The 138,292-nt window shown below is 35.7% G+C and overlaps 6 protein-coding genes across 8 annotated transcripts; 4 read left to right on the top strand and 2 right to left on the bottom strand.

Moving 5' to 3' along the window:
* Positions 1-4,300: 4,300 nt before the first annotated feature.
* LOC123566446 (uncharacterized) lies at positions 4,301-27,107 on the bottom strand. Of its 2 annotated transcripts, none has more exons than XM_045360554.2 (7): positions 27,021-27,107; positions 17,923-17,993; positions 16,671-16,752; positions 14,938-15,077; positions 7,549-7,619; positions 6,164-6,713; positions 4,301-4,608 (listed from the first exon to the last, which is right to left on the bottom strand). In XM_045360554.2, the coding sequence occupies exons 2-7, from the start codon at positions 17,984-17,986 to the stop codon at positions 4,514-4,516; spliced, it is 1,002 nt and encodes a 333-aa protein (XP_045216489.2). In that variant the 5' UTR covers positions 17,987-17,993; positions 27,021-27,107; the 3' UTR covers positions 4,301-4,513. The 2 variants fall into 2 exon arrangements, with proteins under 2 accessions (XP_045216489.2, XP_045216490.2); XM_045360555.2 differs by lacking the exon at positions 27,021-27,107 and adding an exon at positions 23,755-24,011.
* LOC128546129 (uncharacterized) lies at positions 24,618-26,507 on the top strand. Its single transcript, XM_053549132.1, has 3 exons — positions 24,618-25,683; positions 26,038-26,154; positions 26,416-26,507. Exons 1-3 carry the CDS (start codon positions 24,618-24,620, stop codon positions 26,505-26,507), a joined length of 1,275 nt encoding a protein of 424 aa, XP_053405107.1.
* Positions 27,108-33,729: 6,622 nt separating the features above from the next.
* LOC123566448 (uncharacterized) lies at positions 33,730-77,195 on the top strand. Its single transcript, XM_045360556.2, has 24 exons — positions 33,730-33,896; positions 36,667-36,833; positions 37,303-37,401; positions 39,004-39,080; positions 39,667-39,719; positions 40,743-40,888; positions 41,354-41,449; positions 42,151-42,275; positions 42,678-42,738; positions 43,739-43,820; positions 54,431-54,484; positions 54,924-55,013; positions 55,716-55,811; positions 60,240-60,347; positions 62,290-62,390; positions 62,939-63,121; positions 65,253-65,510; positions 67,945-68,133; positions 71,912-72,079; positions 73,265-73,518; positions 73,810-73,910; positions 74,700-74,774; positions 75,219-75,491; positions 76,305-77,195. Exons 2-24 carry the CDS (start codon positions 36,702-36,704, stop codon positions 76,595-76,597), a joined length of 3,114 nt encoding a protein of 1,037 aa, XP_045216491.2. The 5' UTR covers positions 33,730-33,896; positions 36,667-36,701; the 3' UTR covers positions 76,598-77,195.
* Positions 77,196-81,676: 4,481 nt separating this feature from the next.
* On the top strand, positions 81,677-87,244 carry LOC123566449 (uncharacterized). Its single transcript, XM_053549840.1, has 2 exons — positions 81,677-81,827; positions 84,882-87,244. Exon 2 carries the CDS (start codon positions 84,889-84,891, stop codon positions 86,635-86,637), a length of 1,749 nt encoding a protein of 582 aa, XP_053405815.1. The 5' UTR covers positions 81,677-81,827; positions 84,882-84,888; the 3' UTR covers positions 86,638-87,244.
* Positions 87,245-87,814: 570 nt separating this feature from the next.
* On the bottom strand, positions 87,815-101,229 carry LOC123565381 (uncharacterized). The gene is made up of 11 exons (XM_053549839.1): positions 100,416-101,229; positions 96,902-97,020; positions 95,658-95,879; positions 94,908-95,122; positions 94,224-94,667; positions 91,726-91,923; positions 90,912-91,013; positions 90,113-90,256; positions 89,703-89,864; positions 89,079-89,216; positions 87,815-88,370 (listed from the first exon to the last, which is right to left on the bottom strand). The coding sequence occupies exons 1-11, from the start codon at positions 100,730-100,732 to the stop codon at positions 88,290-88,292; spliced, it is 2,142 nt and encodes a 713-aa protein (XP_053405814.1). The 5' UTR covers positions 100,733-101,229; the 3' UTR covers positions 87,815-88,289.
* Positions 101,230-103,160: 1,931 nt separating this feature from the next.
* LOC123566450 (solute carrier family 12 member 3-like) lies at positions 103,161-124,765 on the top strand. Of its 2 annotated transcripts, XM_045360561.2 has the most exons (22): positions 103,162-104,095; positions 105,746-105,889; positions 106,312-106,483; positions 106,671-106,810; positions 107,318-107,431; positions 108,446-108,557; positions 108,874-109,001; positions 109,209-109,451; positions 110,346-110,453; positions 112,220-112,343; positions 112,575-112,832; positions 113,127-113,338; positions 115,391-115,525; positions 117,263-117,369; positions 117,992-118,131; positions 119,008-119,166; positions 119,410-119,529; positions 120,403-120,517; positions 122,310-122,396; positions 122,610-122,721; positions 122,875-122,942; positions 123,325-124,765. In XM_045360561.2, the coding sequence occupies exons 1-22, from the start codon at positions 103,388-103,390 to the stop codon at positions 123,458-123,460; spliced, it is 3,642 nt and encodes a 1,213-aa protein (XP_045216496.2). In that variant the 5' UTR covers positions 103,162-103,387; the 3' UTR covers positions 123,461-124,765. The 2 variants fall into 2 exon arrangements, with proteins under 2 accessions (XP_053405813.1, XP_045216496.2); XM_053549838.1 differs by lacking the exon at positions 112,575-112,832 and having other exon boundaries at positions 103,161-104,095.
* Positions 124,766-138,292: the final 13,527 nt, after the last annotated feature.

The raw sequence follows: 138,292 nt of genomic DNA, 5'->3' as shown, positions 1-138,292 counted from the left end.
ACCTACAAATTCTGAGTCACGAAAACTAATGACAAAGTGAAACACATGTCATTTATTCACTAATACACATTACAGACTAAAACTTCGTTTGCTCAGACTCTGATAATTCGAACACCATTCTTCAATTAATCTATCGTCAGGTCCCAAACAAATTCCTTTATAATATATTTTTCGATCACTCATACTACCGATAATTCGAATAAATTTAGTCAGTCCTGATGGTTTCCAGTTACCGAAGTTCGAATGTATTTATAATTAATTAATTTACAATTGTTGTAAAGTTCTGCACAGGACTGTTGCCATTTTAAACATTCTTGATATGCCAATTACCATTATATACTTAATTTTGATTCATATAAATGCATCATGACTTTTCTTCTGCTTAATAGCACATTTTATCCAAGGGAGACAACTTTTTTCATTTTTGTTGGAAGAGCGGTATTTTTGTTAATATAATATGTTTGGATTTATTCAGGCAGGTGGTTTTAGCTTATGATACTGATGACTGTAAGTGTCAATAGAAATTTTATATATAATATTATGTATTTTTGAAAATATATACATATATGGCAGCCATCTTGGATTTTTCGGCCATATTGGATTTTTCGGAGTGGGTCTCATGCTCATTTTTAGTATTTTGCCCTAAAGTAGTTATGTACCAAGTTTCATGCTTTTCCCATTTTCTGAAGTATTTTTACACCATTTTACTGTACTATCAACAGGACAGGCATTACAACTGTTATGGCAAAGTAGGGACTCAACTTCAAATTGCAGAACAGAATAATGGAACCTGTGTAGTGCATATCAAATTATAACAATGAAAAAGTGTGTAAAGTTTCAATCCATTCCCACAGGTTCAAGTCATAGAGAATGAAAGGTTGCAAGTGAAAAAATGCGAAAACTAAAAAGCTGTATATTTTGTTTTGCAAATTTCTAATTCCTACTCCTTTCAGTCTCAAGGTCATTGACACTAAATCTACTGACCCAAAAATATTAGGGGTTATCTGTTGACCACAGGCAAAAAATTTGATAAAACAGCTGAAGGCATAAGAATTCCCAATTATCAATAGGAAACTGTTTTTAGTCCAGGGGTCAATGTGGCCTTGACCTTCGACTTACAAACCTATAAAATTTAAGGGTTATCTACTGACAAAAGGCAATCAATCAAGTGTGAAAGCAGTTGCCGAAGAGTTCTTAGTAAATAAGCAGAAATTTGCAGTCTCTTCAATGGGGCCTTGACCTTTGACATACTGACCAAGCAACAAGAGCTGTCACTAATGGCGACAAAGGCACCCGCAGCACCTTGACCTTTGACCTGGTGACCCCAAAGTCAGTAGGGGTGGTGTACTCAGTAAGTACTATCAGCATGTGAAGTTTGAAGGTCCTGGGTGAAGTGGTTCGCGAGTAAAGTGCCTTCATGCAAAAAGTTAACGTTGGCCCCTGTGACCTTGACCTTTGACCTGGTGACCCCAAAGTCAGTAGGGGTGGTGTACTCAGTAAGTACTATCAGCATGTGAAGTTTGAAGGTCCTGGGTGCAGTGGTTCGCGAGTAAAGTGCCTTCATGCAAAAAGTTAACGTTGGCCCCTGTGACCTTCACCTTTGACCTGGTGACCCCAAAGTCAGTAGGGGTGGTGTACTCAATAAGTACTATCAGCATGTGAAGTTTGAAGGTCCTGGGTGCAGTGGTTTGCAAGTAAAGTGCCTTCATGCAAAAAGTTAACGTTGGCCCCTGTGACCTTGACCTTTGACCTGGTGACCCAAAAGTCAGTAGAGGTGGTGTACTCAATAAGTACTATCAGCACGTGAAGTTTGAAGGTCCTGGGTGCAGTGGTTCGCGAGTAAAGTGCCTTCAAGCAGAAAGCTAACGTTGGCCCCTGTGACCTTGACCTTTGACCTGGTGACCCCAGTCAGTAGAGGTGGTGTACTCAATGAGTACTATCAGCATGTGAAGTTTGAAGGTCCTGGGTGCAGTGGTTCGCGAGTAAAGTGCCTTCATGCAGAAAGTTAACGTTGGCCCCTGTGACCTTGACCTTTGACCTGGTGACCCCAAAGTCAGTAGGGGTGGTGAACTCAATAAGTACTATCAGCACGTGAAGTTTGAAGGTCCTGGGTGCAGTGGTTCGCGAGTAAAGTGCCTTCAAGCAGAAAGCTAACGTTGGCCCCTGTGACCTTGACCTTTGACCTGGTAACCCCAGTCAGTAGGGGTGGTGTACTCAATAAGTACTATCAGCATGTGAAGATTGAAGGTCCTGGGTGCAGTGGTTTGCGAGTAAAGAGCCTTCATGCAGAAAGTTAACGTTGGCCCCTGTGACCTTGACCTTTGACCTGGTGACCCCAAAGTCAGTAGGGGTGGTGAACTCAATAAGTACTATCAGCATGTGAAGATTGAAGGTCCTGGGTGCAGTGGTTTGCGAGTAAAGAGCCTTCATGCAGAAAGTTAACGTTGGCCCCTGTGACCTTGACCTTTGACCTGGTGACCCCAAAGTCAGTAGGGGTGGTGAACTCAATAAGTACTATCAGCATGTGAAGTTTGAAGGTCATGGGTGCAGTGGTTCGCGAGTAAAGTGCCTTCATGCAAAAAGTTAACGTGACTAACGAACGAACGGACGGACAGTTGAAAACTAATATGCCTCCCTTCGGGGGCATAAAAATTAAAACTTTCAATTATGAATTATATTGCAATAAGGGACGTCTACTGACCACAGGCAGACAAGATTTTTAGTTTGATGACTGCAGGCCAAAGCATTCTTCAGCTATTGAGAAGAAACCATTTTCAGTCTCATGTCAGTATGACTTGAACTTTTGACCTACTGATCATAGGCAATCATCCTATGAAGTTTAAACATTGTAAGATCAAGCATTCTCTAGTTACTGATGATAAACCAAATCATCTGTCAACACATGGACAGACTGGTACACTCACCAAAACAATAAACCCCCTTTTTTTTGAAGAGGGCATGAAAATTACTCAATGCATATCAAAATTATTACACATAAGATCCCACATGACTTTCAGCATCCCAAGTGTGACAACCTTTGAAGTAGGGTCCCGAAGTTTATATGCAACATCTGTTTCTCTGAGGTAAACATTTATGCAAAACATGTAAGACTGTATAAATATACTTTTGACCTTCAAAAATGACCTTTTGGGCGAGTTCATATACTAAGGTGGATCTGGTATTTGATGATTTGCATAAAAAATGGGTATATAATGCAAGAAATTAGCAGAGTTGAAACAAAGACTGCACAGTGTATTAGTTTGCCGCGCATATATGGCAAGCACATAATGTGTAGGTTGAACCCCAAATGATTTTTTATTGTAATATTAATTATAATTCACTTAGTACGTATCATATTTTATTGTCTTGAATTAAATATTGTCTGAGTATTGTGAATTATTTTTTCTTCATTTTTTCCCCTTCATTTTCTTTTCATTTTATATTTTTCTCTCAAAATTCATTTCATTTCATAAAAATTATCAATATAAAATAAACAAGGTTGATCCTCGATTTTGCTGGCAGTGTCGGTTTCTGAGTCGTCTGTTGAATCATCAACGTTAATAACCACTGCTTCCGGAACTAATCACACCCACTGTCAGTCAACCAGTATCTATCTTCATGAAAAAAGTTGGACATTATGCAATGTTGTTACAAAAAAAATCTCACCTTTCCACGATTCCAACCCATACCTACACCAAATACATGGTGTTCAGCGTTCACTCTAACCTACTACGCCAATGAGACAAGTTTAGTAGGTTCAATATTAAAAGTACATTTACGCCCGAATGCACAACGTATTATACAATGTATTATACCATACAAAACAAGATCTGTCAGACATGCACAACCCTGCCAAACTACCATCGACTGAAAGTAAGCTTTATGACAAATGGGATAAATCATGCCAAACAAATCACTTTAGATTAGTTACTGGGAATCTGTCTGTTTTAGATGAGAATATTCAACTACATTTGATTTGACGATACCACGCAGTCTTCTTCGGCAAAGTGCTTGGTCAGGTAGTTTCATAGCAATTTCTTTGGTTCACACTTCATTTTGCTTAAAAGATGCAAATACTGATATGTCATAGTAAATTTAGTTAATGCTGATATGCTGAAGACAGGTAGATGAGCAGACAAAGACAATATCTCACTTTTTTACTACCAAATGAATGCTAAAGAAATTATCAAACCCCAGCCCCCTCCCATCGAGGTATTCCCATCTTACGTAGCTGCTCACATATGTACAACCCTGACAGTGTTTTCTTCCAAATCTTAAAGTCACCAAAACCAACTACAACAAATTTCAGCAGATCTTTACATGTTCACATTCTTTCAAATAACAAATTACAATGTTTATAAGTAGATGACTAGCTTAAAGCTGCTAGTTCCAGTTACAAACAACCAGATTTTTACAAGTTCAAAGTCGTTCTTTAAATAACAAGCCACAATGTTTATCAGTAGAATATGATCAGTTTAAAGCTGTTTGCTACAATTACAAACTCCAATGTATTTCAGCAGATCTTTACAAGTTCACAGCCACTCTTTCCAACAACAAAGTCTTGTAGGTCACCTGTAACTTTAGCCATTTCTTCAAGTCTCACTATTTCTGCAAACAAACAGGAAAAATGCATTGTTTTATAAATTTATACAAAGATTGCCTGTACAACTTTATTTCTGTAATGTGCAACTCAGTAAAACTGGTTCTGTTATAACATGCCCACAGGTGTACTTATTAACAAAAGCTGTCATGGCAGCAGGCTTTACTATTTGACAGATTTTTATTTGTAATGTGTTTAAAACTGTATTAAATGATATAATACAATATTTAACTCACTACATGTAGTATTTACTTCTTTATATACCGTAATATATGTCACATTTGTTTGAAGGTATTCACATTTTGAGACCGTATAAGAAGACTCCCTGTCTTTTTTTTAAAGTTCCCGCTGAAGGTCATACATGACCATCTTGAATGTAATAATTTCATCTGATTTGTCTTTTCCCCTGATAAAATGTTACGAAAACTTTGTTCATATATGACCATCTTGAATGTAATAATTTCATCTGACCTGTCTGTTCCCCTGATAAAATGTTAGGAAAACTTTGTTTGCTCTATCTTAATTCTGTGAAAGATTCCAAAAAACAGTCCAGAACAGGACTATCAGAAAAAAAAGAAAAAAAAAAGGAATTGCCAGTTTCATCCTCCTGCAGTGTTATAAGGATCTTACATTCCTCCATGTATAAGACAGAATTTTCCCAATAAAGGGACAGCGATGAATGAGAAACCTAACATTAGTAAAGCTGCTTATCCAGTATCCACGCTGTCTCAAGCATTTGGAAAAGTGCTGTGTATTACATGCTCATTTTTCTTGCTCATCACATTTAAAGATGTTGCAATGACAAAAATATTTGGGAATTTTCCAGCATTAAGGAAACAGTTCATGATGTAACAATGTAACTTGTACAAATATTCCACTATAGTACATGTTACCTTTGACAAGGTATTTACCTCAGATTCATTTAAAGCAAGGGATGACAACATATTTGTGCATGACGCCATGACTAGAACAAACAATTTTACTTTTGAAAGAAGTGCAAGCTAGATAGGGATATCTATCACCTATTATTCAAATGAGGAAATTGTCAGTTACATGAGAAGAAGTCAGTATTGAAATTGAAACCCTGGCCTAAGGTTAAATGACCCAAAGTCTCAAATTGTAAACAGTAGAGGTGTCTGTAGAAGCTTATTGTTGACTATTTTTGGTTATTCCGGAGCATAATATTGTGATTCTAAATTGCAGTATTTGGTCCAAACTTAATATTTTTGTGTTCTGGTTCAATTTATGTCAAAGGACAACATTTCTTGACGTCAACTAATACAACGAAATATCAGTAGTTGAGATAACTTTCAGCAGTTACTGTAGTTAGTTACTGAATCTACAACCACCATGGAGGCATACTTCAATGACACTAACATTAAACAATCACAATCCAATGACATTTATAATGTTTAATATAATATCATTAAATTCCCAGTATAAACAGTGCTGAAAATTGTTTAAATCCCTTATTAAACGAACCAAGGTGCTAAATCCAGCTTAACCCTATATTTTAGTATGATTATTCTTTATGCAAACTGGTATATATATCTGAGAAATTACCTGAGCCATTAATATCCTCAATCTTTGAAAGGCAATTTTCACTTCCTATCTTTTTACTTGCTCTAGTTCCAATTCTACTTCCTGCTGTCTCTTTGTGTTCATCACAATTATTGTTGAGTGCAGCTCTTGCATTTGTCTGACCTGTTACACTTTTATTCATATAACTGCTTTTAATCTTTTGTTCATTTGAAACATGTTTATGACCTGAATCTGTTTGAAACTTGCTGTTGTCATGTCTGTCTGACTTTGATTCAGTAATGTTCTCCTTCTGTCTTGAACTTCTCCGTGGCGACTTTCTTTCATGTTCTTTATGATTGTCAGACTGAACAAAACCAGATGACTCTCCCCGACAACTCTGACTGCCTTGTGTATGAACAACATTACTTCCCTTGTCTCTCACATGTGCTTCACTAGACCTATTTGACTGATTCTGTATCGTGTCTTTGCTACAACCTGGTGGTTGCGCAGAATGTTCTATGGCCATGTTATTGCTTCCTTGATTTTTGGATTTGTTTAACCCTCTGGTAGGTGGAGTTGGTTCTTCATCAGACTGCAAATATAAAAGAGATATAGTTTTCAGATTGAGATATCAAACGAGAGAGCCATGATGGCACTAGATCGCTCATCTAAGTTACGTTGCTTGCATGAACAGTTTTGGTAGATGGCTATGCAAGGAAAATGTTTGTGAAATTATACTGAAATAGAGCCAGTGTTCTTTGACAAGAATATTCTAAAAGTTTCTACTAAATGAATAAGAGCGGGTAATGTGTATTGCGTGTTGTGGGGTGTAAGAAGTGGCAAAATTGTGTGATATGACTTGATTTTTCCACTACATATGAAACAAGATTTTTCCACTAAATACAAATAAAGAAAAGTGACCACACACCTCAGCAGCCATTTTTTTAGGAAACAGAGTAATTTGTACAACCTTCATAAAAGGTCACCCATGAAACATTTGTGTAAAATTGTTTTAAAATTGGACCTGCTGTTTCTGACAAGAACAGTTTTAAAGTTTCCAACATGTACATATAGGGAAAAAGTGACAACTACCCCTGGCGGATGTGTTTTATGACAAATCAAAATAATCTGAACATTCTTGATAGAAGGTCACACAAGGACCATTTGTGTGAAATTATTTTAAAATCTAGCCAGCAGTTTCATATAAGATTTTTAAAGTTTCTACTATAAACATATAGAGAAAAGTGACCACACCTTCTGGCAGCCAATCAGACAGTATTACAAAACATGTTTCCCTCGCCATCAAACAAGTGGCACCTGACAGTCCAAAATTCAATAAATTATACTGATATGCTTGTCATGAAAATGCCAAATCTGGTGCATTTCAACATAGAGAGGGTATTAGTTTAAGAGGAATTTCTGCTTACAGAATTGGTAACATCTTCATCTAATGTATTCCCATCCAGGTCCCATTGGTACTGTAGCTGTTCTCTGGCAACTGTAAATATAATAATTGTATTTTATCGCAAGTGTACAGTTCACAAAGTTTTAAAACAGATTTTTAAACAAGAGGGCCATAATGACCCTATATCGCTCACCTGACATCATTGCACTTAAGGACAAAAAGGTCAAAAAATCATAATCAAGATCAATCGAAAGAATCATGAGAAAATATAGTTGAAATTTTCTTAAAGGTACAAATATGTCAAAATACACCTATAAATTGGAGGTACCATCCATGTTGTACCACAGGAAAGTGGTCTCAGTTTTTCCCTACGGCCAATAATAAAAATGTTACTAAATAAGTTATTTATAGTAACATAAAAGGGAAGTAATTAAAACAAAAATAAAGAAGAATCTGCCAAATAAAAACAAGAGCACTGCAATGCAAGGCAAATGCAGAGCAAAACAAAGTCATATGACCTTTGACCCCTAAGTTTGAGCCATCCGAAACATGCGCTCTGCACATCGTTTTGATGAGGTAAACATTTGCGTCAGGTTTCTTTGAAATCCTTCAAGGGGTTCAAGAGTCACAGAGTGGAAGGGAAATTGCTAACCAACAGACAGACAGACAGACAGACAGACAGACAGACGGACACGAAGGCGATAACATAATACGTCTCTTAGGGCATATAAAAAGGAATCGAGATCTTATGGTGATACAAGTTGTGTGCAAGTTTGGTTAAAATCAAATCATAAATAAAGCTGCTATTGTGCAGACAAAGTCAAAATAGCTAATTTTGGCCCTTTCAGGGGCCATATCTCTGGAACCCATTATGGGATCTGGCCAGTTCAAGAAAGGAACCAAGATCTTATGGTGACACAAGTTTTTGTGCAAGTTTGATTAAATTCAAATCATAAATAAAGCTGCTATTGTGCAGACAAGGTCAAAATAGCTAATTCTGGCCCTATCAGGTGCCATAACTCTGGAACCCATAAAGGAATCTGGCCAGTTCAAAAAATGAATCAAGATCTTGTGGTGATACAATTTGTGTGCAAATTTGGTTAAAATCAAATCATAAATGAAGCTGCTATTGCGCAGACAAGGTCAAAATAGCTAATTTTGGCCCTTTCAGGGGCCATAACTCTGAAACCCATTATGGGATCTGGCCAGTTCAAGAAAGGCACCGAGATCTTATGGTGACACAAGTTTTTTGCAAGTTTGATTAAATTCAAATCATAAATGAAGTTGCTATTGTGCAGACAAGGTCAAAATAGCTAATTTTGGCCCTTTCAGGGGCCATAACTCTGGAACCCATAATGGGACCTGGCCAGTTCAAGAAAGGAACCAAGATCTTATGGTGATACAAGTTGTGTGCAAGTTTGGTAAAAATCAAATCATAAATAAAGCTGCTAATGTGCAGACAAGGTCAAAATAGCTAATTTTGGCCTTTTCAGGGGCCATAACTCTGGAACCCATAAGGGGATATGTCCAGTTCAAGAAAGGAATCAAGATCTTATGGTGATACAAGTTATGTGCAAGTTTGGTTAAAATAAAGTCATAAATGAAACCACTATTGTGCAGACAAGAAATTGTGGACGGACGACTGACGAAGGGCGATCACAAAAGCTCACCCTGTCACTACGTGACAGGTAAGCTAAAAACAAAGCTGTCCGCGAAAAGTAATACTAGCCTATTCAAGAGTACTATCATATAAGAACATACAACATGTAAGATCAAATACATAAGGGGTAACAATTTATAGTCACAGAAATTTCCAAACTTGCTGATTGAGACACATTGTAACAGATAAAACTCAAAAACTGCTGTCTCGAAAAGGGGAAATAACTTTAAAGAAACGTGAAAAAAGTGAACAAGTGTGTATGAAGCTTCAGTCCATTCCTTCCAGCAATTGCTGAGGTACAAAACCTTAAGAACAAGAGGACCATGATGGTCCTGAATCGCTCACCTCTTCTCACATGACCCAGTTTTGAGTATGACGTCGTTTTTTCTATTATTTGACTTCGTGACCTAGTTTTTTATTATTTGATCTAGTGACCTAGATTTTAATAATTTTAGACCTACTGACCTAGTTTTTGACCCAGTTTCAAACTTGACCTAGATATCATCAAGATGAACATTCAGACCAACTTTCATACAGATCCCATGAAAAGTATGGCTTCTAGAGAGGTCACAAGGTTTTTTCATTACTTGACCTACTGACCTAGTTTTTTAAGGCACGTGACCCAGTTTCAAACTTGACCTAGATATCATCAAGGTTAACATTCTGACCAATTTTTATGGAGATCCATTCACAAGTATGGCCTCTAGAGAGGTCACAAGGTTTTTCTATTTTTTGACCGCACATGATCCTGTTTCGAACTTGACCTAGATATCATCAAGATGAACATTTAGACCAATTTTCATACAGATCCCATGAAAAATATGGCCTTTAGAGAGGTCACAAGGTTCTTCTATTATTTGACCTACTGACCCTTAGTTTTTGATGGCACGTGACCCAGTTTCGAACTTGACCTAGAAATCATCAAGATGAACATTCAGACTAACTTTCATACAGATCCCATGAAAAATATGGCCTCTAGAGAGGTCACAAGGTTTTCCTATTATTTGATCTACTGACCTAGTTTTTGATGGCACGTGACCCACTTTCAAACTTGACCTAGATATCATCAAGATGAACATTCAGACCAATTTTCATACAGATCCCATAAAAAATATGGCCTTTAGAGAGGTCACAAGGTTTTTCTATTATTTGACCTACTGACCTAGTTTTTGACAGCACGTGACCCACTTTCGAACTTGACCTAGATATCATCAAGATGAACATTCAGACTAACTTTCATACAGATCCCATGAAAAATATGGCCTCTAGAGAGGTCAAAAGGTTTTTCTATTATTTGACCTACTGACCTAGTTTTTGACGCCACGTGACCCGGTTTCGAACTTGACCTAGATATCATCAAGGTGAACATTCTGACCAATTTTCATGAAGATCTCATGAAATATATGGCCTCTAGAGAGGTCACAAGGTTTTTCTATTTTAAGACCTTCTGACCTAGTTTTTGAAGGCACGTGACCCACTTTCAAACTTGACCTAGATATCATCAAGATGAACATTCAGACTAACTTTCATACAGATCCCATGAAAAATATGGCCTCTAGAGAGGTCATAAGGTTTTTCTATTATTTGACCTACTGACCTAGTTTTTGAAGCCACGTGACCCGGTTTCGAACTTGACCTAGATATCTTCAAGGTGAACATTCTGACCAATTTTCATGAAGATCTTGTGTGAAATATATGGCCTCTAGAGAGGTCACAAGGTTTTTCTATTTTTAGACCTTCTGACCTAGTTTTTGACTGCACGTGACCCAGTTTCAAACTTGACCTAGATATCATCAAGATGAACATTCAGACCAACTTTCATACAGATACCATGAAAAATATGGCCTTTAGAGAGGTCACAAGGTTCTTCTATTATTTAACCTGCTGACCTAGTTTTTGAAGGCACGTGACCCAGTTTCGAACTTGACCTAGATATCATCAATATGAACGTTCTGACCAATTTTCATGAAGATCTTATGAAATATATGGCCTCTAGAGAGGTCACAAGGTTTTTCTATTTTTAGACCTACTGACCTAGTTTTTGAAGGCATGTGACCCAGTTTCGAACTTGACCTAGATATCATCAAGATGAACATTCAGACCAACTTTCATACAGATCCCATGAAAAATATGGCCTCTAGAGAGGTCACAAGGTTTTTCTATTATTTAACCTACTGACCTAGTTTTTGAAGGCACGTGACCCAGTTTCGAACTTGACCTAGATATCATCAAGGTGAACATTCTGACCAATTTTCATGAAGATCTTATGAAATATATGGCCTCTAGAGAGGTCACAAGGTTTTTCTATTTTTAGACCTACTGACCTAGTTTTTGATGGCACGTGACCCAGTTTCGAACTTGACCTAGATATCATCAAGATGAACATTCTGACCAACTTTCATAAAGATTCCAAGAAAAATGTGACCTCTAGAGTGGTCACAAGCATGTTTACGGACGCACGGACGGACGACGGACACCGCACGATCACAAAAGCTCACCTTGTCACTTTGTGACAGGTGAGCTAAAAATGTGATACAAATGCTGGCAACTGGTTAAGTGCAATGAAACACACTTCTTCAAACCGAGAACAAATGAGATATTTAATTCTATTTGGGGTTTATTGTACACCATTACCAGGCTGTCTAGCATACCCTGACAAAAAATTAGGGCTAATTTTAGGGCAATTTGTACAAAAAAAATAGGGCTAAAATTAGGAATTTGGTACAATTTTAAGGAAATTTTAGGACTAAATTTAGGAATTTTCAAATTAAAATATGGACTTTGAAGACCATGTAATGTGCTTACCTTTATGTGATTGACATAAAAGTAACTCACAAATAGTGCTTTATTTACAGAAAAGACGTCTACCACTGGTAAACTGCTTTGAACTGTGCTAAACTGTTTTTTTCTGAATTAGAAGAACTTTTAAACAACATTTAAAACATTTTCTCTTTTTGATCATTGCAAAAAAGTTAAAAAATTAGGAATTTTTGTGAAAAAATAGGGCCTTTTTAGGAATTTCCTTTGATCCTTTTTAAAAAATAGGAATTTTAGCCAAATTGAAAAAAAAATAGGAAAAAGTAGGAATTTTAGGGACGCAAGACAGCCTGCATTACAGTACAATTATATATTGCTGAACAGGCCCAAAACAATTTATACCTGCTGGTATGACAGAGATACAGAAAAACAAGGAGTTCAAATAACTATTTGTCGCCTTTTACTATTATGAAAGGGTAAGACAGTAGTCCAAATTCTTTTCATATACAATGTACAAGCTGTCACAGAACCACACTGGCCACAAATGAGACAAATATGTATATAAAAAATAGGGATATAAATGTATAGTGACTTGGCTTTTTAGTTCATTGTATACCAAAACTAGACAAAGAGCTTCTTTAGGCCTAAAAAAATATTGTTTGTTTCCAGTAAAATGCCCCCTAAAAGTACGGTAGGTAAGTAAATATTTTTTTACAATGAAGAAAGAGCAACTTCGCTTTAAAAGTATAACAAACTAGATGTGTGTCCATAGGACACAGGTGCCCCCACTCCTGCCACTGTAACATGGTTTTATGACTCAGGTTAAGTAATTTTTAAGATGTTTGCAACACAAACTTTTAAGAACCTTATGTGTATTTTTCACTTAGTTAGCCATAACTCTGGCCTAGCTGAGTAAAATCCTAAAGAAAACACTTCACAGGCTATAAGACAATCCTCTAATGTAGTGTTATTTCTAGAGCTCAAAAAGGGCAGGGTGCTGCCAAAAAGGGGCAGGGTGCTGTCCGAAAGGGGCAGGGTGCCCTTTTAGATGTGAAAGTTACCATAGCAGTAGTTGCATTTCTAGATGTCTATAGTTAATATGTATTCCATTTATCTTTATTCCACACTTAAAAGAAATGTCACACAAAGAGCTATAAAAATAAATTTTATTATACTTCTTTGTGTCACAGAATAAAGTGCTAAATCTTCCCAAAACCAGTAACAAAGTTTACAAAGGCTTTTTACTTACTTTATAGTTTAGGTTAAACCATTCAAGCCTTTCCCTTAAAAATGTCACCAAGAATGTCAACTTATTCATATGAATGTGAAATAGTGGAGGGCCTTAATATAAGCTTAATCTTGAAATCAAGATCATGTTGTAAACAACATAGTTAAAGGCCTGTTTCAGGTCACATTGTAAACTGATAATTATCAAAAATCCTGTTGTATTTATCAGGTCTTTCATCAATATTTCATTAACAGAAAAGTGCTATTACAGTAAGGTTAAAGTTTACTAAATCGCATATCCAAAATATACTATCCGGATACTGGTACACTTTCGGAATGTTGTCTGAAAGTAGTTTTTACTCAGTTTATATGACCTACTAGGGTAAACCAGAGATAGTTCCACATACTTTGATGTTTCTCATCATAAAAAAATACACCGACTGTCAGCTTTTTTGAAGGAAATATGGAAAAATTGCATACGACATCGGGAGTAATAAGACTCGTGAACGGACATTCTAAACTTTCTTTTACTTTCGATAATCATTAAAATGTGTGCATTTTCTAGTTTAAATTACAGTAGAATCAAACTGCATTGATATATACTTGTTATACTAAACGACGGTCTAATTTAAATTTTGCTCAAAGAAATCTAGGGCACTTTTCACGTGCTCGGTCATCAGCTGGCCGCTTACGCACGCTTTTTTGACGTTTCACAGGATCCATACCCTTTATCAATTTGTTTTAACACTTCACTGATTCTCATTACCTGTGTGCACTCGCCGTGACGTAATTTGCTGATCCAAAAATCGTCGAGGCATGTCAACAGGGAAATTGGCGGGATTTAGCATAAGATCAAAGGCAAGAGGGCACATTTTACGGGCAGCGTGGTGGCAGTAAAAAAGGGCAGGGCGGGGCGCCCCGCTGCGTCGCTCTAGAAATAACACTATAATGTTTTATGATTCTAGGTCAAGTACATTTTAACATACATGTTCCACAAACTTTTTTTTGAGTAAGTCTGGACAAGAAGTCTGGTCTTGTGTAATGAAAAAACTTAAAAACAAAATAAGTCAGGGGCCATAACTCCTACACGACTGAATGAATCCAGATGCGAAACCCCAGGTGCACAACTGCACATGCTGACCAACATTCCTGTAAACTTTGGTGACTCTAGGTCAAATACTTTTGGAGCTACGCGTGACACAACATTAAAATGACCAATTTTTTACTAAGTCAGGGGCCATAACTCCTACACGACTGAATGAATCCGGACGCGAAACCCCAGGTGCACAACTACACATGCTGAGCAACATTCCTGTAAAGTTTTGTGACTCTACGTCAAACACTTCTGGAGCTAGGCTCGACACAACACTAAAATGACCAATTTTTACAAAGTCAGGGGCCATAACTCCTATACGACTGAATAAATTTGGACGTGAAACCCAGGTGCACAACTTCACATGCTGACCAACATTCCTGTAAAGTTTTGTGACTCTATGTCAAATACTTTAGGAGCTAGGCGCGACACAACTTTCTCTGAAGGATGGATGGAAGGCCTGACGGACAAGAGCAAATCTATTGCCCCCACCACTCATGTGGTGGTGGGGGGCACACAAAAATAGTGGAAACATGGATTTTTTTCCAAAGCCTTAATTACATAAATTTGAATTGGGCAAATGTTTAGGATAGGTCAGGATATCGAAACAAACAATTTTTTAGGCCTTACGCTATATGTATTAAATAGTAGACAGTTGAAAACATTATACAAACTTGCTTGTACATCTTCTGGAGGAAAGAAATATTTTCCCAACGTCACTTGTTCAATATGGCCACGTTTAACACATTCTTTGATATAGTTAGGGTGAAATACAGCCAAATGCTCTTCAAGATATGCTTCACTCTCAAAAATACTGTAAAAGCAAAAATATACATTTATTTAACAGCAGTGCCTTGCCTTAGATGGTTTATGACACAACTAAACCTATATTAGCATGTGGTCACGGCAACAACTGTGCATCCATATCATATAAGAACAGGTTATAAAGTATTTACTGATCTTCCAGTGAAATGAAGTTTTGCCGTAACAAACTTGAAAGTGCAGCAAAGTTGCCAACTAAATGATCTACTTCTGTTAAAAGTTGCCAACTTAATGATCTACACCTGTTAAGTTATTAGTTACTGAATAACCTGGCATTATGTACAAATAGGTATTTAAAGTAAAATAACTGAAAATCTCTGGTTGCTAAATGGATGTTTTAACTAAATTATAGTAACTTTCCCCACTCCATGCTTACATTGTCATCTCTGCCAAGTTATGACAACTTTCTATGAAAATTGAAAAATATTTCATAATTCATATTCTCTACAGACGCATCAGAGGTACAGTACTGTGAAATCATTAAATTTCGTGGGCATGAAATTTCGTGGTTTTGGTCAAAATGGCAATTTTAATGGGGATATGAATTTGTGGATATCAACCTTTGAACATAAAATGAATGGGAATTTTACTTGTTCATTGGGATTAAATTGTGTCGATTGACTCAATCACGAAATCCAAGAAAATTAGTCCCCCACGAATATTAATGATTTCACAGTATCACATGTCTGAATAAGCCAGTTTTCTAGCTCTTGACAAATGAGGTTGGCTGAAAATTTGATTTATCTCACAGACAGCACAACTTGCCACACAGTACCCAGATGCACTCATATGCAACTTTCTGTTGTAGAGTTTCACTTATTGCAACAGTCACAGCTCGATGAATTTATGTCCAAACATTACCATTTTCTATTGTTAGATCAGTAAGTAGTGTGTCAAATTTTCCTTGAAATATGTCTATGATTCTGGACAGAGATAGCAACAAAAAAAAACACAAAGCAGTCGGAAAAGTTGAAAGAAGGCTAGACTGGTAGCTTACATAGTAGATTTTATGCAAAGCTTTAAGGTGATGGAAATAATTACTGAAAAGTCTGAGCCATACTGTAAAGAGTTCAGCCAATTTTTAACAACATAATCCATTCTGACACACAATATTATATAAAAAAATATCATTTCATTAGCAAAATTTTAGATTTGCTAAAAAGACGTCTGGCAAATATTTACTGACAAATGTTATGAAATGTAAACATTTTTTTCACTCTGGTTGTGTCACTTTGTTGAGCTATCCTAACAACTGTTGTACTGACATCCAAAGTGCCAAATTTTGTTGAAGGTTTACCGCTAATCAATTGAATTTACAGGCCTATGGTAAGTTATGAAATATTAAAGCCCTACATATATGAGATGTGCAAAATTTTTCACAAAAGTAGAATTTCTTCAAACTTTGGATATTGAGGGACAATCACCTTAGAAACAAAGATATGCAATAAAAGTCATAGGTCACAAGTACTGAAAAAGAGTTATCTGCCCTGGAAACGGCATTTCCCCCCAAAAATTATACAAAATGGTAAGGACATAATTATAGTAACCGGACTGTCAAGTGTCTAGCACATACTGTTTCATGTACCTTTGTGTGTCTGGAGATTCTGTATCCTGACTGAAAATATATTGTGCATCTTCTACAGAAGTCACTCTACCACCATTTTTCACTGAAAATGAAAAGTATAAACAAATAACAACCAACAGTCTTTCTGTAAATTAAACCAAATTTCGCAATAAAAATCATGAATGATTTGATTATGAGTTAATATATATAGTAGTATAAGTAACCAAAGGCAATATAATTTTCAGCTTTCAAAAGCTGCGATGAAAATCAGAGTTCTGTTGAGGCTGCGTTTTTGCGCCATTGGCGCGAGAAAAATATGAATGGTGCAGCAAATTTCGCGTCGGTGGGCCTTTGGCGCGCCAGAAAATCTGAAACTCAAACCCGATAACTATCGCTAGTTTGCCGGTCTTGCACGGTAGATAGACATACCTCCAGGGGAGATCACTGTGACGGATTTGAAAAAATAATGTGTCGTGATAATTGCACCATGACTGTATCAAAATGGCGGCCGCACCGGAAGGAAAAGTGATTTTGCACAAATTTTTCAGTCCTCCTGCCTCTAAGAAAATAAACCAGACTTTAGTTACACTGGGGAAAGATACAAATAGAAATGATACATTGAACAAAAGCGACGATTCAACTACATATGTCGCTGAACATTAAACAACAACCCCAGAATCACAGAGTGATATGACCCCCACCCAGTCAAGTAATTTAAGTAGAGCGAAAAAGTAAGAGTAAAACATCTGACAAACAGAGCTTTCAGAAGAAGTTATTGGTTGAGTATACATGGTTAAGTTATAAGGAAAAGAGAATAAATGGTATGAACTTTGTGTATAATTTTACATTTTAAAAAAAAATACACTTCTTAAATGCATAAGAAATGTAAAGTCTTTTTAATGTAAAATTGGTTCTTTTTGAATGGCCCCAAAAGTTTCAGAATGGCCCCATGTTTTCAGGGTAGATGGGCCATGGGCCCATCATGCTGAAATCCTCGGCAGAACTCTGGAAAATTCTACATGTAGATCCCAGCAAATTTTGAAGATACCATAATGTCAGTAATTAAATTCATATAACATTGTTCTTGTACATGAAACCAGACATACCTTGAATCAGTATAACAAACCAAAATTTTTCTCCATTTGAGACGGAAATGTTGCCAAAATTCCACCTTGAATCAACTCAGGTTGAGGGAGGAAAAATAAAGAATATAATGAATGAAATTCGGGCTAACATGTTTTTTTATTTTCTGTACTTTTCAAAGTTTACATACCCCATATCTTCTTAACCTTCCTGCTAACACTGGATGAAAACCAGGCTGACAGACCTTCAAACATGATACTTCTGAAGAAAAAGAAAAAAGAGGATTAAAACTTCTTATACAAAAGGTAGAACTGTCAAGATATGTCATGAGCATACTTTTTATCTGCCAAAATCTTTTTCTTACATTTCATAAATCAAAGAGCTATAGAAATAAGTAAATCGGCAACTTGAAAGGCATATAGAGCAAATCTCGCCAACATCACATGAAAACTGAATGCAATCTTGTTTTACCAGTGAAACAGAAGTCTATCAGATCGTTTGTTTATAATGATAATGGTGTTATTTTAATGTTATTAGTATTTTCTACATGGGAAAGGAATGAATTTATGATTAGAAGTCTGAGAAATCAACAGTTGTCATTTAAAAATTGGACCAGATTCCATTTATATCATGCCGGCCGACGGCCGTATCATCAGTGCAATACTTTATAAAGCGACTTGTTGATTTGACAACAAGTGATCAAGTCAGCAAACGCTTAAATAAGATAACGCGGTGACGCGACCTTATGCGAAATTATCTTCTGTTGCCATTCTGTGTATTTTATATTCTTTGCATAAGTGCATATGTGTAAAATTTTTGTGTCTGTATGATATATGCAGGTGCTTGCGTGTGTTAATCATGTGACAAAAGATCTGGAAGGGCTACTTTAATATTGCGGTCTAAACATCTGCAACATGATGCTCAAGTCAGATTTTCTTAAAACACAGAATATTGTATATATATGCGCTAGAAGGAACTGTTGTAAAGCTAAATCTTGTCTGACCAGTATTCCTGGATTCTGTACCAGTACAAACCTGTTCTTCGCAAGTAACTGCCTACTTCCCCACATGTATGAGTCAGAATAACCTTACTCATTTTGCTTATTCGGTCGACTTTTTACGATCTGATATTTTATAGTTGTCATCCCTGTAAACCTTACCCGTATCTGCATTTTACTGTTAAGAAAACGAAGACCTCCAAAAAAATCCAAAAAAGTCATAAAAGACTGGTCAGACTTACTTGCTCCAATAAATGAAACATTAATATTCATGTAGAGACTTCAAATGGGTTGAATATAACTCACAATTTTAAATAAGAGACTTCAATCTTCGAGAATATGTGAACAGATGTCACCGTATGAGGAGATAAATCAGATATTTACCCTGACACCAGTTCGAATACACAACGGACTGCCAATTACACTAAATTGCAGAAACAAAACACAAATTATATACATATGAAAACTGGCAGCGAGGCAAATTTATGCTTTAATCTCAACATAAATTCAATTTCAGAGATACATTCATTACAAATACACTGAACAATTTACATGTACCAGAAAACATTCAAAAAGGAGTTCATTCGGGATTTCTTAACAGAAATATGCAGAATAAGTTTGGACGTGACGCGATATCGACAGTGAAAAATTCTGTTACAGTGCTTTAGGGTATAGCGGATTTTAGGGTATAGGGGATACAGAGCTCCAGATAAGCTGCGTATTTATGCAATTAAAATTGCAGAATACCCAAATGAATTCATAGTGTGCGTACTAAAACGCAGTTAAAATCCTAATACCCAATTCATTAAAAATCGCTTGCGTATCGCATACTCCTTGTTACTAGAACGGGTACGAGACTTTAACGCTAGACAACTGACTGGTTATACATTAACGCAAAACAGGTTGCAAATTATTGGAAAAATCACAGGACCATTCAATCGCTGATCGGTGTTACTTGGACGCTTTGTTAACAATTTTCTTTACGCCGATAAAATGTAAAAGAGGGCAGAAAAAAAAATCATTGTTGCAACACAAACAAACAAATTAGTGGGATATTTTGCTGTTCAACAATATCAGTTATCTCTTTGTGACGATGTAGTGCCACCAATACTGGACGACATCTTATGGGAGAATGCATATGGCGGTGAACACATCGTTCGGGATATTGATGAATTGATCCCCGACTGCATTAAAAGTGAAAAAGAAAACAACAGTATGGAACAAAAGTATCTAAGAATACATTAAATGATCAGAGAAAAATATCTTTGGTACTATAAATTAAAAAACACGTTTACATTGATTACAGGCATGTAAAACCATTTTTAAAACAGTCAGTACTGTTTTAATTAATCACATTTCATTACTGTTTTAAATACATTTTGTATTAAACATAGAAAAGTGCTATGTAGTTAGTCAATCCTGGTTAATGATATATACCATGTATACTTAAAGCAAAAAATACTCAGTTGTTTGTGCAAGATTGGTGAAATACCCAATTGGTTTTAGCAAATACCCAATTACTTCTGAAAAGGCTGGGTAATGATATTATTTTTACCCAATTCAGATTTCCAATACCCAATTCAGACAAAAAGTGATGGGTAAATACCCAATTGCACCAAAAGCTTATCTGGAGCTCTGGATATACGCTGATAAATTTTGCATTTAGACTTCAACTACTGAATAAGTTTTCATACCATTCTTTTACTGGCATGCAGACTGACATTCTGTTATACATTTTAAATGTTTGCTTTTTGTGTTATTTTTCATATGTCATCAAAATTCGAGGCTATCCTTTACTGACTAAATGAGTGTGTATGTAAAAAAACATCAATGAATGAAAAGTATTTGATAGAAATTTAAAAAGCTGAATGTTTTTGAAAAGAGAATACATTTTTATTCTGATTTATGTAAAAAAATCTTGGGAAGTTTGTTTAGGTGTGGATTTTAAACTTTTAATGGAAACAAGAGCTGTCCGTAAGACAGCCAAGCTCGACTATTCGAAATATTGTCACAGAAGCAGGAAATTATTACCCAAAATGTTAAATATCAAAAGAGTTTTAAGTTCGAAACGGGACATAATTTGACCAAAATGCATATCAGTTATGGGACTTGATGCTATCAACTAGTTTAATAACCCCGAAGAAACATGTGAAGTTTCAATTCCATATCTGCATTAGTTTTGGAGATAGTAACTTGCATGTAAAACTTTAACCAGAATTTTCTAAGTCCAAAAGGGGGCATAATTTGCTCAAAATACATGTTAAGAGTTATGGAACTTGACCCAGTGAGGTTGGTAACTGACCTAGAAAAAGAATAAATAAGTTTCAAAGCTATATGCCTTTTGGTAATAGCTGTATGTACTTGTACGCAAAACTTTAACCAGGATTTTGTAAGTCCAAAAGGGGCATAATTTGCCCAAAATAACATGTCAGAGTTATGGACTTGATTCTATCAACTAGTTTTATAACCCCGAAGACACATGTGAAGTTTCAATTTAATATCTGCATTAGTTTTGGAGATAGTAACTTGCATGTAAAACTTTAACCAGGATTTTCTAAGTCCAAAAGGGGGCATAATTTGCTCAAAATACATGTCAGAGTTATGGGACTTGGCCCAGTGAGGTAGGTAATTGATCTAGAAAAAGAAAAAATAAGTTTCAAATCAATATGCCTTTTAGTAATAGCTGTATGTACTTGCACGCAAAACTTTAACCAGAATTTTCTAAGTCCAAAAGGGGGCATAATTTGGCCAAAATACATGTCAGAGTTATGGGACTTGACCCAGTGAGGTAGGTAATTGATCTAGAAAAAGAAAAAATAAGTTTCAAATCTATATGCCTTTTAGTAATAGCTGTATGTACTTGCACGCAAAACTTTAACCAAAATTTTCTAAGTACAAAAGGGGGCATAATTTGGCCAAAATGAAGGTCAGAGTTATGGGACTTGGTGCTATCAACTAGTTTTATAACCCCAAAGACACATGTGAAGTTTCAATTCAATATCTGCATTAGTTTTGGAGATAGTAACTTGCATGTAAAACTTTAACCAGAATTTTCTAAGTCCAAAAGGGGGCATAATTTGCTCAAAATACATGTTAGAGTTATGGAACTTGACCCAGTGAGGTTGGTAATTGACCTAGAAAAAGAATAAATAAGTTTCAAAGCTATATGCCTTTAAATGATAGCTGTATGTACTTGCATGCAAAAACTTAACCAAGGTGTGACGCCGACGCCGACGCCGACGCCGACGCCGACGCCGACGCCGACGCCAGGGTGAGTAGAATAGCTAGACTATTCTTCGAATAGTCGAGCTAAAAATGACCAAAGCTATCCTGTACACCCTAACCAAGCACGTATGTAAACAATAGCATGGAGAGGAAAATCACATGAATTTCTATTAAATGTTGAATGTTTTGAAAAGAATATCTGTTTTCTGTCCGATATACAGAAAAAAACTACTAAATTCTGTTTCTTTGAATTAGAATGCAGGAAAAATTAGGTTAGCTATCCGCTATACCCTTTAAAGCACTCAGTGTTTGGACAAGTCAAGAGACACAGGTGGAGGACGAGTGATTTCAGACACAACGTCTTTTATCAAGTCATTCCAGAGAACATTCTGTCTTCATGTTTTAAAACCCTGCTCCGTGGCTATTCAAATTCTATTGTGTGTATGCAACCCATGATTACAATAGGTAACAGTTAAGGGCCACGTGCCACACTTTATTTCATAGTTCATAGTCAGGATTATCATGCTTTTTCAGTGGCAATTTAAGGTTAAAAGGTAGGACTGGAGCAGGTCTTTAATAGTCATCTCTCAATTTAGGGACATGTCTATGGAAATCCAATAACAGTGACTGACCTAAAATTGTTGTTGTTGTTTCGTCATTGGCATTATACTGCTGCCTATTAACTTCCTGTGCTGTATTGACTAATTTCCGTCATTCAAAGCTCAAGATAAGCTGCGTATTTGCGTATTTACGCAATTAAAATTGCAGAAAACCCAATTGAATTCATAGTGTGCGTACTGAAACGCAAGTGAAATTCCTAATACCCAATTCATTAAAATTGCTTGCGTATCGCATTATTCTTATTACTAGAACAGGTACGAGACTTTAAGGCTAGATTTAACTGACTGGTTATACCTTACCGCAGAACAGGTTGCAATTTATCGGAAAAATGACAGGACCATTCAATCAGCTGATCGGTGTTATTTGGACGCTTTGTAAACAATTTTACGCCGATAAGATGTAAGAGGTCGCAGAAAAAACATTGTTTCAGCACAACCAAACAAATTAGTGGGGTATTTTGCTGTTCAACAATGACAGTTATCTGTTTGTGACGATGTAGTGTCACCAATACTGGATGACATCTTTTGAGAGAATGCATATTGCGGTGACCACATTGTTCGGGATACTGTGGATGAACTGATCTCCAACTGCATTAAACATGTTTAAAGTGAAAACAACAGTATGGAACATTCATTACAGTTTTAAATACATTTTTGTATTAAACATTGAAGGGTGCCATTAAAGTACTTAGTCAATCCTGTCTAATGATATATACCATGCAAAAATACTCTATTGTTAGTGCGAGATTGGTAAAATACCCATTTGGTTTTAGCAAATACCCAATTACTTCTGAAAAGGCTGGGTAATGATATTATTTTTACCCAATTCAAATTTCCAATACCCAATTCAGACAAAAAGTGATAGGTAAATACCCAATTGCACCAAAAGCTTAACTGGAGCTCTGGTCATTGTATGGTACTGTTCTGTACTTAAAACACTTGTACTCATAGTTCATTAAAAACAATTGTATGGTGTGGATCGTGTATAATAAACTACTGAAATCTCCCCATGTCTCTTATGTATTCTAAAACTGCTGTAGTATTACTGATCGCACACTTTTGCTCACTTCTCCGTCCCCTAGCAATAAACTTTGATCTATGACGCCTATGTTGCTTTCAGATCTGAGAGAGTCTTCAATAACTTTCTCCATAATCTTTATTTGCGAGTCATAACGCTTACAGTGGAACAGGAAGTGATCAATGTCTTCTCTACATTTACAGTTATGACACTCTTCTGATATCTTCTCGTCAAATTTAGCCAAGTGAGCATTCAGCCTGCAGTGACCACTAATCAACCTATATTAAAAGCAGTGAATGTCTGTCTGTCCACATCTGATGTACAATTCCTCATTCCTACTCTTTCAAAGAGGTCACTTGTTCTGATCGTATCTAAATCCATATCATGCTGTCTCTGCCATTTCTCTTTAGCTCTTTCCTTCATGTTGTTAATTGCCTCATTCTTGTCAATAAGCCCACTAATTTCTTCCTCCCAACACCTGTGTATCCTCGCGTCATGTGTTCTCGACATACATGTATTCTAGAGCTATTTTAAGAAATGAACTGTGACCTCCGCACGTGACGTAATTACCGGAAGTAAACACTTGATGTAAACATTGCGTCTGCTTTTACGAAAATAAACAAATTGAAACAACGCTCCGTGTCAAGGTAAGAAATATTCAAATTTATCTGAAACATTCATTTTTTTGCTATAAATACTAATGCAACTTACGAACTTGCATAAAAACTAATATAAATCCTTATATCCTAAAATAAAACTGTGGCTGCTGTCAGAATCCATGTACCGGAAGTTACTTAAAATAGACATAGATGGCGTGACTGATTTTACTTTCAACTGTTTGGTATATGCTCCGCGCAAATAGGCCATATGCGTTACAAATAAAAATAAATTTGCTGTATAATGAATTATTTCAGTTGACACCATCTGTAAGAAAAGGGGTTCAGAAGAATTACTCACCCACTAGTCTGGTCTCTGCTTACAATTTGGTGAAGACCTCTAATGTATCAGTCTATAAAGCTGCACAAATGCATGGTGTTCCCATTACAACACTCAGAGACAGAGTGGATAACAGGATTTCACTTGACACAACAAAATCAGGACCAGAACCAGTTTTGAGTCTTGAACAGGAGGCAAGGCTTTGCAGACACTTGACAAGTTACGCTGAGGTTGGGTATGGCTACACCAGAGCTGAAGTCATTGGGTTGGCAACTGAATATGCTGTTTCGCTTGGTAAACGAACCCCAGATAAACCATTTTCTCTGCAATGGTTCTATGATTTCATGAAAAGGTGGACAGAACTTAAACTTGTTAAGCCTTCAAGTCTCTCTGAACAGAGGGCCAAATGTGCAAATGAAACCTCTGTGAAGAATTATTTCAATGAACTTGAAAGTATTATGTCAAAGTATGACTTAAAGAGTAAACCACAAAACATTTACAACATAGATGAAAAGGGGATAAACACTGAATACAAGCCACCTAATGTCATAGCAGGTTCAAATTGCAAAGCTCAAGCTGTGATGGCTGAACGCTCCAAAACTGTAACAATAATTGGGTGTGGTAATGCACTGGGGGTACAAATACCACCGTATTTTGTTTTCCCAGGTGAAAGGTTTTTAGATAACCTTTTAGATGGCAAAACTCCTGGAGCAGATGGAACAATGACAAAATCCGGGTGGTCAAACTATGACATATTTAGTAAATATATTAAATGTCGTTTTTTAAAATATGTTCAGGGTAGAGATAGTAATGAAGCAATACTTGTATTGTATGATGGCCATAGAAGTCACTTCTCCATAGGCCTGATTGACTGGGCATTGGAAAACAATATTATATTGTTTGTACTGCCACCCCACACGTCTCACATACTGCAACCAATGGATGTTGGTTGTTTTGGGCCGCTCCAAACTGTGTATAGTCATGCATGTACTGCTTTCGCAAGGGTGAACCATCGAGTAGTAACAAGGTACGATGTCTGTGCTCTTGCCTGCAAAGCATATACTACTGCTCTTTGTCCATCTAACTTGCAGGCTTCATTTAAGAGGGCAGGAATCTACCCACTACTTGATGGTTCAACCATGTGTGAGCAGCTAGGTTTGTAACTAAAGCCATCAACTTTGTATCAAAACAATACAGATACATGTACTAGTAAGTCTGTTACTGAAAAAGAAAATGTTCCTTCTTCCAGTGAACCAGATTTTTTTCAGTCAGTGTCTTTACAAGTAAAGGCTAGTCAGGTAACACGTAAAAAAAGAAGAAATGTGAGTGAGGTTATTGGTGGTAAGGCACTTGAAGGGGATACAGTAGAAAAGCTTAAACAATATTATGAGAGTACTGGGTCTGGAAAGAAAACAAAACTAGTTGCAAATGATTTGTCAAAGAAAAAAGCAGTCAAGAAGTAAACTGTTAAATCAAGTAAAACAAAAAAGTCTGTGTCTGTTAATTCAGATGTTAAAACCAAGAAGTATGTACCAGTAGAACCTGTACCTCCACAGCCTGGCCCATCCTGTGTGAATCTGGTGTATGACTCCCACTCAATGTCAGAGTCTGATTCAGAACCAGAAGGTGTAAATGAAGTTTGCTGTGTTTGCAAAAGCTATTATATTCCTAGAGAAAAGCTAGATGGTAGCCTATTTATTATGAAATGGGTTGGTTGTGAAAAATGCAGCCACTGGGTACACTTAAAATATTGTACAAGTCTAAGAGTTGCTAGGAAGAACACACCATTTGTGTGTGAATGTTGTAACTGAATATATATGTCAGGAAATAATAAGAAATAAGTTTGAATAAAAAATAAATATTCATTACCACTTTATTTGTTTTCAGTAGAGCAGTTACAGTACAGTGATTTTAGCTGTAGATGGGGAAATCATCCGTTACTAAAAATGGCTCGAGAATACATGACGGTGATTTCTTGAATCGGAAAGTAGGTCATCTGATAAAACTTGTAATAAATTAGCACTGCGGAGACTTATAATCATAGATTTTGCTTGCAGATTATATGAAAGGGGTAATATTTTGTCAAACAGACGATTTTAAAGGTGAGTTGAATATAATTATGTAAATAATCTGTGATTTCTTGTTAGACTATCGAGAACACATGTCGCCAGGATATCTATAGCAGCTTCTTTTGCCATTTTGTCAGCCAATTCATTCCCCTTGATACCCATATGTCCAGGAATCCAGTGTGCAATGAGCTCATAACCTCTCTCTCTCTAATTTTTGAAGCTATTTCCCTTATACTTAGTGTAAGAGCAATCTTGCATGTTGCAATCTCTGTCACTAAAAGAAAGACTATCGCGAAAACTAATTTCACTTGAAAAAATCTGGTTTGCAAATTAGTCAGAACAAAAATCTAGCTTACATAAGTTAAAATTTTATCGAGGTTTCACATTACACACAGAAATGATTACATTTAAAGCTACACATACAAATAAATTCAAAGAAATCTTTTGGCGTCTGCATTGTCTTCGGCACACGGTGTTGTTGTAAAATAATCAACCGAAAAGGTCACACACTACTAGGCTTAATACCACTAAATCCCGCTGTTTTTTTTATTTCATATAAAATCCACTTATTTTATAACGAATTTTCGACATTTTTTGGGGGGGGAGGGGGGGGGGGGTTGGGTTTAACGTCGAACCGACACATTTTGGGTCACATGGCGACTTTCCAGCTTTGATGGTGGAGGAAAACCCCAGGTGCCCCTCCGTGTACTATTTCATCACGAGCGGGCACCTGGGTAGAACCACGTACCGACCTTCCATAAGCCAGCTGGATGACTTCCTCACATGAAGAATTCAACGCCCCGAGTGAGGCTCGAACCCACATCGATGAGGGACAAGTGATTTGAAGTCAGCGACCCTAACCACTTGGCCACGATCGACATTTTCTGGCATATCAGATTTTCAGAGACTTACATGTATATTGCCGTAAAGAATTTTTTGTGCTGTACATGTGAGAAGATGGCGTGTGCACTGCTGCTAAAGGTAAGAAATTATATAAACTGATTTCTTTAATCATGGTTTCTTAAAGTTTGACGTGTGCTTCCCGGAAAATGATAGGATTCTTGGGAAGTTTACTCTTAGTTGATTAATTATCAGTTACTCAATATTTGATTAGTAACATTCGCATCAATTACATTGTTAGTCGTTCAAAAATTCCCTATACATATTTAAAAACGTCAGACATTTATTTATTTCAATAGGTAGATGCGCAGATACAATACTGTACGTGTTGATGGAATATGAGCTAGTGGGTCCTATGTATGTTTATTCACAACAGGGTAAACTTACGGTCGAAAAAAACATACAAAAAGTGCCATATATGTATGACATGTATTCCAGTCCATTCACTGCTTTATAAGATATTAAAAGTCACCATAAAATTCTAGCATTTTAATACTTTTAGCTAGTAAAATATAATATGAAATTAGGTGCTACCTAAAAGGCAGAGCTCCCTTGAAAATTCACCAGTGCTCCATAAAAAAAATTAAAGAAGTGATGGCTGCAAATATCTCGAATTATGGATCCGTTTTAGAAAGTTTATGTTCTATTATAATTTATTACAGTTAACTGTATTAATGATAATCCATAATTTCTGAATACAATACATGATCTATGAGCTTGTTATATCTTAGACTGCATTAAAATTAAATCTCGACATTTGAACACTTGACAAATATTCTAAACCAAAGAAAGTACGTATAGATATATATCTTCACCAAGTTGAAGAGAAAAACTTATTAACATACTGTATCAACAATTTTTACATAAATTATTATCATTGTTCTAACCAATAACTAATAATAAATTCTTCAAATTTAAAAGCTTGGTCTGTGAATTTTATCAACCTAATAGAATCTCATTAGGCCTATAGCCTGATTAAAGACATTGTGTCTCTTTTCGGGTGAATGTTTGGAAATGAAGAACTAATGTAAATATGTTATGTTTCAATTCTAACGTATATAGAAATCAGAATTTACGTAATCCTGGGATCATAGACAATGACTATTGTAATCTTATTAATGTCAATATTGTCAAATTAGGTTCCTTTTGGAAAGAAAAGTGGGGACCAAATTTCTGCCAAAAATTCTGTTATGGTACACGTCTGATATGGGAGAATGACAAACATCCATTTACATGTACAATGTTTGTTTTAAATCCAAAAGACAAATCATTTTTTTTAAATTGCTGATTAGAATTGTACTCATAGAAAACAGTTTACCGAAATTCTCAAAAACCCTTGTTTAACTTACTGAACTGCTAAAAATCTAGTTTTTTTTTAAAGGTTCTAGCTCCATTCCGATGTTTATTCTCATTTGTATAGCCAACAGTTTTTTTCCAAGTGTAAAACCCTGGTTAGTGATTCATAAGAGCGTGGATGCAATATATGTGAAAGGGGAGAAGAGCAATATGTGCTTTCTAAAAGTTCTAAAATTCAACGTCTGTTAATTTGGACACCGAAACTTCAAGTTTTTAAAAGTTATATCTACGGTACAGGCAGTACATTGGAACCGGACATCAAAACAAAACATTTGTTAAAATTTCACATGAATGATTTTTGTAATTTAGTCATGACAGCAGGAATTTTATCTGACCAATCAAAGAGCTTCATTTTCAAGTACCTGCCAGTTTCCATTTTTCCACACCAAATTGATTACTTGGTCAACGGATTTCCCGCTCCATTTTCTTTCAAAATAAAAAAGAGTGTTTTTTTTTTTAAAAATCAGCTTCCGCTCGGTTCAGTTTTTGCAGACTGATTTCAAAATTTCAGAGCCGGCAATCTTTCGCTGTTTATGAGCCTTTTTTCACTGTTAGGCGACAGGAATTCATAAAATGTAATACTTTATATCATAATTGTTCATTAAAACACCAAGAGAAGATGTTTCAGGCTCTGTATTGCACCAGTATGCAAAATTGACAACCGATATGACAGTTAGATTGTATAAATAAATCTTTAAAAAGGCATTAGGAAAAGTTCGCAAGTCACTTTTTTCTCAAGATGAACATCTGTATCTCATAATTTTAAACAGTAATAAGAACAAAAATGTTGCAGAGATCCTTAAATTATACACAAGAACAGGTGGTATAATTCAATTTGAACTACACATCCAGTGTTACATCATGGAAATTTAATTCTGTATGCGTGATCTATAATCATATTTATAAAGTAAAGATAATCTTGGATGAACGAATTTTATGTAGAAGAATCGAAATGGATTAATACGTTTCTCTGGCATCGTAGAGATCGGTGTGGGTGAAACATTTACAAAAGTTCCTGATAATCGGTTAAAATTATCATTTACCGCCAGCAAAAAAAATAAAGGTCACTAAGTCAAAACATAGTAAATTATTTTAGCAATCTAAAATTCACATTCATAAAACTTTGTCGTAGTGCTCGTTTAACATCTAGGAAAGCTTTGCAAGTGCACTACTTTTGTTAAAAATAGGTTACTTGTTTAAAGTTATTGAAAAACTTTATAAATGATTTACATAAAACTCGGTCAGAAAGTTTGCTCTATGAAATCTAAGCCTAATTAAACAGAAGCATAAGAGTATCTCTTGTTCGAACTAGGTCAGTTGAGCGATATAATGACACTCTTGTAAAATACGGCTATAAAAGGTTAAATAAAAATATACGAGGGCCATTCTAAAGATAATGACAATGGAGCGCTACAGGTAAGAAATTCTTGTTTTACAAATACATGAATGGCTCCTTTATAATCCTGGAACTTTTTATGGAAAACTATCGTACCATTGATGATTTCTGAGATACTTAATTTTGTATCAGGTGTTGACATATTAAGCAAAATACATAAAGCTATGAAATGCGAATAAAATCTGAAAATAGAGCGGACAATAAATAAGTTGTTCTTTAGAAATACCTACAAGATACTCAGTGAACTGCATGCTTGATATGGAAGGCTGCAGTATCAGGGATAACTGGTTATAGGCTGAAATGGCCAGGCAGTCCTTAAAGACAGGACTCGTCCTCTGGGATTGCCGCTGCAAGACGTGTGATTGATGAAGATGCCAGGTACACAGTGTTCGAGACAGCGACTTTTCTTGGCATGTCAATAGGGAGAACTCATGAGATTCTCACAGAGCACATGGGTCTTAGATAGGTTTCGTGCCCGACGGGTGCCACAAATATTAACCGAGGAGCAAAAAGCCGATAGCGTCAAATGTGCTTAAAAACGCTGAAAATGTTACCACATTTAGATTATTGCACAATAATGCAACTCCTAACAGGAGATGAGACCTGAATTTACTTTTATGAGCCATAACCAACGTCGCGTTGACAACAGACAGTTGCTGCGAAAAGGTGACCGCAGACCAGTAGTTCAGTAATTGTAAAAAGAACTAACTGTCAAAAGTGTTTTGTATTCCATTTTTTTACTCAATGGGTACTGATGTACAAATTCCTACACCGTCAGAAAAGTCAGTCACCTGGAATTTTTTTATAGCGACAATGTATTGAAAGCACAAAAAATGCACAAAAAATGCGTCCAAGGACTGGTCTTCGTGGCCTCCAGTTGATCCATGACAACGCAGCGGCTCACAATTTTAAGTGCCATGTTTCAAAAGTTTCTGAGAGATTAAAAAGTAGTATAAATCATACATCGCGCTTTTGCACCAGATCTAAGACCTTGCGACTTTTCGCTCTTTCCAAGGTTGCAAAAACGGTTGGGTGCCAACACTTATCGAATAAAACACTCGGGAGTTGTAATTTTCAGTTACTTACGACCATACGAAGAGAGACTACTTTGCAGCGATCACCTTTTTAATTTCTCCACCGCGGATGTGCGTGGAAGTCAATGGCAAATAGTTTGAAGGGATAAACTAAATTTAAAGTCTGTATATAGTCTGTATATAGTCTGTGAATCATATTCCAGCACGATGGTCATTATTTTTAGAGTGGACCTCTTAGACTATTTCAACATTTGATATGACATAGACATCTAAAGTGACTTGTGTTCATATACATATCAACATTGTTTTTGTCTATTTGAATAGAATTGTTTGAATTCTTTTTGCGTTCAATTGCAATTGCCTCAACTTCGAAATATAAAAAGTAAATTCTCGAAAGTTTCCATGTTTCAAATTTAGCTCAGTTTAAAACAATGCCACTATATGACTTCAAATTACTGAAAAAAAAAACGTTTGCAAGCAAAAACTGAAGATCCCAAATTCGGGTCAGAAACTGCTACATTGTATTATGTACATATATGTCAATGCACTATGTTTAGCGTACTGTTGCTAACCCATTAATGTCATATTTCAAAAAGGCTTAGTGCCGTTGGAAAGCGCATATGCCAAACCACAATATGATACGTTTCGTTTGTATTTCTACAAAGCAAAAGGCCAAGAAGAGCCGCGTGGTGGAACAGAAATACATAAAAAGATGAATCTTCATATAAGAGAATCGGAGGGCCATTGATTGGATCTATTGTTATCTCGTAAAGTAAGTAAGTCACCTGGGTTCCTTCTAGCTTTGATTGCAAGTAAACTAAAAAGGGTCCGAAAGTCGGGTTAAAAACTACTATTTTGTACATACATTTGTATATAAATATTTTTAAGAAATGCCCACTTTGGCACTTTGTGTAATGTAACGCTGCTAACTCATTCAATGTCACATTTCAAAAGGCTTAATGTCATTGGAAAGAGTATATGTCAAGCTATAATATGATACCTTTCGTTCGGATGAAACTTCACATAAGCAAATTGACAACTGAAAGAGGGATGACAATGGTGTTGGTGGTGGGCGGGGGGCGGGGTCCATTCTGTTATCTCGTAAATTAACAACGTGCTTGGTCATCTGGGGTCATCCTAGCGTTGATTTCAAGCAAACCAAAGGTACCAAATTCGGGTCAAAAACTCAGGGGCTATTTTGTACATACATAGGTATTAAAAGTATGTTTAAGACATGTCCGTTTTGGTATTATGATTAGTGTACTGCTGTTAATCCATTTAATGTCACATTTCAAAAAGCTTAATGTCTTTGGAAAGCACATATGCCGAGCTACAATATGATTCCTTTCTTTTATATTTCGACCGCGGAATAGAAATATCCAGGCACGGATGAAACTTCGCATAAGAAAATTGCCAACTGAAAAGAATTTTGCTGTGGGGTCAGTCTATTCTGTTATCTCGTAAAGAAAGTAATTGCTTAGTCATCTGGGATCAGAAAATATTAGTCCACTAAATCCAAGAACGGGCAGCTATTTTAGAGCCGCCACATGTCGAAAAACCCGTGATTAGGTCAAAGTGAATCAACTATTTTCCCATAGGCCCACATTGTAATGCTTCCTTTCCTAACATTTAAACTTTGATACCACCTACTCGAAATGAAAGAACTATCCAAGGCCTATCATAAAACTGCAAGGAATATACACGTTCTGTTGACCATCACATTTGGGCACTTTTTCCTCTTTGAACTCAGTTACCCTAATCAAAGAGCTATAAATATATCAGGCAATCATTCATCGATAAATTAATTATCACCGTATGACCACGCTTCTTTTGATGGCAAGAAACGTGTACTTTGTGTCTTAAGTTAAGACTATTTCACATTAAACTTATGTTGTTTTAGACGCTAACATGTATTTTAAATGTAGTTTTAAAGGTACAAATTGTAACTCCATGCACGCCGATGTTTGTTTTTACGAAGATAACGCCAATTCACGCTCTGACACGAGATCACGCGAGATTACAGCCAGTTGCCATTCTGTGTATTTTATACTTCTTTCGACAGTGATAATTTTTATTTTTCATGAAAATGCACCACAGGTAAAACATGCATAACCAGCGCCTAAAATGCATCATTCCAAATATTTTTCTGCCAGGAATCATGGATTAGAATTTTAATTTATGAAATTAGATAGTTTTCAAACACGTTCAATACATATTAGACCAATGAGAGACCACTTTACATTGAAATATATACTTCAGAATTCCCTATACATTTTCAACCAATCAGAGGCCCTGTGAGTTGATTCACTGTGACCATTAGTGGATAATAGTCTGTTACACTGATCTGTCACAGTATTAACGCGTGGAAGAGGTGGATAACAGCAGGATTTAGTGGTGTTTAGCCTAAAGAACGAACGGGAAGTAGCGTTACCTTGGCCGGTGACGAGAATCTAGCGCCACCAAATTGTGGAGTGCCCGGATGTAACGAAATCTCAATTTTGTATTTTGTGTGTTTTAGAGCCTTATTAAGGCCTCATTAAGTTCAAATGTTATTTTTTTTTTGTTAGAAGAAAGCTTTATGTAGATTTCAAGGCTGTCATATAAATTTACAAGGTATACATCAGTGTACGAAATTCAGAAATTCGGGCTACCAGATTAAAAATTTTCCAAGCCCGAAACCAATTTCACTAGCCCGAACTTTAACACCTTAAAATACATAATTTTTGCACCATATAACATTTTGTTTTAGTGTTGTGTTTTTGGGCCATATATGAAATTTTAACTCGAAATAGAGGATCTACTCCAGTCCAGATCAGCATCATCAGAGTCCAAAAGTATCGGACATGACACTCTTGCCAAAACGAAATCTAAACTGTTATGCCCGATTTTTTAGGATCCGCACTCGCCAATTACTGCAACTCGGACTGTTGACAATTTGTAAGATGTAATACTGAGTGCTGAATACACGCTGATAACATAATTTAAGCCCCGCCTACTGCAGGTACTTGTGTAAGATTTTCGCGAGAAGTGTGAAAGCTAGTTAAATTATCCGTTACGCTAGAGGTGACTGTATTCAGCCAATTAGCGCTGCGGTTACGTCTTTGACACTGTTTGATTCTCAACTCGTGAGAGTGCAAAAACCAATAATTCCATAAGCGTTTCTCAGTCTGGAAAATCACGATGCAGTACTTACTCGTTTAATTAGCATGTTTTTTTAAACAAATGAGGAAAATCCGGTAGCCCAGTCTGACTTGTACCTGTGGAAAATCGGTAGCCCGAGCTGAAATTTGGTAGCCACGGGCTGTCGGACTACCGTGAATTTCGAACACTGATACATTTACGATTTATATGCATACATATGTAGCATGCAGATTTGAGCAGCCTCAACCGGGATTCGAACCTCGGACCTTGGCTTACCGTGCCAGCGCTCTACCAATTGAGCTTCCGAGGCCACCCGATACAAGAACCGCTACATGTACAATACTCTGACTAGAGGTTAGGGTTAGGTTAACATAGGTATATATCGCTTGTGGTTTGAAATAAGAGCCACTTGTGGTTTGAAATAAGGGCTATCCTGCGTTTCTATGCAATTTTCTTAAAAGGTATAGGGTAAGATACCGGTTTCCGGTATCGATACCGAATAATTGCTTCGAAATGTACCGGTATATACCGTTTGTAAAGAACCGTTTCGGATTTTGATATTTCCTTAAAAGTAAATAAAGTAATTACCAAATTCACGGCAAAAGAAAGCAGAAAATAAGCAAACAATAATAACGCGATCGAAATTGTTTACTGTGACACCGCTTTGAGTAACCTCCCTGTTTTAACATGGAGAGCTGGCCTTGTGAATAATTTCGTATGCAAAATATTATTATAAAAACTTCCTTTCCCGTTGTTTTAAACTACGTAAATCATACTTAACTGCAAAATATACGACACTTTTTTGTTCTTTGTCATATTCTGTCAAAAAAAAAAAAAAAAAAAAATGAAGTAAATAAAAAGTTACGAAACTAAGCTGTAATCTAAGTAAACAAGTCATCGGTTTTCGCGAACTAATAGAAACATGTTATTGTTGGTTCTTTCAAGCGTTTTGAGTGTTATTTTTCAATGAAAATTGTGTTGAAAAAAATGTCTTATCTTATGTTGTCGTCCAGTCGAAGCGTATGCCGTAGGTTATTCTGCTATTACTCAAACACTTACGCCTTACAGTTTAACTCGTCCTTTCAGTGAAAATCTGGGAAAGCATTTGTTGAATTTTTTGTTGAAAACAAAAGTTCTGCCATAAAATTATTGCCTGCATCTGTTTTTAAATGGAAAATATCTACATTAATGTTACTTTTTCGCCCTGTGAAAATGGCTAAATCTAAACTTGTCTTACCCAGAGAGAAAGATGTCGTTTTTTACATGATATTTGCCATGTTGATTCAGAGTATTTAGAACAAAAACATTAGGACATATTTCAATGAAAATAGCAAGTCAAAACTGTAAACTGTTGCCTGAAAATATTTGTTTATGATATTGCTCTGTTCTTCACCATTTAAATGCATGTTAAACCTATAGGATTTTCTGCAGTTTTATCTAAAAGTTCGGAATACTAAATGTAACTTCGTTGTCGGCCTTTTTAAAAAAAATATTATTTTAATTTAAATACATTGTATTTTTCACACATCAGTTTTAAGATTAAATTTATTAAACTAATTTTTGGAGTTTAAACAACAGTTTCGTTTGAAACATTCCCTACGTTCAAGAAGAATGTTTGTTTCTGTATGTAGAAATTTATCTGACATTATAAATAATAATTATGGCTCTACAAGATTAAGAAAAGTGTCGGCTTTCTGTTATTTTCAATTTTTTTTATTCAAATCCAACAAAAATCGGCCCTTTGATAAAGGTTTGAAGTTACGTGGCATGTTCTAGTGTAGTTCAACATGGAAATTCTAGTAAAACATATACAGAAAGATCATTTTGACTTTGATAAAAGTTGTCTTAATGCCCTTTATTATTCATTAGCATCTACCACACAGTTGTATTTCAATTTAAAGGACATTATGAAGTAAAGAAACAGTTAAGTTCCTTAAGAGTTTTTAAATCTACACTATATAGTCCATTCATCAGTCCTATTCTTTCATTGTATACAGGGACCAGTTGAATATATGAATTATGCAAAATGAGCACCCTAAAACTTCAACACCTATTTGGTGAACTGTAAATTACACCTTTTAAAAAATACTGAGTTATGTTTTCTTGTTATTTTACAGAAGTTCTGATCTCTTTGAAAGTTGTAATAGCATTATTTCATAGGGGATATATGCCCTTTAATGTGAGCTAGGAAATAGTACAAGTACAATTGAAAAAAATAATCTTTTGTTCTTGTTGCTTACAGCGTATCTGCAAGCAAGTAAATACTAAAGGTGTGACATGATGAGTGTTGAAGCACATAGTAAGACGAGCATGGAGGCATCAATAGAAGCCATTGCCAAGGTCAATGCCATGTTAATAGCTAAAGGAAAGCTTAAACCATCACAGCTGAGTAGTCCTGGACATAGAAAGGTTTGAATTTTGTTAAGTTCTTGTTGTAAATGAGTGCTTTTGAAGATATTTTGAAAGATTAACATGTTTGATGAGCGTTCCTTTAATGACGTTAACTTGTATTAACCTTTAGCCTGCTGGCGGCAAGTGATTCTGTCTTTGCGACCAGCGTAGATCATGATCAGCCTGTACATCTGTGCAGTCTGATCAAGATTTGCACTTTTCGCCGTTGTCAGAAACATTTTGGTAAGCACCCTTTTAACAGTTAATGGTACTGTCCAGATTGAAAGATGAACAAGTTCATTATAGAAATTTAGCAGGGTAAGGGTTAAAAATCTTAATTCCTTTATCCTTTTAGATATCTCTGTAGTTATAAATATCAGACAAATAAATAATTGTAATTATGGATGACAAAACTTTTTCATTTGAATATATTGTGTTACTATTACAAACTTAAGATTAGAAGTGTGTTTTCATTTTTGTTTTTCAGATGGGAGTGCAGAGCAATGTTATTACACGAGAAGTTGAGATAAACGATGTTCCTATAGGTTGTAGAAACATGCTTACACGCGGAGCTACTCAAGAGGAGGTAACTCATTTGATAAGGTTCTGAACTTAAAATATAAATTTTCTACCTTACAAGTTCTTTGGTGATGAACTTAAATTTGATGTACATTGATGTAATTCAGTCAGGCTTTGACAAATTTGAATATCCAGGATGATTTGATGTACAGTCTAACCTGTACTAACGGTCACCTCTGATCAGCGGTCACCTCCGTTCAGCGGCCATTTTATGACGCCCCCGACGGATTTTCCTCTATTTTATCACTTTATTTAGCGGCCACCTGCCGTCCGCGGCCAGCGGCCACCGAAATTGCCTCCCGACCGCCGTATTTGACCCCTTTCAGCGGCCATTTTTCTTCCAAAACCAATTATTTTTAGGCAATAATCGCCGAAGATACCCGATTTTGAGAAGCACGTGGTTGCTAAGTTTCGCGGGACTTCAACACAAGAACGACAAAATGACATGAGCTTCTCAATTAAAACTGATAACCAAAGGTGTAATCCCCTTTTGTTATGATCAAATGGCCAGGCCAGTAATTATCGGTAATTAGCGTGTCACCTCTTGTCAATTTTGTTGTTCACAGTTTGACCTCGGTTAACGATAATACTCGATAACTAATTAGTAGCATAATATTTGTGATTTTTTTTTATACTTCTGTCATCAAAATACTATTAAATTTATACGAAATTAATTGTGTTTGAAAAAAAAATAAACCACTCTGTCTTTTACGGAACGTAACGGCAATCTTAGATTTAGCGTAGACAATAAGCGCCGAGAGTAGCTTCCCTTACCAAAATGGCGAAAATTGTAAACAAACTTGTTTTGAAAATGGAAAATTGTCTGTAACAATTTTTGAAGTAAAAAAAAAAAAACACGCCGGAGTTTTAGATTGCTAAGAAGACCATTCGTATTGCGAAGGCAAATGCACGTCATTGTATCCTGGTAAAATAATAATGGAAAACCCAAAAAGAAACGGGCCTAAAGGCTATAGACTGGTCAGAAGTCTGAAAAATACATATACTGGCTCCGGTCAGCGGTCACCTGGCTTTAGCGGCCAAATTGTCTGCTTCCCTTGGCTGGCTGCTTAAGACAGGTTAGACTGTACATAGAAAATAGAAATCTTTAGCTTTACTAATGAATAGGTATAGTGATTGCACTCATCCTTTCATTGGTGTCAGTAGCCCAGCTAGGCTGAGTTTTTTTATGTAAGCTGTTTTTTCAGTAACCACTTGTGGGAAAGGGTTGAAACTTTACACTCTTGTTCACTGTTTAGGTTCCATCATTTTGTTTTATATCTTTTACAAAATTCTGACCCTGTAAAGACTTTTGTACTTGTTCAACTTTTTTTAATGACAAGACTTGGAAAGTCGATCATTGCTGTCCTTTGAGAGCTCTTATCTGAAGAGCCATATTTCTTGGAGTTGATATAGCATTTTGTTATCTGTAACAACACTTTTCTTTTTGGACATAATGTTCAGTTTTATGTCTTGAACATATTTCTGGTTTCCAGTTTTAATATATGATATGATTTCTTTTTCTAAATTCACAGTATATTTTATCATACATATATGTTGCATTCATACGAAAAGGTGAATTTGTGTAAAACTTTTCAAAATTACCACCTAGATTTCCAAGTTGAGCGGAGCGGCAGTGGCTACTAAAGGAAGATATATGAGTCATGAAGACAAAATCAGGAACCCAAAGTAAGAATGAGCTGCTGGTTTATTATATTAATTTTGTTGGTATATTTATTGCGTTTTTATACGCCCATCTCTGAAAGAGCGGGGCGTATTATGTGAACACCCGTGGCGGGCAACATCCAAAGCATGAACAGTTTTCATCCGATCTTCACCAAACTTGCTGACAATGTTTGTGGGCATATCTCGGCTAAGTTTGATAATCATCCAAATCGCTCCAGGCACTCTTGGATTATGGCCCTTGAATTACTCGAAAAACAGCGAATTTAGCCGTATGCCAAGTTCGATAACCACCCAGATCACCCCAGGCACTCTTGGATTATGGCCCTTGAATTATGCCAAGTTCGAGGGCAGGCATATTTTTTGACAGTCTGGCATTCTTGTTTGACTAGAAATAATTTGTACATGCCCTCATGAAAATTTGCAACCAGACTAATTATTAAAGGGCTGTGGGTCTGGAATAATGCAGTGGTTATACTGTTGCTAGTTTTGAGAGAAAGATACCAATAAATTTTGTTGAGATTTATATTTAACTTGTCTTTAAATTCAGTTTCTGTTGCCAAAAATGCTAAGGATCTGTTTGGGTTTTCAGGGAGCGTCCATTATACCTGAATGTGCAGGGAACATCTCAAGATGCTGTCAGCTGTAAGTAGATAATAGAATGTAAAGGCGGTGATATTTTATCCTTTAATTATGTGATGGAATTTCATAATTATTTCTTGAGCTGAACAGGAAGGGGGTTAAGCATTGAAATGAGTACAGAGATGATGCTTGTGTGAAATTTAGTAATTAGATGGTAGAATCATGGTAAATTTTGCAACAGGTTTGTGGTAAATTGCTAAGTTTAGTGCAGAAATGACAGTGAAGTGGGAAATTCAGTGCAGAAACGGTGAAAATAAATGAAGTTGGAAATTAAATGCAAAAATGGTAAAAATACCTCAACAGATTCGATTTATTGAGCCTGAGGCAACAAGAGAACTGACACAATCTGTAGTTGATAATAACTTGGTTGAAGTAACCATTTCTGCTTAAATTGCAATTTTTAGCTCGACTATTCAAAGAATAGTCTAGCTATTCTACTCACCCTGGCGTCGGCGTCACACCTTGGTTAAGTTTTTGCATGCAAGTACATACAGCTATCCTTTAAAGGCATATAGCTTTGAAACTTATTTATTCTTTTTCTAGGTCAATTACCAGCCTCACTGGGTCAAGTTCCATAACTCCTAACATGTATTTTGAGCAAATTATGCCCCCTTTTGGACTTAGAAAATTGTGGTTAAAGTTTTACATGCAAGTTACTATCCCCAAAACTAATGTAGATATTGAATTGAAACTTAACATGTTTCTTCAGGGTTATAAAACTAGTTGATAGCAACAAGTCTCATAACTCTGATATGTATTTTGGTCAAATTATGTCCCCTTTCGAACTTAAAACTCTTTTGATATTTAACATTTTGGGTAATAATTTCCTCCTTCTGTGGCAATATTTCGAATAGTCGAGCTTGGCTGTCTTATGGACAGCTCTTGTTTAAGTACATGTAAAGTCATCAAAACAAAACAATTTTCTCATTATTAAGTCTTATATGGAATGCTTTTATAAGATTATGGCATGAGAGTTTGAGTAAATCCAGGACACAGGTTGGAGTATATTTTTGTGTCTGTTCGTAGTGGCGGTTGGAAGAATCAATGAGATAATAGCCAATGGTATGGCCAAACAGGGACCAAGGATGAGCAGGTTTACAACTCGAGCAACAAACCAACCTCCGCCGCGGCACCCACCGCCACCACTAATGGGCATCAGTAGTAGTAATCAGGTAAGCAGAATCCTGGAAGTGAGGTAATGGCCTATCCTATTAAAGTTTGATATTATTGAATTGTCATAGTAAACTGAGGCATAATAAGTTGTTGCATTCCAGCATGGATATTCATTGAGATAACTCTGTCACTACTCCTTGTATTGCAAGAATGTTGGTTGGACTTTAAAAATATAATTGTGTCTTTTTCAATATTCATATTTATTAAGCAACTAAAAATGAAAAGAGGCTCATTAAGTTAATGCCTAAGGTTGAGCCATGTGAAAAAAAAATAAAATATAAAACAGTACATAAACAGTTTGATGTCTGAAACTCATGTTAAATTACACAAAAAAAGTGAAAGGCATAATAGAAATGTGTCATCAGATATTGTAAAATAAGAAAAAAAGCTCTAGAAAATTTCTGAAATATTTGCATGGTGAGTCTGTTTTAACCATTGTATTAATAGCTGAGGTCTCATTTCAGAATACAAACATACCACTTATGCAAGAGAACTTGTTTATAGGACTTGAACATGCTCCACCTAACTTCAGCGTGAAAGATAAGGTGTTTGGACCAGGGGTAAGTGTTGTATAGATAAAAAGTTTCTGTGTCAAATCTTGTCCTGTGTAGTGGGACTGTGTGATGCAAAACAAGTTTATAAAACTAGATGTATTACTTGCGACCAGTGGTTACTATTTAAGAAATAATGTATAAAAAAAACATGTTTTAATGTTATTAATACACAAACAAGAGGATATGTGTCACGCAAAACACAATGAATCAAAATAGCGATATTTCGCATAAATTGAATGTCGGTGGCATATTTGTGATTACTTTTTTGAGGGTTTTATGTCTTGACATTCTGATAAAATGTGTTCAGTTTCAAAATGAAATTCGTTTTAAATAATGAAATCATATATAATATTTTGGATTTGGATATCTTTCATTTGAAAATAGCATTCAGAGTATTGTAGAAACATACAGGTGTAAAATGAATGTTAGTAATACAGAGGTGCATAAATGATTACCAGTCTCTGAAAACCAGCACCTGCTGTACCGTGATTGAGAATGTCTTCTTTGAAGATGAGCAAAGTTGAAATGATTGGCAGGCTAATTGATTGTTATGCAGATACATTTCAGTAGCAATCTATAATGTGTGTGTCTTTTAACAGTTCATAGTTTCCATAATATGTGGTGTAAAGTTATAATGTGTAATGAAAGTGAAAGAAAGCTGAGAATATCCAGGGTAACTAAACATCACTTTCAACATTTCTTTACAGGGGGCCTTCCTTCAACATATTCAGGGTGAAACAGGGGCTAAAGTAACACTGAGAGGAAAAGGGTCTGGATTCATTGAGCCTACTACTGGGGGAGAGGCAGCAGAACCAATGCATATACTCCTACAGTAAGTGATTACATTAAGACTGATAACCTTCCTCATTGAATTTTATGTTCAAGATTGCAAACACTAAATGTTGTAATTTTGACCAGGCAGTTTTTTTTCCAGACTTTTTGACAAAACGTATATTATCGACAACCAAACATGTATGTTTATTTACAAGCAAATGCTGTTTTAAACTTCAGATATGTATATTTAGTTTGCCTTAATATCTTGGTTATCAACATTTGAAGTAAATTAGATTGAATTTAAAAGAAACATAGAGACATTAATGGACTGCAGCCATAAATTAATTAATTCTATATTAAAGTGTCACGTCCATAAATGAATTAATTCTACATTAAAGTGTCACAGCTTTACAAAGTTTGAGTTTATCAGAATTTAAAGAATTTACTTTATGTATTGTAGGCATGTGAGCTTGGTTGGACTTCAGCAGGCAAAAGAATTAGCAACAAATCTCATACAGACGGTATGTACTGTACAATAGGAGGTTAAGCTAGAATAAAACCATTTTCCATTATTCAGGTGTTACATTTTATTGTTCCCTGTTGTACATGTTGCTGGGAGAAGATGGAACTCGGACGTGCTGGGAGGGGTAGAAACGATGGAATTTTATTTTATTTCAGATGAACTATGCTGAGAATTTCTTCTGTTTTCTCTTTATTATCTATTACATGTACATGTAAATATGTTTGAAACACAAACTGATGTAATTTTGTATTTTATATATGTTTGCTCAAATAACATGTATATACTTTAACCAACAGTTGTTAAATATGTTGAAACTAGGATAATGAGAAGTGTTCTTACTTAGAAACCTCGTCGGACTGACTGTTGCCATGGAGATGTATGTATTTTACAAAATTTGTTACAAAGCGTTGTATATTCCATGTTTGCCATGATTAAATAAGATAAAACATGTGTTTTATTTGCAGGCACTCTGTGTATAAGTAGGTAAATTGTAGGTGGAAAATTATTGACAGGTCATGATTATTTTTATCGTGTTTACCTTTATAAATAATTATACTAAATACTGAAGTTTATTACAAAAGTTGTCTTACAAAAAGTTATACTGTATAACAAAAGGTACCAGATATGAATTTATTGCTGTGACATCAACTTAAGAATCGAATAACATCAGCTTTCAGGTTATATCTCCAAAATGCCGATCTCCAGAAATGCAGATATCATTTACACATAGGGTGGAGTTAATTATTTGCAAATATTTTGATGTAACAGTTTTTTGTCTACAAAGCTCTCATAGGTTAGGATACAACTCTATAAAATTGTTGCATGGGACAAATGCTGACCTGAAAATTTCATGGACTTTGAATGCATACTCGACAGGGAAGTAAATGGATTGTATAATTTTAGAAAAAAACGCTTCATGATGATAACTAACATCTGGAAATAAGGTAAGCAAAATATTAAAAAAAATGTTGCTATTAAATATGACTTGTACATTCTAGGTACAGGAAGAATACGCTGCCTTTCAGCAGTCGTTTGTGTCCGTACCACCGCCAAATATGGGCATACCACAGCCGTCAATGTGTAAGTTATATCTATGTCAGTTTCATTGTGAATTTTACACATTTTTGACAGGAATTTTCCAACACTACATGACTTTGCAGCCCATTTGGAATAGGAATGTTTTATTTTTAACAAAACAGGTACATGGATATTGATGCAGTTTTACTACCATATTGCAAGGATGGGGATGCAAAGCAAGTTCCATGGAGAACGACAATTGTTTTATTTTTTTGAACCATTAACATGTTGTTTACTAAGGAGAATGTAAGACCTGTTTTGATAGGAGTGTTTCTTGCTCCCCAAACAATTGGAGGGTGTAGCATTTAGATTTGCCCTTGTCTGTTTTGGACATCTGTCCATTTGTATATGTTAAGGCCATACCAAATTGATATGTGGTTCGTCGGAACTATCGCATCAATAATTTCATTCCCGAGAAAAAAAAATAAAAATCACCCACCCGCACGTACATAAAAGTCTCCGGAAAAAATTTTTTTTCCCGATTACGCGGTCCGGAATAATAACGGCAAAGCAGGTTTTATTGCTGTTTTAATGCGTCAAAGTGATATTGATCGGATTTCATGCATCCGTAATACATGTTACTGATGACCAAAACTCAAAAAGTCAGGAATTATGGTGTTGTTCATCATTTGTTTTAAATCTTGAGTGTCTGTGCTAGTGCCACACATGGCCTTCGATGTGTCGGTAGGTAATGAAGTAGGCACATTCTACTTTTGTTCAATACAGTGAAAGGAACGAAGCACGACTTGTAAGACGTGCACGGGGATGCAGTTAAAAATATTTGGAAATATTGTTCAGATATAGTTTTCAAACCATTTGTTATCAGTTGTTTAGTTCAGTATGTTATATCTAGAGCCCAAAGCTGAGGCCGACTACTATCTTAAAAAAATGTTTGTTCACAGATCCTGACCGACCTATGACATTGTCTAGGCCAAATCTTTTTGAACGTAACTTCTTTAGTACAGCAGTCAGATATTCTATCGAAACACATTTAGTCAATTTAAAAATTGTTTAGCTTTTCAAATAAGTAGTGTAGATATAAAATCTGTCCTTTTGTAACCCCAATTTTGCCTGTTTGTCTATTACTTGGCTGTGAATTGATAGAACGAAGAAAAAAAACTGGAGGAAAACAGACCCCCCCCCCCCCCCCCCCCATTTCTCTAAATTTCTAGTTCAGTCAAAGCAAAACAAACAACACTTTAAGGGTGGCCATATTGGGATCATTCTTTGTCAGTCTTGTTATCATTTTTGCCTGGAATGAATCTCCACCACAAAAACATAAGCTAGCCTGATCTGTTAAGAAATTATTCCAAAGGGATTCGAGCAATGTCGAAGCATCTGTATGACCAACTCTGTTTGGTCTCACTGGTCAAGTGGTTTGTTACTTCCCTTCACCTCTGTGGGTTGGAGTTCCACTAGGGGCACAAAGTTGTTCATGTGCCGAGTCCATCTAACTGTGCTTCAGAAGAAATGTTATTCCACACATGTGCCTGTTTTGTCTTAAATATTCCTCATGCTGTGCCGTTAAATAGGCAGGCCTTCAGATTAATGTAGAAAAATCAAAATTAAAAATAAGACACTCATCCCTTAGAAATTATAACTAAAACAAAAAACAAAGTGATTCAGTGAGGTTTGGCAAGAATTTATTTGCAAAATCATTCATGTAGTCTTTAAAACATAATAGAAAAGCTATATACTGCGTTACCCACACTGTAAATGTTTGATTTCTGTGTTATTTCTAAAGAAATGTTAACTTCATGTATAATCATAACTGCCTCCTCAAGGGTCCAAGCTGGGAAAAAATAAGAAAAAAAGCCCGCTCGCTCCATGTAAAATCTACCCGCCTCTGAAAAAATCAAAATTGAGAAAAAAATATAAAATAAAAATTTCGCTCGCCCGCTCCAATTTTTTTTGAAAATTTTCCGAAGAACTATTAATCAATTTGGTATGGCCTAAGTTATAGTCAGGTTTCTGTTTTGCATATTAAGATATTCAAATGAAACTTGCTGTACTTACTCATAGTGACAATATACAGTAGTGTGACAAGATACATAACTTTGCACGCACTTTTTTTTTTTTTTAAAGAATTATGCCCCTTTTCAGCTTTGGAATTTTGGTGAAAGTTTTTGGTAATGCCCAATATCTTCTTCATTTCATAAGATGTTGAATTGAAACCTGCTGTACTTTCTCAGATTGACAGTGGACATTTGTTTGACAATATGAATAACTCTGCTTGCAATATTTCCAGATTTATGACCCTTTTTACTTTAAATTTTGGTTTATATTTTTATGCCCCCAAAGGGAGGCATATTAGTTTTCAACGGTCCGTCCGTCCGTTCGTTTGTTCGTTAGTTTGTTCGTCACAATGTTAACTTTTTGCATGAAGGCACTTTACTTATGAACCACTGCACCAAGGACCTTCAAACTTCACATTCTGATAGTACTTATTGAGTATACCATCCCTACTGACTTTGGGGTCACCAGGTCAAGGTCACAGGGGCCAACGTTAACTTTTTGCATGAAGGTGCTTTACTCGCGAACCACTGCACCCAGGACCTTCAAACTTCACATGCTGATAGTACTTATTGAGTACACTACCCGTACTGACTTTGGGGTCACCAGGTCAAAGGTCAAGGTCACAGGGGCCAACATTAACTTTTTGCATGAAGGCACTTTAGTCTCGAACCACTGCACCCAGGACCTTCAAACTTCACGTGCTGATAGTACTTATTGAGTACACCACCCCTACTGACTTTGGGGTCACCAGATCAAAGGTCAAGGTCACAGGGGCCAACGTTAACTTTTTGCATGAAGGCACTTTACTCGCGAACCACTGCACCTAGGACCTTCAAACTTCACCTGCTGATAGTAGTTATTGAGTACACCACTCCTACTGACTTTGGGGTCACCAGGTCAAAGGTCAAGGTCACAGTGGCCAACGTTTACTTTTTGCATGAAGGCACTTTACATGCGATCCACTGCACCCAGGACCTTCAAACTTCACATGCTGATAGTACTTATTGAGTACACCACTCCTACTGACTTTGGGGTCACCAGGTCGAAGGTCAAGGTCACAGTGGCCATCGTTAACTTTTTGCATGAAGGCACTTTATATACTAACCACTTCACCCAGGACCTTCAAACTTCACATGCTGACCTTCAAACTTCACATGCTGATAGTACTTATTGAGTACACCACCCCTACTGACTTTGGAGTCACCAGGTCAAAAGTCAAGGTGCTGCGGGGGCATTTGTCACCATTAGTGACAGCTCTTGTTATAAGACTACAATACCATGTTTTTAACTGCTAAAACTTTACACTCAGCTTTCAGGTAATAACAGACAGTTACAGAATTAAGTCCTGTTACTCTTACATGAATTTTAACAAGATTATTTCCCTTCTTGGATTGAAGTTTTGCTTACAATATGTTCTCTCCAAAGTAAATGCAGAAATTGAATTGAAACATGATGCAAGTTATTAAGGTGTGTAAAATATGGTGAAAGGTACTTGTCCCATAACTCTGAATTGTATTTTGGCAAAGTTATGCCCCTTATGGACTTCAAAAGTGCTGGTTAGTTTTGTATGGAAATTACTACCTCCAAACCATAATCCAACTTCAAAGAGGTGGTGGGTGCATTGAATAAGATCACAGCATTAAGTCCCATTACTTTTACTAAAATTTGGGCAATGTACCTATTCTTATATGGAAAATCCAAGCCTTTGAATAGTCGAGCAATCTGTCATGAGACAGCTCTTGTTTAATTTACCCCCAAGCCTTCTCTCTCTCACAACAAACACTTACACATTAACACATAATAAAAAATCTTACCACCTCCTCCCAACACAAACTCGCATGCATGCATGTGCATGCACACACAAACGTGTGCGCCAACACAAAAGCACAGGTAATATGGTATTATGAAACTTTATTTACTCTTGCAATTTTAACCAAAAATACATTACCATACAGTGACAGTAAGAGGGGACTCCAGTATTCTGTGCACACATATGTAGTTAAGTTTTGCAGTAGCTGTATACATTATATTGATTTTTCAGTTGAAATTTATTAAATGCCATTATTACAATATTTATGGTAATGGTGAGAAATTATGAAAGATACCAGTTTGGAGAAGAATCCACAGTGAAATGACTGTTCTACATCAGATTAAAGTGTTGTTTTGGTCCATCTAGCTGTCAGTATAGTCAGTAATAGTTCTTAATAAGGGAAGGTGTAATAAACAGCTTCGGAAGTTGTAGTAGCAGATTTGAATTATTTTCTTTTAGGTTTGTTTACTTGAAGGAGAGAAAGGATTTTGCTCAGAGCTTCCTAAATGTCCAACTTTTTCAACATGTTTTAGGAATAACACCACTAAATATACATAACCGGATTATTTCATGGTGACATGAGTCCTTTTGTCCACACTAGAAATAGTTCTGTTTTCCCTTAGGAAAGCAGTCACACTCAAAAAGCAGGTTGTTTGATACTTCTAAATAGTGACTTTATTTTAGATCTCCATGTGTTTTAAGTTTATTCATTCATGTAGGAAGAAAAAGTAGTTCCAGAACACAGACTAGGCGATTTCATTTGTTTGGCATAGTTTCTGAAAGTTTTTTTTTTTCCAGAATAAAAGCAGGTGCTGTAATTTATGTCTGTTTAATACTAACAAACTCAGTGACTCCTATCTTGTCATTTGAAGAGTACAAAAGCCTGTTCATTTGTGTATCCCCAGAACACTGAAGCTGTAAGGGTGGTATATACTGGTTTCAGGTTGCCTGTTTGTCTATAGACAATCTTGTGCACACCAACTCTCCTCATTGCCTTGACACAGTCCCCCCCCGGGGGAGACATATTGTTTTTGCCCTGTCCGTCCGTACATCACACTTCATTTCCGATCAATAACTGGAGAACCATTTGATCTAGAACCTTCAAATTTTGTAGGATTGTAGGGCTGCTGGAGTAGACGACCCCTATAGTTTTTGGGGTCACTCCATCAAAGGTCAAGGTCACAGGGGCCTGAACATTGAAAACCATTTGCGATCAATAACTAGAGAACCACTTGACTCAGAACGTTGAAACTTCATAGGATGATTAGTCATGTAGAGTAGATGACCCCTATTGTTTTTGGGGTCAGTCTGTTAAAGGTCAAGGTCACAGGGGCCTGAACATTGAAAACCATTTCTGATCTTGAGTACCACTTGACCCAGAATGTTGAAACTTCATAGGATGATTGTACATGCAAAGAAGATGACCCCTATTGATTTTGGGGTCACTTGTTAAAGGTCAAGGTACAGGGGCCTGAACATTGAAAACCATTTCTGGTCAGTAACTTGAGAACCACTTGACCCAGAATGTTAAAACTTCATAGGATAATTGGATGTGCAGAGTAAATGACCCAAATTAATTTTGGGGTCACTTTATTAAAGGTCACAGGGGCCTGAACATGGAAAACCGTTTCCAGTCAGTAACTTGAGAACCACTTGACCCAGAATGTTGAAACTTCATAGGATGATTGGTCATGCAGAGTAAATGACCCCTATTGTTTTTGGGGTCACTCCATCAAAGGTCAAGGTCACAGGGGCCTGAACATTGATAACCATTTCCGATCAATAACTTGAGAACCTCTTGATCCAGAATGTTGAAACTTCATAGGATGATTGAACATGCAGAGTAGATGACCCCTATCCATTTTAGGGTCACTCTGTTAAAGGTCAATATCACAGAAGCCTGAACATGGAAAACAATTTCCAATCAATAACGTGAGAACCACTTGACCCAGAATGTTGAAACTTCATAGGATGATTGAACATGCAGAGTAGATGACCCCTATTGATTTTTTGGTCAGTCTATTAAAGGTCAAGGTCCCAGGGGCCTGGTCATGTAAAATCATTTCAGGAAAATAACTTGAGAACCACTTGACCTAGAATGTTGTAACTTAATAGGATGATTGGACATGCAGAGTAGATGACCCCTATTTATTTTGGGGTTACTTGATCAAAGGTCAGGGTCACAGGAGCCTGAACAGTGGCTTGAGAACTGCTAGGCCAAGAGTGTTGAAACTTAGCGGGATGCCTGGACATGTCAAGTAGATGATCCCTATTGCAGCCAACCATCAGTGTCTCTTTGACTTTCGCTCCTGACCCCTATTGACTTCTTGCCTATACGACTTTGCATTGGGGGAGACATGCACTTTTTTACAAAAGCATCTTCTACTTTAAACTTCACTCAGGTGATCAGTATTAACCCTAGTTGTGCATGGTGCATGTTAAGTTCTTTCGGAATAAAAATTTGCAGAGTTACGGGACTTTGTTTTTTGTTACTGTACTGTATACATACATTCTGCATGTGCAGTCCTGTGCATGCCTAATTTCCTGAACCCATGCACACAATTCAACGAAACTTATTACAAGTGATCAGAAGTAATCCTAGTTGTACCCCCCGACAACAAAGTTGTAAGGGGGGTATACTGGTTTCAGGTTGTCTGTCTGTCTGTCCGTCTGTCTGTCTGTTCGTCTGGTCGTCTGTCCGTAGACGCTATCTTGTGCGCACCATCTCTCCTTATCCCCTTGACAGAATTTAATGAAACTTCACACAAGTGATCAGTACCAACAGTAGTTGTGCATGGGGCATGTTAGGTTCCTTTAGAAAAACAATTTGCAGAGTTATGGGACTTTGTTTTTTTGTTACTATACTATATACATAGACACAATCTTCTGCGCACCATCTCTCCTCATCCCCTTGACACAATTTATGAAACTTCTCACAAGTGATCAGTACCAACAGTAGTTGTGCATGGGGCATGTTAGGTTCTTTTAGAAAAAAATTTTGCAGAGTTATGGGACTTCGTTTTTTTTGTTACTATACTATATACATAGACACAATCTTGTGCGCACCATCTCTCCTCATCCCCTTGACACAATTTAATGAAACTTCACACAAGTGATCAGTAACAACAAGTGTGCAATGGGGCATGTAGGTTCTTTCAGAAAAAAACATTTGCAGAGTTATGGACTTTGTTTTTTGTTATTTTACTATTATATAGACACAATCTTGTGCGCACCATCTCTCCTCATCCCCTTGACACAATTAATGAAACTCACACAAGTGATCAGTAACAACATGGTTGTGCATGGGCATGTTAGGTTCTTCAGCGACAAAATTGCAGAATTATGGACTTGTTTCTTGGTGAACATACTATGTACATACAGTCTGCATATGCAATCTTGTGCTGCTAATCTACCAAACCCTTGCACACAATTTAATGAAACTTTCACACAAGTGATCAGTACCAACCCTAGTTGTGCATGTTGCATGTAACATTCTTTTAGATAAATATTCTGCATAGTTATGGGACTTTGTTTTTTGTTCCTTTACTGTATACATACAGTCTATATACACACAGTCCACATAATTATGCAGTCTTGTGTGTGTCAAATTGCAATGTACTGTGTCAGTGCATGCAGGGGGTACATTCATCACCTTTAGTGATAGCTCTAGTTGTGTATGGTGCATATTAGGTTCTTTCAGAGTAATATTCCGCAGTGGGACTTTGTTTTTTGTTACTATGCTATATACATAGAGTCTGCATATGCAATCTTGTGCACACCAATTCTCCCGAACCATTACACACAATTTAATGAAACTTCACACAAGTGATCAGTACCAACTTTACTTGTGAATGGTGCATGTTAGGTTCTTTTAGATAAATATTCTGCAGAGCTTTTGGGACTTTGTTTTTTGTTACTATATATATAGAGTCAATATACATACAGTCCACATAATTATGCAATCTTGTGTGCGTCAAATTGCAATGTACTGTGTCAGTGCATGCGGGGGTACATTCATCACCTTCAGTGATAGCTGTAGTTTGTAATTTGCCAGTTTTCTCTTTCCTTTCAGCTACCTGTGCAAAGTTTAGCATTCGATACTATTTGATATGTGACTTATTTTATAAAACAGTGTCTGCTATGTTATGTGTCCTACAGCAGTTCTGGCCATGTGATATGTATTCCCTAAAAGTTTTCATGATATTTATTGGCTAGGAAAAATCTTTAGAAATCTTCTTGTCCAGAACCATGAGGCCCAGACCTTAGATATTTGGTATTTATTATTGTCTAGTAGTTAAGTTTGTTCAAATCATGACAATAGGGTCAAAATTTACTGTGCCCTGGGGCTTATATAGGGAAAATCTTTAAAAAAATCTTTCTGAAACCATAAGTCCCAGAGCTTAGATATTTGGGATGTGGCATGCTCTAGTGGTTCTCTACCAAGATTGTTCAAATCCTGACCCTGGAGTCAATATAGGCCCTGCCCAGATGTTCCCTTGCTTTACATAGACTTCTGTTTTTGAAGGAATGACAAAGAAATTTGGACCACAAGTATAATGTTTGATACAGATTTCAATACTCATCTTAAATAGTCTTAATCTTGACCTAATGACCTACTTTCTTGTTTTTGAAGTTACAGCAAAGAAATTTGGACCACATGTATAATGGTTGATACAGATTTTAATACTCATCTTAAATAGTCTTAAATGTGACTTACTGACCTACTTTCATGCTTTTGGAGTTACAGCAAAGAAATTTGGACCACATGTATATTTTTTATGCCCCCGAAGGGAGGCATATAGTTTTTGAACTGTCTGTCAGTCTATCAGTCTGTCCGCAATTTTCGTGTCCGGTCCATATCTTTGTCATCGATAGATGGATTTTCAAATAACTTGGCATGAATGTGTACCACAGTAAGACGATGTGTCGTGCGCAAGACCTAGGTCTGTAGCTCAAAGGTCAAGGTCACAGACGTTAAAAGTCATTTTTCATGATAGCGCATTCGTGTCCGGTCCATATCTTTGTCATCCATGGATGGATTTTCAAATAACTTGGCATGAATGTGTACCACAGTAAGACGATGTGTCGCATGCAAGACCCAGGTCCGAAGCTCAAAGGTCAAGGTCACACTGAGACATTAAAGGTCATTTTTCATGATATTGCATTCGTGTCCGGTCCATATCTTTGTCATCCATGGATGGATTTTCAAATAACTTGGCATGAATTTGTACCACAGTAAGACGACGTGTCGTGCGCAAGACCCAGGTCCGTAGCTCAAAGGTCAAGGTCACATTTAGACGTTAAAGGTCATTTTTCATGATAGTGCATTTGTGTCCGGTCCATATCTTTGTCATCCATGGATGGATTTTCAAATAACTTGGCATGAATGTGTACCACAGTAAGACGACGTGTCACGCACAAGACCCAGGTCCATAGCTCAAAGGTCCTAAACTCTAACATCGGCCATAACTTTTCATTCAAAGTGCCATCGGGGGCATGTGTCATCCTATGGAGACAGCTCTTGTTGATACAAATTTCAATACTCGTCTTGAATAGTCTTAATTATGACCTACTGACCTATTTTCTTATTTTTGAAGGTACAGCTTAGAAATTTGGACCACATGTATAATTTTTGATACAAATTTCAATACTCCTCTTGATAGCCTTAATCATGACCTACTGACCTACTTTCTTGTTTTTGAAGGTACAGCATAGAAATTTGGACCATGTGTATAACTTGATACAGATTTCAAAACTCATCTTTATTCTTAACCCTGACCTACTGTCTTGCTTTTGAAGCTACAGCAAAGAGATTTGGACAGAACCTGTATAATTTTTCATACAGATTTCAGTAGTTGTCTTGAATAATCTTTACCATGACCTACACACCTACTTTTTGTTTTTGAAGCTTTAGCAAAGAAATTTGAGGCACATGTATTATTTTTCATACAGATTTCAGTACATGTGTCAAATAATCTAGATAGAATTACACCAAACTTGGTCAGTAGCATCCTGGCATGGATCTTTATCAAGTTTGGTTTAGCTTAGCCCCCTTTAGGAACCTCCAGAGCTGAAAATAGAAAAAAAACTTAAACAACTTTTTATGAACTGCTCAATATGGATCTTCATCGCATCATTTTAAGGTCCTCTCTCAAATGTGTTCAAATTGTTTACCTTAGATTATTTCAAGGTCTAATAGTCAATTTCAGGTGAATGACTTAGGGCCACTATGGCCCTCTTGTAAATTTTCTTGCTTACTTTTTGTCTCTGCTGAAACTTTTTAACAGGACAAATTAGCTATTCTGATTCAGCAATATATAGGATTTGTTTAGGATGGAGATGCCAACCAAACAGTAGTAGAATTTACACATGCCCAGCGTGTAAATATATGTTAACAGATAGTTCTAGTGTTCATTTTGATTATATCTTTATTGATTTAGGTAATGTTTATATAAATTAGTTACAGGAAACAACCTTTCATTTTCTTGAAGAATTATAAGTAGGCAAGTGTTGTTGTAGTGGAGACTTTAGTTATAAAGATTTTGAAGAAATGTAGGTAATGGAGTCGGATGCTGACAGTTTTATTGAATATATTGAATTAAATATAATATTTATTCTCATGATGACTAAATGAGAATGAAACGGTAATGTTTCCTAAATATTGTTTTTCCAGATAATTAGACGTATGTCAGGTTGGAGGGTATGTATGGATTGTAACCTGATTTTGTTGTATGCTATTGTATTTGAATGATTGTTTTATTACAACTGCTTCTTTCATATATTTTAGTGGTTCCTCCACCACAGCTTGTCAGTTTGGCACAACCTCCACCCCTGCTACCAGGTAAGCTATAATTACGATGCTCCCCCCACACTTTGATTGAAATTTAGCTTATTGTTTTGCTAATCGTCAAGTCAGTCTGTTGGCCTGTCCATCAGTCAATATTTGATAATTATTTTGCCTACAGTGGCAAAACTTAATAGAATGATTGCCTGTTATCACTAGATGACCCCTATTTAGTTTTAAACTAAAGTCACTTAACAGTCAAGGTTGTAACATATAAAAATTATATACAAAGTTGTCTCAAATATGCAATCATTAAGGAGGCCTATGTGTTTTACAAATAGCTCTTGTTATAAAGGAATTTCTGCCCTTTATGTAAGAAATAAATTAAAAAAACTGGCATAAGAATTTGACTTCGGTTACTAGCTGCGGTAATAGAAATAGTAACAAAATCTGATTTATAAGTATGCTAGTATGAAATCTTTTTCTACGGTTATAGGTCAGCATATGATGACTTCAGTGCCGCCACCACAACCGATGCTACAGCAACCACAGCCGCAGTCGGCATACATGACTCCTCCACCCCAAGGTAATATAAACATCTATTTTGAGTTACTGTACAATATCTCCTACTAGCAGGTGTCTCTTTAACTTACTTCTTTGAAGTATTTTGTGATTGAGTCTAAGCACAAATAGTATTTCAGCATGCATACAGGCTATCAGCAGTCTTGAATTGTTCTGCTTTTAACTGTTCTGAACCTTACTAGCACTCCAGCGGCCATACGTTAGATGAAATGTCCTTGAAACCAGGTCAGAATATTGTCTTAATGAAATTGAGGTCAGAACAACTGACCTCCAGGTATAATGTTAGATTGCTTGTTTCATCTATTGTAAGGTTAACTGTGCAGTCTGATCAAGACCTGCACTGTTCACCATACAGTCAGTATCTTTTTGGTAAGCACCCTTTTTAACAGTCAGTGGTATTGTCCAAAGTAAGATGGACAGAATATTATAGAAATTTAGCAGGGTAAGGGTTAAGAATGCAAGATTATATTTAGAGTTTTAGTACTGGCATTCCTCATTCTAAAAGTAGTAATTTATTCTTTTGCATGCTGCTGACTTTAGACTTACCTATTATATGTTTCATAGATGCCTTTTTTGAACAATGATAGTAATGTAGTTCTAATTTTATGAATTAAGACACTGTTTAGTTGTTTTCTAGAGTTTAGATATATAAAACTTTGATTTGTTACTAAGCATATTTTTAGCAGTATATTTTGGTTCATTCCAGTGACAATGGCTGCATCATTGCCAGCACCAGGTGTGGTGATTCCACAGCTTGCAGCCACAAACCCAGCTCCTGCCATGGCAACACAACCGCAGCCAGGTCAGTATTTAATATGTTGTGTAAAAACTTTGTTTATTACTTAATATGTTTTTGATATCTTGGCTAAAGTCAATAAATAGCAGGATTGTCTTTGCCTTGTATAAGTTGAAATTGAGAAAATTCACAACTAGTCTGCTCGATAAATTATACATATGAAAGTAATTTGCTGTGACGGGCATATATTGTGACAGTTTGGCACTAGTGTACATGATATATGAAGAAAAATTGTTCTCACCTTTAAAATAACTTTGAGAGAACAAAAATTGTTAATGTAACAACAATAAAAGCAACAAAAAATCTAATAACCTTTTAAGTAAGGCAGGGCGTCAAGTTACCTATATTTACCTATATTTTCCTATATTTTAGCCCTCTACCTATAATAACCTATAAAATCCTATATTTTGCCAAAATACCTATAAATACCTATAATCTGGAAATTTTGTGGTAAGCAAGGAATACAAAGGTCATTCAAACCATTAAAAAAGAAGTTATTCTATGATAATTAAATTTATAAATATGCTGTTACCTTTTAGGCATTGAAATTTGTATTCCTTTCAGGTGTAGCAACTCTGCCCAGCCCAGCTTTAGGAAAGCTTTAAGTAATGGAAGTTCTTTTTTCAATTGGAATATTTTCCATTTCTTAAAGCTTTCATGTATAAAAATGTGAATAGGAAATGCACATGTTTTTATTTTGTTTTCAGAATAAACAAGCCTTAATGTTTCATAATTAAGCCTCATAATGCCTGCTAATAAGAGTCAGTTTCGAGATAGGTGGCTATCAGAAGTAGATGGCAATGGACATGAACTGAAATTATGGTGTGTCAAGGGGAAGAGTGACTATTATGGTCACTGTACATTGTGCAAAACTGACATAAAGTGTGATAATGCTGGACTGAGACAAATTCTTCAACATGCAAAAGGCACTCAACACAAGAAATTCCCTGTTAAACTGATTTGAGTACCAGTATTGGTTAAGTTTTGTCTGTTGGTGAATTAATAGTTTATTATGAAAGTAAGATATATGTCAAAATGTTATTTGTTTAAAATCATAAAAGTAGCCACTTTTTCTGTTCCTTTGTATTTTATGTTTAATAAAAGAGAGTGCTGGTAGGTGGTGGAGGAGGATAAAACACTTGTCTGACTTGTTTTCTTCATTATAAGCAACCTATATAATCCTATATTTCTGGCCCCCAAATACCTATATTTCAGGATCCTACCTATATTTTTGACTCCCAAAAGCACTTGACGCCCTGGTAAGGAAGTCATTAATAAAAAGCATATTACTTAAGTCTGCAGGCTTTAAAACAATGACAGAATGAGCAATACCCGTGTTTTTTAACAAGAAAAAGAAATAGAACAGATATGATAAGGATAATGAAAGATGCAGAAATTATTTAAAACTTCTTTTAAGCTGTGAAAGTTGTTTTAGTTTTAAAACATTTTGTGAAAGAGAGCTTAATAAATTAAGAGCTACAAAATGATTTATCACTAATAACCAATAATTGCCTGTATTACCTACCATTCCCTGGTTTTAAACATTCCAAAGTAATTCATGCCATTTTCTGAAAACTTAAAATATGCAAATTTGTACTATATAAGGTCTTTTTGGGTACTGATTGTAGATTTAAAAAGATACGTTTCCAAATTCAAAAAATCATACATGTCATACGTCCCGGATTGTCCGGGATTGTCCCGGAAATCACATACTCGTCCCGGTGTCCCGGACAGTGTTGAAATGTCCCTGAAAATTAAAAATACAGAAAAACAAAAATAACCCCCCAAAAAACTAGGTTTTTTTGGCCTATAAATTGTTGAATTTTACATGAATAAAACACAATAAACAGTCACCGGTGTCACATCGTTTATTCCTAATTATCTGATAATCAGTTTCATGCCCTCGAGCGGGACACATGTTGATGAAGCTAGCTCCGGTCACCACTCATATTGTGCACTGCGATCTTTTGATGACCCAGATTAATTTACAGTCAGCTATTTTGATGACCCTGATTATGAATTGACAAAATTATGCAATCAATAACAGTTTTATGATAATTAGCTCACCAGAGCACAAAGTGCTCAGGGTGAGCTATTGTGATCGCTCACCGTCCGGCGTCCGTCCGTCCGTCCGTCCGTCCGTCCGGCGTCCGTCCGTCGTCCGTCCGTCCGTCCACACTTTCCTTTAAACAACATCTCCTCCTAAACCAACAGGCCAATTTTGATGAAACTTCACAGGGATGTTCCTTGGATGGTCTTCTCTAAAAATTGTTCAAAGAATTGAATTCCATGCAGAACTCTGGTTGCCATGGCAACCGAAAGGAAAAACTTTAAAAATCTTCTTCTCAAAAACCAGAAGCCCTAGAGCTTAGATATTTGGTGTGAAGCATTGCCTAGTGGACCTCTACCAAGTTTGTTCAAATCTTGACCCCGGGGTCAAAATTGACCCCGCCCCAGGGGTCACTTGATTTTACATAGAAAAATCTTAAAAAATCTTCTTCTCGAAAACCAGAAGCCCTAGACCTTAGATATTTGACATGTAGCATTGCCTAATGGACCTCTACTAAAGTTGTTCAAATCATGACCCCGGGGTCAAAATTGACCCCGCCCCAGGGGTCACTTGATTTTACATAGGAAAATCTTCAAAAAAATTCTAAAAATAAAGCAGAAGGCCTAGGTCTTAGATATTTCACGTGTAGCATTGCCTAGTGGACCTCTACAAAATTTATTCAAATCAGACCCCCGGGGTCAAAATTGACCCCGTCCCAGGGGTCACTTGATTTTACATAGGAAAACCTTAAAAAATCTTCTTCTCAAAAAGCAGAAGCCCTAGAGCTTAGATATTTGACATGTAGCATTGCCTAGTGGACCTCTACTAAAGTTGTTCAAATCATGACCCCCGGGGTCAAAATTGACCCCGCCCTAGGGGTCGCTTGATTTTACATATGAAAATCTTCAAAAATTTTCTTAAAATAAACCAGAAGGCCTAGAGCTTAGATATTTCACGTGTAGCATTGCATAGTGGACCTCTACAACATTTGTTCAAATCATGACCCCAGGGACAAAATTGACCCCGCCCCAGGGGTCACTTGATTTTACATAGGAAAATCTTCAAAAAATTTCTAAAAATAAACCAGAAGGCCTAGGTCTTAGATATTTGACATGTAGTATTGCCTAGTAGACCTCTACAAAATTTCTTCAAATCATGACCCCGGGGTCAAATTGGCCCCGCCCCATGGGGTTACTTGATTGTACATAGAAAAATCTTCATAAATTTTCTAAAAATAAACCAGAAGGCCTAGAGCTTAGATATTCGACATGTAGCATTGCTTAGTGGACCTCTACAAAATTTGTTCAAATCTTGACCCCCTCAGGGTCAAATTGACCCTGCCCCAGGGGTTACTTTATTGTACATAGGGAAATCTTCATAAATTTGCTTAAAATAAACCAGAAGGCCTAGATCTTAGATATTCGATATGTAACATTGCCTAGTCGACTTCTACAAACTTTGTTCAAATCATGACCCCCGGGGTAAAATTGGCCCCGCCCCAGTGGTTACTTGATTGTACATCGGAAAATTTTCCAAAAAATTTCTAAAAATCATCAGTTTGACATTTGAAACATATTACTCTGGTGAGCGATCCAGGGTCATCATGACCCTCTTGTTTAATATTAGGAACAATAGCCGAAAATCTCGTTGTTGTTAGCACGTAGGCGGTGAAGCTACATGTAGCCTTGATTGGAAGAAATGGCTGATAACGGTCAATTAAACGATAGTTATTTTAAAAGGTTGTAATCTTTTAAAATGTAGATCGATTGTCACACATATTCTAAATTAAACTTTTGACTATTGAATGCCTTTGCCGGCTGATCCTTGAAAATTGACCCAACCCGAAATATTTTATATCGATTTTATCTACAAGATTTATTTCATTCCTTTTTTATTAATGATTAGGTAAACTTTTAAGCTTTAAAAAGATACCAAATAAGCTGGATTCTAAAACACGATGACCAGGTTAATTCTTCGTATATAGTAAATTTCCCAATTCAGTTCACCTCGGGAACGCAACCAATTCACGTGCCGAACTATAGACGTAAATTACCCTATTTACCTCCCTTAGAAAGCTAGACGACATTTGCAACAAATTCCTAAGCGAGGGAACTGTTTATCTCCGGAAACTGCATATAATTTTATATTTATGCATGAAACAGACGAATACTAATTAATGTCACGGTGTATGTCCCGGACAAAGGGTAAAAATCCCGGAAATTTTAACTCAGAATCCCCGAAAGGTCCGGAAAAATTATGGCATGTATGAAAAAATGCAAGATATTTCTGTAGTAAATGAGCTAATGGTATGTTGCTGTCATGGCAGCATGAGTGAATTTTAGATATATGAAATGTTTACTGACTTGCGGTAATATAATTTTCAGGTCAGCTGCTACCACCTTCCCCACAGATACCTGTGTATGGTCAGCCTACAAGTCTTGGACAACCAGTACAGCAGTACATGCAGTCTTCAGCTGAACAACAGATCATTGGTAAATTGTTTTCTTTACTATATCACAGACATAAACTTTGAAGATCTTGTTCAGTTTGCCCAGTTATTTACGTAGATAGATACGCTGTTAGTCCAGATGTTAAAAATCCAGTACTCTGGGCAGTATTATGTTTCACAGAAGACATACTTGAAATATTTGAAGGTTTCTCACTTCTGATTCACATTTCTTGTAGGGACCAAATGAGTAATGATATGGAACACTAGTTAGTTATACTGACCCCTGTTCCACACTTTATTGATGAAAATATAGCATTAAACTTATTTTTAACCTGTAGCCTGCTAGATTTCTGAAATGGACTGGTCTGTCATTCAATTTGGGCAGTATCATTTATTGTTTGAAGAGTTGTTCAGTCAAAATTTACTGACCGAATAGCGACTGGTGCAGACCATGATCAGCCTGAACAGACATCTGGGCTGAGCTTGCGGTCTGCACTGGTGGCAAACACAGAATCACTCGCAGACAGCAGAATAAAGGTTAAACAAACATGTGAAGTAAGATCTGGATTGTTACAGTGCTCCAGCTAGGATTAAAAGAGGGCAGGGTGCTGGCACTGAAAAGGGCACTTCTGGGGTGGTGGTCGGTCTGGGACCGTGCTCCCCCGGAAAAAAATATAACTGGTCCATGCATACAGTGCATTTTAACATACTTTAGGCATGGAATTTGGCATAATTTAGGCATGTTTTTTGGCACACTTTAGGTATGGTCTTTTAATAGGCTATGTCTGTCATCTCTAATGCACCTATTTATTAACTAAAAATTCTGCTGTTTGTATTTTACTTGGCATTGATGTTCAACTTGTAACATTTCTTTGTAATTGCATACTGAATACCAATATCTATGTGTTTAGGCCTATTTTACTTGTTACAATTTCAGTACACACTCTTCTCCATGTAGGCTACTTGATATTTATAAATTTATACCTGCAACATATTATATACAGAAAATAAAGTTTAAACCCACTTAAATAAATGAAATCAGGCAAAGTTTTTAACTTACAACAGTCTAAAAGCAAGTTTAGCACTTGTAATAGACATATTTCGGGTATCCAAAATTTTATATCCGGATATGGTTACACTTTTTTCTAAAAGTCTTCGAATGTCCAGTTTAAACAATATTTTTGAAAAAATATTATGATGCAAAGACAGTTTAACAGCATTTCACAGTATCTGACATTAAAGTGTACCCTGTCATTACATCTTAGTAAACTAATTTCAAAGAAATCTTCATGAAAAATCGGCCATTTCACAAAGCAGACGACAACTTACTTTCGATTTCAAAAACTTGTAAAACGATAAAATCAAAATATTTTCCTATTTAAATTTGATTGTGATCGATTTTTATTAATTACATATAAATGTCTGTTGTCTGGACTTCAGTTTCAGTTGTGTATAAAGGGGTATTTACGACTATATTACCGAAAACGAAAGTACACTTTGACAGGTGGCGCGAAATGATAATGATTTCAGACTGGTTTGCAAACTGTTTTAACACTAAGGTTCAATGATTTTAATGCCAGTGGAGCAGTCTAAAATATCATGGTCTGCCTCCGGCACGATTACAGCAGGTAATTGTTTAATTGTTTGCTAATTATGTCAATGCCCCCCTGGCGTGTATCACTCGATAAAAAGGGGGCAATAAAGCAGTGTATTATAATCACTGAGGCAAAAATGGGAAGTTTGGCTAAAAAAAAGAAATGAATGGTTGTAAAACGGGCAGGGTGCCTGGCGGGGCAACAGGGCGGAACGAATTTCGGAACGGGCGATGCGCCCTGCTGTAAATAGCTAGCTGGAGCACTGTGTTAGTTTTATATATAATTAATAATATGCCTAAGTAAACAGAAGAATAAAAAGCTAAAAATGATAAACAGCTAGTACAGAAACCTATGGAATTCACTAAAATCATGTTGTATATATTATTGTAGGTCAGATAGGTACCCAGCCCCATGTAGTTGTGAGTTTGGCACCTGGACAGCAGGGAGGTCAGGTTGTGTACTCTACAGTGGCAGGACAGCCAGTACAACAGGTGTAACCTCATTTATTATGTACTAATAAATATTATGTCAAAACTATGGCTTGTATTTCACACATACAATTCATATTGACAAAAATTTAATCTATATTGCACTAGGTGGGAATCTGATGCCATAATTAGCTTGTGTCTCAACTACTTTCATCAGTATTCTTGACCCAGTAAGACAAAAAATTTCCTTATTTCAGTGGAATTGATAGTAAATTTTGGGTCAGCTAAAAACAAAACCTTGGTGAAGGTATAAAATAAATGGTCTTTATACATTGCATTGCCTGTATGATTTAGGCTTAACAAAATCCACGCTAGTGAAATCAAGCTATTGCTGTAATACCCCATTATGTCTGTACATAGTTGGTAATCATTTACAGGCCTTTTGCATCCGTTTAAGTCATTTGGATCTTCAGAGTTTTTAATTACAAGAAGAGTTACTTTGGCTTATATGCTGTAGTTAGCCAATGCAAAAGTTTTGACATTGTAAGCCATAGAAAGTTCAAATGTACCTGACCTTTCGTTTGTCTAGAGAGATTTGTACTATTATTTAGATTCAGCAGCAGCTGGTTCCTGCAGGAAGTGTACAGATCCAACAGCCACAGACAGGTCAGGTGTTGCAGCAGCCAGGACAAGTTATACAGCAGGCTGGGATCCAGCCGCAGCAACAAGTTGGACTGCAGCAACAAATAGCAGTGCAACAACAGCAGCAGCAACATCAACAACAACAAATGATGGTGAGATCAGTGTTTTGAATTAAAAACCTGGCATAGGAATTATCTTAATATACTCCTCACATCTGCTTATTTAGCTCCCCGAACCCCAGGATAGTCGGTGCTTCCATATGTTCATGCGTCCATCAGTTTGTGCATCATAAGATAGAGATTGGGATTACTTTCTTTACAATCTGCAAATTTTTGCTAGTGTTATGTCCCCTTTTCAACTTTTAAGTACGTACATTTGACTGCTCCTGATGAGTAGTTTGAATTCATCAAGTTTGATTTCAGTCACAATCCACCAATTTTTGCATAGTAATGGCTTCTTTTCAACTTAAAATTTTGTTGTCAGTTCAATTAGACATGAATGGATTAAATTCATTTTACCAAAGACTAAATTTCTTACAGGAAAGTAATGTTAAGAGAGTTTATATAGTTTACCAAAAGGCTAACCGTGCTATTAAATACAACATTAGATGGGGGAAAATGATAAAAGTTTTGAATGGATCTCTTCTCTGCATGGTCTGTATTGATTGACACTGAAAATAAAAATGGGTCTATCACTTTAAAAATTCCTGGAGGAGCTAACCGGTATAGTTTTAATTATCATGTAAAAATTGTACCTTAACATGTGTTTTTAGCTCGACTATTCGAAGAATAGTCTAGCTATTCTACTCACCCTGGCGTCGGCGTCGGCGTCGGCGTCGGCGTCACACCTTGGTTAAGTTTTTGCATGCAAGTACATACAGCCATCAATTAAAGGCATATAGCTTTGAAACTTATTTTTTCTTTTTCTAGGTCAATTACCAACCTCTCTTGGTCAAGTCCCATAACTCTGACATGTATTTTGAGCAAATTATGCCCCCTTTTGGACTTAGAAAATTTTGGTTAAAGTTTTACATGCAAGTGACTATCTCCAAAACTGATGCAGATATTGATTTGAAACTTCACATGTGTCTTCGGGGTTAAAAAACTAGTTGATAGCAGCAAGTCCCGTAACTCTGACCTTCATTTTGGCCAAATTATGCCCCCTTTAAGACTTAGAAAATTCTGGTTAAAGTTTTGCGTGCAAGTACATACAGCTATTTCTAAAAGGCATATAGATTTGAAACTTATTTTTTCTTTTTCTAGATCAATTACCAACCTCACTGGTCAAGACCCATAACTCTGACATGTATTTTGAGCAAATTATGCCCCCTTTTAGACTTAGAAAATTTGGTTAAAGTTTTACATGCAAGTGACTATCTCCAAAACTAATGCAGATATTGATTTGAAACTTCACATGTGTCTTCGGGGTTATAAAACTAGTTGATAGCAGCAAGTCCCATAACTCTGACCTTCATTTTGGCCAAATTATGCCCCCTTTAAGACATAGAAAATTCTGGTTAAAGTTTTTGCGTGCAAGTACATACAGCTATTTCTAAAAGGCATATAGATTTGAAACTTATTTTTTCTTTTTCTAGATCAATTACCAACCTCACTGGGTCAAGTCCCATAAACTCTGACATGTTTTTTCGAGCAAATTATGCCCCTTTTAAACTTAGAATATTTTGGTTAAAGTTTTACATGCAAGTTATTATCTCCAAAACTAATGCAGATATTGATTTGAAACTTCACATGTGTCTTCCGGGTTATAAAACTAGTTGATAGCAGCAAGTCCCATAACTCTGACCTTCATTTTGGCCAAATTATGCCCCTTTGAACTTAGAAAATTCTGGTTAAAGTTTTGCGTGCAAGTACATACAGCTATTTCTAAAAGGCATATAGATTTGAAACTTACTTTTTCTTTTTCTAGATCAATTACTAACCTCACTGGATCAAGTCCCATAACTCTGGCATGTATTTTGGGCAAATTATGCCCCCTTTTGGACTTTGAAAATTCTGGTTAAAGTTTTACATGCAAGTTTCTATCTCCAAAACTATTGCAGATATTGAATTGAAACTTCACATGTGCCTTCGAGGTTATAAAACTAGTTAAGAGCAGCAAGTCCCATAACTGATATGCATTTTGGTCAAATTATTCCCCCTTTTGAACTTAAAACTCTTTTGATATTTAACCTTTTTGGGTAATATTTTCCTGCTTCTGGGACAATATTTCGAATAGTCGAGCTTGGCTGTCTTACGGACAGCTCTTGTTAATTTCTAACTGCAGCAGCCACAGCCGACTGTGATCTCTAGTTCCCAGCCATACATTCAGCAGCCAGTCTTACAGACAACAGTGCCTCAGATTGCTGTACAAAATCCAAATCTTCAGCCTGCACCAGCCCCACAACCACCATCACTTGTTCAGCCACCAGTAGCTCAGCCAGTCTCTTGGTCAGCTCAGACAGCTTCCTATACCAGCATTCCTGCAGGATCAGCACCAGGAACAGTATACACAGTGGTGCCACAGCATACCCAGGTGCAAAATGTAAGTTGTTTGCTTATTTCGTAGAATATATAGAAATTTAGCAGTTGATTGTTTATCTTTTGTCTTTTCCATATGTAAGCTATTGTCTGATTAATCACTTGTGGGAATGGATTGAAAGTTCACAGACTTGTTAACAGTGTTGATCTGACATTCAGTGTACAGGTTCCATATGGTAAATCACTTTATATTCACATGATCTTTATTTTGTGAATTCCTGCATCCTGAATTATTTTGCGGATTTTGAGCTCACCTGTCACAAAGTGACAAGGTGAGCTTTTGTGATCGTGCGGTGTCCGTCGTCCGTCCGTGCGTGCGTCCGTAAACTTTTGCTTGTGACCACTCTAGAAGTCACATTTTTCGTGGGATCTTTATGAAAGTTGGTCAGAATGTTCATCTTGATGATATCTAGGTCAAGTTCGAAACTGGGTCACGTGCCATCAAAAACTAGGTCAGTAGGTCTAAAAATAGAAAAACCTTGTGACCTCTCTAGAGGCCATATATTTCACAAGATCTTCATGAAAATTGGTCAGAACATTCACCTTGATGATATCTAGGTCAGATTCGAAACTGGGTCACGTGCGTTCAAAAACTAGGTCAGTAGGTCTAAAAATAGAAAAACCTTGTGACCTCTCTAGAGACCATATATTTCACAAGATCTTCATGAAAATTGGTCAGAACATTCACCTTGATGATATCTAGGTCAAGTTCGAAACTCGGTCACGTGCCATCAAAAACTAGGTCAGTAGGTCAAATAATAGAAAAACCTTGTGACCTCTCTAAAGGCCATATTTTTCATGGGATCTGTATGAAAATTGGTCTGAATGTTCATCTTGATGATATCTAGGTCAAGTTCGAAACTGGGTCACGTGTGGTCAAAAACTAGGTCAGTAGGTCTAAAAATAGAAAAACTTTGTGACCTCTCTAGAGGCCATATATTTCATGACATCTTCATGAAAATTGGTCAGAATGTTCACCTTGATGATATCTAGGTCAAGTTCGAAAGTGGGTCACGTGCCTTCAAAAACTAGGTCAGTAGGTCAAAAAATAGAAAAACCTTGTGACCTCTTTAGAGGCCATTTTTTTCATGGGATCTGTATGAAAGTTGGTCTGAATGTTCGTCTTGATGATATCTAGGTCAAGTTCGAAAGTGGGTCACGTGCCTTCAAAAACTAGGTCAGTAGGTCAAATAATGGAAAAAACTTGTGACCTCTCTAAAGGCCATATTTTTCTTGGGATCTGTATGAAAATTGGTCTGAATGTTCATCTTGATGATATCTAGGTCAAGTTCGAAACAGGGTCATGTGCGGTCAAAAACTAGGTCAGTAGGTCTAAAAATAGAAAAACCTTGTGACCTCTCTAGAGGCCATACTTGTGAATGGATCTCCATAAAAATTGGTCAGAATGTTCACCTTGATGATATCTAGGTCAAGTTTGAAACTGGGTCACGTGCCATAAAAAACTAGGTCAGTAGGTCAAATAATTAAAAAAACTTTGTGACCTCTCTAGAGGCCATACTTTTCATGGGATCTGTATGAAAGTTGGTCTGAATGTTCATCTTGATAATACCTAGGTCAAATTTGAAAGTGGGTCAACTGCGATCAAAAACTAGGTCAGTAGGTCTAAAATTATTAAAATCTTTTGACCTCTCTAGAGGCCATATTTTTCAATGGATCTTCATGAAAATTGATCTGAATGTTCACCTTGATGATATCTAGATCAGTTTCGAAACTGGGTCACGTGCGGTCAAAAACTAGGCCAGTAGGTATAGAAATAGAAAAACCTTGTGACCTCTCTAGAGGCCATATTTTTCATGAGATCTTCATGAAAATTAGTGAGAATGTTCACCTTGATGATATCTAGGTAAAGGTCAAAACAGGGTCACGTACCTTCGAAAACTAGGTCAATAGGTCAAATAATAGAAAAACCTTGTGACCTCCCTAGAGACCATATTTTTCAATGGATCTTCATGAAAATTGGTCAGAATTTTTATCTTGATAATATCTAGGTCAAGTTCAAAACTGGGTCACATGAGCTGATAAATTAGGTCACTATGTCAAATAATAGAAAAAACGACGTCATACTCAAAACTGGGTCATGTGGGAAGAGGTGAGCGATTCAGGACCATCATGGTCCTCTTGTTGAATTTGTCGCGGGAGGGTCAAAAATTTAAATTTGCAAAAGTTCTTACGTTATATTAGTGATATTCCAATTCCAGAAGTCGTGATTACATTAATGCCACTCCCGTACCGTACCGAATTTATGCACACTAAAGACTCATTAAACACATGGTCCGCGACAGTTATTTTGTATTTTCTCCATCTCGAAAACTATTTGGTAAGCACCTAACAATCCAATGGCCATTTACTGTTGAACAATTGTCAGAAATTAATCATTGGGAGGAACTAGTGTTAAGTATCAGTTTTGCGGCTTTCAGAACACGGAGATGATAATGAGTTCTCCACAGACTCAAACCTCCGTCGTGATGACATCTTCAAGTGCGAGTGCTGCCACGTCCACACCCTCAGGCTACGTGTATAAGACAGGGCCAGTAGAAGAGCCCAAACGTAGATTCACGGAGGAGAAACAAGATGATAAACTTCCAGAAGGTCTCCTGGGATATGAAGTACGCACAAAGATATATATACAGTTTTAAGAAAGAGCTGAAATAGTAGAACAGTTTTTCTTTCTGACTGCTGAAAGCTTGCCCACTTGTTTTCTCTATGCAAGTGTTATTTTGCATTAAAGCTTTAAAATTAAGGTAGTTCTGCACGTTTAATTTTAAACCGGAAGTGATAACATAACGTCATTTATCCGGAAAATGTAAAATAAAGCCTAGATTTGGCATACGAAAATGAAAAACATCATGAATAAATGGCAGTCTGTGAGTAAATTTATTACAGTGGCACTATTACTATATTTCTAAAGGTAAAATATGATGTTAAAACATCTGACACGTTAAATTATTTAAAATAATGTTTAAAAATTAGTTTGAAATGGGCGGTTCACTTTAATTGTAGTTAGATATCTCAAAAATTATCATATGGACCTATACATTTAATTTCACCACATTATGGGCCATGTGCTTACCTACAACTGTGAACAGTTTCATTGAAACCAACATTGTTAAAAAAAAATAATTTATTCACAAAAATGTTATGAAAGTTACGATTTTCCCCCAACTCCCAGTATGAAAAATTGCTTGATGTCCAATATTTTCAAATGATTCTAGCAAAAAATCAAACACATTACCCTATCTTTTTTTTTTTTTTTTTTTTGCTGAATTTTCTAAGTATATTCTAAAGATTTGGAAAAAATCAAGAGTGAAATAAATTTCTACATTGTAGAAAAAGTTTTGATCCGAACCTGCAGAACTACCTGGATGTTGATAATTGTATTTACTCATAGTTACTTCTCTGGATTTTCTTATAAGAGTTATTGCTCTTCAGCTCAGGGGCGGCAAATTCAATTGTCTGTATTGCCGAGGTTTTCCCAAAGTTTGTACGGACAAGTGAAATTTGACCAGAATTTACTATGTAACTACCATACAGACAAGTAAAAAATAGCAAATGACAAAAACGGGACAAGCAAGTCAAAATCAGATTTCGCCGCCCCTGCAACTGAAAATGCAATACTTGATTTTAGTGCTTGTTGCTCACATTAGCTGATTTTGGTGCTTGTTGCTCGCATTAAACTGATTTTGGTGCTTGTTGCTCGCATGTAGCTGATATTTGTTGTGAATATCAGTATTTTTGCTTATATATTGCTCTGCATTTTTAGCTCACCTGAGCTTTGTTAAGGGTGAGCTATTAGTATAGATAGATAATCTGGCGTCCATCGTTCGATGTCCTGCATCAACTTTTTTACTTAAACACCTTCTTCTCTGAAACTACTAATTACACAAAACTTGATCAGTAGCATGGACCTCCATCAAATTTGTTCAAATAGTTCACCATAGGCCCCTTCCAGGGGCCGCTAGGGCTAAAAATAGAAAATCTTTAAAGAACTTCTAATGAACCACTTGATGGATTTTCATCAAACTTGGTCTGTAGCATCATTATAAGGTCCTCTCTCAAATTTGTTCAAATTGGGGCACTTTGCCCCTTTTAGGGGATGCTAGAGCTTAAATTAGAAATACCTTCAAACAACTTCTTCTAATGAGCGGCTGGATGGATCTTCATCAAACATGGTTCGTAGCATCAATAGTAAGTCCTCTTTGAAATTTATTCAGATGGGGACAGTCCCTTGTAGGGCCTGATAGGTCAAAAAGTATGATTTCTTCTTGTGAACTGCTCAGTGGATCTTCATCAAACTTAGTTTGTAGCATCATTATAAGATCCTCTCCAAAATGTTTTCAGTTGGGGGACACTTGGCCCCTTTTAGGGACTGCTAGCATTAAAAATAGAAATACTTTTTAAAGTACTTCTTCTTATGAACCACTTGATGGATCTTCATCAGACTTGGTCTGAAGCATCGTTTTAAGGTCTTACGCCAAATGTTCAAAGTTGGGCACTTTGGCCCATTTTAGGGCTACTAGAGTTAGAATAGAAATACCTTTGAATTATTTCTTCAGCAAAATATAGAAAATCTTTACACAACTTCTGTTTTAATAAACAGCTTAAAGAATTTTCACTAAACCTAGTTAGAAGCAAAGTCAGATGGTTGAGGTTTTCTTCAGGTGAGCGACTCTTGTTAAAAATCAGTGTAGTATAGCCAGAGTTATTGCCCTTTACTAAGGAAAAACTGCATTTTTTTGCTCACTTGTATCTTGATAATGGTTAGTCACATGGAGTTTGTGTTTGGTGTAGGTATTTAAGTACTTAAATACACTCTTACATAATTCTCTGCAAATTGATTTTGTATGACCAGAGTTAATTGCCCTAACAGTGTCTTTTTTTGCCATCTGCAGTACATTTTTTTGGCCATTTGCAGTCCCATTTTTTTGTCCATCTGCAGTTCAATCTAGGTAACAGTTTGTCACATTGAGTGGTTATTTGGGGTGTGTGTGTGTGTGGGAGTGTTTGTATTAACTTATGTCCATATCTTTTGAGTGTCAGCTTAGTATTACTAGAGATACTGCCCTTTAATTTATTAAAATGCATTTGTTGTTCTTTTGCAGCCATATTTTTGTAACAGACATAGGCATATAGTTTGAATGTTTGTGCATGCTCTTAGCTGCTTCTGTACACATTTTTGTTAAAATCAACATTGTGTTATCCCTGATCTATTGAAATCGTCATCATTGCTAGTGTCTTTGTCATTGTGTATAAATGCATATAATTTGTTAAAAATTAAATGAAATGGATAGGTGTTTCAGCAAATCTAATTAAATTCTTTCACGTTTACACCAGAATTATTTTCCTTAAAATATTTTCGTTTCTCCAGTGCCAAAGTAGCTGGTGTTATTTGAATGGCTTATGTTTTTAGGAAAAGTGTCAGCAGATGGCTTCTCAGTTTCCCTTTTTAGATCACCTGAACCTGTGTCCTATTGGTATAGGTGGATAGTCTGGCATCCTGTGTCCTGCAGCAACTATTTTACTTAAACATCTTCTTCTCTGAAACTGCTGGTCAGAATTGCACCAAACTTGGTCAGTAGCATCCTGGCGTGGACATCTATCAAGTCTGTACAAATAGTTCTCCTTGGCCCCTTTTAGGGGCCGTCAGAGCTAACTATAGAAAAACCTTTCAAGAACTTCTTTTCCTGAACCCCTAGACTGATCTACGGTATATCAGACTTAGTCTATAATACCATTATTAAGGTCCTGTCCCACATTTGTTCAAATGGGGGCACTTGGGCCAGTAGAGCTAAAAATAGAAATACCATAAAGTACAGAACTTTTTCTCATGAACTGCTTGAGGGATATTCATATGATGAAAAGGTCCTGTCCCAAATATGTTCAGTTGGGGACACTTACGATTTCTTGTGATATTTATCCGTGTTGGGTGCGTGGCAGCAAAATATAGAAAGTATTTATAAATACTTATTGTTTTTATGAACAGTTTAAAGGGTTTTCATCAAACGTAGTTAGAAGCAAAGTCAGATGGTTAAGGTTTTCTTCAGGTGAGCGACTTAGGCCCATTTTGGCCTCTTGTTTGCTATTGTTTTTGAATGTTTGAAGTGTCCCTGATAGTTTGATACCAGCAGGTAATTTAATGCCAAATTTTCATGCTAAACTAAAGAGGAGGAATCTTTTAGGAATTATTTACCAGATCTAGTGTTAAATAACAAAACAAAATCTTTATTCCTGTTGGACATACAAGATTTAAGAACTTTTAAAGAGGCTTTGTACAGTTAATACAGAAACAGGTGTATGTCTGAAGGTGCTTTTTGGGCCTTTTACTGTCTCGCGTGAGGCATATAGAAAAGTTAAGATCTAATCCTTCGTGATAAAATTTTGATATAGCACGGGCCTCCTCACTTGACCAATCTGATGGTACAGCCTGGTCAGACAGCACAACCCACACCCCAGCAGCAACAGCCCCAGCCCACTCAGCAGCAGCCTCAGCAGATCACACAGACTGTAAGTGCTGACCCAGCACAACAACAGCAACAGTTACTGTATGCACAGCAGGTACATATCTATATTTTAAAAGCACTGACCTCCAGATCTTGGCTTAAAAAATTATCTTTCTTTCAAATTGAAGTTTGGCCATAATATGAACATTAAAGTATGAGTATTCGTTTCTAAACTATTTTTAAAATGCCAAATCAAGAAAAAAAGATGACCATGTCGGGAATCGAAGCTGGACTGCCGCGGCAATAAAGAAATTTTCCTCTGTCGTTACCAATACCGCTATAGAGGATTTAGTGTTTAATACTTCTTAAATATAAATATTTATCTCCGAAGCAGTTTACCTCAAGTTAAAATATCATAAAAAAAGTAGTAAAAAAACTACCAATTCTCATGTGTTTCTGTAACATATAGTCTGTCAGTAATTAAGTTTTAAAGCATTCAAGGACTATAGCATTAATTGCCAGATATCTCAAAAAAAAATATATATATATATATATATATATTTTTTTTTTTTTTTTTTTTTTTTTTTTTTTTTTTCGAATGATCTGAAGGCCAGTGCCTTTTAAAATGTATGTCAAGTTTTTCTTTGTTTTCAGAGGTCAGAGTATATATATTTATTATTTATATATTTGTTTAGCATTTGTGATTTTAATGTATTCATAGTTTTAACATGACATCACGAATTCTAAATGACCACTTCATTTCCGAGTGCCTGCCAGTTTCTGCTTTGGTAAAACAAAGCATGCTTAAACATTGAGTTTAAAAATAAATATCGCACTATTTCAGAAACTTTTTTTAACGACATATGCACGAGGATGCTACAAACTACAGACTTTAAGTTTCATTTAAATATGATATAGATCTTATATTTCAGTTCTAATTTAAACAGAGTGTCTTATGATAAGTCTGAGTAAAAGCTAATTACTATGAAATCATTTTTATTCGCGTAGGACGAATTTTTGCGTATTTCGTGCTAGAACCGATTCCCGAATTTAAGACTGCGCTATTGTTATTTTTTCATTTATAAATTATAAATGCGCGAATTAAAGCCTGCGCGAAACGGTCCTTTTTCACGTTTGTGCGAAATTTCATGCCAGCGAATTTAAATGATTTCACAGTATTACCCAAGTGAAATTAGGTTATGCAATGTTTCAGACGTGATAAAGTTCTAGACTTAATGGAAGCGTTGTAATGTGTTGCTCACTGCAAAGGTTATTGTCATTCCATTTTGTTTGTTACTAGCAAGTGCTGCCTCCACCACAGCCTGAGCTACAACAGCAGCAACAACAACAACAACTGATCTACAGTGGACAAGTGGTACAGCAACCACAACAACAAGCACCTGTTATGCAGCAACAACCACAACAGTTCACTGTAGTCAGTCAGCAGCAAGTGCAACAACAACAGCAGCAACAGCAAATGTTTCAGCAACAACAACAACAGCAGTTGCAGCAACAACAACAACAACAGATTGCACAGATACAAGAACAAACAAGGTAAAATACTGACTTGTTTCCTGCGCATCAGCCAAAAATAATATCATATTTCTACAAAAAGGGACTTTCAGGTCTATACATATATACATACAGCTATATGGATATGTATATCTGAAAATTGCATCATCATTGAAACAGATTTCATTTCTTATTTTAGTATGTAAAAAAAGATGGTACATAATTAGCAAACCATTATCTGTCCCACTTTGAAATTACAGTGTTACATGTTTCATTTAGTGTTTAATACAGGAACAAAAAGGTTCAGGGCAATATCAAACATTTTCATTACAGAGTGGATGGTGAACTGCAGGTTGCAGCTGGTCAGACAACCACCCCAGGAGGAGAGCCTCTAAGTGAAGACAAGGTGTTGATGCCCCCACCTCCACCTCCCGGTAAGTTTGCACAACAGCTCCTTGTTGTGCTTGAATTTCTTGTGGATAATAATTGCAGTCTGTCTATAATTGTTTTATGTGTTCATACTCCCACAAAACAAGTTCTGGCACCCTGTACTGCAATTGCTTTGTCTGTCCATTGGAAGGGCATGACCTTTATTTGAAAAGCACTTCACAGTGGGGCAACTTCAGCTGTAATTTACCTACACTCATCATTATTGTTCAAGTCACTTATATGCTAGACAAATTCACTGCCATAGTCGGAGATAGTGCTTCTTTTTTTATGCCCTCGGCATCTACTGATGCGGGAGGCATATAGTGATTGTCCTGTCTGTCAGTTCATCCGTCCATCCGTACGAGATGGCACTACAAAGGCACTACAAATGGGACCGTTTCGTCTAGCATCAATACCCTTAATTAGAATGACTTGATACTAATGCAGATGTAACCTGTGACCATTCCTCATCTTCAGACGTCACCTGACCTCAGTTTGACCTTGACCTTGAACTTGATCTCGTTTCGGGTTGCTTTGTATCGACAAGGATGCCACTGGGGGCATCAAGCGTTTACTGAAGGCAGCTCCTTGTTTACATTTTAAAGAACACATTTAATACGAGAGTTCATGGATTATTTTAGAAACAGTTTAATGTGTCTAGTTTTCTGATATTTGCTTACACTTTCCTAATTTTGCAGTTTCAGTGAAATTAATCTATTGACAATGAAAGGCATGATTAAATACTTCCATTCTGAAGCACTGATAATTACTAATGGATTTTTATCTTTATTTAGTTGTAAATCCTTTGAAGAGGCAATCACCTGGACTGTCCCAGCAGGCTGGTCAAGAACCAAGGAAAAAATCTAAAGGTAGGAAACTTGTTTGCATAAGATTTTGTTATTTTGTAGTATTTACTAATGAACTGATACAGACATTTTTCTTGTTCTGAGTGCTAGAAGTAAATTTCATTTACTTGAAGCATTCTACAAATACGGCATTTTCTGTAATGACAAAGGATTTAATGTTGGGGGAAACTACAGGCTGCAATAATATTCATAGTCTTGCTGAAGTTACTGTCACAATAAAAACCAAGATTCAGTTTGTATTTCTTGTTTTGTCATCTTTCTTGGTGTGTATATGGATTGAAAAGAAAAAATTCTTTTGATTTTCATTAGCTCAGTAATTTTAGTTTTGAGAATAAAAATGATGTCTCCTTTTAAGGGGAATACTTTATATTTGATCTTAACTAAATTAAGGCGGCTGTAATTCTGTTAGCTTGTTATAATTAATGTAAGATGATATTTCTCCTATAGGTTTCCATGATGAAGATGATGATGTAGATATTCCATCATCTATAGCTAGTCAAGCAAAGGAGATGAAGAAGTTTTCCTTCAACCAATACTCTAGTACACCTCAGTTGTACAGTACACAGACCACGAACACCTACAGTCAGTATGGGGGCGTGGCTCAGAATGGGGGACAGTCCCCGGGGCAGGAGTATCAACATGATCAACAATATCAGCAGCAACAACAACAACAACAACAGTATATACAGGATGGTCAGAATGCAGCTCAGCAGTATGTAGGTAAGAATAGAAAGGTTTTATTTTCAGCTCGTTTTTGAATAGGGATTTCTTTTGCCGAAACTGTTACGGGTGCGAAATGAGGATACAAGCTTGAAACTGGCTCTTGGAGTATTGCAAACTGTTTTGTCAGAATATGTGTCATTATTAATGTAGATAGAGTTCGAATCTTGATCATGTTTGCTTAAAAACTAGTTCACTAGGACATATTTTGGAAGCTTGGTTAACACTAAAGAGATTATTCTTTACATGAGTTACATCAAACATGGTCATCCAGGGTAAAAATAAGTCCGGTGACCATGTGCAATACAGAATCTTCATGGCCCTCTTATTTGTACTCTACCAGTATCCAGTATGTCAAAGAAGGTGAATTGCATCAATCAATAAGACAAATTGGACCCTGTGATAATATTGCAAGTAAAAAATTTCATTTTGTGAACCAGGTACATAGATGACATTAAACATAGACTTGTTGTATATCAGATTTTTTTTAGCAACAAATGGTTAGAAATATGCTAAAAAGTGGATCCTGTAGAAACCTTTAAGTAAAGAATTTGTATGAAAACCTAGATACTAAGAGAGCAATATGAAAAATGTTCTTGCAGGTATAGTCAGTCAATAAGACTACCAACAATCTGTATAGTGTTGTAGAAATACTTTTACCATTTATCTTTCAGTTTTGTGCATTTCAGGAAAATTTCCCAAATTATCTTGCTGTTTTGCTCTTTGCCAAAAAAAAAATCGCCAATTTACCTTGCAATTTTGCTCATTGCAGGAATATGTTCGCTAATTACCTTGCTATTTTTTTCCGTACAGGAATGAGCAGTCCTCAGCAGAGTGTTTATGGTCAAACATACTCGCAGTACAGCATGGCAACATCACAAGGATATAGCCCAAGCAGCTTGCCACAGCAACAACAACCGCCACCCCCACCCCCTCCACAGTTTGACACTCAGAGGTCAAGGTCACCAGATACGGGTGATAAAACACGCGGATTTAATCCACAGTATGTACCATCATACACCAGAGACGAAAATAATTTGCTACGACAACCACCACCGCCCCCGCCACCACCCTCAACAGGAAGGCCACGGGCATACTGGCAGTGAAAATGTCAAGGTCATTGTGGAAAAAATTGATCTTGAAACAATGTTTACATCTTTCAAAGAAATATTTTCAAAATGAAAATAGATTTTTTGAGCTGTGCAACAAGAAAGTTTTCAGTACTTGTCGCTGCTGGAAAACAAGTCTTGATGGAGATGTGGCACTGATCAGAGGACTAACGTGGTTTTATTACTGGTGCTGTACATTGAACAGTTATGAAGTGTTGTACAATTCTAAGATTGACAGATTTTGCTCAGTATAAGGTACTGAATTAGCGGTGAGGACTAAGGTAGACTGTTTCTACTGGGCTGATTTGTCAGGATATGTTCCTGTGTAGACTTTCTGAAGTTATCTGCAGATAGTTCTTCTTCCGAGAGTAGAGCTTGTGCTTGACTAGTCTGGTCTCTGTGTAAAGGTAGAACTAGCAGGAGGTCTGGTATACTTGACTGAAAACTGTGCAATTGTGTTGACAGTCTTGAAAAGTGATTTTAAATGGGAATTTTCTAAAATTTCTTTAAAAAATCATGTAGATACTACATATAACATGATGTTTGTTAATGATATTTTTGTCTTGTTATTGATAATAAACTTTGTAAAACCTGTTGCAAGCATTGATATTTTACTACATGTATTTTAATCTTACAAGAAACTTGAGATTCAAACAGTCTATTTGCCAGGTATTTTTGCAAAAACAGAAGTACCTAGCTAGAGAGTGCTTTTATTGCAAAAGATTTTTGCTATAAACCCCTCCCAGTCCTGGGACTATTAATCTTAAGAAACTTGCCATTTGCTTTTGGAGAACAAGAATATACGTTAGTGCTCTTATGCGCGTGACGTCTACCGATATTTGTACGTTACTTAAGAATTGATATGACTCATCGGTGATTTGTCGCTGAATAAATCACTGGAGTTCAGATGCGAAGGAATTATATCGCGAGGGCGCAGCCCGAGTGATATAATGCTATGCATCTGAATGACAAACATTGATTTATTCAAGAGCAAATCACTAAATGAGATATATTATTTCGATTCTAACACGTTATAAAGGACTTTAAAGTACACCCTTGTCGGCATGCATTAAATATTTGCCCGTTTTCAATCGGGTTCTTTTCGAGCGCGCTGGTATGCCGCTTGACGTAATAGTTGTGACGTCAGAACAGTGAATTGTTGTTTAATAATTCACTGTTTCCAGCCTTCTTTGTTTAATAAGAAAACAAATCGGATCGTGTTAGAATTTATTACTTCCTGTCGGAGTGTGTGTAATACATGTATGCGATTTATGTTTGTCATTTTGGGGCCTTGGTTGCCAAGTGCTTAAGGTATCCGATTCACAGATAACAAATTTCTATATAACAGTGTTATCAAATATTGATGCCTGGTAAGCTCATATTATTTTGGTATCATTTGAAAGTGTATTGTCTACTGAAACAGAAAATATAAATTACATGACAAAATTATGTTGAAGAATTTTTAGTTTGATGATATTTCAACAGAAATCCAGTTATTATGTCGGTTTCTACATAAGATTTACTGCTGTTTGTGTGTGTCTGTCTGTCACAAATATTGTACGCGCGCTAAGTCGAACAGTTCTCATCCGATCTTCACCAAACTTGAACAAAATGTGTTTGACAATAAGCCCTCGGCCAAGTTCGATAACTAGCCAAACGGGCCATGGCACTTAGGAATTATGGCCCTTGAATTACCGAAAATCGCTCTATACACTGATGCCAGTGATACATGTATTGGTGCATGGTTGACTCGGATACATAATGGAGAAGATGTGCCAATCTAATAATATCATGCAGTTGTGGGAGACATATGCTCTTCTCAAAAGCAGCTTTAGTCACAGTGTAAGATTTACCATTTCGTAGTCAAAATACATAACTGTAATGATTCTTGCATATTTTGGTCATCTTATTTACTAATTCTTGTTCAACAGGCACAACTCTCAAACGATACAAAAAAAAAAATATGGCGTCGCCAGGCATCGAAATGTTATCTATTTGTGGATTGGATACCTGAAGGTCACTGACTGACTGAATCACTTTCCCATCACCACTTTGAGTTCGAGCCTTGCTTTGGGCATTGAATTCATCTTGTGAGGACGTCTTCCAGCCGATTGTTCAACTAAGGTGAATGCTTGTGATGAAATAATGCATTGAGTTTTACCTAGGCGCTTCCTCCCCCATCAAAAGTTGGAAAGTCACCATATGACATAATTGTGTCAGTGTAATGTTAAACCCAGCAAAAAAGTTTTTTTTCAGAGCCTAAATAGCAAAGAAAAATGGCTTTGAGCCAATATGCGACATACAATTTTTTTAACAGGTAAGTAAATACATGAAACAAATCGGTGTAGATTAAATACAGTGTAATGGAAAACTTAGAAAATCTATTACTAACTCGGCTAAATGAAATAGTAGCAAAAGTATGTTTTCTGTGCTTTAATGGCAGAGACAATGTCTTGACTGTCTCTGCTTTTTGGTTACTACTGTGCCATATACATCGGGCTATTGCGTTTTTAACAGAAAATGGATATTTCTTGAAAATGGTAAAATCATTAGACATTTTAAACAAAAACAACACAATCCCTTGTTCTAGTTTTGTCAGGGAACACATTTGCAGTAGTAGAGGTATTCCATGACAGCCTTTTTGTTGCAATGAGACTTTGGTTTAGTATTTATGGTTCTTCTCTGATCACAACATTTGTTCAATCTCAGTTGATTTTTGACTTGATAGGAATGTTGCTTTTTGTTATACAAGTCTGAGCAATGAGAGCTGGTCCATAGTTGACGGCTTCGTTATTGATGGTCGCCCATCCATTTCACCTGAAGACTGAAAAGTGAATATAAAATAAGCATGACAGTCCTGTATTCAGTTTTGTGGCAAATGAATGTTGCTGAAATGTGTCAAATTGTCAATGAATATTAGTCGAAAATTATAAGAATATGGTATTCTTTGATTAACCTTATATAATACACTATAATGTAATAAACATCATGGGATACCCGCGGGTGCCTCATTTCGCTACTCTACATGATCCAATACTTAATAACTGCCATACCTTATGCAGTACACAATAACTGACCTGTATTATGAAATACACAAATACCTGACCTGCCTTATGTGGAACCCTATAATTTACCTACATTAAATTACGTAGAGCCCAATAATTGACCTACCTTACCTAACATAAAACCCAGTAATTGATCTACCTTACCTAACGTAGAACCCAATAATTGACCTATCCTATTTAGAACCCAATAATTGTCCTACATTACTAGAACCCATTAATTGGCCTACCTTATGTAGAACCCAGTAATTGACCTACTTTACATGTAACCCAATAATTGACCTACTTTACGTAGATCCCAATAATTTACCTACTTATGTAGAACCCAATAATTATCCTAACTTGTAGAACCCAGTAATTGACCTACCTTGCCTTACGTAGAACACAATAATTGACCTACTTTACCTTATGCAGAATCCAATAATTGACCTATCTTAAGTAGAACCCAGCGATTGACCTACCTTGCCTTACGTAGAACCAAATTATTGACCTACCTTACTTAACTTAGAACCCAATAATTGACCTATCCTATGTAGAACCCAATAATTGACCAACATTACTATAACCCAATAATTGGTCTACCTTATGTAGAACCCAGTTATTGATCTACCTTACCTTATGTAGATCACAATAATTGACCTACTATACCTTATGTAGAACCCAGTTATTGACCTATCTTATGTAGAACGCAGTATTTGACCCACCTTTTCTTACGTAGAACACAATAATTGACCGAATTTATCTTGTGTAGAACCCAATAATTGACCTACCGTATGTAGAACACAATAATTGACGTATCTTGCCTTACGTAGAACCCAATTATTGACCTACCTTACGTAGAACCCAATAATTGACCTGCCTTACATAGAACCCAATAATTGACCTTCATTATATAGAACCCAATAATTGACCTACCGGATTCCGTTTATGTGAATATTTGGCAAAGCAGAAAAAAATCGTTACATTTCTCGACGGTTACATTTTTATGCCCCCGGCATCTACTGATGCGGGAGGCATAGAGTGATTGTCCTGTCCGTTTGTCCGTCCGTACGAAGTGAACCAAATGGGACCATTTCGTCTAGCATCAATACCGCTTACAAGAATGAATTGATACTAATAAAGATGTAACCTGTGACCATTCCTCATCTTCAAACAACACCTGACCTCAGTTTGACCTTGACCTCGTTTTGGACTTAGGTTGCTTTATATGGGCCACCTTTTGGTTAACCATATAGAACCATTTCGTCTAGAATCAATACTCCTTACTAGAATGAATTGATACTAATGCAGATGTAACCTATGACCATACCTCATCTTCAAACATCACCTGACCTCAGTTTGACCTTGACCTCATTTTAGCCTTAGAGTTACTTTAACCATAAGGTGCAAAATCGATCGACAAGGATGCCACCGGGGGCATCAAGCGTTTATTGAACGTGGCTCCTTGTTTTTAATTTACTTTGCCCATAAGTGTCGTAGTTTTGTCATGTGACATCGAAGTTGAGGTAGGCAGACAGTTATGTAACAGTAGCTTAAGTCATTTTAGTTAAGCAACATTAGTTTAGGTTACTGCAGTTAAGTGGCAGTGATACATGTACAGGTTATTTCAGTTAAACATAAGTGATTTAGGTTAAGCAGGGCTTTAAGTTATTTCATTTCATCAATCAATATTTTGTTGTTATATCATCTCAATGACATAAACTGTACTTCATGTTTTGTTTTGTATAATTTAGCTAGTCATTTTATACTTTTTATACAGAATACAATTATCACAAATAAAAAAAATTGATCAACGATACCTGTCTTTTTTTTAAAGGAATTTTTTGTTAATAATCTAGCAATTAATTCATAATGGCCATATTTGTACGATACTAAAAAAGAACACTCGTGACAGTAAAAAGGTAAGCAAAACAGGAAGCTGTTGATTCCTTTAAGGATAAAAGAAACTGATAATAAACCCCTATATAGATACAGATCAGTTAGAGAACTAATCTTAAATATTTCGTAAAATAATTTCTTAAACTAGTTTTATCACAGTCATATGACAAGGAAGTTAAACCGATAAGATTAACACCAACAGATGGCAAAATATTTATGACAAACATCAAATAGATCATCAAGGAGGATTGTAAACTTTAAAACAAGACATAGGAAGTTCTCTTTTGGTATGTAATTTAGTTAAAACATTTATAATTCAAATTTCTTGACCACATTATGTAAATCAGGTAGAAAATATGAAATCCAAGTTTTCTTTTATTGACCTAATGACCCAGTTTTAGTAAATACAACTATTATGACAAAGTTTCAAGGAGATGAGGTCTCTTGAGCGCTAACGAAGATTTTTTTTTGCTGTTACTTGACCTAGTACTTGACCCCAAATGACATTGCATAGAACTCGTGCATGATTTTACAGCAAGAATTGTTCTAAACGATTCATTAGGCGTAAAAGAAATGTTTGTTTCTGTTAACATGCTAAAAATAGGAGAGGTAGGCCGGTGATTTTTTGTGTGTGTGTGCTTTGTGGGACTTTTTGCAAATTATTTTCGTGTAAAAATGAATACAAATAAGGGGGTTATGTCTTTAGACAGCATCAATAAGTTGATTTCTAACATCACTGACCATGTGTAAAGCATAAAACGCATAAAAAGTTTGTGACCTTGACCTTTGACCTATAGAATGGTTTATGTGTTCTGCACATTGTCTCATCACCATCTACCTACAAACAAAGTTTGAAGTCAATACCTTACATGGTTATTTACACTCAACAAAATTCCTAATTGGTCAGATTATATTGTATTACTATTTTGTTAATAATGCATGTATTCACGCGAAATTTCACATATCGACATTTGAATAGTTACTGCAGGTAATTATTTCTTTTATTTTTTTGGCGACTCACAGCCAAAGTAACTGCATTAGGCGTTTTGACTGATATTACATATTTTGCACGTGCAGGACATGTGCACCAACATGCACGTGTTCGTTTACACTTTTGGCATTACTGAGAAAAGTCCTACTAGAAAAACACATATCAGGTGAAATTGACACAAGAGCAACGCGATAGAGCTGTCGGAATGTTGCTAGCCGGGACACATTTAAGACACGTTTGTAATTATTTTTGCAATTTCAAAAGAATTTTGATATATTTTGTTTGTAGCTGTTACTTTGATGGTTATTTCCATTTTAACCTTATTTCCGTTTACAAGAACCTTTAATCGTTGGTTATCTACCATCCGCGCTCTTTTGACAAAATTTAACCCAAGGACAATTCATTGAAGTGACTGATTTTGAGTTTTGTTGTAAAATTCCGACAGCCCGGGCGCGTTGTTCTTGTGTCAGTTTCACCATGATATGTGTTTTTCTAGTAGGACTTTCGTCAGTAATGCCAAAAGTGTCCACTTACAAGTGCATATTGGTGCACATGCCCTGCACATGCAAGATATGCAATATTGGTCAAAACACCTAATGCGTCACGCTGGCCGTGTGTCGGCCAAAATAAATCAATAATTAGATGCAGTATCTATTCAAATGTTGGTATGTGAAATTTCGTGTGAATACATGCATTATTAACAAAATAGTGATACAATATAAACTGACCAATTAGGAATTTTGTTGAGTGTAGTTATGCTCTGATGACGAAATATGATGGCCAGTTTTGACCTTTTAGCACAATCTGTGATCTTTACCTTTGACCTACATAGCCGGTTCAAGTGCTCTGCACATTGCCACATTGCATCTACGTATATGTTAAGTTTAAAATCAATACCTTCCATGCTCCGGACACTTATTACGACGGACAGACGCACACGCCATCACATGATACGTCCGGGTGTATATATGACCTATTGAATCCATAAATATAGACCGACCTAATGTCATATGCTGACTTTAGGACAATGATTACAAACTTAAAATCCTAGACTTCGGTATTAACTAACACCACAGGTATTATCAATGATCTTTTTACTTTTGTTGTAAGAATGCTTAACCTTAGTTTGCAAGCTTTGTGCGTCCTATATAGAGAAAACTCCACTTTTGTCGGGCCCGCTTGTGGAAGCAAAGACATTGTTGTCCAAATGGCTGTTCGGTGTATGTGCGTGCTTGCGTGCGTCCGTCCGTTCGTGCGTCCGTCCGGATTTGTTTGTCCGGACCATAGCTTTGGCATGCATGGAGCAATCTTTTTTATATTTGGCATGAATGTAAACCTCAGTGAGACAGAGTGTCATGCGCAAACCCCAGCTTCCTATCTCAAAGGTCAAATTCAGTAATGACTTTGTCCGGAGCATTTCTTCTTCATGCATGGAGGGATTTTGATGTAACTTGGCACAATTGTTCACCATCATGAGACGGAGTGTCTTGCGCAAGAATCAGGTCCCTAGGTCTAAGGTCAAGGTCACATTTAGGGGTCAAATGATACAAGAATGACAACTTTGTCCGGAGCATTTCTTCTTCATGCACGGAGGGATTTTGATGTAACTTGACACAAATGTTCATCACCATGAGACGGAATGTCTTGCGCAAGAACCAGGTCCTTAGGTCTAAGGTCAAGGTCACACTTAGAGGTCAAAGGTCAGATACAAGAATGACATTGTCCGGACTATTTTATTTTCATGCATATCGAGGGTTCAACACAATAAGGGCGTATCTACCTATAATAACTATATGTAGATACGCCCTTATTGCGTTGAACCCTCGATATAGGGATTTTGATGTAACTTGGCACGATTGTTCACCATCATGAGACGGAGTGTCACTTTGTCATAACTGGTCGTAGGGAAAAATCAAGACCACAGTTCTGTAGTACAACATGCACGTTACATCCAGTTTTGATGTGTATTTTGACATATCTCGACTGGTAAGGATTTTTGTGTGGACTTGGAATTTTTAACATTTACTTCCTTTTGTTGTTACTGCAAATAACTTATATATTGTAACTTTTTGCAATCTTTTTTTGTTTGGCATAAATGTTTGCCTCAATGAAACAGAGTGTTGTGTGCAACTCCCAGTCCTTTTGACAGATGACGGGCTCGACATGTTGCCCGCGGGCATCTAGTTTCTGTTTACCAATTACTACCAACAGCTTAGGAATTTAGAAGGTCATACCAGCGAAAATGCTTATCTTTCTCGATATATAATACTTACAAAAAATGATAAATTAGTAGTAGTATGGAGAATGATTTACAATGAAAATTTATTTGGAACATTATTTTACATTTCAGTTTAGACATGGCTGTACCAGGAAGAAAGATGCCTGAAAGATTTTCATCATCATCAACTATGGGGTCTGATGAAGACATTAAAGTGTATTGCCAGCCTTGTGACCATGACGGTCCTAGACTCCCTGCCCATGGCTATTGTGTTGACTGCAGGGAGCACTTGTGCCAGACTTGCTTTACGTTTCACAAGAGACATACCCTTTCAAGGCATCATACTCTTCTAGATAAAAACAACATGCCACAGACCATTTCTTCGACCTCTGTTCATCCAAGCCAGCCTGACAATCTTACCAAACCTTGTGATAAACACATGAAAGAAATGATCAAGTTCTACTGTCAGAACCATGAAGCTTTACTCTGCAGTGTATGTGTTACTCTTGAACACACACGTACATCTTGCAAAGTCAACTATATCCCCGATATTTCTGCTCAGGTCATAAATAGCAAAGAGCATCAAGTTATCTTAAAAGGTATGGATACCATCACTGAGCAATGTCACAAGAAATCAGAAGATGTAAAGAAAATTACTGCAAAGTCCAACAGTTCTTTGACAGATGTATTGGCTGATATAAAGAAGTTTCGGACTGAAATAAATCAAAGACTAAATGAACTAGAAAGACAAGCTGAAGATGCAGCAAAGACAATCCAACAAGAAAACAACAAGAACCTGAAGACAGTAGAAACAACTTGCGATGATGTAACCAAGTCTCTGAAGACATCATCTGATGCCATTAAACATCTCAACACAACCAAACAAGCAGACAAACTTTTCATGGAGCTGAAATTAGCTGAGCAAATGGCCAAAGATTATGAAAAACGTGTGCACCACCTATCAGTATATGGTGTCAAAGAGTACAACTTTAGACCAAGTAAAGCAATATCAACCCTTCTTGGCAAGGAGAGGTCACTGGGTACATTTACAGAGAAATCACTAAAACAATCAAATCCTCCTACAGCTGTTGATATAAAAACCAGACAAACTTCCCATCAGGGTAAAATCTGTGTAAAGACATCAAAAGATAAAGACACATGCTATATAACAGGAATGACTCTCCTTACTCCTGATCTACTTATCATCACTGACAGGAACAACGAGGCTGTAAAAATGGTGAATACCCGCAATAAATCTGTTACTGATCAGTTACAACTAGATACTGTAGTTAGTAAGGTCACCTCAGTTACCAGTACAGAACTTGCTGTCACACTTCCTGACAAACAAAGTATTCAGTTTATATCAGTCTCCTCAAACAAACTCGAGAAGAAACAAACTCTGAAGGTTGATGGAGAATGTTATGGTTTCAGTTGCTGTCAGGGGAAATTTGTTGTGTCATTTCAATATCCTGCAAAACTCCTAATTCTTGATACCAATGGTACTATACTGACAACAGTCAGAGGAGGAAATATTTTCAGAAATCCAGTATATGTTACCACTAACACTAATTCTATATATGTATCCGACAGGAACATGGTAACAATTACAAGGTTAAACTGGCAGGGTGAGGTGACTGGTAGTTATGATGGTACGTCTGAGCCTCGTGGTATAACACTGTCAGATGATGGTACTGTTTTTGTGTGTGACTGGGAGAGAAATGTTATAGAAGAGATAGCCGGTGACTGTTCTACAGGAAAAGTTGTATTGAAGGACCTCAGTTCTCCCTGTTCTGTCTGTTGGTGTGCTGAAACAAGTAAACTGTACTTCAGCTGTTGTACTAGAGAAGACAAACATGACAACTTTCTCCAGGTCTTCAAGCTGTCATAACTAGAACAAAACTCATCAACAGTTTAACCAATGTATACTGTGAAATCATTCATAGTCATGGGGGACAAATTTTCATGAAGTTTGTGACTGTGTCAGTCCTTGGCAAACAAAGAATGTTCCTATTTATCCTATCTTTGACGGGACATGCCTTCAAATAAAAGTCAGATTTAAAAAAAAAATAGCAGTTGGTTTTAATTATCTAAATTGATAAAACTAGTATTGTTTAAATAGATTATTAATGTGTACAAAGTACAGCAAAATTCCTTCTATTTTACATCAAACTTCAAAAGTGTAACTTAAAATTTTTCAGATTTTTATCATTTATTTTTTCTTAACTTAAACGAGTGTTATTGTAGATAATTAGATATGTGTCCAGTGTGTTCTTCTTCCGAGAGTAGAACTTGTGCTTGACCAGTCTGGTCTTTGTATAAAGGAAGAACTCGTACCAAGATGTCTGGTACACTTTTATTGTGTTGACAGTCTTGAAAAGTGATTTTAAATGTGATTTTTTTAGAATTTCTAAAACAAGAATGTAGATTTCTACATACATGATGTTTGTTAATGATGTTTTTGTCTTGTTATTGACAATAAACTTTGTAAAACCTGTTGCAAGGATTGATTTTTTACTATTTTGATCTTATTTTAATCGGAAGAAACTTGTGTTTAATCAGTCTGTTTGCTAGGCATTTTTGCAAAAACAGAAGTACCAGGCTAGAGAGTGTTTATATTGCAAAAGATATTTGCCATAACCGCCCCCCCCCCCCCCGCCCCCGGTCCCAGGACTATTAATCATAAGAAACATCATATGCTTGTGGAGAACACAGTGTGTAATACAACTACTCGATTTATGTTTAATTGTCATTTCGGGGCCTCGATTGCTGAGTGCTTAAGGTCACTGACTTTGATTTGCCCCTGACCAATTTTAATTCGAGCCTTGCTTGGGATGTTGAAATCTTCATGTGAGCTATAAGCCTTCCAGCTTGCTTTTTGAGGGTTGGTGGTTCTACCCAGGTGCATGCTTGTGGTGTAATAATGCATGGAAGGGCAGCTGGGGTCTTCCTCTGTTATCAAAAGCTGGAAAGTCGCCATATGACTTATAATTGTGTCAGTGTGATGTCAAAACCAACAGATTTACAAAAGAGCCTAAACAGTATTGAGAAATGTCTTTGAGCCAATATGAAACATACGATTTTATTAATAAATAGATAAATACAGGAAACAAATCAGTGTAGATTAAATACATGTACAGTGAAATGGAAAACTTCGAAAATGGCTATCACTAACTGAGCCTAGCAAAGCAGTAGCAAATGTCTGTTTTATTTGCACTCAGCAATATATAAGTTTTAATGGCTGTTTCTCTGCTGTTCAGTTACTGCTGTGCCATATACATCGGGCCATTGCGTTTTGAACAGAAAATGAAAATTCTTTAAATGGATATTTCTTGAAAATGGTTAAATCATTGGACGTTTTGAACAGAAAAACAACACAATCTCTTGTTCTAGTTTTGTCAGGGAACACATTTGCAGTAGTAGAGGTACTCCATTGCATCCATTTTGTTGCAATGGGACTTTGGTTTAGTATTCATGGTTCTTCTCTGATCACATCTGTTCTGTCTCAGTTGATTTTTGACTTAATAGGAATGTTGCTATTTCTTATACAAGTCCGAGCAGTGAGAGCTGATCCATAGTTGACGGTTTCGTTATTGATGGCCGCCCATCCATTTCGCCTGAAGACTGAAAAGTAAATAAGAAATAAACATGAAAGCCCTGTTTTCGGTTTTCATGATGGGAAATGAATGTTGTTCATGGAGTAAAATATGACTAGTTCTCAAATGTATCCAATTGTCAATGCATATTACAGTCAAAACTTTAAGAATATGGCATTCTTTTGTGTCTTGTTTAAGTTTTATCACACTATGGGGGTATTATTATTGCCTATGTGCAAAAGTGAATACATGTAATAATTGAACTACCTTATGCAGCCACAAGAATTTATCAACCTCTTACGCAGATTCTAATAATTTACCTAGCTTATAAGGAATTCAATAATTGACCTACCTTATGCAGAACCCTAAAATTTACCTAACTTATGTAGAATTCGCTAATTTACCTTCCTTATGAAGTCAATAATTGATCTACTTTATGTAGAACTCAGTAATTTACGTGCTTATTTAGAACTCGATAAGATACCTACCTTATGCAGAACTCAGTATTTACCTACCTTATGTAGAACTCGTTGATTTACCTACCTTATGTAGAACTCGATGATTTACCTACCTTATGTAGAACTCGATGATTTACCTACCTTATGAAGAGCTCAATAAATCACATATCTTGTGAAGAATTCAATAATCTATCTACCTTATGCAGAACCCAGTAATTTACCTCTTATGTAGAACTCAACAACTTACCTATTTATGTAGAACCCAATAATTGACCTACCTTATGCAGTGACAGATGATCAATCGCTCTTAGAACGTCGTAGCACTTTAGCTGTTTTGCACGTGTGTACAGCGAGGTAAGATCATGATCGCACGTGTATGTTGAACATGCAGAATCACGTGCATTGCAATTTTCGTACTGAAATAAACAAATAAGGTCCTTTAAATGCTGACGATGGTGTTATGATGTTACTTAAACTCGAGGGAAGGTACACTTTACGATGCAGTTCATTGTTAGCAGGAAGAATATATTTATCATATATTAATTTACCTTTAAACAACAAGTTCATAAATCATGAAATTGTGGTTACGGTAATATGCATTGTTGTTAATATGCATAGTTGTTTTGATTGTTTATTGCTTCTCTGTTTAAATGCAACATCAAATTGTAAGGTGGCTGGATTTATCAGTCTCTGAAATAGTAATGATTTTACATTAAATGTAAAATTGCCTTAAACGATGTTCCCTTTTTGGGCTTATACATAGTTTGTAATCGGTAATGGTGATACAGTTACTGATATAAGTACTGACTCCTGCTTGCCGGAAGAAGCAGTTTTCCAAACCAAAGACTTGAAGGTACCATAAGCCATACACGAATGTATTGGCAAACTGAAAAAAAGGGTACCTGTTTATAAATATCTGTGCGCATGCCTTGTTGTATAAGATACACGGCAATATGCTGTCTACCTGTATCTACACAGTGAAAGAGAATGTTGGCGTAGCGGTTGATATCGCCCTTGTCAACAAGACCGACAACCAGGTCTTCTACTCCAAGCAGATCGCCTTTCTGGAAAATCAAAATTTATTGATTTATTTATCTCTACGGAAGTTTGATAACCTTATTGAGCGTAGATCTACGGTGAGTTCGATCCCCGGGCGAGGCGCATTTGATTCTGAAACTACTGACCGCTAAGAACTGAAGTAACTGAAACATCTAAAATAGCTTGAAGAAGTATCCGGGAATTGCAAATGTTCTCAATATTGATTAGTGACTATTAATACTAGAAAAGCCCACTCCTGAAAATTGCAACTTACTTTTACAGCTTTGAGAAGCGACTGTTCAAAGTTTGTCTCCGCTAGATATACGTCCATAGTGAACCCATTCAGTGCCCTCTGTAGTCTCACATACTCGTCCCGCCCACAGCTCTCTATATGGTACTGTCCCGGACACCGCCCAGCCTGATATACATATATTCAATACAGTCAAACAATATACAGACCAAACAGTGTTTTTTTTCTGCATGCTACTAATGTATAATGCACCTGTCAATATTTTGCCCGCCCAGGGGGGCGGCGGGCCGACCCGGGGGAATTTGACATTTCAAAAAGTTTGTTGTCTAAATCCCCACCCTAGGGACAACATTTTTTGTCTAAATCCCACCCTAGAGCCTGGTTGGTACATCAAATGTTTGTCAAATTCCCGCCTGTCGGGAATGGTCTTCTGTCTAAAGTCCCGTGTATGCCCGCCGCCCCCCCCCCCCCCCCCCCCCCCCGGGCGGGCAAAATATTGACAGGTGCATAATATTCTAAACGTCAGCTGAAATTAACAATTGACTTGGACTTAACATGAATTGTTGCAAATGCATAAAATATAGCAAAGGTAAATAAATAAATAAATAAATAAATAAATAAATATGATGACATGAAAGGAAATACGGAAGCAGCTTTGGGCTCATTTTATTACAATGCAGGGTAAGGTCGGGAAGAGTTTCTCGCCTTGAAGACAACTGATATTATTGGTGCTAAATTTGATTTACGGCTAACCGAGGAATTATCAACTTTATTAAATTTCAGATTTGATCATATTTGATATTTTTAATATTTCAATTCTCACCCAGTCGGCAATGTGTGGGTTAGCCCCGTGCAGCAGAAGATAATTGACAAGGCTCGTGCGTTCTGTTACCAGATATGCGTAATGTAAGGCACATCTCCCAAGCTGTGCAATAGAAAATTACAGAGATCTTGTATCACAAGAAAATAATGAGATAGACGGAACGTTGCGCAAAACATCTGCTTTCTAAGCATTTAATCTTATCATCTGTTCGTTTGCTTTGGTTTCAACAGTATTTTAGTTACTAATCTATTAAATAACGATTTATAACATTGATGATATGCCACAAAATGAAATATGTTAACGCCTGTCCTTTTATTTAAGTATTAAATATAAACACTTCATACCACATCATATTTTAATATATAATTTCAACCAAAAAGGAGTTGCCTCCTTTATGATATAATTAATAGTTGAATTAAGTGAAAAATAATTTGCTCCAGCAGCGAGCGGATCATTTTTCATCTGTTCACGAAAATCTGTCCAGTTATATACGCACTTCTATGTCATTACACTAAAGTTATTTATTTCTAAAATGATCCGCAAGAGGTTATCAGCAACGACAATAGTTTACCTCCTGTAAAGTGTTATTTTTATTTAATTAAAAGGTTTATCGAAATACACACGTAACCTTCGACATATTTTTAGAATGTCCGTCATAGTTCTAAACGGAATAATTTTCATAATTATGAATATAATCTTTCGCAATTTTGAATTGATGAAAATATCAGATCTATTATTAGAAGAAGATGGGGAGAAGCTGTGATTTTTTCCCGACATATCCTGAATACAGTGGAGAAAAAAATGTAAAACTTACATTGTCCCTGGCATCTATGATATATTTATAATTCTGAACTATGAGCTTTATCATATCCTTTTTCTTGTTGAGTATTGCTTTGTGGAGTATGGTACGCCCACACTTGTCACGTGCAGATGCGAACTTCCGGCTTGCAAGTCGTCGCATTTCCTCCGTGCCGCCCGTATCGGTCGCTCTAAACATCAGCGTTAAATGGTGCTGAAGAGAAAAGGGAAAAAATACTGACTAAAACTTTTGACTGACTACTACGTCACTCTACGACTGACAACATACCCTACAACCACAAACACTAAACATTTTCGCATACCCACAATCTACAACCGCTTCTGACAGAGTACTCAGGCGGGTGAAAGTTCCCGCGCCAACCCAGACCGTTTTTCCAGTTCGTCTAAATCCAATTAGATTTCGAAGGGGGTGGGGGGATGCCGCAAATATACGCCAATAGTAGGGATTTAGTCGGACCTATTATCAATGAGACTGAATGATCAATCAAAGTCATGATGTCGTGATAGTTTTCGGTTCTTTTTTCTCTTCTTTTGCTGTGCAGAACTTTTCTACTTACCTGCTGCACTATTCTGTTTTTTATCTGGTTGATCACATTTTTGCATATCAGACCTTTCCGTGCGCCGAAACTAAGCTAAAATTTTTAATTAAGGTATCATTTTTGAGCCAAGTTATTGTATTTTGACATTGTCGAACTTACAAGTTTATCGAGAAAATGCAGGGTATAGAACTTTTCCGATTTGAACTCCAGCGCCGACGAGTAACGGCAGAGGACCATGTATTTAATGTCTTGTACTAAACGTAAATGTGCTATACTTAAGGGGTTCAATCCGTAATTTAGGTGTATCAGGACGTCCAGTAGTAAATTAAAATGTTTGCGGTTGCTATTGTTGTTAGAATAACAAGGTTGTGTCCCATTTACCGTTGCACGTAATAAAATAACTTTACGTACGTCCTTTACACACGATAAACTGCCAATTTACGTTTACGTCCAATTAAGGTTGTTTTGACATAAATAGTTTTTTCGGTTATTTATCGCTGTTTTGAACTGACCGCTGACTTAAGATACGAAAGAATTTGATACGCACGTAACGGCATTTTGTGAAGATTTCTGAAGCACAAAATGCATAATCATATTATCAGACTATCGTGCATTGTTTTCTATTCTACTTCATGACAATGAACTGAAAATTTCGAACTATAATTTTGTATGATACCGTAATTTTGTTGTTTAATTATAACTTTGGCAGGGGGAAAAAGCAGACGAGAAATATGCACTAAGGCAATAACAAACAACATGTAACGTTGTATATTCTGACATGCATGTCAGGGCTACAGTAAGATCGTATGCAATAAGCCTTAAATTTATTCATGTGTGCGTAAACTTAAGAAAAAAAGCCGTAAGGAAATAATATAGACTGAAGCAAATTTATGCAGCAGTTTTCAGTTTAAACAAACAATTTCAACCAAAAAAGTAATCAGCGGCTGTTATTTGTAAAACGGCTAATCCTATTGTACTAGAACAATTTAGTGATATATTATACAAGGCTTAAAGGGACTGGGCGAAAAATTATTTCTGTCAAAAATTTATAAAAAATTAGCACTCTGAAAGTGACTAGTGGTACAAACTTACATGACATAAGATTTTTTCAAGGTATTCTCATAAAATAACCAAATATCTTGTGCAGACGGTAGTAAACCGTTGCAACGCTTTTGAAATAATGCAGAACATTTACATTCGTCTTGCATCTTTACCAATATCTAACTTATTTTCCCCAACTTTATCAATGATTTTTTTTCAGTGTCATAAAATACATTCTATGCCAAACTTGATAGAAATGGACATATTGGAAAATATTCACCCGAACTGAGGGCGAGTAGCTTTAATGCGTGGCTTGCCGGTTAATAGGTGTTACTATTGACCGGCATGTCGTTCAATTCTTGTTTTATTTCATGATATAAGAAATACATTTTCATATTTTTTCTTCAACTTTCAACTTTAGTCAAGCAAAATTTACTTTGAACTGTAAACCGGCCGACAGCACAAACTATGGACCGGCGATTTATGTGAGTCGTGTAACAATGTAATACATCTGCTAGTAATTAATAAAAAAAAACAGTAAAAAGCTGTGTACAACACTTTATATGAATATGTGATCAGGTACATTTTATAACTTTTAGGTTTCTGTAAAGTTATTCTAAATTGTTATAATTTGAAAAAAAGTTAAAATCCTAGTAACATCAAATAACAACACCAGCATATTATTATCATCGTGCCAACCACCACCAATCGGTCAATTAGATAATTCAATTCTTTTAATCAATCATTTTTTTTCTTGCCTATATTTTGATACAAAAATATGAAAAGGTTGAGAGAGACGCAAAAACGTCAGAATTTATGATGTTTTCGTTTGGCTGGTGATGCATGGCAAAGCCCATAAATGTATATATCATTATGGTTGTCAACCACATATGGTGTATATCATAATTGTTACCTGAATGGCTCGCAACTTCTCCATTAACTTCAGAACTTCATCTTTATTATCATTCGGTGTAAAATGACGCTTCAACACGTTTACGACGTTGATTCCCTTGTTGTCTGTGATGTCTAGGATATGATCATAACCTTCTAACACTAATTGTTCTAATCTTGCTTTGTCACATGTTTTCACGATATCTATCACATGTTCGTCAATTTCCGTGAAATATTTCGTTTTCTTAAGTTGTTCGGCATAATCTCTTGCCGTTCGCCCCCTGTCATCTCTAGCGGCGACGTCAACGCCGTATTTGAACAACGCTTTGATAAACTGACGGGAGAAATCATTATGAATTGCTTTGAACAATAAAGTTTGACCACGCTGGTTCCTGAACGACATGTTTGACACTATGAGGATCTTGTGTATGATGGAATCTGGGGGCTTATCATCGTTTGTAATGAGCTAAATTATATGGGAACACAAAAAAATTAAGGTATATAAACACATAGGACTAGTTTTTGAGTAAAAACTCATATAGAACAAAAAGATACAATTTTGAATAAATCGTTTCAAGCTATTTCTATTTACAAAACTCTATTTATTCATGTTCATTAAATCAAATGAAAAATGCATGAAATCGATATGCCTTTATTCCTTTAAATAATAAAACTACAATAATACCTAACCAAAATTGCAGCTTACATGAAAAAATAATGGTTCTGCCTCCGTCCGTGATCCGGACTTTGAGAAAAGCGTAGTTGTGCTTGCACCCAAGTTTAGTATGGTTTCCACAGACGTTTCTATGTGGGCCTCCCATGCTGCCATTAAGATAGGTTTTGGAACTCTCTGTGCACGTGGACCATCTCCTTCGTGCATGTGATCTTTCGTTTCAATGTCTATATGTTCTTTAGTACCGTCTGTGAAAAAGTAAAACTGGGTCAAAAAAAAATGAAGTATAATAAGATAGTGTAGCATTTACTTTATTACACGCAAGGCTGCTTGTCCAAATAAAATTCTATACACCCATCCAGCAAGCACAGCCGCTCGTCCATGTACCATACAGTACACTCACTCCGCAAGCACACCCGCTCGTCCATGTACCATACTGTACACTGACTCCGCAAGCACAGCTGCTCGTCCATCCACCCCGCAAACAAAAAAAAGGTTCTTAATTCTTATACGAAGAAAACTATATCAAAATAATACCAATCGGTTTTCTTCTTGTTTTTTTTTCTTTGGGGTACCAAGGAATGGGTACTTTTGTTCACTGTTACAGAGTGAACGAAAATAGTAATATTTATAAATGTTTTGTGCTCTCGTTTTAAGACATGTTTATTGCAATACAATAAGACTGAAAATACTGAACTTAATGTTCAGATCCGTACTGATGATCAAAAAACCATTTAGCTGTGTCCGCTCTTTGAATAGTAAAAGAATATCAACACAAATAACCTTCTATATGGAATGATTTTCCAGCTAACATGGCAACTGCAAACTCGTTAGTGTGACTGTATTTCTCTAGAAGAGTTTGAATGTCGTCTGCTGTCTCAACGACCTTGACCAGATCAACTTCCTGTCCGTCTGGTCGCGGCAGCCGCGTGCGACACCATCCCTTCAATAAACGCTCTACTTGTTTCGTATCCACGTCCCTTTCATTGAGGGTATGGTATAAACCTGAAACGTTTGTATTCGTATATCATTTTAACCATAGGGACTTAATACCCAACAACATTTTTTCTCACAGGTTTCACAAGAGTGACATATCATCTTATTTATAATAGAGTTCGGGTGTTGGATATTTTGATATCTCGATTGAAATTCTGCTCGGTTTTAATCCATGCCTCCAAAGAGCTTCTGCTAGTAGTATATTTGAATTACTTATGGAGGTTAACTCAAGATATCATTTTAGGCAGGGTCGACACCTCTAGTCCATGAGATGTTTCGACCTTTTTAAGTGTCGGGTCAACACTACAGATGGAATCAGTGTCTTTAAATATGGAGTCCATTTAGCGACAAACTGTTTTACTGAAATCTTAATTTGGTAGAACGAATTCTTACTTCAAAATTTTGAAATATTAATCTAACTCGAATTTGTGGCCACACGTTATAAAGGGCCATCTCAGGATTTTAATACTAGTGTTAGAGAAACTGTTACAATCTTCAATACAAAAGGTCTCGTCACGGTCCGCACTTTATGTCCGCTTAAAATAAATCCAGACACATAATGATGAAGGAATATTTCATAAAGAAGAAGGACATAGATTACAAACCTGCAGAAAACAGAATTTTCACAAAAATCACGGATTTTTTTTCGTGTTTTTTTTTTGCACGTGTTGCACGTGCTTGAAAAGCTCGTCTTACATCTCGGGGTGTAAGATGACTCTCGTGCTGTAATTTGTTTATAAATGCTTAAATTCATACGCTACTGTGATAACATAGTTCTTAATAGAAAATCATTCGTTTTATCCTATTTCTTCAATTAATTAGAAAAGGCGATATGCAAGAAAAAGAATCCATCACTAGTTGAAAGTGCGGATGGAAATATCTTGCTCTGGGGTATTTTTGCAGTAATTCAGCAGAGCCTCGTTACCACTTAAAGAGCTGCCATCGAGTCAGATATTTCCACCAGCACTTCTTAATATGAGAGGTCACATATACGTAGAAATCACTAAATGTGAAACTGATTAGTATCGAACCTGGAGTATATTTGCTGAGCCAGTGCAAGGTATGTTTCCAGTGTTCTGGTCTCTCCGACTTGAGAACCTCCTCTGCTGTCTGCCCAGCATCGTTCCGTATTAATGGATCCACGCCACATCTGTGTTTTTGCAATTAAATCAAAATGCATGTAAATATTTACTTTTACTTTATTTAAATTTCCTGTACGAGTGTTGAGTCCTTAGGAAACATTGACAATTACTTTACTATCCGAATTAGTATTCAAGACTGAGTAAAATCGTCTGCTAAGCAAACTAAGAATACAAAAGCGTTGCAGTAACCAAACTTTTATCGACTACCAATTGCCCCATATAGGTTTTATCGGCAACGAATGAAAATGGTGTAATTGAAATATCGGATAGATATCGTTTTGCCAATCGGCAACAAATGGGACCAATTTCATTGGAATATCGGATAGATATCGTTTTGCCAATCGGCAACAAATGGGACCGATTTCATTGGAATATCGGATAGATATTGCTGTGTCTGTTGGCAATAAATGGGACCGATTTCATTGGAATATCGGATAGATATCCTTTTTCCAGTCGGCAACAAATGGAACCGATTTATATGTGTGCGAGAGCGCGCGTGAATGCGTGCGTGTGTGTGTGTGTTTGCTTTTAATATCTATGTTACCATATGTAGCAACTAAAATGGCGATGTTTCCCATTCATCCATGCGAGAGACACGTCACATGTATTGAAAGCAACAACAATAGCGTAAATCAATGTAAAGTTTATTTAACAAGCAAAACCTCAAAAAAAAAGAGATATGGTTATATCGGACAGACCGCAAGCATTTTCTTGGTATTCAGGCCATTAGGCGTCTAACCGACACTGGGATACTCGACTAGAAGAGTATGATGGACGTAAAAACAAGAGTGAGACTTCAGCGAAACAGAATATATATATATATATATAGAGATAGAGAGAGAGAGAGAGAGAGAGAGAGAGAGAGAGAGAGAGAGAGAGAGAGAGAGAGAGAGAGTAGCAGATGTAAGGCTAGCTAACTTGGCAACTTAAAAGAAACAACCACCGTTGCATAATAATGACTGTCTGTAAAATAATATAGCACGGACAGTCAATATATAATTGTTTAATCGAGCAACTTCCATGTCGCTGAAATGTCAAAATTTAAAACAAACATTGAATTTTATCTACACCGAAATATCGCAAGTGACAATTTAAACTGCCATGCCGCATAGACGTACAACCGTTTAATATGAAGGGGGTGGGGGTGCGGTAGCGGGGATACGGCACCCTTTTTGAAATTTTAGTAATATGTTGTGGGTTTTTAAGATACTTGGACATTTTTGTTCTCTGTTATAAACATATATCACGATGTTCTTCTCATGGTACTGGTAAAAATATGCCCAATCGTTTTGTAGGCTGTTCTTTTTTTTTTAATGATATTTTATCATTATCTATGCAGCTTTCATTATAGTTTGGATCACATATGTCGTTTTTAATATTCGAGATTCGTGCGTTACTTGAAAGAGAACTACTTGCATGTACCTTCTTTGTAATATTCAAATGTAAATAAATTCGGTGATTTATCGTTCTGCTTAAGCAAACATTATTTATTCAAACAGTTTCAATAGCGTGCTGAATTAAAAATGAAATAAACGAGTGTGGTAATGTCAGTGTTATCTCACTGAACTAATAAATTTCATTAGTTCTTTTCAAAACACATAAGATAAAAAACATACAGATACAAATTGAAATAATTCGTGAATGAAATAACAAATTGGTGTGATCAATTCCAAATCAGATACCGGAGTAATCTGGATAGGTAGCACGTATTTTCTGCTTATTAATTGAACAAGGTCATTCAAGTGATCAATCAATATAGGTGAAGTATTTTAGTAATAATGATAAATAGTTTTAAAACGACGTAAGCTGCTTAAAGTTATGATATACAGATAATTTAATTGACCATTTATACCACCTTAAGGTGTTCTGCACCTTTGAAGAGCCGAGAGGAACGGTGTAACGTAATTTATCCGTATAACATAGAATAAAGCCCAGGGCCCAGTTGTTCGAAACTTTAACAGGCGATTAAGCTAACGGCCGATTAACTTCTAGAGTTATATTTCAACATCTTAGAAGATTTAGAAAAAGAAATATATGAGTTAAATATTATGAACGCTTAAAAGTCTTTACAGTAAAATAAAAACTCCATACTAATGTTTCCCGCCAAGACTAATATTTTGTATCAAAATTTAACAGGCAGTTAGTTTAACAGTCGGTTAAAGTTTCGAACAACTGGACCCTGATCCCGCATACGGTAACGTCAATTAAATGGCAACCTTTGTTTTAATTGGTGAGTATTAAAATAATGGGAAAAAAAACACATGTGAAAATATCCAAATCAAGCAATAAAATCTGCTTGGAGTTTGTGGATATGTAAATATCTCAGAAATAAGCAAACGGACCTATACATTTTGTGAAACCAAAGAATTGCAATATCTTAATTTACAACTGCCAGAAAATTCATTGTAATCTACATAGTAAAACACTTATTTTCCTAAAGACTCCTATGACGAAAATTTGAAGGCTGTACATACTTGCAAAAAATTACGATTCTACTATTTTATTGACCAAGTGTTCTTAGTACATCTTAGTGTTTTTGCAACATCACGTTTAATAAACTTCAACATAATAATCATCTGAACTTAAAAATGGATTTAGTTTTGCGACCTGTGTAACAGATGAGTTTTCAAACGGAAGAACATTTTAAATTACCTATAAGCACTACAAGCACCATGGTGATTAAAAAGGCACAGATTAACCGAACTAAAATATGTTATTATATGAGCTGTGCCATGGGAAAACCAACATAGTGGGTGTGCGACCAGCATGGATCCATGCTGTTCGCTAACAGTTTCTCCATTTCCAATAGGCTTTAAAAGCGAACAGCATGTATCCTGACCAGACTGCGCGGATGCGTAGGCTGGTCTGGATCCATGCTGGTTGCACACCCACTATGTTGGTTTTCCCATGGCACGGCTCATATAACTCCGCGTTTTGTTATCAAACGAAATCTCAATGTTTGTCGATGTTATAATAAACAGGCCATACATATTAAATGAACGTAGTTCGACAACATACAATACAAAAGGTACAATACGGATTTTTTTCCGCCTGTTCATATTTACTTGTGAAATACAAGCAGTAGTTTTGACAGATTTTAATAAAACACGATTTTTAAACAAAACATCATATATTTCTTATTCTCAATGAAAAATTATACGAAAGTGTTATGAAGTTTTGTGAAAATGTGTACTTTTGACCGAAATTTCTTAAGCTGGCACTGGACCATTAAAATAGCTTAATTGACATAAATCTGTGCAATAGGTCTATATCCAAAATAGTTTACGATATTATAAAAAACGGCAAGGTCATTGTAGTACAACCGTGTAACTGAAATTCATGAATCTGAATATATGAAAATAAAATCGTATAAAAAATAAGTGCACGAAGTTAATATCAGTACCTCATAAGGGCCTCGACAATTCTGTAAGAACCAGGAACTCTCACTGCCTTGTGCAAACAAGTTTCTCCTAAACGATCTCTTGTGTCTAGATGTATTCCGCTGCTTCCAAGTAAATATAATACCTTTACTCCCTGTGGTTTAGTCAGCTGATCTCCGTGCCCAGCTAGCACGTGCAGGAAATTCTCCCCAGTTACATTGTCGGCAACATTTATATTCTTTTTAGAATTAACGAAATCGTTACACATATTCCATAACGCATTGCTAGAAATATTTGGGCTCTTTATGGCCCTGTAAAGTTCTGTCCGAGATAGATCCATAATTCACACTTTTCATCAGCCAGTTTGGTAAAATCTACACAACAACTACAAGCTGGAACAATTTATATTTTATAGATTCATATTTATTTGGTTAACACCACAGATACGAAAGAATTTTTCAATTAAATCCCCGAAAATTACTTCAGTTTATTCCTAATTTACATAAATGGCCCATATCACCTGTAATTTAAAAGCGGCTATTTAAACATACAAGAAAGTTTAAATACGCTGCTTTAATGGAATTGTAATATCCTTCAGTAAGTCATTGAAATAGACAGTATCTTTTCACAAACAGACAAAGTGCTTTAATTGAAATCACACGGATATAGTCATAATCGAATTTGAATTTCCTCTTAAAATCAAATGAAATATTTGTCGAGTAAACATAATGCGAAAAGTTAAATCCCAGATTTTAAATCAACTATATATAAATGTCTTTAATCGTAAATCAAACAAGAAAAGGCACCGGGTTAAACAATCACAATTCTTAAAGTGTTCAATCGATATGATAGGCCCTATTTTAGTTTTAATGAATAGCTTGTTAAAATAAAATGCGCTTAACATAGTTTTGTCTTTGTAAACTGTTGAAAAGTCAATCATGTATCAATTACAATATCTTACGGAATGAAAAAGCAAATAGTTAACAGAATATTATGTGACAATTACTTCCATTCAAGACAGAATAAACTGATTAATACAATTTTGACAATTCATTTAAAAGAACAAAATGTTAGGGTAATACCTCGCCTAACGCCTTCGGGGACATTTTCCACAAACAGCTCTTACATGTACTCTCTCACCGGTTCCTCGGCACTCCTTTTACTGCCTCACAAAAGTTTAAACTTTTTTTCCTGATACAAGAGCATTTTGAACAGTGAGAGGAAAACGACGTATGCAAATCATTTCAGTCTTTATAGTTCTGCGGAATAATTTCATGGGTTCTAAAAGCGAACTTGTATAAAGTGTCTGATCAGTAGTCCATTAACTGGGTTTGATTTCATCAACCAAAATATATATAATCCCTCTGCTTGACTAACTTGAAATAATTAACATACGCAGGTTACATACTAGATTAACCTCTAGATTATGTTATGTCTCTTTTTTTTTACATTTTTTATGATTAAATGAGGTGAACTGAGCCATTCTGTATACTATGTCCATCCTTTAACCCTTATCATGCTGGACACGACTGATTCTGCTTTTGCGACCAGAGCCTGCACATCCGTGCAGTCTGATCATGATCTGCACTGGTCGCCATTCAGTCAGTATCGTTTTGGCATGCACCCCTTTTAACAGTTAATGGTACTGTCCAAACTGGAAGATGGACAAGTTCGTTATAGAAATTTAGCAGGGTATGGGTTAAGAAAATCTCTAGATTAGGTTGACATTCGGTTCTTTGAAAAGACTGAAAAAAATGCTTTATTATCAGTCTAGTGGCTAGTCTAGTTACATACGAATGATAAAAAAACGCAACGTGTAATTATGTAATGTTACAGAACGTCAAGTAAGTAATACTTCTGTCATAATTTAATTAACAACATTAACAACATTTACACTTAGAAATATTTTGAGAATTTTGGGCATCTCAGGCCACACGATTTTGAATGAGAAGCGATGCAAAAGGTCTGTATATCTTTGTCATTTAGTAACTACTGCGAAATTGAAATAAAGTTTAAATAAATCGTAAATATGACGATGAACGTTTAGAAAACAGTATAATGTAGCATAATGCTTCGAATTATGTTCAACATCATAATTATGGTGACAAATACAAAATATTATGGGCCTTAATTAATATGTTCGTGTCCGATTTAGCTATTCATCCATATACTGATTTGAATAATTGAACAGTAAAATTTTAATGTGCGGCTTAAGCAGTTTTGTGGTGTCGTGCTAAGCATTTTTCGTCCATGTAAGATTCTCAGAGGAAAGGAAACCTGTTATTTTGTAAGAAAAAGTATTTTCAGACGGAAAACAGGTCATATACGCTAAGTTTATCAAATAGGAGCGCTGGGATTTTTTTTAGGCGTACACATTTATTTCGAACGTGAATTCCAACGGCCATGCACTAGACAAGATGGTTTTTAATTTATCGTTTTTACAACTGTTCATTTACATTTATTGGTATTTACCGTCAATATTTTGATACAGAAGTGTCCAACAACTTCTTTGTATCAGTGCAATATATTTTAGAACGGCCCCTGGCGACTCTAGCTGTCATTTTTCACAAACGTTGACGTTAACTTTAGTGCTAAACAGCTCGTAATTGGTTGACAACTGCTGCACGGGCAACTTTTTTTCGGTCAGAATCCCATGTCATCGACACAGACCCTTTAAACTTAAACAATGTGGTATACACTATTTATATATTTGAACTACATTAGATCTTTCATTTAAAGTGTTGAAAGATGCACATACGTTGACGTATAACGACGAAAATATTGAAATTAACCTGTGATCTGTTTTACGCACTTTCATTATATTTTTCTAAGAAGTACAAATTAAACATGTTGATTTTGATTATGCACTTCTTTTTTATCCGTGGCATTGCGTAAACGCGCTATTTTTTGACAGACGGCGACGTAATTACAAAGCTGACAATTAATTATTTTATGACAAAACATACGGTGTAAATTAGATTTAATTAAACCAGACATGGATCATAAACAAACTACATATGCTATAAAAGCCATTGATAAGTTTGATACGAATACATTACCAACGATAGCTGTTATTGCAGAAAGTGGAAACGAAATGGGAGACATGGATAAAGATCTGGAATCTAATGACACTAGTGTACCATTCTCACATTATAAGGACCCCGAAAATTCGTTGGAAGATGAAACTGATTTGGAATCAAATGCTGATACAAAAGGCATTCATGGTTTGTTAAAATCTGGACTAAAAACGCTGGACACTGGAAGTGAAGGCGGCTTGCCCGGAAGTAGAAAAGTATCGTTTCATAGTGATGTTGGGAGCCATAGTCAGCCTAACAGCAGGAAAGTTTCACAGAATACCGACGCTGGCGGATTTGTTCAACCGATGCAATATTTGCATCCAGTTTACTCGGGAATTCCTCTGGCGCCAAACTACCGACGGATTTCATCACAGCCGTTCGCTTATTATGCCGAACATCCTCCAAGTAGGAAATCTTCAGCGGAAGTTTTCTATTATCCGCCAGCTCAGCATTTGCCAAGACCCTCACAGCACGGGAAAGTGTCGGTATTCTCTATTGGGAACGCTTCGGACACAGGCACGATAGGCGGTGATTTTGCAGAGAGTGTTCCACAGTTAGAACACTATCGAATTAGCGTGTTTGACAACCAGCGGCCGACACTTTACCAACTTCGCGAGGATGACCTGGTACGTGTATTTCTGTTGTTGTTGTTGTTGTTTTTGTGTGTGTGTGTGTGTGTTTTTGTTGTTGTTGTTGTTTGCTTGTTGTTTTTTTTCGCACTGATGACTTTAAGGTTATTGTAAATTGAGGCCAACAGACTTTAAGGTAATTGTACTTGAGGCCAACAGCATAAAAATTCTCAAAGACTGAAATAGTAACAAGCATAGATTTCAAATATTTCCACAAGATGTTCAGAGATATTTTGACCTTTTTGTGAAGTTTACAGTAAGAATACGTAAGGCATATATCAATTTATATTGCTGGTATTTTTCTTCCTTAATTTGGGGACTGTATGGCCCATTCACAAATCCGTGCGTATCCGTCTGTTATAATTATGCTATTAAGAAGTCATTGGTCAGAGTTAGTTTCCTTGTCAATATAAAATGTGTTTTTGTCCAAAGACGGAACTCTTTTTAAAGTTTTTATACTAGTGAAGTCAAATAATGAAGAAACGAAGCGCTTCCCCTTGTTTAAATAGTTTTATATTTCGACATTTCACAGTGCCCGATTGTTTTCTCCAACTTCGTTTTTTAAAAATAATTTAATATTTACTGAATATTTCATATTGCACTTTTTACATCACTTTTTTGCATCATAACAAACACACGGATTTAATTATTGTAATTATGCAGCTCGTAAAAAAAAAACAACAACAAGAAAATGAAACTGGTCCCGATGTAATCATCAAAAGCAAGAAAATTAATTATACGTCGGATTTTATACGTGCAAAGTTAAGAGGTGCAGTATTTAGTATAAAACAAACACCATATAAAATTTATGAAATTCTTCAAGTACAGTGCTTTGAAATTGAAACGTTACAATTGTTCACGGGCTGTCAGAGTTGACGTATAAATCTGTAAAATTTTTCACTTTTATGACAGAAAGTGGTCGTAAATGAAATATATCCTAGATTACGAAACCACCAGAGGGTGTTTTTTTCTAGAAATCAAAAATATTTTTTTATTTTCATGTATTTAGGAGCAAACGTTTTTTTCTTGTTGTTTATGTTGTGGATTAGTTAATCTCCTATATGCTTAAACGTGTAACATCCTTTAAAAGCTTAAGACATTCCTATTTTTATCATTAGAAACTGTGTAAATAAACAAAAACTGTCACTGTTTGTCAAGGTTTAAAACATCTTAATTATTTTTCATATTAAAATATAATTTAAACTCTTATGTCAAGAATACGAAAAAAAAACATACCTGTAACATTAGAAGATGTCTCAGAATTAATTTGGGAAACGATACAACACCCAGAGTTTATTGAGCGAGATGGGATACATTACGGGCTGTGGAGTTGTCTTTCTTGAATGCTTTACAGTCTCTTGTAATTCTGTATTTTTATATTAATGTGGAACATGTATTGATGAGACTAAAATAAGAATACTTAGTACATTTTCTATTTTTTCAAAAAGAAAAGAAGAAAAATATGCACGATTACCTACTATTGACAAGAAATTACTTTTGTCACACTGATAGTGGACATTCATGTATTATCAGCTTAGACTGACAGTCTTGTATATTGTATTGAATATTCAAGGAATCAAACAGCTGAAAGACCCAAGTAGATTATCCGTTTACATTTCATAGCTCATGTATTGTGTATAATTTTAGCGAGCGGCAGAGCAAAATACGCCGACGGGACCACCGACCGAATTGTTTGCTGACGAGTTGTACGATGATGTTGAGGAAGGAAAAGAAAAAAGTACGTCGGTTACAACCTCTGGACTCAAGTTTGGTTGGATACAGGGCGTATTGGTAAGATTTTATAGCGGAATGTCACGGAAAGGACAATACAGGGAAGGATTTATTCCTAGCTAAACAAAGTTCACCCCAGTGTTCCTCTTTACTTTTCATGTATGTATGTATGTTTGCACGCACGCGCGCACGCATGTAGTATGTATGTGTGTTTCACTGATTGATTGATTGATAGATTGATTGCTTCTCTGATTGATTTTCTTTCTGATTGATTGATTTCTTCAATGATTGATTTATTAATTGATTGATCGATTGATTGATTGATTAAGCCAGTCGAAAACATTTTAAAATAGACAGGAAAAAATCAACTTAGATTATTTTAAAGAAAAGACATGTACATTTAGTAATTTGCGCGTTGAAATGTTTTGGAAAAAATAGGCAGACAAATACAGACTTGTCATTCGACTTTGTTATTTTTGCAGGTACGATGTTTATTGAACATATTTGGTGTGATGTTGTTTTTGAGGTTGTCCTGGGTGACTGGCCAAGCGGGTATCGGACTAGCTACTGTCATTATCGCTTTGTCAGGCATAGTTACGTCTATAACCACCATGTCAATGTCGGCAATTTGTACAAATGGGGAAGTAAAGGGAGGTAAGCCAAACGAGTTGTTTGATTTAATCGTTCATTTGTACCCGCGACTTAGGGATGAAAGTTGGGGAGGACAATATCGCGCGATATATGAAGTTTTGTTTGATTAAATAGATACAATATGTTAATAAAACCCTTTTCCTAAAGACTTAATGTTATGTTTGAAATGACGTTATTATCACAATTACAGGTGGAGCCTATTACATGATATCCCGGAGTTTAGGGCCTGAATTTGGCGGTTCTATTGGTGTTGTGTTCGCACTCGCCAACGCTATCGCCGCTGCAATGTATGTTGTTGGCTTTGCCGAAACTGTCAGAGATATTATGTGGGTAAGTGTCATGGATACTTGTTCCATTACCGTATAATCTCAACAAAATGAGAATCAAATTGAGTACTGATCAGGCGATTTAGGATCTATAACAAAATTCTATATTTAAAAGACTGGTGTCAGTTTCAATCGTTCTTATGCTGTTGTGAAATATCCCGTAAACTGTACATTATCATGTTCTAGGAAATGTAATGACCATTTTTCAGAGAAATAAACGCTGGCTGCCTAATACAAATGAGCATACATTTCAGTAATAATAAGTGAAAATGAAACTCGCGTTTATACCTTTTACAGCGAATCAAAAGTCACTTGATCCATAAAGGCGCAAGAGCATTTGATTCTTTTTGCAAATACATTATGTGATATCATAAAATTCACTATACAACGATAGATGCAAGTGAAGAAATATACAAATTTTTGAAATAACTTAACCTACGGTATACTGACTATAGGCGGAGGGTTATTTATCTTACGGCAAATGTCATTTATTTTACGACATCTTTTCCAGGAAAACGACGCCTATATTACTGGTGACAGTATTAATGAAGTTAGAATCATTGGTCTAGCCACGTGTTGTTTGTGTTTGGGAATCGTACTGATTGGTATGGAATGGGAGGCGAAGGTAAATAACACGTGCAGATTTAATCTCCGCACGGCGCCTTCATGCATAAATATCAGTAACTGCCACAATATATCGCTACCCTAGATGAACTTTACCGATAGGCATGTATTATCGAGCAATATTGAAATAAAAAAAGACAGATACTTGACCATTTTAATTAGACTCGAATTACTGTGTATTATAGTAATTGTTCTTTTCATTTCGATTTAATAAGTTATTTATCTGTAATTCATCTGTTACCATTGATAAGGTATCTTTTTTCTCCACTTCAAATACAGTTTCTGCCTGGGCTTGGTCAACAATTCACCTTCATGGTATGGTCATATTAACTGTATCGCTAATTAAATTTCGAATGCTTTTATAAGAGTGTTAAATATTTCATACATTGTACAAAATCTTGGTCATTTCACGGAAAAATAAAACAAGTTTCAGATCAGCACCGTGTACAAAGACTATTATACAGCATCTGATGGTTTATTTTCTGAGCTAATTTTGATGAATCTTCCGCTGAATGTTACTTTTTAAAAAAAAATATTATGGCATCAAAAATAAGGAGTCCATTGTCATCTTCTGAAAATTGGATGAGTCATGTATATATGCTGATCTTGACATTTACACTTAAAGAAGCATAACCTGTGATGTGCAGCAAAATTATTTAATCAATGTATCGTTGATCTAAAACGGCAATTATACACATTTATCTCTCTACATTATATTTCCAGAGTACTTATTGCAGTTCGTAAGCCCGTTGCGAATCCGTTTAGGATTCCTTGACCAGGCGACTGAGGCCGTTGACACATCAGTTTCACCACTGTGAATTTAACCCTTCGGTGACAGACTCATTCATGTTAAGAATAAAAATAGCTGGCTTGTAGAATGTCGATGGTTCAACCAAAACGTCCGTAGTTACCTAAAGAAATGCCTAGAGATTGGAATTTTTTTCTTCCTGCACCATTAAAAGTTTGTGAAAAAAAATACAATTTCTTAATCAAAGTGTTTTCTGCTTTCTTACAGGCGCAACTTGTGTTACTGGCCATACTGACTATTGCTATAATCAATTTCTTCGTCGGCACGTTCATACCACCCGACGATGAAAAAAAGTGGAAAGGTGTCGTCGGATATAATGGTAAACTGCTTGGAAATTTACTCCATGGCTTTCGAGACATTGAAAACAATTTTGTACATGTAATTTACTGAACTGTAATGCCAAAATGCTAGAAATGGGTTAATTAAGTTACATGTAGTATATTAATTGGTTTGCATTATTCCATTGATATACAAATACATCTTTAAAAATGTATGTCTAGAGTATTATGTAGACCTTTCATTTTTTCATAAGCGATCATTTTCATGCATAGGTAAAACAAAACAGACTTTTCGATAAAATTAACTTTTGGATTCTGTGATGTTGCATTTTTCTCATACTTTATTTTTACTTTCAGATGAAACATTTTCAACAAACTTCATTCCACATTTCACAGAGGAAAATAGTTTTTTCTCAGTCTTTGCAATATTTTTTCCGGCGGCCACCGGTGTCCTTGCAGGGGCCAACATTTCCGGAGACCTTAAGGTAATATTAGATGCAAAAGATGTTTTTCTAAATTAATACAAAGAACTTTCAATTTCAAATATTTCAGAAATTGATTATTAAACTCCGCACTGAAACTTGACCTATTTTCTTATTCCCTTTAGGTATGCCTTCAGGAATAGATATTTGCCGTTTACACAAGATCCGGTATATTCCGTGCACAAATTACCTTAATTTATCAATTTTCAGGACCCACAAACGGCAATTCCGAAGGGGACTTTCCTTGCTGTTTTACTCACATCACTCGTGTATATTACTATGGTATGGTCCATTGGCGGTTGTATAGTGCTCACGGCTGTTGGAGAACTTCTGTCACCGGAAATGGGTGTAGATCCAGTTACCAACGCTACCATAATTCCAACTGTAGACATAGTGCAACAATGTGAAGCATTCAATCAGTCGTGTGAATCGGGTCTTCTGGAAGATACTGGGGTAAGCTCTTTAATTTTTCATATATTTTGTTTCACATGTACCCGACTTATTTACATGACATGTATGATATTAAAATGACATTGTCATGAAGTATGCATGTATCTTCTTGCATAGTAGGTTAGCTTAAAACATTTGCTCGTTTGTTGTTTTTTGTTGTTTTTTTTTTGTTTGGATCACATGGCAGGTCTGTAGGAATCATGCTACATTTTAGCAGTTTTTCGTCTGGAAATGTATAACTGCAAATATTTTGCCCCCCCCCCCCCCCCCCCCCCCCCCCCCCGGCTTCGTGACTCTGTATGCGCACTGCCCTTTAGTTCAGAAGTAAGCATCTGCAAAAATCCGAAAGTTGGAAATTGTAGAGGGACTTTTTATGTGACATTTGAGTCGATATCTGTCCTCCTTTTATATTTTTCATAGTAATGGCTTAATTTTCAATAATGATACATTATGGGCAAGCATGGGGCGTCGCATTCTTATCCATCATATATTCGTCAAAATCCCTAGACAAATTAAGGAAGCGTGGTAGACCTCTGGTATGCGAGACTGTGGGCGTGGAAGGGAGCACGGGGGTAAAAAAATGGAAAAAATAGAATTTCTAGATTACAAGATCCACACAAGATAACCTGACGGTGTATTAACAACATGTGCAAAATTCTAAAACTTTAAGTTCATAAGCTGCAAAATATATAGTATGAAAAGTATAAAGTTGCATAGAAAGGAAGAAAGGATAAGTACCGTTAGAAAAAAATTCATGTTAGTCTTGAGTTTTTCGAGCATTATGGAATGGGCTTTGCTGCAGCCGGTGCGGCTTCGACCTTGTGCTTGATTTAGTGATGTCGATATGAGATGCTCAAATAATTTATAATGTTTTTCTTTCTTTCTCTCCGCTTCTAGATGGTTGGTGTAGCCTCTGCATGGAGACCGCTGATCCTGGCCGGTATATTTTCCGCCACATTGTCGTCTGCGTTAGCCAGTATGGTGGGAGCGCCAAAAGTGTTTCAGGTAAAACCAATCATAACCATGTCTCAGAATATTACACTTAATAAACCATTTTCTCCTTTAATTCTGTTTTCAATTTCCATTGATTGCATACCAATGTCAGTAACAGTGTTTCCTGTGTACACATTTCCAGCGTTTGCAGGCCACCATCAGAAACCCGTTGTTTGCAGACCGGTCTCAAAAACCTTTTTCTTCTTTACTTACATTCCCATTGGTCTGTTTCGAAACCCTTTTTCTTCTTTGCTTAAATTTCTATTGACTACTGTTGGCAGACCGATCTCATAAACATTTTCTTCTTTTTCCTTACATTTCCATTGTTCATTGTTTGCAGACAAATATAAAAATCTTTTTTTTTCTTTCCTTACATTTCCAATCTTCATTGCAGACCAGTTTCAAACGGCAACCGAGAAAGTGTTACGTCTGCATATTTGATTGTAAATATTCGATCAAGGAAGTCCATATATTGCAGAAATCAATATATATTTAATGACCATAAATTAAGAACAAAACCACACCTTTCAAATAATTTTTATAAATGCTACTGCTTCACACAAATCTAATCTGGGTAAATGATCGAATTGTGAGTAATCAAACACTTTGAAGTCCACATCTTCGTTATAAACAGACATCGCATCTTTGTTAAAAGACATGCATCGCTACTGCATAATCTTAAAAAAATCATCTTCAGTGATGCATTTTCACTAAAAGAGTAATTTGTGTGAATGTACTAATGACTTTATAGCATAATAAAGAACCTGTGTGAGTTTCACTCTCTCATTAAACGAGATTTTTATAATTGCACGTAATTTTCGTGATGACATTCTGGTGAAAAATACTAGTAAGCATACTTCCGGCCCAGACGGACTACCATAGTTGTTGATCAAATCTTGCTTTCTTTTTGATGATTGCATCTGGCAACTGCTGCTAATTTTAAATCAATTGCTTGTGCAATCGAACATTTTAATATGTATCCATATTGGACTTCGCCCTGTTGTGTGCCACATAATTGCTTCCTTAGTATGGTTTATTATTAATAAAGAAACAATCTGTTCCGAGATGGCACTTGTGTTAAGGTAATTAGCATGTGTAAATTGCATTTTCCAATTACCACCCGGTATGATAAATGTCTGAAAGCCCAGTTTAATAGTGATAATACTAAATAAACAAGCTACAATATAATATTTACTCATTTAATTGTCTCATAGTGTCGTGGGTTCGAGCCCCACCGGGGTCATGACCATGCCTTCTCATATGACAGCAGTACGTGTTTTATCCAAGAAGCAAACTTGAGAGTGGTTCAAATAAGCTTTACAAACTTTAAGCTTTCATCACAATGGAGCTAAAATAAATTAGTATAAACTAAAACTAAGAGTGTCGTGAATTTTTTTTAGAGTTTTACATGTGATCAACGCGAATTAATACCTTTACATAACATTATTAAACTGTTATTGTATGGTGGTGATGTGAATATTCAAATTTATAGATCGAACCAATGTAATATTCACCGAGACCGATATGAATAAAAAATAGCAATGTGTTTGGTATCTGATAAAACTTAATGCTATATGAAGTTATAAAATAAAAAAAAACACTATATTTAACTTCTTTTCGATGATTTGATATGTCCTTATAAACCTTTCAACACATCCTACTGACCAACGATGAAACTGTAAAAATCTGTTGTTTTTCAAGACAGTATTGTAATGTATTATACTACTCAAATCACGTGATCATGTTTGCTTATTGTTAAAACGTCTTAAAATTTTCAGGCGTTGGCGAAGGACAAACTTTTTCCTTTTATACATGTCTTTGCAAAGGGCTACGGACCTAGTGGTGAACCAAAACGAGCATACTTTCTTTGTTTTGGTATATGTTTGGCCATGGTTTGCGTTGGTAAGATTTGCATTTATTTTACAGATCTGATGAACGTTAGTATTAAATTCCGTATTGTTCCAAGTCTTCTAACAATACACTTTGATATCAGGTTATAAAACAATTAAAAAAAAAAGATACCATTCTGATAACATGAATGTCACACGCAACATCCTCCAATGGTATTAGAATTCATTTTAATTTTTTTTTTAGGTTCACAACAATTCATCTCATAAGATGTTTTACTTGCAGGTTCTCTTGATCTTATTGCGCCGATCATTTCTAATTTCTTCTTGATGGCGTACGCAATGATCAACTTCTCGTGCTTCGATGCCTCGGTGGCAAATTCCCCAGGATTTAGACCCGGCTTCAAGTATTACAATAAATGGTTAAGCCTACTTGGTTCCCTGCTTTGTATTGCGGTCATGTTCCTGATCAACTGGTGGGCGGCTCTGGTGACATTTATGATAGTTGCCGGTCTATATTTCTACGTCTTCAGAACAAAGCCAGGTTTGTCATTCAAAGTAATAAGCAATAAGATGTACAGTTTTTATCAAAAAAAAAATTCAGTTAAAGAAATGTATATATTCTTATTTGTCTTTTGTTAAGTCGATTAAGTCGTGTGGCATGTCGCGATGGCCATAATAATTAGTAGTTACCGGTTTAGCCAGTTCCTTCTTTTTCGAAGCAAGTCCTGACAAGATAGCTTTTAATTAGTTTGGCCGCGTCAGAAAACAATATAGAAACATCAACATATACAAATCGGATTAGTTCTGTTATTTTGACACTTCTTTGCTTTTTCAGAAGTAAACTGGGGCTCATCAACACAGGCTAATGCTTACAGAGACGCCCTGAAAACTACGCTTAAACTGATAAATGTAGATGATCACGTGAAGAACTATCGCCCACAGATACTCGTGCTCACTGGCTACCCGAGAAATCGTGCAAACCTTGTAGATTTTGCTGCATCGATAACGAAAAAACAGAGTCTTTTGATCTGTGGACACGTCTTTCAGGTAGGATTTTAGCTATGAACACGTTCTTTGGGTAGGTTTTGAACTGTGGACACATGTTTCAGATATGTATTTAGCTGTAAGCACGTTTTTCAAAGAGACTTTAATCTATGTACACATGTTAATAACTGCAAATACGCACTGCAGGTAGCTTTTGATGCTTGGATACATGGTTTAGGTAGGTCTTTATCTAAGGACACGTGATTTATTTGGGTCTTGGTTTATTTATACGTGTTTTATGCATGCTGTGATCTATGGAATCGCGTTTATTACACGTTTTTGTCTTTTGAAACGTGTTTCATGTAGATTTTGATCTTCGAATACGTGTTTCATGTAGGTTTTGATTAATCTAAACATGTTTCATGTAGGTTGTGATTTATGGACACGTGTTTCTTGTAGATTTTGATTCGAGGACACGTGTTTAAATAGTTTTTTTTATTTATGAACACCAGTTTTATCTAAGCTTATGGACACGTGTTTCATGTAGGTTTTGACATACGGAAGCGTGTTTCAAACACTTTTTTTACTGTTACACGTGTTTCATCTAGGTTTTGATTTATGGACACGTGTTATAAACTTGAACGTGCTGCAGTTTATAGCTGTGTGTTTTTATAATAATGTCAAATAAAAAGACGTCTTTCATGTAGTTAATTGCTAAGTATTCGAATATGTGCGTCATCTCTGCATGCTGCAACTGTTTCAAAAGATGAATTAGTGTAATTTGGCAGTTTACGATAAATAGATTTACATGAAAGATTTGAAATTAATGAGACATTTTCGGACCAGTCTCCTGGGTAAATCTAGCTCTGGTATCTTATATACACACACTGTTAGTAATCCCCGCTGGGGATCGAACCGACGTCTTATACAGTACTAGCGGACGGGATTACCACGGTACTACCTCATTGTAGCCAACACTTCCTGTGATCTTTACACCTTACATTATATTTTCGTCTCCTACCGGATTATACTCGACACAAGGCATTTTGATTTCCTATTATGAATTTGCGAGTGACTAGTTATCCTATAGATATCTAACTATTCAATCTCTTTTTACTTTTTCAAAAGTATTCTTAACTTCAGAGTGATTGATATTGCTTTGTTTTATAAAAAAAAAAAGATTAAAAAATTACCGCATATCGTAACATGCAAGTGTCGAGTTTTGCATTAATTTGAATTCCTGTGTGAAGCGGTGTACGTCATTTTCTTTCATCTGTTTTTCCTTATTTAAACAAATTGTGTGGCGGCTATTTTCGCGTCTATTTTATGCAGATTTTTTTTCTTTGTTCTTTTAACCTTTTAATCCCGGTTAGATTTTGGTTTTGATATTTTAACGCAATTAATGAGTTATTGAAATGAAAATAGCGCTATTAAACGCGCCAGCAGTCAGTTGGAAATTATATTGATAGCCCAGTTTAGCTCTTACCATTGATGCCGGTTAAATGAATTTTTAACAGAAAATTTATCACTTTTTAAGTAACGAGTTTTTGTTTGTTCCAATAAGTGTTCTAAATGTATGCAAAAAGTAATCGTATTTCCAAATGGTTGAAAAGGGCAATGTCATATATGGGAGAGTCAAAACATTTCCCACTGAATTGGGATATAAAAATTATATGTAAGCCCGAGCTTGATTTGAATCCGCACTATCACGGATATGGCGCTACCAACTTTATTGAGGGGGTTAGCGCATCACCACCAAAAACAAAACACTTGCAATTGTCCCATTACAGAGGTATATTAAAATCAAATTCAGAAGCACATGATGCGTAGGAATACAATGAATACAAGGAATATAATGAACCAGCATTTACATTTCTGTCTGTTGGGACACATCGGCACATTTTAGATCACATGGCGACTTCTCCAGCTTTTGATGGTGGACGACGACACCAGATGCCCCCTTCGGGAATTGTCTCAAGCATGGGGGCATCTGGTCAGAACCACCGAACCTCCATAAGCCAGATATATTGAACCTACATCGGTGGAGAGTAAGTACTTGACACTGATCATAAATATACAATGTATTCAACGTAGCTATCACCATATTGTCTTCAGGGTGACTTTGAGGAACACATGACCCGAGTTCGATCCATGTCAGCATACAGATGGTTTGAGAGCAAGAAGGTGAAAGCATTTTATAGCAGCGTATGTGCACCAACATTCAGAATAGGTGTACAAGTCCTCCTTCAGGTAATAGTGCATTTATATCAGTGAGTATTCAACGATATTGAGAAACGCTTAAACCTTCAGAATAAGTGTACAAGTTCTTAGTCAGGCAATACTTCATTTATAGCAGCGCGTGTCCACCGACATTCAGAATAAGTGTACAAGTCCTTAGTCAGGCAATGCTTCATTTATAGTAGCGCGTGTGCATAGACATTCAGAATAAGTGTACAAGTCCTTAGTCAGGCAATACTTCATTTATAGTAGCGCGTGTGCATCGACATTCAGAATAAGTGCAAGTCCTTAGTCAGGCAATGCTTTCATTTATAGTAGCGCGTGTGCACCGGCATTCAGAATAAGTGCAAGTCCTTAGTCAGGCAATGCTTTCATTTATAGTAGCGCGTGTGCACCGACATTCAGAATAAGTGCAAGTCCTTAGTCAGGCAATGCTTTCATTTATAGTAGCGCGTGTGCACCGACATTCAGAATAAGTGCAAGTCTTTAGTCAGACAATGCTCTCATTTATAGTAGCGTGTGTGCATCGACATTCAGAATAAGCGTACAAGTCCTTAGTCAGGAAATACTTCTTTTATAGCAGCGCGTGTGCATCGACATTCAGAAAAAGCGCAAGTCCTTAGCCAGGCAATACTTTCATTTATAGTAGCGCGTGTGCACCGACATTCAAAATAAGTGTACAAGTCCTTAGTCAGGCAATACTTCATTTATAGTAGCGCGTGTGCATCGACATTCAGAATAAGTGTACAAGTCCTTAGTCAGGCAATACTTCATTTATAGTAGCGCGTGTGCATCGACATTCAGAATAAGTGCAAGTCCTTAGTCAGGCAATGCTTTCATTTATAGTAGCGCGTGTGCACCGGCATTCAGAGTAAGTGCAAGTCCTTAGTCAGGCAATGCTTTCATTTATAGTAGCGCGTGTGCACTGACATTCAGAATAAGTGCAAGTCCTTAGTCAGGCAATGCTCTCATTTATAGCAGCGCGTGTGCACCGACATTCAGAATAAGTGTACAAGTCCTTAGACAGGCAATGCTTTCATTTATAGTAGCGCGTGTGCACCGACATTCAGAATAAGTGTACAAGACCTTAGTCAGGCAATGCTTCATTTATAACAGCGCGTGTGCACCGACATTCAGAATGTCCTTCAGGTAATAGTGCATTTATATCAGTGAGTATTCAACGATATTGAGAAACGCTTAAACCTTCAGAATAAGTGTACAAGTCCTTAGACAGGCAATACTTCATTTGTAGCAGAATAACTTACAATTCCTCGGTCAGGTTATACTATAGCGAGTGTGTACCTATATTAGGACCAGAATAGGTGTATAAGTCCTCCGTTTGAAAAAAATGCATTTATAGCAATATGCGTACACCTTAATATTGCATCTTTAGCAGCGTGTGTGTAGGTGTACAAGTCCTCCTTTAGTTAAAACAGATTGTATTTTTGTTAGTTTATTTGATTATAAGTGATCGATTAAATAATTTCAATTTAGTTTACTTTTTATAGTGTTGTCAGTATTAATTTTTTTCAATGCAAATACGTTATCACGTTAACAATCTATTTTTTTTTTCAAAGTTTTGTCGCACATTTCAGAATTAAACAGTATTGAATAAAACACCAGATTACTTGTGTGATGAAAAAGACGTTAACATAACTAATAGTTTTTGTCGATTATAGTGTCACTTGTTCACTTTAAAGAGAATATAATTACACAACGAAGATCAATTTAAGCATTTTTTATGAACAGGCTGTTGGCGTGGGTAAATTACGACCAAACACGGTGCTACTCGGGTACAAGAACGACTGGCAAAAGGCTGAACCGAGAGAGGTTCTCGACTACTTTAATGTCATACAGTAAGATAACATATTTCATACAAACCGTTGTCCAGCCATATAATCTGGCGTCCAACTATATAAAAAAACAAATCATGTTAAAGCGCCAGTTGCTCGAGGTTATAAGGGAACGGACAAAGTGCTCGAATAATCCGCGATTTCCAAACAAAAAAAAAGCCAAGGATCTTTTAATATCTAGCCATTTAATATCAAGTCAGTGATGTTTCTCTTAATTGCAGGTGTCCGTTAGCAGCGATCAACCAAAGTCTAAACACATAAACTCCAAATATAAGAATTAAACGAATAAGTTTTGGTTTAGATCGCTGACTTGTATAATAAAATCATATGAGCCGCGCCATGAGAAAACCTTCATAGTGCATTTGCGACCAGCATGGATCCAGACCAGCCTGCGCATTCGCGCAGTCTGGTCAGGATCCATGCTGTTCGCTAACGGTTTCTTTAATTGCAATAAGCTTTGAAAGCGAACAGCATGGATCCTGACCAGACTGCGCGGATGTGCGGATTGATCCATGCTGGTCGCAAATGCACTGTATTGGTTTTCTCGTGGCGTGGCTCATATGTCAGATATATAGGTAGATACTTTGTAACGTACTAAGTCTTATTTGAGTCTCATATATTTCAGAGATGCCTTTGATTTGAAATATAGCGTAGGGATCTTACGTTCTGTTGGTGGGTTTGATAGAAACAAAGTTCCAGATGATTTACTAGATCTAGATAATCCGGAACTATTTGAATCAGACGAAGAACTCGATGATGATGATGGTAAGAAAGATGTATTTTTTTTAGTTTTTGAAGCCACATTTCCTGACAAGCATATTGATATACTGAGGTAGGAAAAGTCTAAAGTGATGGTAACGGTTAATAAAGTATAATATTAACAAACTTGGCAAGAATATCGCATTTTTTAAATGACAAGTAGAACGATTTAGAAGCTTACCATATACCATATATGAAACATAGCATAGTATGTTCTAATCCCTTTTTTACAGTATTTTCTATGTAATAGGAGAAAGCAATATCCCTTTTTTATTGGAATGCTACAATTTCTCATTTTGCAACTAACGAAGAAACAAGTCCTCTTCTTATTCTTTGTAATAAGAGAAAGTCCTATTCTTCTTTCTTTGGAATGCTACAATTTGTTATTAAGCTTACTATACGTGAATGAAGGAACATTGCCTCTTCTTCCTTCTCTAAAATGCGACAGACTCTTTGTTGGACAAGTAACTCACATGATTTCGCCGTATATGATAGCAGGAACATGTCTTCTCCCGCTTTTATTGGAATACAACAACCTATCCTTTAGTTAAACGTCTACGGTAGCATGAATATATCCTTGTTCTCCTTCACTGGGGAATGAAAAAAATATGTCCTTTAAGTTATATCATAGTCGGAATCATTCATAATTATACATATGTATTTATAATGACTCATCTCCCTCTTTCCATCTCCACTTTAGTTTACCGCGTATGATGTCGCAGTTTTAAGTTTAGAATGTTTTGTACTCGCCAGTTGCATGTTTCAAGTGGATTATTCTGCAAAAGAATCGTATTCTACGTCAGTCTGCAGACTTGTAATATATATAGTATCAAAGTTGTAGACTAGTTTCTAGTGGATAAATTTATTGATTTTTTTTGACAGATGAAGCACTTGATGCTACAGATAAAGACACTACTAAAGAATCTAACAGCACTTCAAATAACAGCAATGAGAGAAATATCAGAAAAGTAAAAACAAACAATATGCGACTGAAGCGCTTGAACACCCTGGACGAAGGAATGGAAAATTTGGCATTTGAAGGTATTTTCTTTCAATTCATTTTTGGATCACAAATTTGACACTTTTTAATCAATTAAAAACTGTCATTTGTAGTTATGTACGAATAAAACTTGTATATCCTTGTATGAAAAGTATAGAATACTGTAACAACAATCACAGAAATTGCCAGTTCAGGTAAATGTGATTGATGAATATGGTGTTTAATTCTTTTGAATGCAGAAATTAAAAGCTTCACTATATTATATTTTAAATTATGTTATTCAGAGGCACAAACCAATGCGGACAATATCAGGAGTACCCCTGCACTGCCTGACAGACAGACTGTAAACTTTAAGGACAAACACTACGGTACCATAGATGTTTGGTGGCTGTATGATGACGGAGGTAGGAATAATACTTCACGTTTATTAACCCTTAGCCTGCTGGCGGCAAGTGATTCTGCCTTTGCGACCAGTGCAGACCAAGATCAGCCTGCACATCCGTGCAGTCTGATCATGGTCTGCACTGTTCGCTATTCAGTCAGTAAATTTTTAGTAAACATCCCTTCAAATGATAAATGGTATTGCCCAAATTGGAAGATGGACCAGTCCATTATAGAAATTTAGCATGGTAAGGGTTATGATGGAAAAATGTTGTATAAGTGATCTATATGTATCATACCTTGCCTCACTTCAACTGAAAGACTTTGATACCGTTTCAATAAAATCTAAAATTGATAAATTTGGTACTCCGTACAGAAATTGAAATATTTTGTCCAATATTGAATATTACATTCAGCATTATCATCCGGTACTATTTCGAATGTCTGTTATCTTTAGAATATTGCCAGGCTGAAACGACAAAATGCAAAGTATTATTCACAGTCACTTGATAATAGTTACATGATAACAGTCCTATAAATAAGACCCGGCATAACTCAGTTTGTTTTTGCATTTTGCAGTCTAACGGTTATGTGGGGACGTTACGATGCAAATAAAAAATAAAATGCAAAATAAAGAAAATATTGGCAGCAGAAGGTAAAAAATAAAATGCAAAATAAAGGAAATATTGGCAGCAGAAGGTACAACATAAAATGCAAAATAAAGAAAATATTGGCAGCTGAAGGTAAAAGATTATGTACATGTTTAATATTTTGGACCGACTTGATAAATGCATTTCCCTTCGAAGTGAAATCAGAATCGTAGCAAGAAAAACAGAAGAGTTAAGATTTAATCGTCAGACACCCGCTTGTATTAAACTTTGCATTCATTTTTGTAGGCTTGACGCTTCTCTTGCCGTTTATTCTACATCAAAGAAAACAATGGAAACATGCAAAACTGCGTGTATTCTGTCAATGTACGAAGAAAGGGGACATTACTGAAGACCAGACTAGGTATGTATTAATTAACTAAGTACTCTCCCTTACATATTCCTTATTTAGTAATAACATTTGGGTGGTTTTACGGTTTACAAAATAATGAGGGTTTTCGGTATTAGAAAGTGTGTTTGGGTCATTTAAATCCAAATCGATGTAGTGAATAAATGTATGAACGTTCAGTTTAATGGCGCGAGCGGTTTTAAAGTTATAATAAAATATAGCTGAATTTGTCGCCTGTGTACCATGAAAAGTGTGACATTTTACATGAAAGCTTGTTTTCAAAGTTGTGTTTTATTTTTCAAACCAAGTTTTATGGTTTTATGGTCATAGGTTTATTTTTGTATGTAACTGAAACTCTTCACATTTTCAGCAAAATGCTTTTTTTCTTCATAAATTACATCTTATTCTAAACAATATTTCATATAATGTGATGGATACCCCCATTCAAGAAAAATAGTGAAAACAAAACTAGAAAATTTAAAGGCTGACCACTACAATTTCAGACTTATCTGAAGTCTTAATATTTTTTCTAAGACCTTCAGCCTTTCAGCTTTCATGAATAAAATGTAGGTTTTTAACACTGACTTTCTCAGGATCTTTGTGCATATCTATTCAACCAAGAATTGTCCCATGTGCATCTTTTCAGTTGTTAGGTGTCAGATTTTCGTTTATTCTTTAAATAAATAATTGGTTCTTTACTTTATTTTCCTTGAAAGAGAGTTATAGGGGATACAAAAGCAATGGGGTGGCTGAAAAGCAATTTGGTGGCTGATTTATATTCGGAACAGTAATATACAAAATTTATGCATGACTTGATAAGTGAACATTATACAGGAAGCACTTGAGAAGTTAAAATCCATTGTTTGCATTTTTGCAATGGGCTAACAATCAAGTAAGAAGTTGAAACAATTTTACAGCTTCGTAAGCCCTAAGTTTACCTGCTTGTGATAATATTCACAACTAAATGAGCCGTGCCATGAGAAAACCAACATAGTGGGTGTGCGACCAGCATGGATCCAGACCAGCCTGCGCATCCGCGCAGTCTGGTCAGGATCCATGCTGTTCGCTAACAGTTCCTCCAATTCCAATAGGCTTTGAAAGCGAACAGCATGGATCCTGACCAGACTGCGCGGATGCGCAGGCTGGTCTGGATCCATGCTGGTCGCAAACCCACTATGTTGGTTTTCTCATGGCACGGCTAAAATATTATTTATTTGAAAGAATTTTTCTATTATGAGCATACTCTAGAAATATATTTTTGCTGCTTTTTCCCCCTGTGCAACTTTTCAGTAATATTACAAATTTTATTAATATGCCATTTTACCGCCCATGAGATTGTATTATCTTTGTACAAATGAAAGGAACTTGACTATGCGATTACGAAATGTTAGTCATTTTTCATTTAAAGCATTACAAACTGTTGAACTTTCATGTCTTTGTGGAGAAAATTTTCAATTTTGTATTCATTTTGTGGAATACATTTATCGTTCGATAGATAGGATATGTCTTAAGTTGATAACTATTAATCTTTTAATGAAATTAAATAATGAAAGGGTACAACACTATTTTTCAATATTTGTCCATGTGCACCTGTAAAATAGCTCGATTTTTAGTGAAAATTCAATATCAGTGTAAGCAAACATCTAAAATAAGGAGAGAGTTGCGGATCCGAACCTAGCTCAAGTGTTCCTCATTCATACTGGTAGCAGACTTTATTTTTCTGGAAACTCTGTATATATTTCAAGCTTTTTTTTCAGTCAAATCAGTTATGAAGAAAACTTACCTAAAATATGTTTTTATATTTCAGAATGGCTTCTTTGTTGGCAAAGTTCCGTATTGAATATTCAGAACTAACCGTGGTGACCGAGTTAAACAAGAAACCACAGCTTACAACGTAAGTATCTGCGTACAGGTTTATTTAAAAAATATATATATATTTAATAAAACGAGGCGATATATCAATGTGACAAATATAATACCTGTGTAGTGTCTTAGTTCACAACAACAGTTTTATGCTTTTATGATTTTTGTTTTTGGAAAATGAATTGATTAATGTACATATCATGAATGCATGTGTTAATAAATAAACGCATTTATTATGGTATAGGTACAGAGAGTTTGAAAGTCTCGTGCATCAGTGGCGCGTGAAACCCGGGGAATTCCAAGAAGACTACCCATGGAAAATTGCAGATACCGACCTGATTGAGCATAAACAAAAGGTAAAAATCAAGTTTATCGTGACATTTGATAAATGCCAGTAATAAATAATAGCTGTATTATAACAAACAGAGAAAAATCTCGGCTGTAGTATTTGTCATACTTTATGTTTGATGAAATTATGATATATAATATAGTGTTGTCTTCTTTTGCAGACCTACAAAAATCTCCGTATAAGAGAAAAACTTTTGGAGCATTCGAAAGATGCATCCCTTATTGTGATGTAAGTACATATGCATTATTTCGTAGGCTGTATTATACTGTTTGTTTCCTAGCATACTAGTACGTAAATTCATTATCTCTAACCAACATAGAGGTTAACAAAAACATCATTTCGTACATGTAGATGTACTTTACAATGAAAACAATATTTGATCATCCAGTTGCTAGTAATAAGTATCAAAAACAAGTAAAATAGTGTCCATGTTTGATAAACAGAATTTTCTCACCATTTCTGAGAAAATTCTGTTTATCAAAGAGAAATCATTATACATAACGAGTCTGCAGAAACCGAATACTTTGAAAAGATTTTTTTTCATGTGGTCGTTTTAAGAGTCGAAAAACTTACGAGTATAGAATATTCTCAGTTCTCTTGTTTATTGCAGGACTTTACCGGTACCTCGGAAGACGTCATGCCCGGCAGGTCTATACATGGGTTGGCTGGAGATTCTGACAAAAGGGCTTCCCCCTACCCTTCTACTTCGAGGAAACCAGGAAAGCGTTCTCACTTACTACTCATAGTAGATCATATATATTCCGTGTCTGTATATAAAACTTGTACATCGACAGGTCGATTCCTTATCCTTGATTTTGTCTACGTTTTCCGACAAATGATAAGACCGTTGTGAGCTTGCAGTTGTGTTCTTAGTAGAAGCATCGTCATCGTACTGTTGAGTAGTGTGTAAAATGACCGATTGCTCAAAGATCTCTTTTGCGAGAATTTGTGCTGAAAATTTGGCCTACACTCATAATGCATCATATCTTTATGAAGTTTACAGCTTTTAATCCATATGATTATTAAAGTGTCTAAGGCCAACATTTTACAAAGACATTTATGACAACACATGAACAGTAGAACCTTACACAGAACGTGATGTACATGTTATACTGTCACAATACACTCAGATAAAAAGTGAGCAGTGAACTTCAGATTTAGAGAAATGTGAAACAAAAACAATAAAGTTTCAGGTATTATTTATTTCATTGCTCAGTAAAAGACCATGCAAGATTTACATAAATATTAACCTTTAACAACATATATTTCTTGATTTAAATGTATCCCGAACAAAGTGTATCAATTTTTGTAATTATTTGAACAAATTAAAAGAAAAGGAAAAAGCTATTAAAATACACGGGTAAATATTTTCAAGAAACCAGTGCTGATTTTATTAACGCCAATTTAGCTTTAATCCGCTGTAATCACTCGAAACAAATGTAATACGTAGGTATCTGATGTACGAACAATTTCATGCTGCAGGCTTAAGGTAACCAAATCACAAGGTACTCATTGCTTGTATAATGGTCTGTTTGAATTGTAGCTGTTTTCATTAGATTTTAAGAGATAATATACCTTGATATACTATCTAGAGATTGGCTTATAAACGCTCCGCTTCATATAAGCCGGGGTCAGAATATCATTTTTCTTGTGACGTGGAAATCTGCATTTCATATTTTTGAATTACTCCAAATATATCATTATTCATAACAGATCAGCTTATATTGCAACAACCCGAAAGAGAATTATGTTTACGATGTTCATATGTCAAAAATATTATTTCCGTAGCCTTAATTGGTAACGTAATTGTAACGATTGTCCAGGACACCTTGATAATTGCTATTTCATTTGTCTTTATTATCTTATTTTATTTTTAATTGGGTTTTTTTTTCAAGCCCAAAATCTGCCAAATCTGAAACTCAACCAGATGGTCGTTATAAAGTGGACGTCTCCCATATCCGAAAGCACGCGTGCTTAACCAAAATCAAACATGTTATTCCAGTGGATTTTTTAAATTCGTAGTTAGATTACCGACTTCGTTGTTTTTTTTTTATATTAACCACCCTTTAAGATAACAGATAATTTATTCTGATTTACATTAATTACTGTTTACATGTATGAATCATTGCTGTCTGATTGTGATAGCATTTTTATGCAAACATGAAACATTACTGGCTGATTTTACATCATTTTTTTGTGATAGCGTTGTTTATGCAGACATATAACTCTACACCTTTCCTTGTAATTGCGTTATTTACACAGATGTGTAACATCACTGGCTGATTCTATGTTATCCGTTTTGATAGCGATGATTTTTTTATAAACATAATTATATATACACTACATCTAATTATATATACACTACATCTTTCATTGTGATAGCGTTGTTTTTGCAGACATGTAGCATTACTGACTGATTCTACGTAATCCGATGTGATAGCGATGATTTTTATAGACATAATTATATATACACTACATCTAATTATATATACACTACATCTTTCATTGTGATAGTGTTGTTTTTGCAGACATGTAGCATTACTGACTGATTCTACGTAATCCGATGTGATAGCGATGATTTTTATAGACATAATTATATATACACTACATCTAATTATATATACACTACATCTAATTATATATACACTACATCTTTCATTGTGATAGCGCTGTTTTTGCAGACATGTAACATTACTGGTGGACCCTACATCAGTCATTGTGAAAGCATTGTTTAGCATTGTTCAGACATGTATTGATATAATTTTTTTTTCATTTAGTTTTTAGTTGTGCTGTTAAATTAATGCACATCAGCAGACCTTGTACAATATTTAAACTTGCGTATTCTACATGTAGATTTTCGTGTATCAGATTTTGTTAATATTAATAAACTGTAATGACACATTATTGAAATAAAATATATGTAAATGAAAATGAATTTTACTCTTTATTTAAGACGACAGTCTAAAATTTTAAGGGGCAGTGTGCGAAACCTGATGACGTCAAAATGTCTATAAATTTGAAAAATAATTGTATCAAAAACCTTCCTCAACTTTTAAAGAAATACCATACATACTAAAATATAATACTGCTTACAATCATGCACATTTAGATTATTGCAAAGCGTATGTTTTCATGAAATATATGCTCTGCGTAAAAGTGTGAGATTGGCTAGCAAAAACGCATAGTCCCACACAACAAAATTCTCTTTACAACGGTTACATACCGCCCTAGCAATAACTTAAATTATCTGTTAATAGATATATAAAGTTTTTCCATTTGCTTTGTCTTTTCTTAAAAGAATCACTAAGAAGATGGCTCGGTGCGCAACGTGCGGCTCTGCTAGCGTTAGATGCTATCAGTGATTTCCGTGATAACACCTTTAGCTTTTTATTTTAATGAGTTCTGTTGTATTTATAAAAGTATTGGATTATTATGTTTTTTTTTTTCATAAAGAACTCTTTTGATTGATATTTTTAAAATTTTGTTTACATATTCCGCGTTCAAATCTAGTTCCGTTTTAGTGCAGATATGTTTGATATATGGTTACGCAATTGGTATTTTGTTATTTGATGTGTTCAAAATGTAAAGATAACGCTCGGGTAACAAAGGAACAGAGGAATTAAATAACGAAAATTTATCCGTGGTATCAAGTTTTGTCATAAAATCGCGAAAATTAAAGACAAATTAAATGACCTAAGAACCGCAAATTACGAAGTTGTTAAACAATGGATGCCAATGATTTTAAAAGCTCATGAAAGCCTCCGCCATACACCCATTCCTCTGTCACATATGGTAGCTAAACTAATGGACCGCGCAAATTATATGATAAATTAGCAACAAAATACAACAAGAAGTAATAAAATTAAACATAACAATGACATTGATTATTCATCGAAAACCATCTTCTACTTAATATGATTCTAAAGTTTAAATGAGCTGGTTTAATTCATTTCAGAATAATTTTAGCAAATATAAATTCATCAGACAGTGTAATGTCTTTGAATTTTCACTTAACGGCCTTCTTTGCGCAATGCCAAAGCAGTGCGCGCTTATGATGGCACGTGCCTTAACGCCAGGCACCCATCTGTTAGCAGACGAAATATTTTTGCATTTGTTACAAGCGGCAACGTTGTTCCATCTGTCATACGATTCAGAACCGTACGTCATTTGTTTAAAGATTTTAATTATACAAATCGTATAAATTTTGCGTTTATCAGTAGATTAGAAATAAGTAAAACAATTATTAGTGGAGAAATCACCATGGGAATAAATGCAATTAAAGCAGAAGTGAAATTGCTCTTTCCGTTTTGCTGGTATCTATGTAATTATTCCGTTTCTAGTCAATAAACCGGTTGTTAAGTAGGAGAATGAATTTGAGCACGTGCATAGATTCTCCTTGATGATTGTTTTGTTTTATCTTAATCATTTATCTAAAATTAATTTCAGAAAAACTAAAAGTCATTTAAGTCTGTTCATAACAAGCAATACAGAGTAATGTATTCCAAAGAAGCATTGCCACGCCTACCACGTTTTAACAACGCACCCACGGTTAGATGTGATGTAATGGGTATTTACTAATTTTGATTTTATTTTTTTGTGAAATTGCAAGCCCGGTGTGCCATGCTTATTGCCAAATGCCAGATGCTACTGCTAAATGTCTAATTCTTAATGCTTCAGGTAGCAAATGCTACATACCATTTCCTTAATGCTGAATGGCAAAAGCGACTGTCGGCTACCTGATGAAATATTGTCAGATCCTTTAACTGTCTGAGTTTATGATATATATCCCTGTGTTTATGTTGTATCTCATAAATTATTTAACCGAACTTTTCAATTATTTGAACACATATGTTGTACTAGTCTGATATGACATAAAATTATGTTCTGCTGGTCATGCGAACATGGGACCAAAAGTGTTTGCTTTGAAATGCTTAGAAAATGGGTTTTTTTTAAAAGGCTAGTGATCCAAGCAATAAGTGTTTGGCATTTATTGTTCCATATTTGACAATTAACAACATTTATCATTTGACAATCAACGTTTGACATTAAGCATTTGGCGTCATGTGCTTCCATACTTACATCTGTATAAGAACCATCATGTCATTTTTTTTTATTTTCTAGTTTTGAAGTCTTTCAAACATTTTATCTTTTACATAAACAACTGTAGCATGCGCAAATGCGACCAGATTTTCAATTTTGTATCAAGTCGCATTTTTTTCAGAGAGCATACATTATTAATGGTCCTAAATATCCACGAAAGTAGTAACATTTTCTGTGCCATTAGATAAAACAATAGTTTTCAACTACAGATTACAGGTTTTGGGCGAATATACCATTTTTCGTTATTATACATTATATTGTTTAGTTAAAAACAAGAAAAAGTAACATTATATCATTTATATTTTGGTTTTCATCACAAAAGTTAACTCTTAGATTTCATGTTCAGACTTTTTTTTTAAATAAAGACATGATTCGTAGACTTGATGGATATACAAAATGTCAAAATAAGTTACAAACAAAATAGGGCCAGGTCTAAAATATAATGCCAAGATGCGATCGTATGAATACCACTCAAAGTATTAAAGCCTCTTCCACAAATGTCCTTGAAATTTTCATATTATCAATGGCATACATTTTATTAAATGAAAATAATGTTTGAATGGTTCGGTTGGAGTTAAAACCTGTCTCCAACAACATTTGTATTTTTTTTTTACAATCGGCGTTAAATTAATCGTCGTATCACTTGAGTTTATTACAGGATAAACTTGAGGTTATTACACGATAAACAGGACGTATCGTGTTTTTGCAGAGTTCCAACCAAAGGCGTCTTAAATTTCACATAACGGAAATTACCTTACATAAACGAACACCTAATATCTCCGAGAACCCGTTAGTCTAGAGCGTCTTTTACAGTATTTCCCAGGAGTACCATCCTTCATTCTATATTTTACTATCAAACTAATTACAGTGATTTTACAACATCCGTTTGGCTTTCATATCGCAGAATTTCCCTTTCATGGGATCTTCCTCGCAGAATTGTTGCCATACAATTACGTTTCTGAAGATTAACACTGAGTACACAAACATTGTTGTGATTTTAATTGATGTCTCTGGTTTCATTGTCGACTGGTGGAGAAATTCAACAGCTTGCGAATCAACGCTGGGCACCATTTATCATAGTGCCACGGAGGACAAAGAGGGAATTTCAGCTAATCGCCGGAACTGCGTAGACGAGAGTTAATTTACATAGAAACTGTCATTGATGCATTCAGCGCAAGAATCCAAGGAAGTTGTTTATGTGTAAAAGATTATCGTCTGCTGAAATTACTATCTGTTATTTATCATTACTGATTAATGCTGCCCGCAAAACAAGATTGGAACAAATTATTTGTACTTATCTCGCAGACATGATGAAGCTGAACGTGGGCAAATTTTCAGACGTGATTGTCAAAAGAAATGAAGAAGATAGATATGAAATATGACAAGGAAGACTGACAATACTCACATTGGGTAATACTTGATGGTAATAGTGAATATATAACCATATAATTCGAACACTTTTTTTTTACTCGCATTAACAGATCATGTGGCGTAGTTTGTCTTTCTTCAGTATATTTTTTGATGAAAGATTGCATTGGCTTTACTTTCGAATGACGCTATTCACAGAAAAAATGTGACTTATCTAATGGTTTTTCTTCAGCGTAATGCATTTATGTATTGCTGCTAACCGGGTAATCTAGTATAAATCAAGCAAGCATATTCTTATCTCTGGTCTAGCTTGGTCCGATGAGCCAGTCCGGGCCAGGACAAGCCAGGCAAGACCATATTCTGCGAAATACTAATATATACAAATAGTTACCTGTATTTTATTTAAAAAAAATGCGTACTGAAATATATACATGTATTCATTTTACAAACATTACAGGATACCTTCAACACTTTTGTTTAATAGCTATTCCTAGCCACACGCGCTTCAAGATAATTATTATTTTTATCAACATTCATTTAATTCAGTACTTTCAACTACCACCGATAAAAGATGTAATTAAATAAAATCGTGTTGAAACCCGCTGAAACTTTTCATTTTACTAAAATCACATTATCCTTATGAATAGTTTATTGATTACTAATCCCTATAAAACAATATGGCCAGCTTTAATATGTCAGGATATATTTATAGTTTGTAGTGAGGCGCTGCTAAAGTACTTTGGAAACTTCATCACATTGTCCTGTTGGTGGAATAAGACAGAATTTGCCCATCCTACGTATAAATGGCAATAATTTCACCCTTATTCCCTCTGGGATCAACCTTATTTTGTATATAAATATTTTGGATTGTTTATCAATCAACTTTACATCAAGTTGTGATAAGATGAGTTTCTAATTACACTAGACGTACTCCCAAAGTGAAATTTTAGAGGACGGACATTACTGAATCAGAAAATAAACCAGACTCAAATGTTAAACTCTTGTCGTCCCTAATGTTTGCTTCTTTAAAAATTACCATTACCTTAGATGGCCTCTTCTAACCTGACCCAGTCCAAAATTTGACTTTATGAATCAGGATTGGTCGGACCAAACCAGGTCAGAGATCATAACATGCCTTGCGTATGGCATATTTATATATAAAACTGTTTGTCTACAAATGCAAGATCAAATGAAACTGAAAATGCAAAAAAAAAAAAAAAAAAAAAAAAAAAAAAAAAAACCATTGCACGTTAAAATAATTTGTATCATATTAGCACTAAGGAAGAACAATGTTCTTTTCATAATTTTACAAATAATATATGTATATCAGTAGACGAAAAGTTAGTAAAATAATTGCATTTTTGATATTTCTTCTACGTCATTTCACATTTACTGTGGTCCATTATGAAATGTGTGCTTAATTCATGAAATCAAACATTGTTGTTTCAGCTGAAATGTCTGAAGTACGAAATGAAATCAGTTCTTGTTTCATTGATTTCAGGTATTCTTGTCTAGCCTTTTAACTTCTTTTCCTCTTTCACTGCGGTATTACTGTAATTTCAGGTTCTTGAAATCATTTGTAAAGCAACACTTTTACCTACACAATATATTTTACAAGGGATAAACAATTTCTCTACTTGTCATTATCAAAACTGTAAAATGCACTGTCTAGACCAATAAATGCACATTAGAATTTTCAGTTTTCTTCATTACTTTATGATTCGTCGAAAGTGGATTTGAAAGTCACTGTTGTAATATCCCTTTTATTAATTTATAGTATATATTTGATAGTTAAAGTCAGAAATAAAATTTAAAAAAAAACTGAGTAAAATAATCTTTTCAGAATTGAAGCAATGTTCTTTCTATTTTTTCCCAAAATTCCACTAAATATCATATGTTATACTGGATATTACAAAAGTTAAATACTTTTTTATATTTCATATACATAAACATTTAAAAGAGTAAATAATCTAATTGTTTGTTCAAATACATGTAATTTATTTTCCTGAACATATTAGCTAAATTAGAACAGAGATGAATTAACTTCAAACAATAATTCGACTTGAAAACGCTTGCTTGCTGCTATCCGCATGGAACATGATGTACCATGTTTAATCATATTTAATGATTTTTGGAAAAAGTCCATAACATCTGAGTTATGAAAGACCATAACGACTATTTTCCATTACGGAAAATTATGGAAATAGTCTCCGTGAATATTAACTGCTTATGATAACTGCTCGCGGGAAGTCTAGGATGAATATTTCAAAGCGGTATTTCATTCTGGTAATTGTTTGTTTTTCCTCAGTCACTGTCAAATACCGCACTGGAAACATAGCCTAACATTTATTAAATGTCAACGGTTATTCCAGTGTTATAACAATATGAAACAACACTAATATCGCCCTTAATCTAATTTTGTATAATTAATTTGCTGACGAGCGATTCTCCCCTTGGGCCGGGGAATTAGTTAAAGTTATTAGATATTATGCATAAAGATGGCAACAAAATATCAGACAAAATGTCAGTGAATATTAGTAACTTCTCTGGCATTCACAAACATTTTTGCGAACTAGATAAAGTAAATCATACAGTTCTGTGGACATTAACAATACCCAGAAAACAATTCCCTAAGCTTTTTAAATTGCATAGATGTTCGTTTTAATAAGATTAACTGCGAAATGTATCGCATGCGGCATATGCACTAAATTGTTTGGGGGAAATTTCAACTTGGTTTCCATAAAAATTAATTAAAATTTAACGATTTTTGTATTGTAACTTCATTGTTTTTCTTTTTGCAGATGTAAGGGAGGCCGAAATATTGATAAGTGTCTCCGGTCACTTTCATTTATAAACCTAATCCAAATTTGCAAGGCTCTAAAAAGAATTCGTCGACCGGTTTATAAAACTTGATACAGCGGTATCAACAGCAGTTGAAGTGTTAAAGTAATATGATCATAACTTAATAAAACGCCATAAAGAAATTACTACTCCTTAATTGGAGAGATGTTTTCAATTGGCTATAAAGGGTGTCCACTACTATCAATTACCAGATAGGGGAGGGTACCTCAGTAATAACACCTTGTCAAACGCTGCGTTGAAATCACCGGTGATAACGAACATTACTTCCAGACCAACACAAATTGCTGGATCGTCATATTCAATTTAATGTTTTATATCGGGCAATTATATGGTTTGATAGTGGAAAGAAATTTTCGATTCAGTTAAGATGATTTTGATGTATGATGTGTGTCTGCCTATTAATAATTTTTTTCTGGTAATGTGATGAGAGATCAGAATTTAGAAATAAAGACAAGAACTATAATAATAAAATATTACAATATGATACAATAATAGAATATATAATACTGAAATATACATTATTCTAAAACAATCTTATTTATACGCTTCAGAAATTGAGTATAAATGAACTCTTTCACGTTCTAAATGTAATGAAAAAAAACATAAAAAAAAATAGTATTATATATATTCAGTACTGATAACTTAAGAGAAATTATTGATTTAATGAAGCAAAAGTTACAATTTAATAACATTATCTACATCATTTCAGAAATTAGTTCTTCTGATCTTTGCCTGAACCACTCCTTGGTGTCAGCTCTTGGCAAGAAAAGGTGATGAAAGTTTTAAGCGCCAAAAGATTTATATACCAGAATTATTACTTCTATTTAAAACTACTCCGCAAAATTAATTTTTTTTAGAAATGATTAAAATTAAAATGACTGAAATAAGCTTTTAAATTTCCCCTTAAAAACAATGGTTTATCAAGAGAACTGTTTTGTCAATTCCTTTAATTTTAATCATATCAATTAACTTTAACCATTTGAGCCTTTTTGGTGTATCTTCACGTACTATTAAGAAACCGAGATTTGAAAACCGTGGCACTATATGCGCATTATAAAAAATGCCTTAAAAAAAGCAAATATCATCCATGATCAGATCAAGGGTGAACTGGTTAGCAATGATAATCTGAACTACGATAAAAACTTTCATTTACTTATATCTGTAGAAGTGGTAGTTTACATCTATATACACTAGAATTCATACCAACTTAAATATAGGGTACGAATATACCATTGGATACAGTAAGTATACCAACATTATGATCATTTTATTTAGTATCACACACGAGAAAGGTAACTACAAAATGCGCAAAATAAATCAAGCGGTCAATTATACTTGATTGAGATTGCAGTTATATTAAATGCCCCTAGAAAAGAATTAATTAAGTGAATGGTTTTATGATTGTTCCATAGCAAAAGCTCTCTGATTTTCATCTGTCATTATAGAAATGAAATCTTCTTACAGATCGTTTGTCTTAGGGGGGTCTGGAGGGAAATCACAAGAAATTGTGATTACCTTTTGTGTGTTTTATTGCATCGGCGAACATAGGCAAAGGATTTAATTAAGCTAAATGGAAAGCGTCATTTGAGAAGACCAAAGAATGCTATGATATTTAGTATCCAAGGAAATTGCGCACGTGGTCGTGTATATGTCTTATTTGAAAAGTAATTCATTCGTTTACATAGACAATTATTTCATATGATTGTCGTTCATCTGATATTCAGATTTCACTAGGTATACTTACATGTTCAGGCGATAACATGCTTCGTATAATTATATAATAATAATAAAATGTACAAATATATTTACCAGCGAATTCGTTATAAGGTAGTGCAAGCATAACAAAATTTTATTTGACCATTATATCAGTTAAAACTCATTAACTAAAACTCTGTCACCTTATTAACGACACTTCTTGTTTCATTACAATTACGCATTCATAATTGAGCCGCACCATGAGAAAACCAACATAGTGCATTTGCGATCAGAATGGATCCAGACCAGCCTGCGCATCCACATAGTCTGGTCAGGATCCATACTGTTCGCTTTCAAAACCTAATGCAATTAGAAAAACCGTTAGCGAACAGTATGGATCCTGGCTAGACTGCGCAGATGCTGGCCGTAAATGCACTATGTTGGTTTTCTCATGGTGCGGCTTAATTATGAAATTTTGTTGTTGTTCTTTTTCATAATAGGTAGAAGTCGTAAATAAATTGCAAAAATATCATTACATTTCTCGATATTAAATTCATTGCCAAAATATCGGAGGGGCGTTTGAACATAATGTTATGTGTATATACAGCTAAAATGTTCAATAAAGCAGCCGAGGGCATGCATAAAAGGCATCTTTTTTTTTCTAACCATACAATCGTTTTGTTTTTGTTGTTCTTTTTTTCATAAAAACTTCTTAAAAATTTACACGTTGTTTGTTATTTTCTATATATATCCTGATAACATTAGATATGAAATTGTTAATTGTGGTGACTTGTGCATTTATTTAAAAATTAAATGCTTAAAATATGTATGCTTTTAAACCGATATAAACCACATTGAGACATCTTACAAATCCATGAACCGCGCTAGCGTGTCTTGGATGATTCGCAAGAAGTTCAAATGTGTTTATACCCATATAAACGCACAAAAATAGTTTTCAGTTCTTATATTTACAAATTTTACAGTAGCTTGCCACAGAAATCAGTGGTGCTTTTTCCAAGAGTATCAGAAAGTCAAACTAAATGCCAGAATATCGATCTTTTCAACATCAAAATAGAACATCAAAATGACCCGCTCACGTTTTTATTTTGATTATTCGCAACATCTTGGACAAAGGTTATAACGAAAAAGTCAGGGGAATCCAACTGAATGGGACCAATGTTACATTTGGTTATCCTTGAGCTTTATCATACAACTTTTTAAGGGAAGTAACAAGCTAATGTTCTTCATTGTAATTCACTTTCAGATGAAAATACAGTTCATGGTTTTTATTAACCTTTTGCCTGCTGGTGGCAAGTGATTCTGCCTTAGTGACCAGTGTTGATCCGTGCAGGCTGATCGTGGTCTGCACTGTTCGCTACTGAGTCAGTAATTTTTCAGTAAACACCCCTTTGGATAATAAATGGTACTGCACAAACTGGATGACAGACCAGTCCGTTTTAGAAATTTAGTAGGGTAAAGGTTAAAAAGTATGGTTCAGTCTAATAAAAACCATTTAGTCGCGACGATTCAATTTTGATCTTTATCTTGCGAAAAAAGTTTGCATGCAATGTTCGTGTAATAAAAGACAAAGCAATAAGTATAGTATGAAAAGTAATACCATAACCTATAACAATTACTTTTCTATCAAAACTACTGAATAGAGCAGAATAGAAGAAAAATATCTTGAATTTTGAACTAATGAGTATGGTGCCTATCAACTGCATCACTGAATGCAAACCGTTCCGGATGATTGGTGAGGTCCCCACCAAAACGAACCGGAGATCATCTTACAGAATCATATTATAACCAAACAACATAACAATATAAAAGGCAAATACATGACAGTAAGCCATACATAGTTTCTAATTGTATGAAATTTGAAATTACTAATAATCCGACAGAAATCTTGACATAGTTGTGCATGATATTTGACCAACAGCTGTCATTGATCCAGTATCGAAAATTTTCAGTTATCTTAACATTAAGAATATCACTATTACTTGGTTGATATAAGAAATAATACATGTAATACTTCTACTGTATATATAACACCTCATGATAAATTTAGTTAACTTTTAGTGGGAATTGATAAAAATACTCAATACACGGAACAATAGTTTGCTATACAAGGTAGGTACAGCGTCAATAGGTGGTCAATCACATTTGAGCCGCGCCATGAGAAAACCAACATAGTGGCATCCGCGCAGTCTGGTCAGGATCCGTGCTGTTCGCTTTCAAAGCCTATTGCAATAAGAGAAACGGTCAGCGAACAGCATGGATCCTGACCAGATGGCGCGGATGCGCTGACTGGTCTGGATCCATGCTGGTCGCAAAGCCACTGTGTTGGTTTTCTCATGTCGCGGCTCATTTGAGCAACATTTTAAGACCTTTATCAGTTTTCATATATTCTGTTAGAGATTTATCTAATGAACAAAAACTTTATACATTATAAGATGGACTCTCAATTGTAATTCATTCGTACAGGATTCTGAATAAATATTTTTGATCGTACTGGTCATTAATTTAAAGAAGACTTTACTTTATGTTATTTCTTATTTTTAAGGCACAGTTTATAAAACAAGTTAAATTGTTCAAAGTTTGCACATTCTTTGATGAAAACAATTCAACATACTGATATGTGCTCTTTCTTGAGTGGCTTGTTTGGCTAGGTTTTGGAACAAACGAACTACAATTTTATCTTGGTAAAGTTTCAATGCTCGTACGTCTTTGTATATATGTAGATATTACAAGCAACAAAAAGGTTTTATTCCAGACATAATGATGTAAGTATTCTTGTTTAAATACATAACAAATTATACACAATGAGGTATTTTAGTGGGGGAAATGCATATACAAATATGTTGTTCATAATTCGGAAGTGCATAGATGGCGAACAAAAATAGAAAATAAAAAATAAAATAAAATAAAAAATAATAAAGACAATACTTTAGCTACATTCCGTTTCATACTGGATTCGCAGTCATTATTGTTGTGAATAAAACTGAAACAATAAAACCTACAGAAAAAGCCAAACCTGAAGCTGAGACTGTGTGACAGATCATCAAACAAAGCTAAATGTCTGTTGATAATTCTTTAATACATGAAAATTGTTCATATCTATTTTTTACCTGTGATTTATGTCACGTTTATGCTATGTCTATAGTGCATCACTGAAAACTGAAAATAAGAGTATACATATCTATATGTACAGATCAGCTCACGTGGAAAACCCACTTTCCATTTTTCCTCGAAGGAAAAGTATTGCAAAGCGAGAAATTCCCCCGAGTACTGAGTTATTATGACTCGGAGTACCGACGATTGTAGTTTTCTTACTTTAACGGAATTTCAGCAAATCACTTCGAGTAAATGCTTGACGGACTTCCAATTCGAAATTATACAGGTAACACTGTAATATATAGCGGTATTTTATGGTTACTCTGCGCGTCTCCGAGTCTGTAATAAACAATGAATTGGCCATTTCGAGTTCCGCTATACTATTTCAAAAACTTTCGAGGACATATAGAAGTATGATTTTGAATTAGTTTCCGACTGTGTGAACTGAATGTAGAAATTAAGGGGTTTTTTTTGTTTTGTTTTTTTAACATAGACTAGTTTAAAAATATGTAAAACAAGATGAAGTTTAGAATAACGGTCGTTAAAGCATAGTGGTTTTTATAAAGAAATCATAGGAAAAATGATCATTTTTCATAATAAAAATGGTCTTTCTTTGCGGTAAGATTATCAAATATTTACATGTAAATGTACGCTTCAGATTAACATAAAAACTGGAACTTATACGTAATAAGACATGCAACATTGCGAATCGTTATGTTAATACGGAATTAATAAAATGATCATATTTATATAGTATGTTAATGATATGGAATATCAACGTAATAAAAGAAAACTGCATATTATTTGATGATTTTGACATTTATCTAAGTAAATATTTGTTGTTTGTACATTTTGTGCATCAATGTATTTTTTTGTATACAACACACATTTCCAAAATTCATATAGGCGAATAAAAGCAAAGGTATTTTTCCAACTTATTTTAATGTAAATGTATTATTTATCACAAACATTGTGTTTTTTACATTTATCATCACGTAGCATATATTTTTTTGTGCTCTGAGTAATGTGAAATATGTCCTCGAAATTATTAAAAACCACAATAAAATCGTTAAAGATAATTATATATACGTCTTGGAGTCACTCAAGTGCTCCGGCAACAAAAGAAATCAATACAGATGTGTATTCAGCTACTTGGATTTCATCTCGAGTCACTCCGAGGATTTCCTCCGAGTTACTTCACATAAATCCTCGGAGTCAGATAGCGAAATTCCTTGACGGAAAATGACTGACGCGAAGAAACTTCGAGTCGTAGTCTTAGTACTCGTTTCGGTCATTCTTCAAAGATCAAGTAGAAAGGGTTTTCCGCTTGAGCTTATCTGTATATACTTCAAAAATACGTAAGGTTGGTGTCTGCTGCAAAACTTGTTTGTTATATTTTCTGGTCCTTTGGGATCATGGAGTCCATTCAATAGATGTGT

This window comes from Mercenaria mercenaria, chromosome 8, assembly GCF_021730395.1.
Source record: "Mercenaria mercenaria strain notata chromosome 8, MADL_Memer_1, whole genome shotgun sequence".
In the NCBI taxonomy this organism is placed as follows: Eukaryota; Metazoa; Mollusca; class Bivalvia; order Venerida; family Veneridae; genus Mercenaria; species Mercenaria mercenaria.
The sequence above is the reverse complement of the archived record's forward strand: the minus strand, read 5'-3'. Positions and strand labels throughout refer to the sequence as shown.

Excerpts from the sequence above, each read along its gene's own strand:
- LOC123566450 (XM_045360561.2), top strand. The coding sequence starts at position 103,388 with ATGGATCATAAACAAACTACATATGCTATAAAAGCCATTGATAAGTTT. Across the intron at positions 106,811-107,317 it reads CTGTCAGAGATATTATGTGG|GAAAACGACGCCTATATTAC; the intron begins GTAAGTGTCATG and ends CATCTTTTCCAG. Across the intron at positions 107,432-108,445 it reads GTATGGAATGGGAGGCGAAG|GCGCAACTTGTGTTACTGGC; the intron begins GTAAATAACACG and ends GCTTTCTTACAG.
- LOC123565381 (XM_053549839.1), bottom strand. The coding sequence starts at position 100,732 with ATGGATCTATCTCGGACAGAACTTTACAGGGCCATAAAGAGCCCAAAT. Across the intron at positions 95,123-95,657 it reads AAAATCATTCCATATAGAAG|ACGGTACTAAAGAACATATA; the intron begins GTTATTTGTGTT and ends ACTTTTTCACAG. Across the intron at positions 89,865-90,112 it reads CGCTTCTCAAAGCTGTAAAA|AAAGGCGATCTGCTTGGAGT; the intron begins GTAAGTTGCAAT and ends TTGATTTTCCAG.
- LOC123566448 (XM_045360556.2), top strand. The coding sequence starts at position 36,702 with ATGATGAGTGTTGAAGCACATAGTAAGACGAGCATGGAGGCATCAATA. Across the intron at positions 40,889-41,353 it reads GCATCAGTAGTAGTAATCAG|AATACAAACATACCACTTAT; the intron begins GTAAGCAGAATC and ends GTCTCATTTCAG. Across the intron at positions 60,348-62,289 it reads AGCTGAACAACAGATCATTG|GTCAGATAGGTACCCAGCCC; the intron begins GTAAATTGTTTT and ends ATATTATTGTAG.
- LOC123566449 (XM_053549840.1), top strand. The coding sequence starts at position 84,889 with ATGGCTGTACCAGGAAGAAAGATGCCTGAAAGATTTTCATCATCATCA.
- LOC128546129 (XM_053549132.1), top strand. The coding sequence starts at position 24,618 with ATGCATGGTGTTCCCATTACAACACTCAGAGACAGAGTGGATAACAGG. Across the intron at positions 25,684-26,037 it reads AACCATGTGTGAGCAGCTAG|ATGTTAAAACCAAGAAGTAT; the intron begins GTTTGTAACTAA and ends CTGTTAATTCAG. Across the intron at positions 26,155-26,415 it reads GTCTGATTCAGAACCAGAAG|TAGAGCAGTTACAGTACAGT; the intron begins GTGTAAATGAAG and ends ATTTGTTTTCAG.
- LOC123566446 (XM_045360554.2), bottom strand. The coding sequence starts at position 17,986 with ATGTTTGAAGGTCTGTCAGCCTGGTTTTCATCCAGTGTTAGCAGGAAG. Across the intron at positions 16,753-17,922 it reads GAAGGTTAAGAAGATATGGG|TGAAAAATGGTGGTAGAGTG; the intron begins GTATGTAAACTT and ends TTTCATTTTCAG. Across the intron at positions 15,078-16,670 it reads GAATCTCCAGACACACAAAG|TATTTTTGAGAGTGAAGCAT; the intron begins GTACATGAAACA and ends TTGCTTTTACAG.